This window comes from Erpetoichthys calabaricus, chromosome 4 (genome assembly GCF_900747795.2).
Source record: "Erpetoichthys calabaricus chromosome 4, fErpCal1.3, whole genome shotgun sequence".
Lineage (NCBI taxonomy): Eukaryota > Metazoa > Chordata > Cladistia > Polypteriformes > Polypteridae > Erpetoichthys > Erpetoichthys calabaricus.
The window spans coordinates 21,806,097-21,950,275 of NC_041397.2; the positions used below are offsets into that span (position 1 = coordinate 21,806,097).

The 144,179-nt window shown below is 40.9% G+C and overlaps 2 protein-coding genes across 5 annotated transcripts in view; both read right to left on the bottom strand.

Moving 5' to 3' along the window:
- Positions 1-1,574: 1,574 nt before the first annotated feature.
- Positions 1,575-61,808, bottom strand: mlnr (motilin receptor). 2 transcript variants are annotated; one of them, XR_007934758.1, is made up of 3 exons: positions 60,807-61,808; positions 40,710-41,189; positions 1,575-1,943 (listed from the first exon to the last, which is right to left on the bottom strand). XR_007934758.1 is itself a non-coding variant. In XM_028799955.2 (2 exons), exons 1-2 carry the CDS (start codon positions 61,531-61,533, stop codon positions 40,897-40,899), a joined length of 1,020 nt encoding a protein of 339 aa, XP_028655788.1. In that variant the 5' UTR covers positions 61,534-61,808; the 3' UTR covers positions 40,487-40,896. The 2 variants fall into 2 exon arrangements, 1 of the variants encoding a protein (XP_028655788.1); XM_028799955.2 differs by lacking the exon at positions 1,575-1,943 and having other exon boundaries at positions 40,487-41,189.
- Positions 61,809-101,754: 39,946 nt separating this feature from the next.
- Positions 101,755-144,179, bottom strand: part of fndc3a (fibronectin type III domain containing 3A) — a 418,327-nt gene continuing 375,902 nt past the window's right edge. For all 3 annotated transcript variants that reach the window (XM_028799242.2, XM_028799241.2, XM_051926327.1), the window contains 7 exons: positions 139,214-139,327; positions 138,939-139,088; positions 138,433-138,716; positions 134,573-134,785; positions 132,484-132,650; positions 128,295-128,419; positions 101,755-104,000 (listed from right to left, as the gene is read on the bottom strand). In XM_028799242.2, coding sequence (XP_028655075.1) covers positions 103,686-104,000; positions 128,295-128,419; positions 132,484-132,650; positions 134,573-134,785; positions 138,433-138,716; positions 138,939-139,088; positions 139,214-139,327 — 1,368 coding nt within the window. In that variant the 3' untranslated portion in view covers positions 101,755-103,685. The remainder of the gene's footprint in view (positions 104,001-128,294; positions 128,420-132,483; positions 132,651-134,572; positions 134,786-138,432; positions 138,717-138,938; positions 139,089-139,213; positions 139,328-144,179) is intronic.

A 144,179-nucleotide genomic window follows, 5' to 3' on the forward strand; every position in this document is an offset into this window, starting at 1 on the left:
AAATTCATTTTTTTCCTCAGAATTCTACACACAACACCCCATAATAACAACGTGAAAAAAGTTTACTTGAGGTTTTTGCAAATTTATTAAAAATAAAAAAACTGAGAAATCCCATGTACATAAGTATTCACAGCCTTTGCTCAATACTTTGTCGATGCACATTTGGCAGCAATTACAGCCTCAAGTCTTTTTGAATATGATGCCACAAGCTTGGCACACCTATCCTTGGCCAGTTTCGCCCATTCCTCTTTGCAGCACCTTTCAAGCTCCATCAGGTTGGATGGGAAGCGGCGGTGCACAGCCATTTTAAGATCTCTCCAGAGATGTTCAGTCAGATTCAAGTCTGGGCTCTGGCTGGGCCACTCAAGGACATTCACAGAGTTGTCCTGAAGCCACTCCTTTGATATCTTGGCTGTGTGGTTAGGGTCGTTGTCCTGCTGAAAGATGAACCGTCGCCCCAGTCTGAGGTCAAGAGCGCTCTGGAGAAGGTTTTCATCCAGGATGTCTCTGTACATTGCTGCAGTCATCTTTCCCTTTATCCTGACTAGTCTCCCAGTCCCTGCCACTGAAAAACATCCTCACAGCATGATGCTGCCACCACCATGCTTCACTGTAGGGATGGTATTGGCCTGGTGATGAGCATGCCTGGTTTCCTACAAACATGAGTTCAATCTTTGTCTCATCAGACCAGAGAATTTTCTTTCTCATGGTCTGAGAGTCCTTCAGGTGCCTTTTGGCAAACTCCAGGCGGGCTGCCATGTGCCTTTTACTAAAGAGTGGCTTCCGTCTGGCCACTCTACCATACAGGCCTGATTGGTGGATTGCTGCAGAGATGGTTGTCCTTCTGGAAGGATCTCCTCTCTTCACAGAGGACCTCTGGAGCTCTAACAGAGTGACCATCGGGTTCTTGGTTACCTCACTGACTAAGGCTCTTCTCCCCCGATGGCTCAGTTTAGATGGCCGGCCAGCTCTAGGAAGAGTCTTGGTGGTTTTGAACTTCTTCCACTTACGGATGATGGAGGCCACTGTGCTCATTGGGACCTTCAAAGCAGCAGAAATTTTTCTGTAACCTTCCCCAGATTTGTGCCTCGAGACAATCCTGTCTCGGAGGTCTACAGACAATTCCTTTGACTTCATGCTTGGTTTGTGCTCTGACATGAACTGTCAACTGTGGGACCTTATATAGACAGGTGTGTGCCTTTCCAAATCATGTCCAATCAATTGAATTTACCACAGGTGGACTCCAATGAAGCTGCAGAAACATCTCAAGGATGATCAGGGGAAACAGGATGCACCTGAGGTCAAAGGCTGTGAATACTTATGTACATGTGCTTTCTCAGTTTTTTTATTTTTAATAAATTTGCAAAAATCTCAAGTAGACTTTTTTCATGTTGTCATTATGGGGTGTTGTGTGTAGAATTCTGAGGAAAATAATGAATTGAATCCATTTTGGAATAAGGCTGTAACATAAGAAAATGTGGAAAAAGTGATGCGCTGTGAATACTTTCCAGATGCACTGTATATATATATAAAATGCTCGACTAAGAAAGGAGTCAGGAACTTCCAGGAAGCATTCAGTAAATCCCGAGAACACACAGGAACATTTTTTTTTATAAATTCCAGCCTTAATGAAGTAATTTTAATTATCATTTTAGTTATAGCCAGCAAAGATTAAGGTCTCAAGAGGTACACTGTTGCAGGTTCAGTTTCAGATCTGGCTGTCTTTGCCCAGTTGACCAGAATGGCCTCTCAGGATTGAGTTTTTGCACCTATGGTGGCTCACTACAAAACCGAGGATCCTCTTTGAGTGTGTGTGCCATTGTGTGCCTCTTCAGAGAGCTGTAACCAGCAGGAGCAGTTCTTCTTGGACTTGTGATTGTAATTCAGGTTCTTCTGTTGGACCTCAAGAGTCATGACCTGAGTGATATACATATGGCTTGTTCCTGACAAAAAAAAAGAGAAGAACAGGTTCTGAGACTTCCAGGGAACTTACATCCTTACCTAAATGTGTTTTCTATTTGCTTCTGGAGGTTCCATCAATAGATGGTAGTGCAAACTATGACAAGGATTCACACACCCACCAATTTCATATACTGTACATACACTTTCATGGTCTGGACACACACAAACATCGCTTTTAATTAGAAGGTATTTCTGCAAATCTACGATCATCGTTAAGACAAGAACTGTCAAAGTTTCCTGGAATAGGAAGCCATGGATCATCAAGGATATGATTTTCAGTAAAATTAGGAAATTGAGGTAGAAGAAACAAAGGGTTAACAGATCAATTAAACAAAGTAAAGTATTGTACAAGGAAAAATTAAGAGGTGGCTTAATGATATCAATCAAAAAGCAGACCTGGAAGGGTCTGAAAAATATCAGAAGACTGTATTCTAAAAAACGTGTGACATTCTCAATAGAAAAGACCACAAGCTCTTAACTGATGAACTCAACAACCATTTTACAAGATTAGAAATCAATGATTTCAGCATCCAAAATGTACAACTAAGGGAGGAGCTCTGTAAAATTACCAGACATTTTTCTGCAATAGGGGTCAGCGTAACTAACGTAGGGAAATCTTTGAAGCAGTTGGGCCAGGAGGCATATCAGGTGGGCTCCTGAAGTTCTAATTCAAGCAACTCTTTACACTGAACCTGAGCTGTGGAAACATCATTATCCCAGTTCCCAATGTTTCAAGGCCAAGAAGACTGAATGACCATAAGCCAGTGGTGCTCCATTCTATTCCAATGAAATGGTTTGAACATTTGGTGAAAAAACATTTGAATGACAGAGGCTTAGTTCATCTATCATCCATCCAACCATCTTCCTAAGATGCTTATCCAGGGTATTCTTGCACTGAGCTAGAGCCAATGTCCTGTCAAGATGACCACCAATTTGCTTGCTGTGCCAACAAAAGTGTAGAAGATGCTCTGCTGCACAATTTCTGGATTTGTCTTCAGCATTCACTACTATCCAGCCTCACGTACAGACTGAGAAGCAGAACAATATAAATGTTAACCCATTATCACATCATGGATTCATGACTTTTAACTGTTATGTATGTTTGCTTATGTGTATTATTGTTGTTATTTGTCATTCTTAGAGATTATTAATAGATGATCCTTGCAAACCTGAGCTTTTATTTCAGTTAACTTTTCTCCCCACCAGTAAGACACTCAGCAGTTTCTTTCTGCCATGTCACTTTGTTGATCGCTTTTCTGAATTTGGTGTGAACTCAAATGCTTTCACCTTCCAGGACATATCAGCTCATGGGTTTTCAAGTAAGACCAAGATCAAGGTTCTAGCTCCAGCAGGTTGCATCACTGCATTTACTTGACAGTCACCAGATGCTACAGCTGTCATTCTTCTTCATATTATGTAATCATCTTCCACAGTTTGCTTCACACTCAACAGAAATCACTGATCTTCTTTTTTTTCTGCCATGGCACCTTCTTAAATAATTTGTTGTAAGAAACACATGAACCCTCAGTTGCATGCCTTTCTCTGTGTTTGTGTATCCTGCACTTGATGCACGCAGTTCTTTGTCTTTTCGTCAACCTCTGCAATTTGCTTCATGATCAGCAGATGTAAATGGTCTTCTTTTTCTTTCTGCCATGTCACTTTGCCCATCACTTTGCTGTAAGAACACCATGAGTGCAGGTCAGTGTCTCCAGTTTTCCGCCACCTTCATTTTTTTGAAATACTAGTATGTATCAGGTCATAAGTGTCGTGAACAAGGAGTACCAAAACATTTCCAATAATGCCCACTAGGAGGAGGACAACACTGTCAAAATCCCCAGCTAGACACAAAAAGGGCCTTGTAGAATATTAATGAAATAAAGATTAGTTCTTCACAAAGTAATACAGTTCACAATTACACAGAAGCTCTGATGAGCACAAAGGCAAACTGGAGTTGCCACACAATACTGTAATCCAGAAATGTAGTCCAACACAGAGCCAGAGGCGGCCTTAGGGGTGTGCGGGGCCTAGGGCTGACCAACACCACATGGGGCCAGTTATGACAAACGCTGTTACCGTTATGTGTGGACTGCATAAACTTGTGTGCGAATTTAATAAAAATAATGTTAACATACACCAAATTTTTTCATTACAGTATTCCGCTAAATTTTTGCAAGATATCACATGGACTTTATTAAAATATAACGATATAACCTATTAAAAAAGTGCACCATGATCTCTTCCACTCATGGCGTCGACAGCGATACAACTAAACCAGTAATAAAACGTTGCTGTGCGTTCCACTACCAGACACTTCCCGCACTATTTCAACTAGGCCTACTGTAGCAAAACTGAACCAAAGACTCGACTAATAAATGATGGACACGAACGAGTCATAAGTGACAAGCCATCAAGTTAAAACAGAAGCCAACCCAGCGACTAATGGGCTACACGTATTTTAGGAAGGGATTAGACTTTCTGTCTGAAGTTTAGTCTTCAACAAGTGAAATGCCTGCTCAATTGGGTTAAGATCAGGTGACTGACTTGGACATTCAAGAATTTTGCACTTCTATGCTTTAATAAACTCCTGGGTTGCTTTGGCTGTATGTTTTGGGTCATTGTCCATCTGTATCATGAAACGCCGCCCAATCAATTTGACTGCATTTAGCTGGATTTGAGCAGACAGTATGTCTCTGAACACCTCAGAATTCATTCGGCTGCTTCTGTCCTGTGTCACATCATCAATAAACGCTAGTGTCCCAGTGCCACTGGCAGCCATGCACGCCCAAGCCATCACACTGCCTCCACCGTGTTTTGCAGATGATGTGGTATGCTTTGGTCAATGAGCTGTTCCACACCTTCTCCATACTTTTTTCTTGCCATCATTCTGGTAGAGGTTGATCTTGGTTTCATCTGTCCAAAGAATGTGTTTCCAGAACTGTGTTGGCTTTTTTAGATGTTCTTTAGCAAAGTCCAATCTAGCCTTTCTATTCTTGAGGCTTATGAGTGGCTTGCACCTTGCAGTGCACCCTCTGTATTTACATTCATGCAGTCTTCTCTTTATGGTAGACTTGGATATCGATACGCTTACCCCCTGGAGAGTGTTGTTCACTTGGTTGGCTGTTGTGAAGGGGTTTCTCTTCACCATGGAAATGATTCTGCGATCATCCACCACTGTTGTCTTCCGTGGACGTCCAGGTCTTTTTGCGTTGCTGAGTTCACCAGTGCTTGCTTTCCTTCTCAGGATGTACCAAACTGTAGATTTTGCCACTCGTAATATCGTAGCAATTTCTCGGATGGGTTTTTTCTGTTTTCGCAGCTTAAGGATGGCTTCTTTCACCTGCATGGAGAGCTCCTTTGACTGCATGTTGTCTGTTCACAGCAAAATCTTCCACATGCAAGCACCACACCTCAAATCAACTCCAGGCCTTTTATCTTCTTAATTGATAATGACATAACGATGGACTTGCCCACACCTGCCCATGAAATAGCCTTTGAGTCAATTGTCCAATTACTTTTGAGCCCCTGAAATGAAGGGATTGTGTTAAAAAATGCTTTAGTTGCCTCACATTTTTATGCAATCGTTTTGTTCACCCCACTGAATTAAAACTGAAAGTCTGCACTTCAACTGCATCTGAGTTGTTTCATTTAAAATTCATTGTGGTAATGTACAGAACCAAAATTAGAAAAAAGTTGTCTCTCTCCAAATATTTATGGACCTAACTGTATATACTAGAGAATATAACTTGACAAATCCACTCAAACAGGACACCCAGAACTCAAAAGCGGGGCCCCCTTAGGCGTGGGACCTGAGGCAGTCACCCCCAAATGCCACTCTTGCACAGAACATGAAGTTCAAAATCCCAATAAGTCAAGAATGCACAGAATTTACCAAACTTCCAGAGCGCATTCATAATGAACTGCCAATAATTATGGGAGATCCAGATTTATATGGCAGAGGGATGTTTCTGGCAGTGATTGGCAGGTGGCCCAGCTTCTTGCAGGCCCACCCACAAAACACATGGAACATCACCAAGGCATGGAACACAAACCATATAGCAAGCAAAAGAAACATTAACATAAATAAAACAAGGATTTAAACCTTGTGGCAGTGCCGGTTGGCTCCATGCTACCAGTTGCATCCCGAGAGCCTCTTGAACCCTCTACCGCCAATAATGTACACGAGGATGAACCAGTGGATGAGGACACAACACACATATAGCAAGGGGTAGGTGTTTAAGTGCTCTAGTGCTTTTATTAAAATATCACAAAACAGAACAACATTCAAGAAGTGCAGTGTTCAAAATGTTCAATAAATAAATAATCTGTAAAATCAAAATGAAACAGAAGGCTAAAAACAAATAAATAATCCATTAAAATCAAAGTTTAAAACCAGAGACAATCCACAAAACTTTGAGCCTGCCAATTAAACCTGCCGCCTTCTCCCATTTATCCTGTTCGGACCTCGCAGGAGGGGAAAGATGCCGACTGACAGATGCATTCAATCTTCATATCCTGGCTCCATTCCCTGCTGCCCTTCCATCGGCGTTGGTGGGGCTACCTGTCAAGCCACACACACCCCTCCCGCTGCTCACACTTGACCCTCCGTCAATCAGGCCGCTCCTACTCCCCTGCAATCACTCAGTAGGAGCGCCCTTTCTTTATCTTCAGGCTGCTGCAGCCATGAAGCTCACTCCCGACCACCTGCCTCTTGTTCCCTGCAGGACAGGCACTCACTCTCTCTCTTCACGTCTCACATATTAATCAAATCACAAGGACAGCATTTTTTCACTTAAGGAATATAGCAAAAAATTAGATCCCTTATAAATTTTCAAGATGCTGAAAAATGAATTCACATTTTTGTGAATAGTCAACTAGATTATTGTAACGCACTCCTGTCAGGACTTCCTAAGAAAGACATCAATTGATTACAACAAGTGCAGAATGGAGCTGCCAGAATCTTAACTAGGACAAGAAAATCCGAGCACATCTCTCCTGTTTTGATGTCACTACACTGGTTACCTGTGTCATTTAGAATTGACTTTAAAATACTGCTAATAGTTTACAAAGCCTTAAATGGGAAAATTGCATGGGAGTTCGCCCAACCAGTCTACATGTGTTTTGTGGACTTGGAAAAGGCGTTCGACCGTGTCCCTCAGGGAATCCTGTGGGGGGTACTCCGAGAGTACGGGGTACCGGCCCCCCTGATAAGGGCTGTTTGGTCCCTGTATGATCGGTGCCAGAGCTTGGTCCGCATTGCCGGCAGTAAGTCGAACCCGTTTCCAGTGAGAGTTGGACTCCGCCAGGGCTGCCCTTTGTCACCAATTCTGTTCATAACTTTTATGGACAGAATTTCTAGGCGCAACCAGGGCGTTGAGGGGGTCCGGTTTGGTGGACTCAGGATTGGGTCACTGCTTTTTGCAGATGATGTTGTCCTGTTTGCTTCATCAGGCCGTGATCTTCAGCTCTTTCTGGATCGGTTCGCAGCTGAGTGTGAAGCGGCTGGGATGGGAATCAGCACCTCCAAATCCAAGACCATGGTCTTCAGCCGGAAAAGGGTGGAGTGCCCTCTCAGGGTTGGTAGCGAGATCCTTCCTCAAGTGGAGGAGTTCAGGTATCTCGGGGTCTTGTTCACAAGTGAGGGAAGAAGGAGCGCGAGATCGACAGGCGGATCGGTGCGGCATCCACAGTAATGCGGGCGCTGCATTGGTCTGTCGTGGTGAAAAAGGAGCTGAGCCATAAGGCAAAGCTCTCAATTTACCGGTCGATCTATGTTCCTACCCTCACCTATGGTCATGAGCTATGGGTAGTGACCGAAAGAACGAGATCGCGAATACAAGCGGCTGAAATGAGTTTCCTCCGCAGGGTGTCTGGGCTTTCCCTTAAAGATAGGGTGAGAAGCTCAGTCATCTGGGAGGGGCTCAGAGTAGAGCCGCTGCTCCTCCGCATCGAGAGGAGTCAGATGAGGTGGCTCGGGCATCTGATCAGGATGCCTCCTGGACGCCTCCCTGGTGAGGTGTTCCGGGCACGTCCAACCGGGAGGAGGCCCCGGGGAAGACCCAGGACACGCTGGAGGGACTATGTCTCCCGGCTGGCCTGGGAACGCCTCGGGATTCTCCCGGAAGAGCTAGAAGAAGTGGCCGGGGAGAGGGAAGTCTGGGCATCTCTGCTCAAGCTGCTGCCCCCGCGACCCAACCTCGGATAAGCGGAAGAGGATGGATGGATGTATGGATGGATAAATAATCTGCTCCATCCTATATTTCAGAATGTCTTACACTCCAAATCGTAACCTTAGATCTTCAAATGAGGGTCTGCTTATAATTCCAAGAGCCAAACTTAAAAGAAGTGGTGAGGCGGTCTTCTGCTGCTATGCACCTAAAATCTGGAACAGCTTACCAATAGAAATTTGCCAACACTTTAAAAAAACTGCTGAAAAGCCATTATTTTAACATGGCTTTCTTATAGCTTCATTTTAGTGTAACCCTGATATTCTGTATATGCATTTAATTATCTTTTTTTTTCATGGCTCCACTAAGGCCTATTTTCTCTGTTGTTCTTTTTACGGATTACTGATCAAAGCACCGTGCAGTCCCTACATTGGCGGATTGAAGGCCAGATGTCCACATGATCATCATCATCATCTGCTTCTTCCATGTGAAGCCTGAAAACCATGAGGACTGATTGAGGTCATTCAGGTAGAATGTCCAGTGGGGGCTGAGGAGGTCTCATGGCCTCTGAACCCCTGCAGATTTTTTTTTTCTACAGCCTTCTGGAGTTTTTTTTTTTTCTTTCGTACTGGTTATCAGACCTTACTTTATTCTTTGTTACTTAGTATTGCTTAATCTTATTTTATATTTTTTCTTTTTTATTACTTCATCTTGTAAAGCACTTTGAGCTGCATCATTTTTTTGAAAATGTGCTATAGAAAGAAATGTTGTTGTTGTTGTTGTCTCTGTCTTCTCTCCATTTAGCCTCTGTCTCTCGCTTGTCTTTCTCTCGCTGGCCAGGCTAATTTACCTCCTTTCGACTTCTCTTTCGGATTCTCTGCTGCCCCCTTCTTACTGTACCAGCTCCCTTTTTATCTGCTTCTGTCGGTGCAGTGCTTTGATCGCAAACTGCAGAAAGCCAATGAAGCAACTGAGACAGACCGCAGCCTCACGTGCAGGTGTGTCACTCCTCAATTACCTCACCAACTTCCTGCAGCTGCACGAACACGCACACCCACGGAGATCGAGCCAGCCATTCCATTATTTATTTTTTAAAAATCGGCCACCTTTTTCTGAGCCGCGGACCCCTATACCACAAACCCCAGTTGAAATATAACAATAAGTTTTTCGATCAACACCAAAATTAAGGATCTGGCCCTAGAAATTCACAAGTTATCACGTGACAGACAGACAGACCGTAGCATTTTATATACGAGGTGAGACACAAAAATAACCGGACTGGGCTTGGGGCTTTCCTGAAAAACCATCTGGAGGTCAGCCGGATGTGAATCATAGAGCTATATCCTCTCCTACACACCCTCTCAAAACCGCCAACAGGCTAGGTATATCCTGTGAATGGCCCAGTCCGTATTTGCACAACAATCGCTACACAAGTTGCCGCGATAACATTGAATGAAGAAATCGAACAGCGAATCAACATCAAATTTGTTGCGAATTTTCTCTCTTTTTTCCGTAAAGCAGTTTTTGACTGACAGAAACATTCCTGTCCTTGATCATCCTCCCTATTCGCCCGATTTAGCTTCCTGTGATTTTTACTTGTTCCTGAAAATCAAAAGTGACCTGAAAGGATGGTTCAATGGATGAAGTGAAGACAGAAATGGAAAGCCTGTTGAAGAGCCTCAATCAAGAAGACTTCCAGCACTGTTTCAATCAATGGAAGATACACATGGAGCGGTGTAGAGATCGGGAGCGGGAGTACATAGAAGGTGACAATGTTTAGAATGCTGTGATTCATCAATAAATATTTTTTTTTTACCAATCCGGTTATTTTTTTGTCTCGTATACAGAGAGAGACTTGCGTATATTTGGAGTTGTTCTGCCAGCTCCCCATTTTAGGGCCTACTTTGGCCGAAGCCAGCAGGGTAGTATTTGGGGCTTGACAGGTCAGTTAGCTTGTTTTCTAAGGCCTCACATCTACTCTTGTTAAGACTACACATCATGACATTAACCTTTGTGTGTGTGTTTTTTTTTTTTTTTTTTTTTTCTGGTTTTGGAAACAGCTGTAAAGGTAAATTTTATGATTTTTGTGTAAACATGACTAAATAAGAATTTTGAATCTTAATTTCTGCTTTCTATGACTTTTAAATATCACTGAAATACTAAGTTGGCTCAGATAAAAAATGTCAGATAAAAATGACTGCAATCTGTCTTTGAAAAATGTGTGCTTGAGCTGCACAGAATGCAAGATGAATCACTGACACCGCTGGATGTTTGCGGTGCTGTGGCATGTGTGTGGAATTGTTCCTCCACTTGTTTGATTTTAAGATTGAATCAGTTTTACAATTCATCTTGACAGATACTAGAAGGCTTGCGGCTTTTTGCAAATTGTACTTTTTCATACGCATTATCGCAAAGCCTTCAAATTGATCTTTCGTTTTCTCTGATGTGAGACTTCTCATAGAAATCCGTCCGAGTATTTCAGGATCTGGGGTGTCCCGGCCTGTTTGCACATTGGCCCTACTGATGTTTTGGGGCCTTTTCTTCTTCTCCTTGTCTACAGTGGATTCTGAAAGTACAAGTAAGCCCGCGATTCGCTAGCGAATCGGAAATCCAAGAATGGCAATCAGTTTCTGTTCCGTCCGATATCTGGATGGATGACATATCATGGAGGGTGGGTGCGTCTGGGTAAATGTCATTGAATTCAATACGCATATCTGTACTAAAGCGGTTTCGTTTTGTGGAGACGTGATTCTGTTGCCTTTGCTGACACCGACTGCTGGGATCTATATTACTGGCACAGTGGATTAGAGCAAGTGTAGTGAACAGGTTGTGTTGTTTGGGCGCCACCTACTGACTCTGGGAAGCCGCTGCGTTTGACTCTGGGGCGTGCGCCACGGTGCAATATGCGCCTCGGTGGGAAGCCGCTGCCTGGTGAAATATCATGGAGAGTATATGCAGTGGTGTGGGCGGTCGCGTCCGGGCGGCTGTACAACCTGGCGTGCACGCTTTACCTCAGGTGTAGTTCACAGGTCGTAGGCATGATAAAGTTTCCATTTAATTCACTAACCCTATTTGAACTAAAGAGGTTTCTTTGTGTGGATGCCTTCGTTGATTGTTTGTATCCATGACTGTACAGGTTGTGTTGTCTGGGCGCCACCTACTGACTCTGGGAAGCCGCCACGTTTTGGGAAGCCGCTGTGTTTGACTCTGGGGCGGGCACCACGGCGCAGCACATTGTGTTATTTGGGCGCCACCTACTGACTCTGGGAAGCCGCTGCGTTTGACTCTGGGGTGGGTGCCGCTGCGTTTTGGGAAGCCGCTGCGTTTGACTGTGGACTCTGGGGCGGGCGCCAAGGCCGCAGAGCGCATGCGCCTCGGTGCATCCGCCGTGCATAAATTAACTGTAGTTTAGTAAGACAGATTCAGATGACTTCACTTTCTATTGTGTTGTAGATTTCATTTTAAATAGATATAGTTGTCATTTTTGCCCATCAATGTACACTCAATAACCTATAATGACAAAGTCATGTCATTTTCTAACTTGCCTAATCCAGATCAGGGTCATGCGTCTGGGGGGTTGGGTTCTAGAGCCTATCCCAACTAGCATAGGGTGCAAGGCAGGACCCTCATAGGGCAACAGTCCAATGCAGGGCGAACACACACACACACAGGCCAATTTAGTGTTTCCATAGTCTTTGGACTATGGGTGGAAGCTGGAGCACCTGGAGGAAACCCATGCAGACACAGGGAGAACATGCAAACTCCACACAGGGAGGCCCCAGGATGTAAACCCAAGTCCACTTACTGTGAGGCAGCAGCGCTACCACTGCACCACCATGCCGCCAAACCCCCCCCCCCCCCTCCCATAATGATAAAGGGAATACTTATTTTCAGGTTTGCAAATTTGATAAAATTCAAGACTGAAATCTCTCATTCATATAAATATTTGGACCCTTCATTCAGTACTTTGTAGAAGCCCCTTTGACAGCAATACCAGCTTCTGCTCTTCATGGATAAGCCTCTACAGGGTTTACACACCTACATTTGGGCAGTTTATCCCATTCTTCCTGGCAGATCCACACAAGTTCCATTAGATTTAATGGGAAGCCTCTGTAAACTGCCATCTGCAGGTCTCTCCACAGATGTTCTATGGAGTTTAAGTCTGGGCTACTCAAGAACAGTCAGAGACTTCTCCAAGAGACACTCCAGCATGTCTTACTGTATACTACGGGTCATTGTCATGCCAAAAGGTGAAACGTCATCCCAGTCTGAGGTCATGTACATTCTGGAGAAGGTTTTCTGTAAGGTCCTCTCTGTATTTGACTGCACTCATCCTTATCCCTTCTCCAGTCTCAGCAAAGGACAATGCACTCATCCTTATCCCATTTCTGAAGTTATGAGTGTTCCCAGGAGCAGAGTAGTCTCAATAATTGTGAAATGGAAGAAGTTTGGAAGCACCAGGACTCTTCCTAGAGTTTCAGTTATGGAGACAACAAAGAACTCCATGATCACTTTAACGGAGCATCAGATGTCCTCTGCTGAGATGGGAGAAGCTGTCAGAAAGATGATGGTCTCAGCAGCACTCTATTAATCAGATGTTCTTGGTAGAGTGGCTAGAAGTAACCAGTTTTAAGTAAGAGGCAAATGACAATTCAAAGGACAATGAGAGCCTGAGGATAAAAGATTCTCTGGTCTGATGACACAAAAATTGAACTCTTTGGACAAAACTATGTCTGACGAAGACCAGGCAGTGCTTATCACCTGCCTAATACCATCCCTGTGGTAAAGCATGGTGGTGGCAGCATCATGCTAAGGAGGGCTTCTCACAGCAGGGACAGGGAGACTGGACAGAATTGGGATAAGGATGAGTGCAGTCAAATGCAGAGAGGAGGACCTTGCAGAAAACCTGCTCTAGAACATGCATGACCTCAGACTGGGATGACTGTTCACCTTTCTGCATGACAAAGACCCATAGTATACAGTAAGACATGCTGGAGTGTCTCCAGGAGAAGTCTCTGACTGGCCTTGAGTAGCCCAGAAGATCCCATTGCCCTGATCTATCAGCACAGTCTGATCACGAAGTTCCTGGACTTCAAAGCTTGGTCTTTGTCCTGTCATGCATTGTGAATTGTGGGACCTTGTATACACGGCTGTGTCCCTTTCTAAGTGATGTCCAATTAATTCAGTTTACCGCAAATGGGCTCCAATAAAGTTCTGAGCACATCTCAAGGAGAATTTAAACAAACAGGATGCACTGGACCACAATTTGGAGTGCCATAGCAAAGGGTCTGAATAATAATAATAATAATAATAAATTTTATTTATGTTGCACTTTATATTTTAGCAATTCCAAAGTGCTACAGGGTAAAAATAGAATAATAAAAACAGAAGAATCTATAAAATACTTTAACAAAATGTCTTTCTAAAAAGATGAGTTTTTAGGTTTCGCTTAAAGGCCTCACTCGGCTGTGGGGCTCTCAGGTAATCAGGGAGGGCATTCCACAGCCTCGGTGCCATAGATGAAAACGCCCGGTCACCCATGCTGCTGAGCTTAGTTCTGGGGACTTGAAGGGTGTTAGTGAGTACAGAGCGGAGGGAACATAAGGAGTTATGGGGGGTAAGGAGTTCCTGTAGATAAAGAGGGGCATGTCCATAAATGCACTGATGGGCAAGAAGGGAGACCTTGTACTCTATTCTGAATGAAACAGGGAGCCAGTGAAGGGTTTTCAGAATGGGGGTGATGTGATCATACTTTCGCACCCTCATCAGGATCCTGGCAGCGCTGTTCTGAATATACTGGAGTCTCTGGATACTCTTGCCAGGAATCCCGATGAGGAGCGCATTACAGTAATCCAGCCTGGAAGAGACAAAGGCATGGACGAGCTTCTCTGCATCTGCCAGGGTGAGTAAGTTTGGCGATGTTCTTGAGATGGTAAAAAGATGACTTACAGAGATATTTGACGTGGGTGTCAAAAGTAATTTAGGAGTCCATTTTAACACCCAAATTAGTAACAGATGTAGAAAGAGAAATATTTTAGCCAAAGAAAGTAATACTGGTGATGGTAGAAGAGCGGAGATGATGTGATGTGCCAACTAAGATGGCTTCTGTTTTGGATCTATTCAGCTGAAGAAAATTGAGCCTCACCCATGCCTTTATCTCCTCCAGGCAGGTATTCAATGTAGATGTTGGCAGAGGAGCAGTAGAGGAGGTGGGAGTAGTCCTGAGGTAAAGCTGAGTGTCATCGGCATAGCAATGGAAAGATAAACCATGTCTGCTAATGACAATTCCAAGGGGGAGCATGTAGATGGTAAAAAGGATAGGGCCCAGCACAGAGCCCTATGGAACACCACAGGTGACGTTGTGGGTGTGGGACTTTGCGCTGCCAAGGGTGACATGCTCAGTTCTGCCAGTCAGGTATGATGTAAACCAATTTAGAACATTTCCTGAGAGTCCAATAGTGTATTGCAGGCGGTGAAGAAGGATGTTATGGTCTATTGTGTCAAAAGCAGCTGTCAAGTCAAGGAGGATAAGTAGTGAAGGAGAACCAGTATCTGCCGTCATCAGAAGATCATTGGTGACCCTGGCCAGGGCTGTTTCGGTGCTACGGCAAGGGTGAAAACCAGACTGAAATCCGTAAAATCCACGGCAGACGATAAAACAGTACAAGAAAGCTTTCAGAAAAAATACGAAACTTTCTAATGAAAACTAAAAGAAAAATAGTAAATTAGTAATATTAGTATAATATAAATAATAGTAAAAACATTAAACTCAAACTCAGAGTCAGAGGGAGAAGCGGCGAACAATCAACGCCAGCGTCCTCTCACCTCCACCTACTTTTAGGAGTGAGAGATTTCAGTTTTTGATTTTCAATAAATTTGCAAGCCTTTCTGAAAACATGCGGCATTAGTCATTTCTTGACTTCTCATTAGTTTGAGTGTGAAGTTTAGGAAAATATACGTCAGTCGCTCATTCTTGAACCTGCTTAACCCAAGGCAGAGTGCACATGGGCCGGGGCCTATCCTGACAGTGCTGTGTGTAAAGCAGGAGACAGCCCTGTGCAGGGCCCAGTCATGCACACACACACAAACACACATATGCACCCAGACTGACACCAGGTAATCTGATCTGCGCATTTTTGAGGATATTTGAGGAAGCAAATCCACACACACAGAGATGGGAGGAAGTTCAGACTCCACACAGACAACATTTTTGGCGTATGATTTGATCCCAGGACACTAGATCCAAGAAGCAACAGCAACTCTGTGCTCTGTAAATGGGGAGCGCACTACATAAAAAATGAAGTTCACTGTACTTTATTCAACCTTTTTTAGTTGTGTCACAAACAAACTCTTGACAGTGAACAGACAAAGGACTCTGAGACTTCATAACAATCCGGCTGCCGAACATCTCGTGTGTTTATGTCATTCAGCAATGTGCGGACCTTGTCAAACATTCACTGAGAAGATCTGTTAATGACAAGCCTTTCTTTCATAAGTGCATTCTTATGTTGAAATAAAGCTTTATGTGTAAGTTACATTAATCATTGTCTTTTTTTTTTATTTAGCTGAGTAAAGAATGAGTAGAAAAAAGCATCTAAAAGATTGAATAGCACGGCTCTGTCACTTGTCATGTTCTCCAGTAGTGTTTGGGGTGAATGTGTAAGATGCTTTCTGAGGTTTACTTCCTACTGGCATAGGAAAAAGAAGATGGCTGCCTTTTTGTGTAATTTGAGATCTTAACAACTTCTCACTTGTCTCCCAGCCTCTGGATCGACAATACAATTCCAATTTACTACAGAAAGGAAAATTTGTCTGGTCGACCACATTGTCTTCAGTTACAGGGTACAATGTCAGCCTCTCTTATGAATCAACTCAAACTCAAGCACATCACAGTTCCTTCATTACCAAACTACAGAATGATGGATTCATCAACGGATTGCCTAATTGATCAATACATCCCAAGCATGATTAATTAAAACTATTTAACTTCCACACTGACACAGTAAGCCTATTTTTTATATTTGCATTTACTAGAACATCAGAAGAAATGTAACGAGAACTGGCCACTAGGCCCAAAAAGCTTTGCATCCTATTCATCACGATTGTCCAAAAACACATCAAGTCAACACTTAAAGCTCCCTAAACTCCTATTTTCCAATCCACTACTTGGTAATTTATTCCATGGGTTGCTGCTGCATTGCCAGAAGAAAAACTTTCTAACATTTGTGTGAAACAGTGGTGGGTGATGCCCATATGGAGCCCCCAGTGTGCCCCAGCCCCTTTACTTACCAAAATGGTTCCCCTTCGGTACCCATAGCATAGTTTCAGTATCATTAGACTTCATTAGACGACTTCACCCCACCCTTGGTGCCCTGAGTGCGCCTTCTTTTAGTTACATAAATGGCACACCTCGGTGTCCATAGTGCACTTTCAGTACTATTAGACTTTGCGGACCTTGAGAGGGTTTGTCCCCCTTGTTGACTGGAGCATGTCCTGCTTGTGTTACATAAACAGTGCCCTTCAGTGTTCATAGTGTGCTGTGAGTATTATTAGACTCTCCTTGGTGTCTGCAGAGCGCACCCCTTTAGTTACTAAAACAGTGCCCCTCAGTATCCATAGCATGCTTTTAATGTTATTATACTTTATGGACTGGGGGTTTGGTGTTGGTCCCCCTAGGTGTCTGGAGCATATGCCACTTGAGTTACATAAACGACACCGCTTGGTGTTCGTAGTGTGCTCTCAGTATAACAAGATTTTGAGGACTTCTTCCCCCTCAGTGTCCGGAGTGGGCGACCCTTTAGTTACCTAAACAGTGCCCCTCAGTGTCCAGAGCACGCTTTTAGTATTATTAGACTTCATGGACCAGGAATTTGGTGTTGTTGCCCTTTGATGTCTCGAATACGTGTCACTTGAGTTACATAAATGTTGCCCCCGCTGTAGCACACTTTCAGTTGTGAGATTTGACCGGACACCACCAGACGGAAACCACATCTTTATGAATTGCACACATTTATTAATCATAAATAAATACAGTCCCAACACTACACGCAATGCACACAGAAATAATCACCCCAATATCTCTCTGTCTCAGTCCTTGGCCACCTCTATTCTCCTCCTGGGAGCTTCATCCTGCTCCCACTCCCGACTCTGGCTCCCAGACTGTAGGAAGGCGGCTCCTTTTATCCCTGCCCGGATGTGCTCCAGGTGCCTAATGACGTCCATCCAGCAGCACTTCCTGGTGTGGCGGAAGTGCTGCCCTTTGCCCCGGAAGCACTCCAGGGCGTCCCTGGCAAGTTCCTCTGCCATTTTGCAGAGTGTGGCGGAAGTAACTATTTCCAAGTCCTATGAGGCTGAAGGCTCCCTCTGGCGGTGGCCACGGGTCCCAACAGGCCAGAAGCTCTTTGTTCTTCTCCCGTGGTCCTCTCCTGCTCCAGGGCGGTTGTCCCCTCGTGGCCCGGAAGCTATTCCTGCCACCTTCCGGTCCTTTTAGGCATCCCAGCCAGGTAATGACCCCGGCCATCTGCCACACAGTATTATCAGATCTTGAGGATTTCATTCCCCTCGGGGTCTGGAGTGCACTCTCTTTGATTTAGCAAAGCAGCACCCCTCAGGTTTCATAGTGCAGACATAATGGAAACGTATGGAGTGCGCACTCCCATCAGCTACATGAATGACAACCCACACTGTCCTTAGCGTACTTTCAAAAACAGCACCCCTCACTGTTTATAGTGCAGACATAATGGAAAATACAGAGTTGAGTAACATAAACGGTGCCCCTCACCATCTGAAGTGCTCCCCTTTACTCTCATAAAAAGTGCACTGGGCACCCATCTATGTTACCTAATGGACTGACTGTCTCTGGTGTGAAATCTGCCCTTAACAAATTTTAGCTGTGTCCCTGTGTTCTTGTTAAATTAACAGCTGGAATCCACTGTACTAAGTCCTTTCATATCCTTTTTATGAAAACACTTTAATCACGTCCCCTTTTAAACTCCATATACTTAAAATGAAAAGGTTCATCCCTTAAATTTCTCCTCATAGTTCAGACCTCTTAGTTCTTTGTTTAGCCTAGTCACTTGTCTCTGGACTTTCTCTTGTGCTGCTATGTCTTTTTTGTAATACGGAGACCAAAACTGCACGGAGTACACCAGGTGCAGCCTTCACTAGTGCCTTATATAACTTATGTATACCCAACTTGTCTTATATTATACATATTGTGCTATCTAACCCAACATTCCGATCACTGCCTGGAAGGTGAAGTGATCAGTCCACTATTACTCCCACTCATAAGGGGTACTTTGAATTTTCAGACCTCCATTTGTGTAACCCTCACACATTTACTTCCTACACGTAATACTTTACATTTACTGATATTAAATTTCAATTGCCACACATCTGCTCAAGCCTGAATGCTGTCCAAGTCCCTCTCTGATGATTCTGCTGATTCAAGATTATCTGCCATCCCACCCAGTCTTGTATCATCTGCAAACTTAACCATCTACAGTGGAACCTCGGTTTGCGAGCATAATTCGTTCCGGAAACGTGCTCGTAGTCCAAAGCACTCGTATATCAAAGTGAATTTCCCCATAAGAAATAATGGAAACTCAGATGATTTGTTCCACAATCCAAAACTATTCATATAAAAATGATTAATACAAAATATAAAGTAAAAATACATAAAATAAATTAACTTGCACTTTACCTTTGAAAAGAATCATGGCTGGTGTGAGTGAGTTTCTAAACTCTTGTGGGATTGCACCCAACGGGATGACACGCTGAGGAGCGTCCCAAAGCAATCGCAGTCTCCCAGTGCTGTAGCAGTTCACCGTAAAAGCGAATCCGAAAAGATTGTGGACATGCTATAAGCGCCTGCCGTCAATGGGTGATACAACGGACAAGGAACATTATAAATGTGCAGGGCCCTGCCTGACTGCTGTGTCTGTGTATAAATAACCGCGCTGTTGCTGTTTCAAGCTGAATAACGCTTGTGTTGCTAAAGTACTGAGACTCAGCTTCATGTTTTAGGGTGCAAGACGGGGACTCGCACGTCACAGCACACACACGCTCGCGAGCACACATACACATACACACATACACACACGAGCGCGCATGCGCACACAGTCACAATGCTAATGCTGTAGTAAACACTATATGCTCGTACGGATGTTGACTATATGAGTGAGGCACGCCGATTCAGACGGAGAATAGGAGACGATTGCCCACAATCCCGCAGTGACAGAGAGAGAAGAACCATCAGCTCAGTTGTGATCACATGACACTCAGCAGACAAACTACTTGTACTGCAAGACCTCGCTCGTTTATCAAGTGAAAATTTATTAAAAATTTTTGCTCGTCTTGCAAAACACAAGATACTCGCAAACCGAGGTTCCACTGTAATTGACTATATTCTCATCCATATAGTTCATGTATATTCAAAATAGCAGCGGGCCCAGCACTGACACCTGAGGGAGGCCACTATTAAGATCACCTAATTCTGATAGAGTTCTTCAAACCTGACCCTTTGCTTCCCGTGTTTTAGACAATTAACTGTAATGTGTATGGCAAAGTTTGAAGATGCACCATTGAATCACAGCAGAATGGAAAGACTATGTGAGATAACAAGTAATGCTAACTGGGGCCTTCTGAATAGTCAGGCCAGGACGTAACCTCACTCTGTGTCTGAAAGCATTGCCAGGATTCTCTGAAGGAATGGTGGGAACATCAGATGACATAGCTCAATTGGCCATGTTACCAGACAGTGTCTGCAGAAGCTGATGTAGTTGAGAGGCCTGCAAAGGAGTACAATATGCTGAGCAATAAAACAACAATGAAACTAATGGCAACCAAAACTGCTGGGGTTATGCAGGTTCAGGGTGGATGGAGGAAGGCTGGGGCAGGTTGACTCTTTTGTGTATTATGGGAATAGAGCAACAAGTGATACTAACTGTGTGGGTGAAGTGAAGTCAATGCTGCCCATGGGAATAGCAGTGATGGTCAAGTTGAAAAGGATATGGAAAAACAAATCAGCCTGCACCACCACAAAGCCATGGTCGGTGAAAGTCTTGATCTGGCTGGGATAATAAGAGTGAAGCATCCAGGCTTTAGAACAACTCTGAGCAACTCTACAAGCTAGCTGGACCAGAAAGCACACTGCTGAGTCTCATTAAAAACTGGAAGCTAAAATTATATTTTGGGTATGTGTCAAGACATCTACAGATTCCCATTGAAGGCATTGTGATGACAGATCTTGTAGAAGGGGTCAGATGATATGGAAGACCAAAAATATGCTGGTATGACATCATCATGGCATGCACTGCCAGGTAAGGGATGAATCTGCTAATAGCTAGCTGAGAAAGAAGACGTTGGAAGGCACTGACCCATCTGTGCAGCCAACCATTATGAGGCAACGATGGTACAGTGACATGACATGACAGAGTAAAACTGAACACAGTACTCCAGGGGGGTCCTCACCAGTGTGTTATATAACATAAGGATAACTTCCCTTGACTGGTACTTCACGCCTTGTGATAAAAACTTCTATTAACCTTGTTGATTGTTTCTGTAGACTGTCTGGATCTAGACAGTGATGAGTCCACCACAACTCCCAGGTCTTTCTCAGAGTCTCAGACCTCTCGTTGTGTATTCACATCTAACATCTGCTCAAGCTTTAGAACACACTGGTGAGGCCTTATCTGGAGTCCTGTGTGCAGTTTTAGTCTCCAAAAACTAGAGAACTAGAGAAAGTCCAGAGAAGAGCAACTAGCTTGTTCCAGGGCTACAGGGGATGAGTTATGAGGAAAGATTGAAAGAGCTGAGTCTTTTCAGTTTAAGGAAAAGAAGACTAAGAGGTGACATGATTGAAGTGTTTAAAATTATGAAGGGAATTAGTCCAGTGGATCGAGACAGTGACTTTAAAATGAGTTCATCAAGAACACAGGGACAGAGGTCGAAATTTGTTAAAGATTAATTTTGTACAGACATTAGGAAATTTTCTTTATACAGAGAACCACAGACACCTGGAATAAGTGACCAAGTAGTGTGGTAGACAGTAGGACTTTAGGGACTTCCAAAACTGACTTGATGTTATTTTAGAAGAATTAAGTGGATAGGACTGGTGAGCTTTGTTGGGCTGAATGGCCTGTTCTCATCCAGATTGTTCTAACGTGTATGTTTGTGTGTTCACTCTGTTATGGACTGGCCACCTGTCTGGCGATTGTTCCTGCCTTGCATCTTCTGCTTGGTGGGATAAGTTCCAGCTTCCGTGTGATCCTACTCAGGATAAAGTGGGTTTGTAAGATGGATGGATTGCTAATTTACATTTACTTACATTAAATCTCCCTCTTCCACGAATCTGCCCAAGCCTGAATGCCGACCAAGTCTGTCTGTAACAATTTAACTGATTCTACATCGTCTGTGTTTCCACTTAAATTGGTATCATCTGCAAACTTTACCAGCATATTGATTATATTGTTGTTCAGATTTTAAAAAGAGTAGTGACCCCCCCACCAGTCCCTGAAGAACAGCACTTTTAACACCCGTTAAATCTGTAAAAGTTCACCTCATCATTACCCTTTGCTTCCTGTGTCTGAGCCAGTTTTCTACCCACCTACACACCGCACCCTGAATTCCCTTTCCTTTTAGTTTGATTATTAACGTTTTTGTGTGATATCTTATCAACGACCTTCTGAAAATCAAAGAATCTCATATCCACCTTTCTTATCGTATGCTTTTGTTGCTTCCTCATAGAATTCCATCATATCAGTGAAACACATCGCTGATAAGATTGACCGGGGGGCCATGTTGTGGTACCTTAGTAAACACGGTTGTCTCACAGCTCCGGAGTCCTGGGCTCAATTTCCGGCCAAGCCAGTGTATGTGACGAGATTGTATGTTCTCTCTCCTCATCCACATTTGCTTTTTCCAGGTACTGCAGTTTTCTCCTCACATCCCAAAGACCTGCAGATTAAGTCAATCAGCAAGTCTGAAGTTGACCAGCATTAGTAAATATGGCTATCATAATTCAACAGTTAATTAATGGAGCTCTTTATATGTTAATCAGTTTTTAACTGCGTTGTTATCCTGTTTGTTTAAACATGTCGGTGTCTTGACGTACACTCATTAAGTAATCAGTGATCTGTGAAGTTTGCATTTGCACTTTACCTGAGAACTTGTCACAGCGCTCTGTGCCTGCACTCACTGAAGAGCACAATACAAAAATAAATCGAACTGAACTAAATGCCTGTATGTGAATGTGCCCTGTGATGGACTGCTGTCCCACCTCATGCCCATAATGGGGGAGAGGACTTAGCCCTCATGAGCCTGACCTGCAAAAAGTTGATTTAGAAAACGAAGAGATGGACAAGCAGTTTCTGTACAAATTGTCATTTGTTTTATATAAGTTATTGACTTTCGTCACACCAAAGAGCCTTTATGTCCAGCCATTATTCAAGGAGTGGACGTGGAGGTGTAGAAGAAAGGGCAGAGCAGACTCTTTATTCTTAGAAGACTGTGTTCTTTTAATGTAATGTGGGAACGGGGAAGTAACATCGTGATCAGCACGATTTTCTATACTGTGGTGTGCTGGGCTGGTAACAAGAGAGGCTCACCAAATTAACAAGCTAATTAAAAGGGCTGACTCAGCTACAGCATTTAATTATCATTTTTTTTTCATGGTTCAAAAATCCGTACTAACTCTTACTTTTTCTGTGGTTTTCCACCACTACCTGATCAAAGCACCATGCAGTCGCTACATTGATGGATTGAAGGCCAGAGGTCCACATGACCATCATCACCAAATTCTTCCACGTGAAGCCTGAAAACCATGGGGACTGATTGAGGTCATTTATGTTAGGTAGAATGCCTAGAGGGGGCTGGGTGGTCTTGTGGCCTTGGGACCCCTGCAGATTTTGTTTTTTTTTTCTTCAGCCCACTGGAGTTTTTCTGTTTTTTCTGTCCTCCCTGGCCATTGGACCTTACTTTATTCTTTGTTAATTAGTATTGCCTAATTTTATTTTTGTATTTTCTTCTTTTTATCTTTCTTCATCATGTAAAGCACTTTGACCTACATCATTTGTATGGAAATATGCTATAGAGATAAATGTTGTTGTTGTTGCTATAGGATGCACTCAAGACCCCCTGGAGGTTGTAACAAAGGAGAGAATTAAAACAAAACTGACTGCCATTATGAACAATTCTGCACATCCTCTCTGTGACACAACAACACTGAAGATTTTCAGCCAATGATTTATTCAGCAGAAGTGGGTCAAGAAACGTTACGAGGGGCTCCTATATACCTACAGCAAAATGTTTGCATAATGCCTTACTGGGACTAGAACTGCCGTGTCAGGCGTCTTTTTTCTTTTTAATTTTCTTCCTTTTTAATCATTCTGGTGTGTGTATGAATATTTATGTATCTATTTATGTTTTTATTTATTTAAAGAGCTTCTGTAAAAAGCCAAATTTCTAACCCTGGGGACAAATAAAATTCAATCTATCTATCTATCTATCTATCTATCTATCTATCTATCTATCTATCTATTATATAGTACCTTTCATATCTATCTATCTATCTATCTATCTATCTAAGGTGACCAGTAGTGGCCAAAACACCCCAAACCCAAAAACAACCACACAAGTCCCAGCTTCAAACAAATGGCTTCTTGTTGCACAAATACCTCTCACAGACTTCTCTAAAGCTTGCACAAGCACAATTCCAAATAAACGTCTTCTTCCTTCTCTCTGTCTCTTCCTTCTCCTCAGTGAGCTTTGTCCTCTTTCACCCGACTCTGACTCTTTCTTTATAACTGACTCAGGAGTACTTCCTGTGCCACCGCTCTGCATCCAGGAAGCATTCCGGGTCTGGGGAAATCTCCTCCACCAAGGTTCCTCTGGTGGCTCCTATGAGACCCAGCAGGGCTGCCCATTGGAACTCCAGATCCCATCAAACCCTGCAGGTGTGTATATGGGAGCTATCTATCTATCTTTCATATCTATCTATCTATCGTTACTCTCTTATCTATCTATCAATCTATCTATCTATCATACAGTGCCTCTCATATCTATCTTCCTATAATATAGTGCCTTCATTTTATCTTTCTATCCATAAAGACTGACTAGATTTTGCTGTGTCAGCAGTTATTATACACCTGTTACTTTAATATTTAAATCAAAGCTTTGTTGATTTTGTTTTGGTGCAGTTGACATGTTTATATGCTTTGGTTCCCTTTAATGTATGTGTTTATAGCCATGGAATTGGAAAGAACAATGAAAACTCTTTCAATTTAAGATTATGATTTGTGTTTCATTAAATAATATACATAATATGACACAAAATGGAGTCATTTATTTGATATATCGTCAACACAGCAAATTAGACATTATGATGTTAAACTACAAGGGGAGAGTTAATGAGTCAGTTAAATGTATAAATAATCTGAATGCACCCCCATCCTATTGTATTTAACAAGGTACGACACAGTGGCCATTTTTACAACTGAACAGGTAAAGTACTGTTGGGCCGCAAGGTACTTGCCAGCGCTGGCTCAATGGACTGTTACTCATTTCTTTGCTCTTTTAGGTAACTCACCATTCTTAATAGGACAACTTTCTTTAGTCTTGCTATGTTGGCGATGGTGGGACTGGCTGAATGACCATAATCTATAATAATAAAAGGCAAAGCCCTCACTGACTGACTGATTCACTGACTCACTCATCACTAATTCTCCAACTTCCCGTGTAGGTGGAAGGCTGAAATTTGGCAGGTTCATTCCTTACAGCTTACTTACAAAAGTTAGGCAGGTTTCATTTCGAAATTCAAAGCGTAATGGTCATAACTGGAACATATTTTTTGTCCATACACTGTAATGGAGGAGGCGGAATCACGTATCACGTCATCACGCCTCCTACGTAATCACGTGAACTAAAAACAAGGAAGAGATTTACAGCATGAGTCACACGCGGGAACGAAGGTAAATGACGTTAATTTTTGACTGTCTTTTAATACTGTGTAAGCATACATATTAACACATGTGCAATTAAACGTGTGCATTTACGGGGTGATTTCTCAGGCTTAAAAGCTCACCTTTTATCAAACGCGGGAACAAAGGTAACTGACGTTGTTCACTGTCTTTTAATACTGTGTAACCATACATATTAACACATGTGCAATTAAACGTGTGCATTTACGGGGTGATTTCTCAGGCTTAAAAGCTCGCCTTTTACTAAAAAGGTAAATGCAAAACTATTTTCAATCAGTTTATTGAAACGCTCCCGTTAAGGATTGCAATAACATATTCGCGAGATAAAAGAACGAAGTAGGGGGAAATGGAGGAAGAGCCGCGAACAGCTAACAGCAAAAAATTAATTAAACAATTGAGAACGGAGCGAGTTAAGCATACAAGCATGTTCATAAGGGAAAGAAACCACGGTGTAAAACGTAAGTTTAAATTAAGTTTATAGAAACGCTCCCGCTGCGGATTGCAATAACATATTCGCGAGATAAAACTTTAATGAGAACACACGAGGTATAAACGAACCACACGCCGTGGCGCAACGTTAGGGGCAACAGTTTCAACCATTCTATGATCTGCTTCTCGCAACTGAAAGACGGCACATGGCGGATGTTAGCCGACTTGCTGACCGCAACGTTAGGGGCTTCAAGTATGGCGCTGACGCCACATCTCAGTGCCAACACTTTGCAGACTGTACTTAAAAGACACGCCCTACTCACTGGACAGTTAAAAACACCAATCAAACTAACGATGACATCAAGTATTACCCAATCAAAAGTAGGAAAGGAGGCATCTTCATAAAATGCGTGTGGGATGATTTGCATGAGACGCTGCTTTAAAAAAAAAATGATAAAAAAAATACGGGATAAATCCCGTCCAGTATTGATTCAAAACGGGACGCGCAATTTCATTCTCAAACGCGGCACGATTCCGTATTTTAAAGGACGGGTGGCAACCCTACAGTGCCAGGTAACCACCCATACAATCAGATTGTGATTCAGACTAGGAATGCAATGAATGTAATTACCCCGATCTACATACAAGGCGAAAGTCTTGCAACATTCAAAGATGATGGTTTGGGATAAGTACACCATACAACATAAAAGAGCTTATGAAGCCTTGAACCAAAAAAAGCAACATCTCAGAGATCGTAAAAAAAAAAATAGGAGGTAATGTCGTTTTACTCGCTGTAGATTTTAGTCAAACATTACCAGTTATTTCACGAGAGAGACCAGCAGATGAACTCAACGCGTGTTTAAAATCCATGCTTCTCCCACGCTCTGTTATATGTCGCGTGTTCTCGGGTAGGTGCACCAAAAAATGTATACATTTAAGCATGTAATGGGCAAACAAAAAATGAGGTATACCCGAAGGCACTGCAGTAGTACTCAATGTAACTTTACTTCTTAAATGTTAATGTTTTACTGTTTAATAATTTATACGCTTCTTATATGTTGTTCAAATTCTTTTATCAAAATACCAGTGACAGCGCAATGCACGATAACGTGGAGTGAATACACCATACGCATCCGCCCACGGCCGCCCTGGTGTGCGCAGATAGTAGTTGATTCTAAAATAAAATAAAATAAAGATAAAAAGACTAAAACAATCATCACCCATAAAGCGGATAGTAGACGTGACGTACTATATGTGTACCACATTTCAAGTGTATAGGTGCAACGGTTTGCGAGCTACAGGTCATTTAAAATCCTGGACAGACACACAAATTGCCACGGTACCAAATTACAGAAGAAGATTTTACTGTTTAATTATTTATATTTATATGAAATGTGCTTCTTATATATTACTTCATATTCTCATATGATAATGATGTTAATGTTTATATTGATTTCTGTGTTATTAAAACTGCATGTATGTGTGTATATGTATATATATATATATATATATATATATATATATATATATATACTAGCAAAATACCCGCGCTTCGCAGCGGAGAAGTAGTGTGTTAAAGAGGTTATGAAAAAAAAAAGGAAACATTTTAAAAATAACGTAACATGATTGTCAATGAAAGCCCGTTTCACTCAGTAAGTCTCATGTGTGTGTTTATGTATGTGTGTATATATATGTAGATGTGTATATGTAGATATGTATATATATGTATATGTATATAAATGTTTATGTGCTGCGGTGGGTTGGCACCCTGCCCGGGATTGGTTCCCTGCCTTGTGCCCTGTGTTGGCTGGGATTGGCTCCAGCAGACCCCCGTGACCCTGTGTTCGGATTCAGCGGGTTGGGAAATGGATGGATGGATGGATGTTTATGTGTGTGTGTATATTATATATATAATATTTATATATATATATATATATATATATATAAAAGACAGCAACAGTTATAACAATGACAACACAATTACATTGACAATCATGTTACGTTATTTTTAAAATGTTTCCTTTTTTTTTCATAACCTCTTTAACACACTACTTCTCCGCTGCGAAGCGCGGGTATTTTGCTAGTCTTTATATATAATACACTACCGTGGCTGTCCATTTGCCTGTCTAGGATTTTAAATCACCTGTAGCTCACAAACTGTTTAAACTATTGATCTATAATTTGGTACACATATACTACGCAACCTCTACTGCCTGCTTTCGGGGTGATGATTTTTATTATTCTTTTTATTTTTTATTGTAGAATCAACTCTCTGCAGCGCGCAGCAGGACGCCTTTATCATCCCTACCACCTTAGCTGTCACTTCCTCTACCTCTTCATATCTTAAATCATTCCTGAGGCAGATTGAAGACTTAAGTGCCAGTTTAAGTGAAAAATGAAGAAGAACGTACTAAGTACTTACAACACAAACACTGACTTAATCCAGTACCGGATTAACCAATAGGCACATGTAGCATATGCTACGGGCCCCGCAATTTTGGGGGCCCCCAAATGGTGGACCCAATATTTAATGAAAAAGTGTAGCATTGAAAAACTGGTCTTTAAAAATATTATCTTTACGTTTTTAAACTGTAAATTTCTTACACAACAAAACTTTAGGGGCCCAACACATGAAATTCACATAAATATTATAAGATTCTTATTATAATCGAGAGTAAAATAATTATTTAGTCCGGTTTGAACTGTTCAGAATCTAAACTTCAGATGATGCAGACCAAAAGGGCCCCCAAAGCTCTTAATCCGGCCCTGACTTAATCAGTTTTAATGCGAAAAGATGCCAATGGAAGAAGAGAAGAAGTGGGCTGCTAGGGTGGAGAAAAGAAGAGCCGCTTAGGAAGCAGCAAGAGCATCAACCTCTGAGCAAACGAATGGTAAATGTACAGAGAAAGAGGATGAACACTAGAAATGCGCAAGACAAGTGTATTCACTGCATGTTATCGTGCAGTCCACCATTACTGGTATAATATTGATCTCAGTGTTTTGTGAGAGGGCAGATGCAAAAATTAAAATTGTTAAGTTTAACTTTGGTAGGGCAAATTTTGAGCAGATGCGGCAAAGTCTGAGGAGGAGAGACTGGGATAAGCTTTTAAGTGTGGTGGCAGTCAAGGAGCAGTGGAACAGGTTTAAAAATGTTTTACATGTAATGCAGGACAAGTACATACCTTAACTTGGAATTAATAGGAAATAAAAAAAGGAGGTGCTGAACGATTTGAAAATTGTAGAGGGAGAAGTGCTGCTCTGACTAAATAGGTTGAAATCAAAAAAATCACCGGGCCACATAATATTTACCCTCGAATTCTTAAGGAGGCTAGTGAGTACATATATAAACCCTAGTTGCATATTTTTAGAAAGTCATGGCACACTGGAAAAACTCAGAAGGACTGGAAAATGGCAAACATCATCCTGTTATATAAAAAGGGTGACAGGGCAGATCCAAGCAACTATAGGCCAGTAAGATTAACATGCATCACAGGAAAATTAATAGAAGGACTTACTAAGGAGAAGATTGAGCAACACCTGGCAAGTACAGTCAGCATGGGTTCAGAAGATGGAGGTCATGTTTTACTAACATACTGAAATTCTATGAGAGAAACAATGAAAGGATACAATCAAAGTGGAGCGTATGATATTATTTATCTTGACTTTTAGAAAACATTTGATAAGATGCCACATGAGACGTTGGGCATAAAACTAAAAGAAGTGGGAGTTCGTGGTGATGTTTTTAGATGGGTGCAGAATTGGCTCAGACACAGGAAGAAGAGGGTGATGGTGAGAGGAACCTCATCAGAAATGGCTGATGTTAAAGAGTGGTGTCCAGCAGGGGTCAGTGCTGTGGCCGCTGCTATTTTTAATATATAAATGATTTAGATAGGAATATAAGTAACAAGCTGATTAAGTTTGCAGATGATACCAAGATAGGTGGACTGGCAGATAATTTAGAATCCGTTATATCATTACAGAAGGACTTGTTAGGTTCGAATACACAATGGGAGGTCTGAAAAACAAGAGTACACCTAATGAGGAGGATTTAGGAGTTGCAGTGGACTTGATGCTATTATTTTCATGACAGTGTTCAGAAGCCATTAAGAAGACTAACAAAATGTCAGGTTATATAGCACCCTGTTGTGTGAAGCACAAGTCCAAGGAGGTTATGGTCAAGCTTTATAACACACTGGTGAGGCCTCATCTGGAGTTCTGTATGCAGTTTTGGTCTCCAGGCTACAAAAAAAGACATAGCAGTGCTGGAAAAAGTCCACAGAAGAGCAACTAGGCTGAGTTCAGGGCAAAAGGGGACTAATTATTAAGAAAGATTTAAAGAGCTGAGCCTTTTCAGTTTAAGCAAAATAAAATTAAGAGATGACATGATTGAAGTGCTTAAAATTATGAAGAGAATTCGTCCAGTAGATCGAGACTGTGACTTTAAAATGAGTTCATCAAGAACACGGGGACACAGTTTAAACTTGTTAAGGGTAAATTTCACACAAACATTAGGAAGTTTTTCTTCACTCAGAGAACCACAGACACCTGGAATAAGCTACCAAGTAGTGTGTTAAGACAGTAAGACTTTAGGGACTTTCAAAACTTGACTTCATGTTATTTTAGAAGAATTTACTAGATAGGACTCGCGAGCTTTGTTGGGCTGAATGGCCTGTTCTCGTCTAGAGTGTTCTAATGTTCTAATTTTATCCCATTGGTCTAGGAGGCACATCAAGGAAGATGGATGAAGATAAAGACAAAGAAGCTCAATTTGTCTGACATTTTCCATCCATGGAGGAGAAGACCACCTTTCTCAGTGGCCATACTAATGAAGGTCATGCTGGATCAGGCCAGAGACTAATCAACAGGACATGGAGCCACCTGATAGCCTACTATCAGATTGTATTATTATTATTATTTTGGGCATATTATCCATAATACCTAAATAAATGTGTAACTTTCTGCCACTCTATCTAGTTTTCTGGGGTTATAGATGTAAAAGGAAGTGGAAGTGCTGAACTACAACAGCAGGCAACTCTGACAGTGTGGGATTTGAGGAATTCTTTTAGGGTCTATATAATTAAATATAAATTAGAGAATAGGGTCAGCCCAGGACCCTGTGACGACACAACACTGCTTTTCTAGGCTTCCCTGAAGCTGGCAATGAAGCTTCTCATTTCAATGATGGAATACCATCTCATTCTGTTGGTGGCTGATGCAACTCGTAACAACACTTTATATTAGAACCAGGCCATTTGTAATAAATCTAGACAGTGCAGATGTTTAAAATTCATAAACAATTACGCATCACACAGTTGCCCAGCTCTTTTGCGACACTGCACTTAGTTTACTGTAAGAACCGCCCTTTACATTGCTGCTCTTCATAAATGAATGCATACACTTAGTAGACATATTTCAGATCACAACTTTCACAGTGTTAAAATTCTTTGAACATCTTGCATATTTGTGCACTAAAACATCTTTTATTTCAATTGAATTCTGCAGTATTTTAAACTTAAAATGTTTTGAAACTAGCTTATTCTATTTCTACCCGTACTGTGTACATTGTGCAATATCTGGACATACACATGAATCTGTCTACCGTGTCAGTGCTGCACTGGCTAAACTCATGAATGCCACATAAACATTTACAATATGTAGGATCAGTTAATCACCAGCTCCTTAAAATGTCCACACTTCACTTTGTGTACTTCCTAGAAAAGAAAGTGGAGTTTGATGCGATTTACTGAGAGATGAATGAGGCAAAGACGTAGTATTTGAAGCCTTTAGAACGCGTGCTGAAATAACAGTTGTGGCTTACCGGCTCATCACTGGCGTAGTAGCACTTACAACGTCACCTTCTTGTGTCCTGTCAGATTTTATTTTTCTGCCCACCTGTTTTCTATGACTGCTTCATCCTGGTCGAGCTGGCCAAGTGACACAGTCTGTCTGTGAGTCAGCAGACGCAGGTCTGGAAGAGGTGACAGGTCATTGCTGGATTGTCTTCTCCTCTATCTTTAATTGGCCATTTTATACTGTTGCAATTTGTTTATGGTAATCTTAGAAATTAATTTTGTTTGACTGTATGTTTAACTTGTCTGTACATAAAATTGCAAATAAGGCCAAAATGCTTGATAGAGCGAAAAAAAAAAACGCAAAATGATTTTCCTAAAAGTCCCAATGCACAATCAATCAGTAGGCAGAATCCAAGAAATAAAAAGTGAGAAAATCACAAAAAAAAATTCATCAGAAGAACTAACGAGACTTACAACTCCAACTTACAAGCTCAGTGTTCCACTGCTGGGTCTCTCTTTCCTAACTGAATATAAAGGCAGAGGGAGGAGCCAGCAGCCGTACTGTTCGGATGACCCCGCCTCCTGAGGGGGCTCCACCCACAAAGTATATAATCGAGAAAGCTGCTGGCCCAGTCCACGTCTTAAACTCACTGATTGAGCCGCTTAACGTGACAGTGTTTCATCTGCATTTATACAGGGCCCAGTGGCTGGTGCTGCTGCTTCATGGACCAAGCATCCTGGGTTTGAATCCTTTGTGGAGTCTGCATGTTCTTTCCATTTGTGTGAAGTTCTTCCATAGTCACATGTGTGTGGACTCTAAAACGGTACTGAAAGAGTGTATACATGAGAGGTCCTGAGATGGATCGACACCCGTGCTACCAGGATATACATTGTGTTCTGCAAGCTTGAACTGGATTTAACAGGTTTGACAATGTTATATATAAAGTGCATCTGGAAAGTATTCATAGCGCATCACTTTTTCCACATTTTGTTATGTTACAGCCTTATTCCAAAATGGATTACATTCATTTTTTTCCTCAGAATTTCACACACAACACTCCATAATGACAACGTGAAAAAAGTTTACTTGAGGTTTTTGCAAATTTATTAAAAATAAAAAACATTGAGAAAGCACATGTACATAAGTATTCACAGCCTTTGCCATGAAGCTCAAAATTGAACTCAGGTGCATCCTGTTTCCCCTGATCATCCTTGAGATGTTTCTGCAGCTTCATTGGAGTCCACCTGTGGTAAATTCAGTTGGTTGGACATGATTTGGAAAGGCACACACCTGTCTATATAAGGTCCCACAGTTGACAGTTCATGTCAGAGCACAAACCAAGCATGAAGTCAAAGGAATTGTCTGTAGATCTCCGAGACAGGATTGTCCCGAGGCACAAATCTGGAGAAGGTTAAAGAAAAATTTCTGCTGCTTTTGAAGGTCCCAATGAGCACAGTGGCCTCCATAAATGGAAGAAGTTCGAAACCACCAGGTCTCTTCATAGAGCTGGCCGGCCATCTAAACTGAGCGATCGAGGGAGAAGGGCCTTAGTCAGGGAGGTGACCAAGAACGCAATGATCACTCTGTCAGAGCTCCAGAGGTTCTCTGTGGAGAGAGAAGAACCTTCCAGAAGGACAACCATCTCTGCAGCAATCCACCAATCAGGCCTGTATGGTAGAGTGGCCAGACGGACGCCACTCCTTAGTAAAAGGCACATGGCAGCCTGCCTGGAGTTTGCCAAAAGGCACCTGAAGGACTCTCAGACCATGAGAAAGAAAATTCTCTGGTCTGATGAGACAAAGATTGAACTCTTTGGTGTGAATGCCAGGTGTCACGTTTGGAGGAAACCAGGCACCGCTCATCACCAGGCCAATATCATCCCTACAGTGAAGCATGGTGGTGGCAGCATCATGCTGTGGGGATGTTTTTCAGCGGCAGGGACTGGGAGACTAGTCAGGATAAAGGGAAAGATGACTGCAGCAATGTACAGAGACATCCTGGATGAAAACCTGCTCCAGAGAGCTCTTGACCTCAAACTAGGGCGACGTTTCATCTTTCAGCAGGACAACGACCCTAAGCACACAGCCAAGATATCAAAGGAGTGGCTTCAGGACAACTCTGTGAATGTCCTTGAGTGGCCCAGCCAGAGCCCAGACTTGAATCTGATTGAACATCTCTGGAGAGATCTTAAAATGGCTGTGCACTGACGCTTCCCATCCAACCTGATGGAGCTTGAGAGGTGCTGCAAAGAGGAATGGGCGAAACTGGCCAAGGATAGGTGTGCCAAGCTTGTGGCATCATATTCAAAAAGACTTGAGGCTGTAATTGCTGCCAAAGGTGCATCGACAAAGTATTGAACAAAGGCTGTGAATACTTATGTACAAGGGATTTCTCTGTTTTTTTTATTTTTAATAAATTTGCAAAAACCTCAAGTAAACTTTTTTCACGTTGTCATTATGGGGTGTTGTGTGCAGAATTCTGAGGAAAAAAATGAATTTAATCCATTTTGGAATAAGGCTGTAACGTAACAAAATGTGGAAAAAGTGATGCGCTGTGAATACGTTCCGGATGCACTGTAGATATGGAAAGTGTCTTAGGATGGTATATAGTAGTGGTGAGCTGTTTAAGGCACTTTGTTACAAAGTTGTGGCTGATCATGTGGCCTGATGGCTAAGACACTACACTATCTACTGATGGTTCAGTCACCACCTGCGTGGTATCTTTTGCAAAAAATGATGTTCTAGTTATAAATCGTGAACCATCCTGTGGTACTTCTCACTACAGAAGGCATCATAATCCATTGCATGTTTCTTGTTTGGGACAAATGTGCACCTGCTGCTTCCTTATCAGCTCAGGCTCTGGCTACCTCTGTCTGGAATTTCCAACCGTATGTCATTTATTTGAACTGCATTCACCAGATTGTTGACATAAAGTAGCATTCACAAAGGCTCCCCATCTATGGACAGACTATGCTCTACAGAAAGGCACTATAAAATAAATGCACCTGCTCTTTTCTTTTCATTCCAGGTATTCTGAGACCTTTTTCCGTATAATGAATTTCCAGCCATTGAATTGTGTTCATAAGATTGGAGAAATCAAACATCGTTCGTAATCAGCTGATCTCCTCGCATCTGTAGGTGGACCAGGCAGTGTGTTTAAGGTTCAATGCCATATTTTTTCCAGCATATTTAAATTTTCCTTCAGAAGAGCCCACCATGCCCCACAGCATAAATCAAGGATGTGATAGTGGAGGACAGCCATGGCTCATGGCAGAATTAAAATGTTCTACTTGACCTATATTAGTGTACGTCAGGCTGACACCTTTACCCAAGGAGATTTCCAAGCTCGGCCAGGTGTTCATTACATGCAGGTGACACAGGCAGGTGACACGATTTGCTTAGCGTCACAGTGAAGGGAGGACTTGAACTGGCAACCTCAGGGTTTTGAGGTCGAGTTCTTTAGTTGCTGCAACAGGCCGTCTGCAAGATGAGCCTCTATTAGAACAGCACGGACATGTTTGTTGAGTGAAAATCTGGATTAAAAAATAAGTTTTGTATTTTTCAAGTCAAACTTGCTTTATATTATCTTGGAATGCATTAATCTTTTATAAATTTTCAAAAATACCACACCTTTTTCAAGGGGCTTAAAATGTCGTAAAAAATATGAAAAAAAAAGCGTAAAAGTCATCAAATGTGTGCATTTTTAATCCCAGAATATTCTTTTGTATTGATCCACATACAGAGATTTCATAAATAAACTGAATATTGATACTGTTTTCACAAAAAAATGAAAAACAGCCTATTTTTTGTAAGATTCTGCCATTTTAAAAAATGACCTGTCGCTCTCTTTACTTCATTGCCTGTCTCCTTCCATGACAACTTTTCACCCCGAGGTTGTGGGTTGCTGTAGCTCATTTCATGCAAGTGTGACTTTCATTATTCTATGTATGATAAGGACAAAGTCCCAACGATTATTGTGAGCACTAAAACACTGGGAGACGCTAACACCGACAACGGTGTAAAAAACAGAAATAAAGACCCGAAGCATAACCAATTTTCGCCACTAACTGTAAAACAAAGATACATTTCTTTTGTTTGGAATTATTCACCTAAAGATTCTAGATATCAGCAATGTGTCCATATTTAACCCAGAAGTAATTGGACTGACATCCACTATGACCCATGGAGCTGATAAACCTGACCAATCAGAACGTGCGTTGCGTTGCTCTAAAGTGCCGCTCAAACCGAAGAAAGAAAATGATCATTTAATAGCTCGGCTAACAGAAATTTTAGTGATTGGCAATAATGGATATAATGAGGTTATTAGAAATAAACTTGATGCATTAGGATTAAAAGTCATGACGGACGTAAAGAATTCAGGGGTAATTATTGACTCACATATTAATCAGATCACTAGGACAGCATTTTTTCACTTAAGAAATATAACAAAAGTTAGATCCCTTATAACTCTGCAAGATGCTGAAAAATTAGTTCCTGTTTTTGTTTTTAGTCGACTAGATTACTGTAATGCACTCCACTCAGGACCACCCAAAAAAAGGCATAAGACATCAATCGATTGCAACGAGTGCAGAATGGAGCTGCTAGAATCTTAACTTGGAAAAGAAAATCCGAGCACATCACCCCAGTTTTGATGTCACTACACTGGTTACCTGTGTCATTTAGAATTGACTTTAAAATACTGCTTATGGTTTATAAAGCCTTAAATAATCTGCTCCATCCTATATCTCGGAATGCCTTTCACCTTACACCCCAAATCGTAACCTTAGATCTTCAAATGAGTGTCTGCTTATTATTCCAAGAGCTAAACTTAAAAGAAGTGGTGAGGCGGCCTTCTGTTGTTATGTACCTGAAATCTGGAATAGCTTACCGAAAGAAATTCCCCAGGCTAATATAGTGGAGTACAGGAGGAGCAGGAGCTTGGTCCGCATTGCCGGTAATAAGTTGGACTCGTTTCCTGTTGAGGTTGGACTCTGCCAGGGCTGCCCTTTGTCACCGATTCTGTTCATAAATTATATGGACAGAATTTCTAGGCGCAGTCAAGGAGCGGAGGGGGTCTTGTTCGGTGACCTCAGAATCTCGTCTCTGCTATTTGCAGATGATGTGGTTCTGTTGGCTTCATCGGACAGTGACCTCCAGCTCTCACTGGAGCTGTTTGCAGCTGAGTGTGAAGCAGTGGGGATGAGAGTCAGCACCTCTAAATCCGAGGCCATGGTTCTCAGCCGGAAAAGGGTGGAATGCTCTCTTCGGGTTGGGAGCACAGTACTGCCTTAAGTGGAGGAGTTCAAGTATCTCGGGGTCTTGTTCACGAGTGAGAGAAGAATGGAGCGGGAGGTTGACAGACGGATCGGTGCGGCATCCGCAGTAATGCGGCCTCTGCAACGGTCCGTCGTGGTGAAGAGAGAGCTGAGCCAAAATGCGAGGCTGTCGATTTACCAGTCGATCTACGTTCCTACCCTCACCTATGGCCACGAACTTTGGGTAGTGACCGAAAGAGCAAGATCGCGGATACAAGCGGCCGAAATGAGTTTTCTCCGCAGGGTGGCTGGACTTTCCCTTAGAGATAGGGTGAGGAGTTCAGTTATCCAGGAGAGACTCAAAGTAGAGTTGCTGCTCCTCTGCATTGAGAGGAGTCAGTTGAGGTGGTTCAGGCATCTGGTTAGGATGCCCCCTGGACGCTTCCCTAGGGGGGGGGGTGTTCCGGGCATGCCCCACTGGGAGAAGGCCACGGGGCAGACCCAGGACACGCTGGAGGGATTATATGTCTCGGCTGGCCCTGGAACGCCTCGGGGTCCTCCCAGAGGAGCTGGAGGAGGTGGCCGGGGAGAGGGAGGTCTGGGCTTCCCTGCTTAGGCTGCTGCCCCCGCGACCCGACCTCGGATAAGCGGTGGATAATGGATGGATGGATGGATGGATGGATGGATGGATGGACGGACTTTAAAAAACTGCTGAAAACACATTACCTTAACATGGCTTTCTCATACATTAATTTTAGTTTAATCCTGATACTCTGTATATTCAATTAATTATCATTATTATTCATGGTGGCTCTAAAATCCGTACTAACCCCAACTCTCTCTGCTGTTCTTTTTCCAGTTTTCTGTGGTGGCGACCTGCACCACCATCACCTGATCAAAGCACCGTGATGTCCATACATTGATGGATTAAAGGCCAGAAGTCCACATGACCGTCATCATCAAGTTCTTCCTTGAGAACCCTGAATACCATGAGGTCATTTATGTTACGTAGAATGCCTAGAGGGTGCTGAGCGGTCTCGTGGCCTCGGACCCCTGCAGATTTTATTTTTTCCTCCAGCCGTCTGGAGTTTTTTGTTTTTTTCTGTCCTCCCTGGCCATCGGACCTTACTTTTATTCTATGTTAATTAGTGTTGCCTAATTTTGTTTTCTTATTCTCTTGCTTTCTTCATCATGTAAAGCACTTTGAGCTACTTCATTTGTATGAAAATGTGCTATAGAAATAAATGTTGTTGTTGGCTACGGCCAAGAACCCATCACGGTCATGAAGAAAACAAAACTAAAACATTTAAAATACATCGACATACACAAAACAATGAACTCGCGTAGGACTATAAATGGTGCAATTGCTGTTGTTCTTTTGTGAGTGATTCTGGAGCTCAGTATTTAGATAAAAAAGCTGTCCTTTTATACGAGTGAAATATCCAACCACAGGGCAATATCGTACTAACTGCTTCAGACATGTGTGTGGTTTCATGCTATTTTACTTCCTAATTTACATAAAGACATCAACCACGATTTAATTAGAATCAGCGCTTACCTCGGTAAAAGTAGTGTGAAGAATCTGAAATAAAATTAATTACTTCTGAGTGTCTTTTTATGTCAGAAATTCAGCAGATTTGTTTAAATTGAAATCTTTGCCACTTCAAAGTGGCTTTTACTTTCATGTTTGGACCATTTTGAACCATACAAGCAGGCGCAGTACTTTTTAAAATTGTTAAAAAAAAGCTTCACTTAAGCTGACAATCTTTTGTGGAAAATTAATGGTATACCATGATTGTGGAAAGAGATGAGTGAGATAGTGGAGATTCGTTATGCGCACAGTTTTGTGAAGTTGCCCATGAAAGTCTTTTCTCACACAATTTCACTTTTTACAGAGTTCAAAACTAACTAAATTGTGTATTTTTGGAGTTACTAAAATTTTGTTTCAGAATGTGAATCAAGAAATATAGCTCCCTAGGTGGAATTGAGTAACGCATTTCCATTCGTCTTCTGCTATTCTGAAGTAAACATGGAGCAGATCAAGAAAAACCTTGTTGAACAAGTTAGAAAATATGCCCAGTCACGCATGTGTGTTGGAGAACACTCCTCGCAGGCTCAGTCGAGATATGTCATAACCAATGTTCCCTCTGAGGAGTAGCATATAGTGAGCAAAAAACTTTGTTTATGAGCAACATTTTGTTTAAGCCAAAAATTTATGAGCACCAACTCCGACGGTCGGAGTGAGCGATTGTGCGATAAGTACGAGCGACGCCGTCGGAATGAGCGATCTTGCGGGAAGTATGAGAGACGCTCTGAATTCGTGTGAGCGATTGCTCACGTGCTCAAGCTTAGAGGGAACATTGGTAACCCACTGAGACGAAAGGGGGAACTGTGACTAACATTGTCATCTCCTTCTTTCTCCGCAGTGCAGAGAAGATGGCCAGTGAGGGCATTTGACCCCTTCTGTTCCAGCTGCCATAAAACCCTGGGTGTCCCTGAAGGTGGTGTCATTACTGGCTCAAGCGACCTGCCAGACAAAGTGATGAGACTACCCAGCCCACCCTACCATTTAATTTACTGTGCTTTCCTGCATACGGGACATAAGCTGAAGAGCATTTTTCTGTTCTTTTGTTGGTTTTGCTTTATCTTTAGACAGTAAAAGGGACGACCCGGTTGGTACCCCAAAATTTCTACATGTCTCAGAACTGACATTCCTGCACCCGACCACAACACATTTTTATGATGGCTCATCACAACGCTACAAAGACAATCAGATGGCAACCAATTTGTGGAGCGAAATATCAGATAATAATGATTTGGATTGCAGCGCATGTATAAAAAGTAGAAAAATATGAGGGAAAAATATGTTCACCTACGGACAAAAATGTGCGGCAAGAGGAGTGATAATTCTGCGGGACAAAGGCTGCTTGCATTTTATGTTTTTCTCTCCCGTGAAGCATAGAGAAATGGATCACTCAGTTTTCTTGCATGCTACAAACACCACTAACTAGCGTCTGGGCATGTGCCTACAGCAGAGCGCGATGCCGAAACGAAACATAAACTGCTTTCGATGACATAGCAGGCAATGGCATAGCTTTAATGCAGAAGTATAAATGAGCCTTTAGACTTCAGTGAAGCTTTGGACTTAATATAAATTTTGAGGTAGCAGCATTTTCAGCAAAATGACCAGTGGTCGTGATATTTATAACAGCAAAGTGATCTTAAAACCAAATGACATGGCGGAAAGTAGAGGAGCAGCCACATCTGCGGAGTGTCAAGCAAATCACAAGGGCTGATGACATGACAAAGAACAACCAAAATTTGAAGAAGACGAAGAAGAGCAGTGTCACCTGCTGAACGTCAAGTCGGGAATACAGATTAAGACAGAGAAATGCACGCCAACAACTGAGAAGATCGTCGAATAGTTGATCAGAACCGATAATTGTGTGCGAGTTCTTACGCGAACGGTGACGGAGAGATGTTTTCTTTCTACATATCCATTTGTTGTGCCACGCAATCCCTACCCTAACTCAAAAAGCTCCTTCCGTTACCTTCTAAAAACATGTTTATAAAAAGCAAAATTCTATTATTACATTTATTGATCATCAAATTTTATTAATGACCTGTGCTCACGTGTTTACGGCAAAGCATGTCACAAAACAAAGAGCTAACTGCCAAAACAGTTCCTCATGTTTAACTTGCAAGCCCAAGTTCAGGTTGTTCTACATGAGCCACCATATTGTAACTTCTGGAGGAACAAAAAGAAGTAGCAAAGACACCGAACAGAGATGGAAAAATATATGCTGACAATCAAGAAGATTGTGAAATTCGTGTCCAGAATTCGCTCTCTCAAGAGAAAGTAATAAAATGCCCTACAGCTTCTAGAGGATCAAGTATCTATTAGAAAACAACAAGTACCAACATCTCCTTATCTTGAACTTGTTTTTTATTTGACGATGGTAGGTCCGCGTGTTCCACTGGTTTTGATAAAGTTAAAGAAGTTTGTGTCACAACCAGACTCCAGATGAGGTCCTAGTGGTGGCTGAAGATCTACTTTTAAATATTCCTCGCGCACGTCCACAAATGAATACTTCAATGAGGTGACATAACCCCGGACGAGGTGACCCTTACCTGCAGCAGCACATCCCATTTCCTGAGGTCCTCCTTCCGCTAGATCTTCATGTTTCAAATTCAGTAGTATGTCAGTAACAATAAGAAAAAGAAGTCAAAAAGTCACAAAGTCTAAGAAAAAGCTTTTTTGTCCTTTTTTATCTTACAAGTGTTCACAGAATTTTAACTTTATTATTGATTTTTTTCTTCATATCCCTGTGCTGGTCTCTGTGAAACCCTCAGGATCTTCCCGGGTGCCAAACAAAGCCCTCTTGCTGGACTTCTTGTGCAGGAGGAGCCGGTAGGCGGCCGCTCTGTACTTCTTGGACATGAGGTTGTAAAGGACGGGGTTGATAGAAGCACTCAGGTAGAAGAGGTGCATTGACACCATGTTGAAATACTGGCTCAGTGTCATCTCGTAGTAGGTCTGAAAGTGCATGAAGAGGTATCTGCCAATGTGGAAGGGCAGCCAGCAGATGGCAAAGGCCAAGACGACGACAGCTGTAAGGCAAAAAGAGCACATGAGTACAGCGTCATCCATTTAACTAGACTGAGTCAAGTGCTGTGGTTAGCACTGCTGCCTCACACATGCAGCCCCCTTGGTGAGACCCCTGTGTCCAGTCATTGCCTTTTACATGTACTTATTTGGCTGATGCCCAAATCAAAGGCGACTTACAACATTTGAGATGCAATTAGCTGGTGAAGTGACTTGCTCATGGTCACACCGTGTCGGTACCAGGGTTTGAACCCACAACCCACAAGTGCAAAGCCTCAACTACTAAACTGCACTGCCTGCCAAGTTTGGAGTCTGCATGTCCTCCTGCTACTCTGTACTCCAAATGTGTGAACTTTAGCTCAGCTGGCACATTCCGAATTGGGATGGTGTGTGTGTGAGAGTGTGTGTGAGTGCAAATCAACCCCTGCAAACTGCCATTAGAATGTGGCCTCATCCTACTTATATGTCATAAAAAGTAGGATTACATCAGGAAGGAAAAAATGCCAGAAACATTTCTGTTCCACTGCTCTGATGTCACTTCCACCAGTCCCCCACAAATTCTGCCTCTTCTGCCCAGGGACACATATAAGAGCCAACTACAGCAGAAGAAGCCAATCAGTTCAGGACTCACGTCTGCATTAGACACAATTCATCATGGCTGTGTTGGAAAACACCATCGTTTTAGTTTTTTTCCTTTTGGTGCTAGATCTGCCAGTTAAATGGGGTTCACATCTGGTACACCAACCCTTTACATTTGTCCTGTTCTTCTCTTACACAATATATCTAATATTTAGTCCTTTTCATTACTGTCTAATATATTTTGCTGTTCATACCAATCTGTTATATATTGCCTCTCATATATATTTATCTATCTGTCCATCTATACATCCATCATATGGTGCCTTTCATATCTATCCTTCTATATATGTATTATTTAGTGCCTTTCACTTCAGTCTATTATATAGTACCTCTCATATCTATTATTTACTTTCTTCCATATTTATTAATCTATCTATTATACAGCTTCTCTTATATCTATCAATCTATTATATAGTGCCTCTTGTATCTGTCTATCTACCATTTACAGTATATAGTTCCCCTCGTAGCTATCTATCTATTACATAGTGTAGTACCTTTCCTTTCTATCTACCTATCTATTATATAGTGCCTTTCATTTCTATCTGTCTATCAATCATATGCTATCATATATATATATATATATATATTATTTAGTGCCTTTCCTATCTATCTATCTATTATATTGCACCTTTCCTATCTATCTATTATATAGTGCCTTTCATTTGTATCTATCTATCTATCATATGATATCCATCATATCTGTTTATTATTTAGTGCCTTTCATATCCATCTATCTATCTAGTAGTGTCTCTCATATCTATCTGTCTATTATGTAGTAATTTCCCTATCTATCTATCTTATAGTGCCTTTCATTTCTATCTGTCTATCTATCATATGGTATCTATCATATCTATTTATTATTTAGTGCCTTTCATTTCTATCTATCTATCTATCGTATAGTACCTTTCCTATCTATCTATCAATCATATAGTGCCTTTCATGTCTATCTATCTATTATACAGTGCCTTTTATTTCTATCTATCTGTCTATGATATGGTATCTATCATATCTATCTATTATGTAGTGCCTTTCATTTCTATCTGTCTGTCTATCATATGCTATCTATCATATATATATATATATTATTTAGTGCCTTTCATATCTATCTATTATATAGTGATTTTCCTATCTATCTATCTATCTATCTATCTATCTATCTATCTATCTATCTATCTATCTATCTATCTATCTATCTATCTATCTATCTATCTATTATATGGCACCTTTCCTACTTATCTATTATATAGTGCCTTTCATTTCTATCTATCTATCTATCTATCTATTATATTGCACCTTTCCTATCTATTATATAGTGCCTTTCATATCCATCTATCTATCTAGTAGTGTCTCTCATATCTATCTGTCTTTTTTATAGTGCCCATCATATCTGTCAATCTGTCATAAAATGCCTCCCATATTTACCTATTAATAAAATCCATGTTTGGGGCTCCACGTGAACCATTTGTCCCCCCAGACGTAGTCCAGCGTTTCAAGCACAACGTGATGCCCATGTGGCCCACTTACCAGGCACTTCTAGGATGCACAGCTGACTGGTGGTGCCATTATAAATATGGAGACATTTGAATTTCCAGACCTGCTCAGTATTTCTACACGGTTACAGGCACCCGAAGCAAACAGCACCAGTGATAAAGAATCAGGAGTAAGGAGTACATCAGGTAAGCAGATTTGTGTTTTCCATTAAATTGTGTATTTTAACACATTCTTGTTTCTCGTGGTGATGATGTGTTTCATGTCGGTCAGACATGCAGGTTATAATTTCCCTGTACGCATGACAATGTAACAATACCTACTACTACTGTATAGACAGAACTTATAAAAAAAGCACCTTTTTAAAACCTGGCAGTCTAGTGAATGCCCATAAATATTTAGCCATTAATATTTGGCCTTGTCCTCTGCGTCGGGTGACCAGAGCCCTTTTAATGTGTGATGTAACACTCGTCACACAGCCAAAAACAAGGTCGCTTTGGAGGTTTTCATCTTTTCATACAGACATGCTGAAGAGTTTTATCACTTCTCAACAAGTCACTGTCCTGTGCCACCCCATTGTCACTTTACCCCTAGTAGAACAGGACAGAATGTGAAAAGCGTGAATGTCTGAGCCGCAGTAACCGACGTGTGTGTTGTGTGTCCTGAGATGAAGTGCTGGGTGTCTACTGGAGGTCCCAGGGCTCTAAAACAAAGCAGGCTGCCTCTGGTACGGTGCGGCACCTCCTGAAATAAAACATTCCCGCTCCTGAACACAACCGGTCGGTGGGACTCTCAGTAATAATCTCGGATGATGAATGCAAAAGGCGGATATTGAGCAGCACTGTTTAAAATAAAAAATCCAAACATCCAGTCCTGAAATCACAAGACGTTAAGCAAATGTACAGTAAGCTTAATTTTTCATCTGCTTACTGTACACTTTATGCTAAAAGGCTCATAGGAATTGAAAGTGAAAAATGATCTTCTTTATTTTTTTGTTTTAAATTGAATGATGCATGACTCGGGATGGCAAGTGTTATGAGATTCAGAGCTAAAAGAAGGACATTTTATATCTTCCAGAGAGTCAACCACCCCTTAAAATAATGAAATGTAATCAAAGACCCGTTAAGAGGCTCACTCAGGGTCACACAATGAATCAGTGAATATTAAACCTGTGGCTTCATGATTTCACAATCAACTTACTAAAGCTGTGGAAAGATCTGCCCAGGGTTTCAATCCAAGCTGAAGATCCCATCCCTGGCCTATCGGAACTCTCACTGACCCTTCTCTGATCTTCTGGTTGTCTTCTAGGTGTCCTGTGATGGCACCTTTAGTGACACTTTTGTACTGCCAGGCAGTAGTGAGGATCGAAACAGGCAAGTCTCAGTTCATTCATCCATCCATCCATTCTCTTCCGCTTATCCGAGGTCGGGTCGCGGGGGCAGCAGCTTGAACAGAGATGCCCAGACTTCCCTCTGCCCGGCCACTTCTTCTAGCTCTTCCAGGGGAATCCCAAGGCATTCCCAGGCCAGCCGAGAGACATAGTCCCTCCAGCGTGTCCTGGGTCTTCCCTGGGGCTTCCTCTCGGTTCGACGTGCCCGGAACACCTCACCAGGGAGGCATCCTGATCAGATGCCCGAGCCACCTCATCTGACTCCTCTCGATGCGGAGGAGCAGCAGCTCTACTCTGAGCCCCTCCTGGATGACTGAGCTTCTCACCTTATCTTTAAGGGAGAGCCCAGACATCCTATGGAGGAAACTCATTTCAGCTGCTTGTATTCGCGATCTCGTCTTTTAAGTCTTTAAAGTCTCAGTTCACGTACAGTTTTATGAAAAATTCATTTCGAAGGCAGCAATCATGAAACACAAATCTCTTTATTATATAAAAAAAAATCCTGCGACGAGACGAGACTTTGGTCATGAGATTTTTTTCAAGTCCCACCCTCCTCTCAACCACTTACGATAAATGGCCCACGGCCCTCTCACCTCTCATTCATGTGAATGCTTTTCACAGACACAGTTCCTGCTCTCTCAGCTCTTATACATTTTGACGTTTTCCTCACTTTAAGTTCCCAATTAAACAAGACGTATTATATCCAAGTCTTATTGAAGAATATCATAACGAAGGGTTATCAACAGAAGAAATGAGTACACCGGAAATCCTAGCACTGAGAAACGATGAAGTCAAACGAATTAACGCAAAAATTGTCAATCGGTTACACAGCAAATTGGTTAAATGCGTATCAATAGACTATGCTGAAACAGTTGGTTGTAATCATGTGGAAGATGAAAACATCAACTTACAACATCACAAAGAATAACTACAACCGTTAACACCGTCTGGTCTTCCTCGGCATGAATTAGTGTAGAGAGAAGGATGTATCCAAGAAAGGTAATGTAGTACATCTTCAGGGGATATCATAAGACAACAAAGGAGATCTTGATATGCCATTCGTATTAAAATGTTAACAGTTTCCCGTTAGAATAGCTTTTGCAAAGACAATTTACAAATCTCAGAGCCAAACATTCGAAAAAGTCGTTTTATTTAATAGCGAGAAAGAAACGAAATTCAATCACAGGCAGTTATACGTTGCGTTGTCACGATGAAAGTCCAAACACAGAATCAATGCAATATTGACAAAAAGTTAATTCCTGATAATGTTTTTACTGAAGTTTTACAGTAAAAGTGTAAGTTTAAAAAGTATTTGCGTGTTAATTTCAAAGCCAAAAAGAACAAAATCGTATTACACAACGAATAAGTCTAGCGCGGGTGGCATAGTGGTGCAGTGGTAGCGCTGCTGCCTTGTAGTAAGGAGACTTGGGTTCGCTTCCCAGGAGTCTGCATGTTCTCCCCGTGTCTGAGTGGGTTTCCTCCCACAGTCCAAAGACATGCAGGTTAGGTGCATTGGCGATCCTAAATTGTCTTTGGTGTGTGTGCCCTGCGGTGGGCTGGTGCCCTGCCCGGGGTTTGTTTCCTGTGTTGGCTGGGATTGGCTCCAGCAGACCCCCGTGACCCTGTAGTTAGGATATAGCGGGTTAGATAATGGATGGATGGATATGTCTAACGCAACATGAAACATAATTTACTTTCAAATTATTAAATTTTACGTTGTAATACATACACATCCTCATACGTGAGTGGCACAACCGCAAAGAGGCTAGCTCATAGCGCAGGTCTGGGGGTTGGTGGGCAAAGTGAGCAGGGGGCAAAGCCCCCTAGTCTCACTAAAAAAGATTTCTGGAGGGTCTAAGGATCTTTTTTGGGTGAAAAGCAAGGAATACTTCTCCCTAAAGCCTAATCCACACCGGCTCTTTTCTGCAGCTGTCATATAATCACATGTGAAATGAATGCTATTTACCGCATGTCAGTCGTTCACATCACCGAGGAGGAGTACAGAGTGCTTTTGTATTGTTTGCCTAGCCTCCTTTGTCAACTGGTCTTATCTTAATTAAAATGATCATGTGTTTCTGTTGTTATGAATAGTTTCTGTTAATCAAATTGTAATTGCTCTCTTTTACTGTGATGTTTGGTTGAACTATTTCTGCTATTCAATTATAGAACATTAGAACAGTCTAGATGAGAACAGGCCATTCAGCCCAACAAAGCTCGCCAGTCCTGTCTACTTAATTCTTCTAAATTAACATCATGTTGAGTTTTGAAAGTCCCTAAAGTCCTCCCGTGTACTTGGTCGCTTATTCCAAGTGTCTGTGGTCTTCTCTGTGAAGGCCACAGTCATGTGACACAATACTCACTAAGTGAGTCTAAGGGTCTTTTTTGGGTAAAAAGCAAGGAATGACTGCTTGCTAAAACCTAATCCACACCTGCGTGTTTACATGTGCTCTTTCCAGAAACTGTCACACATAAATAATATTTGTATGAAATTTACCCTTAACAAGTTTCTAACTGTGTCCCTGTGTTCTTGATGAACTTATTTTAAAGTCACAGCCTCAATCCAGTGGACTAATTTCCCTTCTTAATTTAAAAAAAAATCAATCACGTCTCCTCTTAATCTTCTTTTGCTTAACTCTTTGACGGCTAAATATTTTTTTCGGATGCCAGCAGGAATGCACAGCACAGAAGCTGCCGGCTGCCCGAGCTGTCTTCACGTAGACGCCAGCCACCAAAGCTAAAGGCAGATCTGGTGAGAGAGCAAAGTGAAGGCGCAAAGCAATGTACTTTGTAGACAACGCTTTGCGTATTATTGCTTAATCGGACTCTGATATTGTATTCCTTGCACAACAGATCTGAGAAAGAGAGAGAATGGATTCAGGAAATGACAGAGACAGATCTGAAATTAAGTAGGGGTTGTAAACGGGAAGACTAAATTTAAATAAGCAAAGATCATGACATGCAGCCAGAATCCTTGTCAAAGGACAGAGCAGTAAGTTGTGAGCCAAAGCAAAAAATGTGATATGCGATTCATAGACAGAGGGTACTCAGACTCCAAAATAAACAATAAGAAAGATGTTAAAGGCTTTGTGAATCCTAATCTTGGACGACTAGGAAGTGTAAAACGCTGATCTTTATGCCGTCACAGTGATGGCGTCACACGTCGCACACTCCTGGTCCTCAAGCCTAGCAATGGCATAGCAGCCATTATCCAAACTATCCCAAAATGGAGACACTCATAAGAAAAACAATACAGAGCAGCTGAAGAAAATGACTCATACATGCGAGCAAAACATACAGAATTACCAGTCGTTTCCTTGACCTTCAAAATACCAGGGACTGTATGCAAATCATTTTTAAAGGTCAAGGAACAAACAGTAGAAAGAAAATTAATAAGCCTGATCACGACAGTCCCTAAAGTGTGCTTTTTTGTGGGTTTCCTCTGATCTCAAAATTCAAAATCCAAATAAACATCCATTTGATTACCAGGTTTCCATTCTCCTCTCTATCATGGGCTGTGCGCAAGAGCTGCTGACGTTTTGTTTGTTTAAGCCCACCTACCATCCAGGTCACTCTCCGCAAACTTTTTATTCTGACGTCATACGCAAATGCAATCTGTTATTCCACTGAGCTTCAGGAGTCCCCAGTCATGTTGGGACTGGCCGGTCAAGTTATGCTTCTGAATTTTTTGGTGGTGAACAATTTGGACCCCACCTGGCCTACATAATGCTAAACCATAGAAGAACCCACGTTAGGGCCCACCTAAGTGCATCAGGTTTGGTTTTTTTTCCCCTCACTCAGGGTCACTGGGATGAGAAATGTGTTAAATGTAAAACATAAAATAACTGATAGCATTAATAGTGACCCCCTGTAATATGACACCCCCACACCATCACTGGTGCAGCCACTGAAGCAGAACTTACAAGATCTGCACCTGAGCACAGGTCTGGAGAGAAAGGAGCGAAGTTCAAGGGCCTGACCAAGCTACCTGGAAACAGTCTAGCAACACTGGGCCAGAAGACAATATTACTTACTCCAAAAAGACATTTTCCTTTTCTTTTTTTTTTGCTTACATAAGAAATTGCATCAAGCAAATCAAGAAAAATAGGAAATGTTTGATTATGATGACCAAGATGAGTTTGCCATAAACAGTTTAACAACTGGCTATTGACTTCCGCCACACCAGAGAGCCAATATATCTGGTCACTGTTCAGGAAGTGGATGTAGAGGTGATGAACTCCTACATGTACTTAGGGGTCCATATCAGTGACAGGTTGGGAGGGTCTCAAACAAAAAGGAATTATAGAAGAAAGGGCAGAGCAGGCTTCCCTTCCTTAAGAGACTGTGTTCTATTAATGTGGGAAGTGACATCCTTCACATCTTCTACAACTCTGTGATGGTCAGTGTGATCTTCAACACTGTGGTGTGCTGGGCTGGTAACATCACTTCAAGAGAGGACCACTGAATCAACAAGCTAATTAAAAGGGTAGGATCAGTTAAGGGACACACTCCGGACCCCCTGGAGGTCATAGAAAAGAAGAGAATGAAAACAAAACTGAGTGCCATTATGAACAAAGCTGCACATCTTCCATCTGACACAACAACACTGAGGACTTTCAGCCAATGAATTATTCAGTAGAAGTGAGTCAAGAGACACAATGGGGGGCTCCTTCATACCAATAGCAATACGACTTCATAAAGCCTCAATGTGACTGGGACTGACAAGTCAGAAGTTTTCTTTCCTTTTAATTTTCTTCCATTTTAGTCACTCCGGTGTGTATTCATCTATCAGTCTATCATACATCAGTCTATCATACATCAGTCTCTCATATCTACCTATCATATAGTGTCTTTCTATCTATTATACAGTGTCCTTCTATCTATCTATCTATCTATCTATCTATCTATCTATCTATCTATCTATCTATCTATCTATCTATCTATCTATCTATCTATCTATCTATCTATCTATCTATCTATCTATCTATCTATCTATCTATCTATCCATCTATTATACTGTATAGTGCTCTTCTATCTATCTATCATAATGTGCCTTTTATATCTGTGTATGATTTGTATAGTGCCTCTCCTATCTATCTATCATATAGTGTCCTTCTATCTATCTATCTATTATACTGTATAGTGCGCTTCTATCTATCTATCTATCTATCTATCTATCTATCTATCTATCTATCTATCTATCTATCTATCTATCATAATGTGCCTTTTATATCTATGCATCATTTATATAGTGCCTTTCATATCTATCTATCAATGTATTTATTTAAAGAGGTTCTGTAAAAAAGCCAAACATGCTCCTGAGGAAAAACAAAGTTCGATTTACAATCAACATAGATTGTGCTTATTACACTTCACCAAAGATGACATAAATTTTAGAAGCACAAGTATTAAATTAAATAGTAATACAATAATTTCAGAATTGTTTTTTTTATCTTTAACACAAATTCTCTTAAGAAAGCTGGTGTTTCTTTTGCTCAATTTGGTATTCAGTTTTATCTTTAACTAGCCGTCCCCCGTGGCTTCGCCCGCATAGTAGTGAAACAGGACACACTTCAGAAATCAATAAACAAATGGGTATCGCTAGCTAAGTGTGAGTGAGGAGGGTCCTGCCCGGATCCCCACTCCTGATATCACGCTTCCCCCTTCCCCTCAGCCCACAGCCTCAACCAAATTAGTGTGAATATATCACTCCTGCAAGTGAACTGTGATTCTTAGCACGATGAGAGAAGTTGCAAAATCAACAGGAATGTTCAAGCAAATTATAGAAAAAAAAAAAATAGATTTAAATCCGTGAAGTAGTTCTCTTGTGAAAAGCAGACAGACAGACGCTGGATTTTATATACAGTATACTGTATATATATATATATATATATATATATATATATATATATATATACACAATATATATATATATATATATTAGGGATACACCGATACCGAAACGGGTATCTGGTATCGGCCTCGATACCACATTTTCTAAAGTACTCGTACTCGTTAAAAGTCCCCCGATACCGGGTTCCGATACCACGGTCTGAGAAATGTCTATGTTTGAGCAGCGTGTAAGGGGTTAATCACAGGCGCCGAGTGCCCGCCCCCAGGCCCCGGCTGCAGCTCAGAGCGGGGAGAAGGCAAGGTGAGGCGAGACACGTCAGCCGTGTGGAACTATTTCAAAGTGAATGAAGACGACAAAACAAAGGCGGACTGCAAATTGTGCTCAGCGAAATTGTCCAGAGGAGGCTCAAAAGGTAGCGCATTTAACACAAGTAATTTAATCAAGCACCTAAAATCCCAACACGACAACGAGTACAAAGAGTTTACCCACGCTTCTAAACCAACACAACCCACGCTGCAGCAAACTCTTGCAAGACAAGAGAAAATGTCCAGAGACAATCCACGTGCTGTGAAAATAACACAGGCAATTATCGAGTACATTGCATTGAGTGACCAGCCACTCTCGGAGGTAGAAAATGTGGGATTCCTGCGTCTCCTCCATGTTCTGGAGCCCAGATATGATGTCCCAAGCCGCCGCTACATGACTGACACGGAGCTGCCTAAACTACACGACTCCGTGAAAAAACATATCCACAGCCTACTGCAAGCCTCCTCTGCGTTTATTTTCACCACGGATTTGGACAAGCAGTGTTAGCCCCGTGTCGCTAATTAGCCTAACCTCCGAGTGGATAGACGAGAGTTTCTTGGTTTTTTTTGTTAAATTATATGACTAAAGCTGTTACCTGTAAATTTAAATCATGCTTTTATTAAGTACTCGGTATCGGCAAGTACTCGGTATCGGCGAGTACTGAAATGCAAGTACTCGTACTCGTACTCGTTTTCCAAAAAAGTGGTATCGTTGCATCCCTAATATATATATATATATATATATATATATATATATATATATATATATATATATACACACAGAGAGACAGAGAGAGAGAGATGGTACCAAAACACCCTCTTAGAGCAACTTCTCCCAACCATCCAAAAATTGTTTGGTGACCCACAATGCCGTTTCCAGCATGATGGAGCACCATGCCATAGGGCAAAAGTGATAAGTAAGTGGCTCAGGAAACAAATTTTGGGTCCACAGCCAGGACACTCCTCAGATCTTAATCCCATTGTGAACTTCTCCTCAATCCTCAAGAGGCGGGTGGACAACAAAAAAAGCCCACAAATTCTGACAAACTCCAAGCATTGATGATGCAAGAATGGCCTGCCATCAGTCAGGATTTGGCCCAGAAGTTGATTGCCAGCCTGCCAGGGTGAATTACAGAGGTCTTGAAAGAGAAAGAAGGGCCAACACGGCAAATACTGTATTGATTGTGCGTAAACTTTATGTAATTGTCAATAAAAGCCTTTGAAACTTATGAATTGCTTGTAATTCTACTTCAGTATACCATAGAAACATCTGACAAAAAGATCTAAAAACACTGAAGGAGCAGACTTTGTGAAAACCAACACTTGGGTCATTCTCAAATCTTTTGGCCATGACTGTATACCTGATTGGTCTCTTTTATGAATTTATAATTGTTTGGTCTGTGTAACGAGTAACATGGATTTACTGGATAATTGTAATGAAGTAAAAAGTATGCTATTAGACATAAAAATGAAGAAGGGTTAAAAGTAAAAGCAGCCCTGAATGAAATGTACTCAAGTAAAGTACAAATAGCTAAAAACATACTTAAGTAAAGTAACAAAGTAATTGTACTTCATTATTTTCCACCTCTGATATCAGCAGTTTTCTCTGTGGTGCTCTTAAACTCCATCATTGGCCAATATTCACCCCAGGGTTGTGCCCACTGATCCCATGGTGGACCCCCAACCCTCAGTGATGCTACAATAGGCCATGTGAGCTCTCATTTGTTATAATTATTTCGTATTCAGCTTGCTTGAGCGTTTTTTTAAATAAAAAGTTTTTATGACTGATGCATGTGGTGTTGATCCATTTATTCCATCACAGTTTGATAACATTTTGTGTGAACAAGCAGAGAGCAGCAGAACCAACACTGAATGGATGCCAGCCTCTCACAGAGCATCACTCTACTCATTCCACGCCATTGTAGAAAGTCACCTGGAAAATTCATTCTCAGGCCAAGAACAAACCATAAAGCATCCAGATGTTATTATTCATCCAGCGGTCCATATTGTACCAGACACGTTATCAATATTAATCTGTTCAACCGCAGCATGTGGAACACCCACTGTACTTTTTTAGTTGAAGCAGACCCTCCTGAACTGTCTTCTGGCCAGAGGGGATGTGGTCACCCACTAGCACAGGGTTAACTTGGATAGAGAGGTGCACGTCTGTCAAAGAAACCGTAGCAATGGTCGATAGCAGAGGGCAGAGAAGACAAAGCCAAAACTGAACCCGCTAAACCCTGAACAATGACAAAAGAGGGATTGGTGGAATGCAGTCAGCAGGAAACACAATGCCACCTAAAGCAAGACAATAAACGAAGTCAAGAGAGGAGCAGCTAAGAGTCGATGATCACACGGCGTTACTCACTGAGGGCTCTCACGCACACTTGGATGAGGTTAGACTCTGACGCGGCACTGAGTTTAGTGTAGGGTTATAAAGCATGACATGGCATGTGGTACCTTCTAGGTGACAACCCCTGGCAACAGTGCCAAGCATCCTAGCAACACAGTAACAAAATGGCAATGTGACACACTTAAAATTAAATGATAAAAGAAATTCCACTGGTTCATAACTTCATCATTAATACAAAACACTGATGAATTAGTAGTGCTAAAGTTAAAGCTTTTCAAAGACCCACAATAAAGCAACAAGAAAAATTATTTAAAAAGGGAAGAATTTTAACAGGGTGCCAAAATTTGTAACAGTCCATCTATTTAACAAACATCCTTAATTAGGTGGCTCTGAGGCTAAGGATCTGCAATGCGAAGGTTGCTGGTCCGAATCCCGTAAATGACAGAAGTGATTCCACTCTTTCGGACCCTTGAGCAAGGCTCTTAACCTGCAATTGCTGCATCCTGGGTATGGTGTTAACCTTCATCCAGCCCTATAAGCAGGGCCTCCAGCAAATAGGGAAAACTTGGGACTTGTGGCAGGATTGGCATTCCAGTCACCATGAAAACCTCCCATTATTCCACTCCATTCAAATTAGTGTGGTGCTGAGGTGTTACCCATTGTACGAAAGTGCTCGAGCCCTAATTTGGAATCCTGAGGGGTTTGTCATGTGGTGGGTGCAGCAATGTGCTGTAGCAGTGTGTGCTCTCAACCTCCCCTTCTCCTTAATTAGACCATAAGAACAATTTGGACAAGAACAGGCCACACAGCCTAACAAAAGTGACAATCTGATTCATCAAATTTCTTGAAAATAACATCAAGGAGAGATCTGAATGTTCCTGCCACACTACTTGATCGTTTATTTCAAGTGTCTTTGGTTCTTTATGAGAAGGAAAACCTTCTAATAAAAACTTTCTAGACCAATTTTAGGATCATGTGGAGTGAGAGCCTATTCTGCAGTATCTTGGGTGGGCAGGAATAAACCGTGGATAGGATGCCAGTTTTTATATTAGTCCTAATATCCTATTAGTGTCCATTCTGGCATCTATTTTCTGAACCCAGAGTGAGGGTAGGTTTGAGTCCACACCAGCTGAACTACCCATCAGAGGTCACATTTGTGGACCCGTGCTCGCGAACAAGAAGCTTACATCCTTCAGATTCAGAATTAATTCCAAGAAGACACAGTGAAAGACCTACAAAGGATGGCCAAAGTGTTCAACGGTGACAATAAAGTCTGCTGGTCTCCTGAGCCATGGCTCACTAAATCAGCTCATGTGGTTTGGTAGCCCTCATCTTTGCTTTGTTTCTTTGCCTGGCTGCTTCTACTAAAGCATTGGATGACCAACACATAATAAATGGAGTGCTGAGTTAATAGGTTAACTTATGAGGTAACATAGTTTAAGACCGCAGTCCAGTAAGGCTGAGAAATGTCTTTAAAGTGTAGGGAATGTTTAAAACATGAAAAACATTATAGTCACATATTTATATTGTAAATATTAACCTCCTTAGCGTTACATCCTTTCTCAAAAAGATATGTAAAAAGTATTAAATTTTTTGACTTGAAAAATTACATTTTTAGTAAATCTCACCTTTCTACTGTAATACGTAAAAAACACTAAAAATATAAAATCAGAAGTGTAGAAAATATAATAATAATAATAATAATGATGATGAATAATAATTATAATATGAAGAGCACACTGCACTTGTGCGAGTTACGCGAGCGTCACTTTCAGATTCCCAGAATCACTTTCGATTTCACTGTCTGAAGACAAAGTCACGTCATCATCGTTGCTTCTTATGAGACGACATTATGAGGCTAGGAGAAGATGTGTCTACACCGTTGCCTAGGTAACACTAACACAAGACACACCTATACTGTTGCCCATAGTAATGCTCAGCACTAATGCTATTGGCACATTTACAGCCCGAGTAAACCTTGGTCTTACGTGAGACGCGTCTATACTGCTGCCTGAGTGACCCTTGGGACTAATGCTTTTAGTACTGTTTTAACAGCACGAGTGACGCTCGGGTCAAACGTTAAGGAGGCTATTGCACTTTGGCTGGCCCCAGTTAGTAGTGCAGCCTGACAACTGCAACGCCCTGGACTGGATATCATGCCTGTCAGGTTTGCATGTCCTCTCTCTGTGCTTGTCAGTTTCCTGCTGGTCTAATGTACATCCAAAAGAGGTGGAGGTTTGGTCGATGGGTAGCATGAAATTGGCCTAGTTTGGGTGTGTAAGTGTGCCCTGATTGCCTTCCATCCGGAGTCTGTTTCTGTTCTGCACCTTATGATTCTAAACTATAATACTAAAAAGAGTTGGATAGCTCTCATATTGTAAAGATGTACACTTAAGGCAAATTGGTGGTCATAAGTCCAGTTTTGGGTGTGGTCGTGAGTGAGCCCTGTGACAGTCGGCATGTATTGTCACTAAGCTCTACTTCCCTGCAATACTGTAATATAAGGAAAAGACCTTTTCCAGAATCAGAATCACTTTAGTTTGCCAGAACTTAATGTACAGGAATTTCATTTGGTAGATTTGGAGCTGCCTATAAGAGAACACAGCATCACATACAAATAACATGAATAGCATCAGTTAAAAAGAAAGACTTCAAACAAAGTTGCAGAATAGAACGATTATAGAAGAGATGTGCAAATGATAATGTGCAAGTAAAAGTGTGAGAGTATAGTGTGTATGCACGTTCACACACATTCATGTACACACGCTGTAAACACACACATACATGTACACACACTGTAAACACACACGTACATGTACACATGCTGTAAACACACACACCTTCATATGGTATGTGACAGAAGGCATGAATATACTAAGAAGTTAGGCTAAATTACTGCTCTGAGAGGGCCATGGCTCTGGGAAAGGAACTACTGAGGTGTCTGTTAGTTTTGGTTTTAATTGACCTGAAGTGTTTACCAGAGGGGGGTTTGTGAAATAAGTGACGAGCAGATGAGTCCATGGTGATCCTTTTGACATGGTTAGTGACACGAGAATCATACAGGTCTGCCACTGATGGAAGAGCAGAAGTTTTTTCAGTTTAACAGGGAATCACATACTCGAGGACCCCAGTGGAATTGAAGGGGAAGCACATCTAGAACTGAAGCCAGGAAGCTCTTCTTTTCACAAAGAATTTGTGGGAGTCTGGAACAAACTACCGAGATGAGGAGGTGAAGCAGAAACCTTGAGAACCTTTCAGAAGAATCTGGAAGAGATATCGGGACAGCTTAGCTATGAGCTAAACAAACTGGCTTGATGGACTCTTTTTTGTCAAAATTCTCACGTTATAATGAACATATTATTTAAACTTTTATGCTAATGCTATTTTTTGTGTAGTGCCTTACTAACTTTAGATAGAGTCACAGCAGATAGAAGTTATCCTCGGACTATATAATGCACATGTGAGGCCACATCTGCAGTACTGTGCGCAGTTCTGGTCAACATAATACAAAAAAGACATACCAGCACTTGAAGCAGTGCAGTGGAGAACAACAAGGAGCATCCATATGTCCTTCTGTGACAGACTCGAAGAGTTAAACCTGTTCAGTCTCGAGCAGACGAGACCTCATGTGTGGGGACCTCATCTAGGTCTTCAAAATCCTCAAAGAAGATGCAGCAGAATTTTTTCATCTTAGTGGTGAATCACAGCAGAAATTAAGGGGAAGTGCATTTAGGACTGAAGCCAGGAAGCACTTCTTTACGCAAAGACTTGTAGGAATCTGGAACAAATGACCGAGCCATGGAGTTGAAGCAAAAGCCTTAAGAAGAATCTGGATGAGATATTGGGACAGCTTAGCTATTAGCTAAACCAATGACCCTGAAGGGCTGAATGGTCTCCTCTCATTTGTCAAATTTACCATATATACTCGCAGATAAGTTCTGCCACGGATAAGTTGGGACTTGATTTTACCATTTAATTTCTGGTATTTTATAATGTCAGTCATATAAGTCGAATGCGGAAAACTCACACTCAACCCTAAATGGTCCAAGAGATTATGATATGGTAACGCCCACCTGAGAGAGTGACCACGGGGCACACGGCCTTTTTTTTTTCTATGTGTTGTGCCTATGTGACCACACGGTAACACCCAAACTATTCCGAAGCAACGTTTGAACTGATTTGTATTTTTTGTGTCTCACACCCTCATATACGTTTATCGTAAGAGCATCCCTTATGTACGATGGAGCATTCGATCAGAAGAAAATATGAAGCTGGTTTTAAATTAAAAGTCGTTGAAGTAGAGAAAGAAATTGGTAACTGCGCTGCTGCAACAAAATTTAATGTGTCTGAGAAACTGGTGTGAGATTGGAGGAGGCAAGGTGATGTAAAAAAAAAATAAAAATGTAAGTGTCGTATTTTTGAACGGCCGTATAAGTCGGGGTCTGATTTTATGATCGATTTTTCGGGCTTGAAGACCCGACTTGTACGCAAGTATATACAGTAAATGCCACCGCCTCACAACTTTAGGGAGATGGTTTTAAATGTCACCCAGGCCAATGCCACATGCCAAACACACATTAGGTTTATCAAGGTCTCAGGTTTGTGTGTGTGTGTGTGCCCCCTATGAGGGCTTATCTATCTCACAGCCAGCGCAGCAGGTATGCACTGAGCCACCCGACAATACCCTAATGAAATGCAAGAGTTCAGTAAATGGATGGACACTTTTCCCTATAACTTTCATTGCCCCCCGCTGTGATGAACTGGCATCCCACTTGCAGCCGGCTGGTACCTAATGCTATGCACAGACAGTTTTTATTTCTGCACATTGCTGATTATTTTATTTTTCCTAGTCCAGAGTCATTGTTTCCTGATGTCTGATGTTATAACTCCTTGATCATATCAGGTTCCAAACATGGATGCACTTTTATTTTTGTCTAAATTATCTGAAATAATAATACTGGGACAGACTGATGCCCCATGTTATTGTACTCAACCTCCGTGTACTCTCTATTAAGTAGCTAAAACTTTGGACTTCAAACCCTGAGGCTGTCAGTTCAAATCCCCCCACTGCTGACACTGTGGGACCCTGAGCAAGTCACTTCACCCGCCTGTACTCCAATTGGAAAACCAAAAGAAATGTCACCAATTGTATCAGAAATGTTGTAAGTCGCCTTGGATAAAGGCGTCAGCCAAATAACTAAATGAAATGTAAATATAAACACAATAAGGTTCACAACATGGGTGGGCATTGTTTTTACTTCTCTGTAGTTGTGATTATTTTATTTTATGCAATATGACTGGCATCTCATCCATGGTTAATTGGTACCAAATGCCCCTTGTTGCCAGCATTACCTCAATATTAGCCAATATGGTTACAGAGCTTTTATTTCTTTTGTTTTCTGTAATTACTTTTCCTCATCTTGTGCCCAGTGTCTAAAACTGCCAGTATAGTTTTAAAAATTTGTTTAATCACATCGGGTTCAAAAGATGGATGGACACGATTTCAACTAAATTATTTTAAATTCGAGCACAGGGAGAAACTGATGTCCCATCTGCTCTGGACTGGTATCTGGTCTGACCCTCAAGTATAGTCTCTATTAATACAATAATACGGTTGGGCACAGCTTTTACTTCTTTGCATTTCTTTTCATTTTATTATCTGCACTATGACTGCCTGGCGTCTCATCCAGAGTCAGTCAGTTTACACTTTATGGCTGATGTTGCCAATTTTCCCTTAAATGACTCTCTACAGACGGGCACAGCTTTTATTTCCATGCATTTCTCATTGTTTTTTTTTTTTTCCCTAGTCAAGAGTCAGTTTGTGCCCCAATGTCAGATGCTGCCAGTATAGTTTTAAATAACTTTGATCATATTGGATTCAAGACGTGGATGGGCACAGATTTTGACAAAACTTTATGAATTTTGAGGGGTGGGACAGACTGATGTGCATTCTGTTCTGACTTGTGCCTTGATTTTGACAAACCCCCCAGGTGTAGTCTCTAGTACCACAACAATGTGCACAACATAGGTGGGCACAGTTTTAACTTCACTGTATACCTGGTACATAATGCCCAGTGCTGCAAGTATTATCTCACTATGCATGACTGGCATCTAACCCAGGGTCGGTTGGCATCTTATGCCCGATACTGCCAGTATTATCTCAAATTAACCGATAAGGTTCACAGTGTTGACAGACACAGCTTTCATTTCTACACATTTCTAATTATTTTTCTAGTGTGGTGGACTGGTGTCCTACCTGGAGTCAGTTTGCACCTTATGCCCAATGCTGCCAATATCATCTCAAATGACTGTATTCAGCTCAATGTGTGGACAAGCACAGTTTTTATTGCCACACATTTCTAAATAATTTCCTAGTGTGGTAGACTGGCATATCACCTGGGGGCTGTTGGCACCTTATGCTCAGTGCAGCCAATATTAGTCAGATTAACTAATATGGATCTATCAATCGATCTATCTAGTGTGATGGACTGGCAACCGACTTGGGGTTGGTTGGCACTGTATGCCCTTTGCTGCTGGTATCATTTCAATTGACTTCATATTGTTCAGAGTGTGGAGAGACACAGTTTTTATTTTCACACATTTCCAATTATTTTTCTAGTGTGGTGGACTGGCATCCCTCCTGGGGTCGTTTGGCACCTTATGCCCGATGCTGCCAGTATCATCTCAAATTAACCTATATGATTCTATCTATCTATCTATTATATAGAACCTTTCATATCTATCTATCTATCTATCTATTATATAGTGCCTTTCATATCTATCTACCTAGTGTGGTGGACTGGTATCCCACCTGGAGTGGGTTGGAACCATATGCCCAGTGCTGCCAATATCATCTCAAATGACTGCATTCATTTCAGTGTGTGGAGAGACACAGTTTTTATTTCCACAAATTTCTAATTATTTTCCTAGTGTGGTGGACTGACATCCCACCTGGGGTTGGTTGGCACCTTATGCCCAATGCTGCCAGTATTATCACAAATTAGCTGAAATGGTTCTATCTGTCTGTCTAGTGTGGTGGACAGGCGTCCCACCTGGGGTTGGTTGGCACCTTATGCCTGATGCTGCCAGTATCATCTCAAATGACTTCATATGGTTCAGAGTGTGGAGAGACACAGTTTTTATTTCCACACATTTCTAATTATTTTTCTAGTTTGGTGAACTGGCATTGCACCCGGGGTCGGTAGGCACCTTACACTCTGTGCTGCCAGTATTAGTCAGCATAGTGTCGGATGACCCGGACTCAGATTTCTTTCTGAAATAACTTTATTTTGGGCCCACTGATATTCTGATGCCCCATCAGCAGTCTACTTTTCAGGTAATGAGTGTATTTGATTTTGATCTCTTGGACCGCTGGCACTGTCCTCACCAGCTGGTGTCTGACGTGCTCCTGGTTGGAGCCACAAACACAGGTCATGTCTGCCCGTCATTCTATTTGGGTCTAAGCCAGTGGGCTCCATGGCCGGATGGACGACTTTGCCGGCAGGGCTTCGTGTGACTGTCGAAGTAAGAAGGTGGCTACGTTACCTGCAACGGTCATTTTTGCTGAGCACCAATAGATAAAGCAAATCTACCTACCCAGGATTTTGACTGTTTGCTTGTGGTATCTTTCCCGGTTAGCAGCATGCGGACCCTGAACCTGAGTCTTGCTCCTCCACAGTTTCCAACCTATGGATCCATACAAGAAAGTTAAGCAGGTCATGGGGATGATGAAGTAGAGAGTAGACATCCAAATCATGGTGTCGAGGAGCCCGGAGCTGAGGGCGTGCGCAGTGTACTTGCACGCTCTGTGTTCAGCAACTGGGTGAGTGCTATTTTCATACTGAACTCCGAAAAGGAAAAGCATGGGAGCAGCAGAGGAGAGCGCCAAGGTCCACAGCAGTACTATGGCGTACTTCACTCGCCGCCGGGTTACAAATACTTTGGCCTTAAGAGGAAAGCAAATGGCCAGGTACCTCTCGATGCTCAGGGCCGTGATGTGCAGGATGGTGGCATACGTGCACCCCTCATTAATGTAATGGAAGAGTCGACAGATAACCTCGCCGAAAATCCAGGGGTAATACTTCCAGAGACGGTAGAGGTCAAAGGGGAGGCAGAGCAGAATGATCAGGTCAGAGACGGCCATGCTCGACAGGTAGAGGTTGGTGGTGGTCTTCATGTCCTTGTACCTCCGAATGATCAGAATCGTCATGGTGTTCCCGCAGACACCAACACAGAAGAGCAGAATGCAGATGATGGTGATAGGGATCAGCGCTGAAAGGGGGAACAAGGAGACCAAGCTGGCCATCTCCTGGTGTTCCTCCATGGCTTGAGGTTAGGTGGAGATCTGAAAGAAAATGTTAGTTTTACGATTAAACCAAAACCAAAGAAAGTGCAAGAAGTACTGCATGAAATTTCATAAAAGAGGAGTACAGCAGAAATTACAGGGGTCACCTTTAATGTCCTGTCTGGTCCTTCATTCGCAGCTGGACGACACATCCATGCTTGTGAGCGGCCGGAGAGTCTCTGCTGCTCTGCTGCTCTTCCCTTCGTCTGCGGTGCCCGCCTGCGCGCTGCGAGATAACAAAAGACAGAGCTGCGCTTTCAAAAGCTCAGAGATTATGCGTCCCTTATGGAGGGGTGGGGGTGGAAGGGGGGGGGGTTAGAGGGTCTCCTTTCCGAAAAGACGCTGCCGATTCATTAAACACTTACAGGAAACGGAGCGGAGCTGTCTTAAGTGTTCACAGCAGCAATTCATTTGCCGTGTGAAGGAAAGGAATTGGCACAAAAGGGCACTAATGCAGAGGGATGGCCAGGCGTGAACCAATAGCTTACCTGAGGACCTGAGTGGGCAGCATGTTCTGCGGATGGCAAATTTGATCTGATTAACTTATTAGGAGCTGTCAAGAAAAGGTTTACTTCTAGGAAGAGCAACTGGAACTGAAATCAGAAATCCGTCAAACCGCAGCGGCACTGAGCACAAAGCTGGAGCCAACCCTAGGAGGGATGCCAGTCCGTTGCATGGTACACTCACTCACACACACACATTTAACAAACCATTCATCCACTTACTGGACCTGCCACATCTCAGGTAGACAGCACTGGGTGAGAAGCAGGAACCAACCCCTGGGTGGGCTTAACATCCATTCTATTCTCTTAACCCCTACTGGAAAAAGTCTGAATTAGTGTATGCCACCCTAATTAGGGGTGTCTGCAGAAATGTAAGGATGTATTTCATGAGGTCTATGCACAGTACATAATAAACAAGAATTAGTTGCATCAAATATTTCTAATTATTTTATTTTTTTCCTAGTTAAGATGCAAGATTTTGTCCCTGTACAGTACAATGAAATATCATTTGGAGCGAGCTTATCGATGCCTTGGATAAAAGTATATAAGAGTAGATAATAAACTAAGTAAACATTAAACTACGAGAAGCACACTTACTATGAACAGTCCCAGATATAAAAAGAGTAAAAGTAAAGGTAAAGATGTAGGAATCCATATTACTAACCGAGAATGGTAAACCGGATATGGACGCAGGGACCTGCCCGTGGACGCAGGAGACATAGTGCGCAGGCGCCACACAAAGCCCCCCCGCTCCAGAGCAAAACGGGAGAGACTACGAACCGTCTGACATGCCGCAAGCAGGATAAAGCGAGGTCAGAAATAAAAGACAGAGTAGGAAACAAAGTAAAACGTCATAAAGAGGTTAACTCTTTCAGGGCGAATGTTGACTTCTGTGAAAACGGAGGTGGCCATCAACAAGACGCGCCGTTACGGTTTACTCTGACTCCCGTTGCTAGAAGGAAAGTTAGCTTCATTGGTTTGATGGAGATTCCCTGTGCTTGCACATGTCGTGAGGAGCAAACAACGGCGAAAACGGCATCAGCCTCTGGCGAGAGGTCAAAGCGAATGCGTAAAGCAAAATACTCCATGGACGACGTTTGGCATATTATCGCCGAAATGGACTCTGACTCGTCAGACTCTGAATTTGGATACAAGTGATCGAAAACGAACGTGAGCTACCAGCATCAGCCGATCACAGTGCTGAACAGGTTCGTGTAGCTGATGCACCTAAGGCAACGTTTGCCTGGGAGGACTGCCATTTACAATGACAAGAGGTAGAAACCCGATCGCGACGCACTCTGACTGCATACGGCTCCAGCTGGGCACGCATTCCTGACGAACTGGCAGCCACAGCATGTAGCAACAAACGTTTTATGTTGATTTCTGTGTGAAACCTTTGCTTTGGGTGCTTTTCAGAAAACTACGTTTTTTTGGCAAAAATATTCAGCCCTCAAAGAGTTAAAGAACGGGGCCAAACACGTGGAGAGCAGGTTACAGATGATGAAAACTGGAATGCAACAGCTTCAAAAAAACCTAGGCACAAAACACATGCACAGCGAGGGACAGAATATAAAGGCGGAAACAACGACAGTTAAACGTCCACACCACACAGCGGAGGCAGACCCGGAAGGTGCAGGCGCCTACATCAGGCGAGGGAAAGTACGAAAGGCAAAGGTGCCTACACAGCATGGTAAAACCCGACATAATACGGAAGGCGCAGGCGTTGCCGCCATATTGTGAGTGGCACTACTGCGTAGTGAAGGCGCAGGCGTCACCGCCATATTGTGCGTGGCACTACTGCGGAGTGAAGTTAGGAATAATGTGCTGCTTAGGATCGTACAAAACGGCGAACGCGACCCACCATTTGAAACTGCGGAGGCCAAGCAGGCATGGGTTCAAACTGAACGAGCTCGACTGATGGATATACGCCTACAACGCGCGTCTCAAACTGCAGAAGCAGGGCAAGCACGGATTCAAAACAACGCAAGTTCCTACAACGCGTGTCTGAAACTACTGCTGCCCAGCGGCCACGGGTTCAAAACGCTGGGGGTAGGCGAGCGAAGCGAGCAGGGGGCGAAGCCCCCTTGTAAATAGATAAATAAGAAATGAGGTCAGAGTGAAGGTTACAGTCAATGTGATGGTCATGAATTCCACATGTGTCATGTAGAAGTGTGTGACTATGTGTTGTTGATCCAGAAGTTCAATTCAATCAGCGGCGGCCTCTGCCATTACCTGGCCGGGACGCCAGCTGGATGGAAGTACCTGGGACAAGGCACTACCTTCCCCGGGACGCCAGAGGGCAACCCTCCTGGGCAGCTGTGGCAACACAGATTCCCGCAAAGCACTCTGGGAGTTGGAGTTTTGCATCGCCCTGTTGTGTTCCGTGGGGGCCACCAGGGGGAGCTGCAGTGCCCTATGTTGGGCTTTCATCACACCTGGGAGTGATTTCAGGTTTGAGTAACGAGCCACCTGGAACACTCCCAGGCCCAGCTTAAAAGGAGCCGCCTCACTCAAACCAGGAAGCTTGATGGGAGGAGTGAAGATGTAAGGAGAGAGAAGACACAATGCTGTGTATGTTGGACTGCGTTTCACAGGGCTGTGTGCTGAGCACTGCAGGTGGGAACGAGTGAAAAGCGTTTCTCACTCTAATCACAAAGGCTTGTGTTGTGTTGCACTTTGGTCTTTCCCCGTTGTGTCGGGGTTGGGGCAGCTGGCGTGCCCCTGGTTTCCACAATAGGAAGGGGCAGTGATGGCTGGGTATTTAATGGGCTGATTGCTATGGGGTAAAAGCTGTTCTTCAGCCTGGTTGTGCGGGCATGCAGGTCTCTGAAGTGCCTGCCAGAGGGCAGAGGAGTTCAAATACTATGACCGGGGTGGGTTTAAATCTTCACAAATGTTCTTTGCTTTTCTGCTGCAGCGGGTAGTGAAGATATGTATCTTCCAGCTGAGCGCCAGTAATTGTGTCAGCCATTTTGATGATACGCTGGAAGGTCTTCTTGTGATATTTGCCCGGACACCACCAGTCGAAGACCACATCTTTATACAAAACTTGTTTATTTTCTACTTTCCTTCAACACAACACAACTCAGTCCCACACAACACACAGTGCCTCTAGCCCCAGTCACCTTTCTCCTGGGCCTTTCTCTCTCTTAATGTCCCTGGGCCACCTGTCCTCTCTCTCCAGGAGCTTCGTCCTACTCCTGCTCCCGACTCCAGCTCGGTGATTGGAGGGAGGCGGCCCCTCTTATCCTCACCCAGGATAGCTCCAGGTGATCTACCTGACATCACGTCCTGGTGTTTGCGGAAGCATCAGGAGAGCACCCGGAAGCACTCCGGCTAACCCTGGAAGGATCAACGTCCATTGGCGTGGCAGAAGTAAATAAGCCCTGGGCTCCATGAGGCTCGGGGCGCCCCCTGGCGGTGGATATGGGTCTCCACGGACTTGAGCCTCCCTGCTCCCCTTCCGTGGCCCTCTTCTGCTCCAGGGCAGTTGCCTCCTCGTGGCCTGGAGGACAAATATGCCACCTCTTGGTCCCTCCAGGCGTCCCGGCCGGGTCTGACCCCCAGCCATGTATGACACTGTTCTCAAAGGTGCAGCCAGAGTACCACACTGTAATGCAGTACATGATGACAGACTCTATTGGTGCATTTGTACAAGTTAACCAGCAGCTGTTGTGGGAGTTGTGCTTTCTTCAGGCTCCTCAGAAAGTGAAGCCTCTGAAGACCTTTCTTGGCCATTGCTGTCACGTTTGTTGTCCATGGCAGTTCCTGCCTGACGTGGACTCCCAAGAATCTGAAACTCTGGACTATCTCCACCCTCTCACCGTTAATATTTATGGGATGGTGACCACTGTAGTTCAGTCTCCTGAAGTCCAGAATCAGTTCTTTTGTTTTCTCTATTGGCTGCTTTGTCATTATTGGAGATGAGGCCTATTATGATGTTAGTATCATGGACAGGTTTGCAGTCGTTTGTGAAGAGGGAGTAAAGGAGAGGTCTCAGCACACAGCCCTGTGGTACCCCAGTGTTCAGTGTTACTGATGAAGAGAGGAGCTTAAATATAAGCACAGTTTGTGGTCTGTTAGTGAGAAAATCTAAAATGCAGTTACAAAGGTGTGAGTTGAGACCCAAGTGTGGTATTGCAGGTCTGTGCAGGTCTGCGGCTTAGAAGAAAAGGGACAGTTTTTAATTAAATAATCGTCACACTTGCGGCTTATAGAGGGGGTGTGGTAGTGTGGCCAGAGCAGTTCTCGGATGTGACGTGCTGCGGGCATTTCCTCGCTTAAGTGCACAGGTGAGGAATTGTCCGTATCCGTAATTGATGCCGGGAGCTGCTAATCGCCACACCTGTGCCACGTCCTCATTATAAATAGGAGAAGTGCGAGTGCGGAGGGAAGAAAAAAAGATAGAAAGAATGGAGGTTAGAGGAAGAAGAAAGGGAACCTGGAAGCTGAGAGCCGGTGTGGTTATGAGCAAGAGAGCGAGAGCAGGCTCGATGTAAGAAAGAAGGCATCTGGGAAGTGAGCCTTAATGGGGTGTTTGGCCAGCACCCGGGGGGGGCAGACGGATGGGGTCACTCCTACCAAGTTTTGCAGAGGAGCAGGAATGACCACGATCAAAGACGGCTTGCCACGTAAGGCCGCAGGATTTGGAGGCTCGGGAGGTGGAAGCCCCAGCGTGAGCATCCTGGTCACTGGGGAACCAGAGTCCCGGTCTGGCAGAGCCCTATGGAGCCAGGGACCAAAAGGCGACCTGACCAGTAGAAGAAGGTCAGCTGCAGGTAGGGCGACTCCTCTGGTACATGGCCCGGATGGAAGAAGCAGAGGAGCCACCAGTTGAAGAAGACACCGGGTTTTGTTTTTAAAGGACTGATGAAAAACAAGATGGAAACGTACTCACAAGCGAGAAGAGTGTGTTGAGCAGATGGAAAGAGTACTTTGAGAGGCTGATGAATGAAGAGAACGAGAGAGAGAAGAGGTTGGATGATGTGGAGATAGTGAATCAGGAAGTGCAACGAATTAGCAAGGAGGAAGTAAGGACAGCTATGAAGAGGATGAAGAATGGAAAAGCTGTTGGTCCAGATGACATACCTGTGGAAGCATGGAGGTGTTTAAGAGTTGGCAGCGGAGTTTTTAACCAGATTGTTTAATGGTATCTTGGAAAATCAGGAATGGAGAAAAAGTGTACTGGTGCAAGTTTAAGAATATGGGATGTTCAGAGGATGTGGGGAGGAGCAGCGGCTCTATTCTGAGCCCGTCCTGGATGACTGAGCTTCTCACCCTATCTTTAAGGGAAAGCCCAGACACCCTACAGAGGAAACTCATTCCAGCCGCTTGTATTCACGATCTTGTTCTTTTGGTCACTACCCATTGCTCATGACCATAGGTGAGGGTAGGAGCGTAGATCGACTGGTAAATTGAGACCTTTGCCTTATGGCTCAGCTCCTTTTTCACCACGACAGACCAATGTAGAGCCCGCATCACTGTGGATACCGCACCGATCCGCCTGTCGATCTCACGCTCCATTCTTCCCTCACTCGTGAACAAGACCCCGAGATACTTGAACTCCTCCACTTGGGGCAGGATCTCGCTACCAACCCTGAGAGGGCACTCCACCCTTTCCCAGCTGAAGACCATGGTCTCGGATTTGGAGGTGCTGATTCCCAACCCAGCCGCTTCACACTCAGCTGTGAACCGATCCAGAGAGAGCTGAAGATCATGGCCTGATGAAGCAAACAGGACAACATCATCTGCAAAAAGCAGTGACCCAATCCTATGATTGAGAGAGAGAGATTCTGCTGTTTTCTACAAGTCCATTTTGGCTATCCATATGCCATTCAGAAGGGGATGAAAAAAAACAGAATGTGGTCAGCAGTGAAATGGAAAGAGCTGGAAAGGGCATGGAACTTGGTGGGAAGTGGGATCGAAAAATACAGGCCTCTACACTCTGCACACACAACCATGTCGAGTGTTCTCAGCAGAGGGAAATTCTTATTTGAACTCTTATGCTCTCTTAACAATGAAGGAAAAGGCACCCCTAAGTAAATCAGTTCTACACCCAAAAAGTAACAATAACTAATGGTGACTTATGCCAGTCTTAACACTAGAATCCCTGAAGACTACAAAAACATTTGTAATTTAAGCCCACCTTAAATTCCTTCGCACCTCTACCATCAGCGTCTTTTGTTTTGCAAATGTGTCGATCAGCACAAGCAGCCTGCTATCCCATCCCCTCCACTGCCGCAGCTCAACTTACGCAAAAAGTTCTCCCAGCTCAAGTCTTTTTATCTGGGTGTGTGTGAGGTGCCTGGAGTTTTATACGGTAAATAATACAGTATATCGTTATTTAGAATGCATGCATTTCATGTGTGTTCCATGTCTACAACGATCTGCGTAAATGTAAGATGACAGGAAATGTGAGGTAAGAAATGTTGAGCACATAACTAAAACAGAATTCTTTTATGTCTGTGTTAAAGGGACAAAGTGACAGTGCCATCTTTTTTAAATGGAAACACACATTGGTCTTAAGAGAGTCAGGTTGCCTGTCACACGTGCCACCTCTGACCAGACTGGCCACTGAGGTGACATTAGCACATCTGATCAGGCAGTTGTCACCCTACCTAGCTGCACATCCTGGGGGTGACAGGGCTGCCTTATCGGGCACCAGTGACTGAAATCGACACAACTGAGAACATTAGAACACTCTAGACGAGAACAGGCCATTCAGCCCAACAAAGCTCACCAGTCCTATCCACTTATTTTCATCCAAAAAAACATCAATTCAAGTTTTGAAAGTCCCTAACATCTTACTGTCTACCACACTACTTGGTAGCTTATTCCAAGTGTTTATCGTTCTTTGTGTAAAGAAAAACTTCCTAATGTTTGTGCGAAATTTACTCAAAAACAAGTTTCCAGCGGTGTCCCCATGTTTTTGATGAACTCATTTTAAAATAACAGTCTCGATCCACTGCACTAATTCCCTTCATAATTTTAAACACTTCAGTCAGGTCACCTCTTAATCTTCTTTTGCTTAAACTGTAAAGGCTCAGCTCTTTTAATCTTTCCTCATAATTCAACCCGTGTAGCCATGGAATCAGCCTGGTCGCTCTTCTCTGGACCTTTTCTAGTGCTGCTATGTCCTTTTTGTAGTCTGGAGACCAAAACTGCACACAGTACTCCAGATGAGGTCTCACCAGTGTGTTATAAAGGTTGAGCAGAACCTCCTGGGACTTGTACTCTACACATCAGGGCGCTATATAACCTAACATTCTGTTAGCCTTCTTAATGGCTTCTTAACACTGTTGGGAAGTCGATAGCTTAGAGTCCACTATGACTCCTAATTCCTTCTCATGAGGTGCACTCTCGATTTTCAGACTGTCCATTGTGTATTCAAACCTGACATTTTTACTTCCTATGTGTAATAGTTTACATTTACTGACATTAAATTTCATCTGACACAAACCTGCAGAAGCCTGTATGCTATCCAATTCCTTCTGTAATGATATAACGGATTGTAAATTATCTGCTAATCCACCTATCTTGGTATCATCTGCAAACTTAACCAGCTTGTTACTTATATTCCTATCTAAATCATTTATATATTAAAAATAGCAGCGGCCCTAGCACTGACCCCTGCTGGACACCACTTTTAATATCGGCCAATTCTGATGAGGTTCCTCTCATCATTACCCTCTAATTCCTGTGTCTGAGGCAATTCTGCACCAATCTACAAACATCACCCTGAACTCCCATTTCTTTTAGTTTCATGCCCAACCCTCTCATGTGACACCTTATCAAATGCTTTTCTGAAAGCCCAGATAAATAATATCATGTGCTCCACTTTGGTCATTTCCTTTTGCTGCCTCCTCATAGAATTCCACCAAGTTAGTAAAACACGACCTCCATCTTCTGAACCCATGCTGACTGTTCAGAATAAATTTTCCAGGTGTTGCTCAATGTTATCCTTAATAATTCCTTCCATTAATTTTCCTGTGATGCATGTTAAACTTACTGGCCTACAGTTGCTTGGATCTGCCCTGTCACCCTTTTTATATAATGGGATGATATTTGCCATTTTCCAGTCCTTCGGAATCTCTCCAGTGTGCAGTGACTTCCTAAAAATATGTGTCACGGGTTTATATCTGTACTCGCTAGCCTCCTTAAGAACTCGAGGGTAAATACTGTCTGGTCCTGGTGATTTGTTTGATTTCCTCTTATTTAATCTGAGCAGTACTTCTCCCTCTACAATTTCCAAATCCCTCAGTACCTCCTTAGTAGTCCCTGTTACTACTCTGAGGTTATCCACTTGCTCACTTGTAAACACCTCAGAAAAATGTAAGTTTAGGGCATCCGCTATTTCACTGTCTGTATCTTTTAATTCCCTTTAACTATTTCTGATGCACTTGACCTCCTCCTTGACTGTTCTTTTACTACTAAAATACTGAAAGAATCTCTTGATGGTTGCCCTCATGTTCTCATACGCGCTACAATTCACTTTGCAGTCATTAGTCTTATGTGCCTTATAAAGCAGGTTTTTCCTTTGCAACTTCTTTTTTAAATCTTTATTAATCCACCGTGGAAGTTTTTTTTTAGTTTCCCATTAATTCCAAATTTAGTTATGTATCTGTCCTGCATTACATGTAAAACATCTTTAAACCTGTTCCACTGCTCCTCGACTGTCTCCACACTTAAAAGCTTATCCTAGTGTATCCTACTTAGACATTGTCGCATTTGCTCAAAATTTGCCCTACCAAAGTTCAACTTAACAATTTTAGTCTTTGCATCTGTACTCTTACAAAATACAGAGGATTGTATTACATTATGGTCACGTGACCCTAGCAGTTCAATCACCTTTACACCTTCAATTCTATCCTGATTATTACAAAATTCTAAATCCAGACAGGCTTCACCCAGCATTGGTGCTTTAACATGCTGTGTTAGAAAACAGTCACTGATAACTTCTAAAAACTCCTGCTCTTGTGCTCCTCCATCTGCAAGGTTATCCCAGTTAATATTTGGATAATTAAAGTCCCCCATGACTGAAATACAAAAGGCCTTAAGAACGTTCAGGTATCCGACACTCATGAGCGGCTAAGACAGAACAGCTATGGATGAAGGGAGAGCTTTGGCCCACGAATCTTCTAGAGGTGCTTTGATTTTCACTGATCCAGTGGACTCAGTTATGCAGTGGCAGTGCTGCTGCCTCGCAACAAGGAGAAGGCAATTTGTGTCCCATGTGCTCCTTGTGTGGGGTTGGCCTGTCCTCTCCGGGGGTCCATGTGGGGTTTCCTCCCACAATCCAAAGACACACAGGTTAGGCGAGCAGGCATTGGGCCCCTAAGTGTGTGTGTGTGTGCTGACCATGTGATGGTCTTGTTCAGGGTTTGCTCCTGCCTTGGGACAGATGCATGCTGGGATCGGCTCCAGGCTTCACGGTGACCCTGCTCAGGTTAAACGGGTTTAAAATTGGACGGATGATCCTGTGATTAGATTTGAAATGCATTCATTTATTTATAGCAATCATAATGAAATCCTGTCAAAGATACACTAAGCATAGCAATCCCCCTGCTGTGAGGTTGGGTAGATGAGACCTTTAAAGGTTATAAAGGAAAAAACAAATCAAAACGAGGACAGAATTATATTAATTCAATTACAAATGCATCAGCGGTTAAGGTGCAATGAAATCCTGGTTAGTGTTACTCCAGACGAGCTCTGACAGCCTCCACTCGTTTGTCAGCGTTTAAAGAAGTGAATGAGAGCTTCAGAGTGCGGACCGCCTGTCGATAACACGACTGTCAGAGTGGGACTGGCCGGCTCGATGACAGCCCCTCCGTAATCCTGAAATAGGCCTCACCTGCCTTAGAGAAAGAAAGCACCGTCAAGTGAAGTCCGCTTCTGCTTGTTGCTGGGGGGGTTTTCCTCAATCGTTCCAATCACAAAGCTAACCGAGGGTACTGGGGCTCTCAATTGGACATTCAGACTAACAAATGTCTGTGCATCCTTAAGATGGGACAGGAGCCCGGACACCGGGCAATGGAGGCAGGAGACTCATTGGTGTCTATAACCCTCTCTTTTAGCATGACCTTTGGGGGTCAGAGTGCAGGGTCAGCCATTGCACAGCTCCCCTGGAGCAATGTTCAGGTCAAGGGCCTTCCTCAAGGACCCAGTGGAGTGGGATCACTTCTCACTGTAACAGGATTTGAACCAGCAACCTTCCAGATTCCAGTGCAGATCCTTAACCTCAGTGCCACCACTCCACTCTTCTGTTAATCAGGTTTCTCCTCCTTCTCTTTCCATGGTCATCTCTTGTCCATCTCATTAGAGAGATGGTTGGTCTCCATTTCTCTTCACTCTGTGACACCTCAGGCTGCGTTCTCTGAAATGGATGTGAGCAACACTGGAGCACCCGAAGAAACAGGCCTGTCGCCTTCCTCTTCACTCTGCACCTCAGACTACAAATGTAACAGCAGGACACGTCATCTGCAGAAATTCTCAGGTGAATCCGCACTTATGGAGTGTGTTCATAAAGGGGGTGAGGCAGACGTGGGGAACTGTGTTTCTTGGTACAAAGATAATTGTCTGCAACTTAACATCAACAAAACCAAGGAACTGCTTATTGACCTTCACCACACTAGGGAGGCTGTAGAGGTGGTCCACGCCTATAAGTACTTTTGGGGGTCCTGCATCAATGACCAGTCCAAAACAGAGGAACTACATAAGAAAGGGCAGAGCAGGCTCACATGACCACATCTTCTACAACTCTGTGATGGCCAGTGAGATTTTCTATGTTGAGGTGTGCCAGGCCAGTAAGATCACTTTAAGTGAGGCCCACCAAATCAAGAAGCTAAGTAAAAGGGCAGGCTCAGTTATGGGGTACACTCTGTGGACACCCTGGAGGTTGTAGAAAAGAAGAGAATAAAAACAAAGCTGAGGGCTATTATGAACAAAGCTGCACATCCTCTCTGTGACACAACAACACTGAGGACTTTCAGCCAATGAATTATTCAGTAGAAGTGGGTCAGGAAATGCAACGGGGGCTCCTTTATAACAACAGCAATACGTCTGCATAATGAACACCTCACTGGGACTGGGGCCGACATGTCAGGAGTTTTCTTTCTTTTTATTATTACATGATTTTATTCAACTTAGCGTCAGATTGTCCGGGTCAAATTTTGCAATCAATATTTTCACCCACTTTTACCAAACTAATTCAAACTTTGCACGCATGCTGATCTCCGGTGACAATACAATATTTCATCAGTTTTGACCTGGGATTTGTATGTTAATTACATCAAATTTAAATTTCGCATTTCCTTATATTATACTTTTAGTGATTACACATAGTGTATATAGAGTGCACTTCGCAAACACAGATATATATGAAAAATTAGCGGTGTTGGTCAAGTGATTAGCGTGTTTGACTTTCGATCAAATGGTCGATGGTTCAAGACCAATCTAGACAAACTGATTAAAAAAAATCAGATTAACCGATATCCATAGATTCCTAAAAAGAAAAACTCTAACAATGTGAAAAACTCTCCAATTATAACCGTTATCTAATCAACTTTAATATGATGTGTCATTTTCTTTCCATAGTTAAGTTGGTTAGAAATTTTAATGAATCTATGCATTTTAAATGAATTAAATTATTTTATGAGTGCCTAATGATTTCATTTTTAGTCACATATGACCAACAAAATCTTAGAACAAAATAGAAATTTTTTTTTTTTTTTTTTTACTTTTTAGTGCATTTTTGAATAAAATTGTGTCACTTAAAAACAGTTTTTACATATTTTTACATTTTCTTGCTTTATAGTCATTCTAGTGTGTGTTCAGACCAAAGTGTGTGCGTGTGTATACATATATATATATATATACTGTATATATCTTATATACTGTATAAACGTCTACACGTGGAAGTATGTCTGTCTGTCTGGCCCAGAAGTGCGAGGCTGGCTACACCATGAAGCTCAAAGAAAGCGACTCCGTCATCAAAGTGAAACCTCCGAGGAGAGAGAAACTCGCTTAGCCACTGATAGACAACGGAGGTGAGCACGTCAGCAAAATGAAACCACTGAGGAAAGAGAACCTCACTTAGTCACTAATGCACAACCGCCAGAATCCATGGTTTCTAGGAGGCTGGGCTTTTTATAGCACGGGCTTACACAGCTAATATAATATATATATATATATATATATATATATATATACACAGTATATATAGTGTTGCAAACAGCCGGGTCACACTGGAAGGACTAAGAGTGCTAGGTGGCAGCCCCCCTGGGTTTCAGTGGAGACTTAGACTCCCGCTGGGCTCCATGGGACTTGAAGTGTGATACGGTCTTTTGGGTTCCGTGGGCGCTGCAGCTGCTGCTGTGCCCTTATGGGCAGCTCTTCTGCCACACCTAGAAGTGCTGCTGGAAGTAGGTCAACAAGCACCTGGAGCACTTCTTGGGTGCCTTATAAAAGGAGCCAAGAGCCACTACTCCGGGAGCCAGAGTTGGGAGAAGGTAGGCGAAGCTTACCCAGAGGAGTAGAGGAAAGAGGAAGAGAAAGAGAAAAAGATAAAGAAAAAGAGTTTTGTGCTGTGCCTGTGGGAAGTCGTTTCCCATGAGGACAAAGAAAAATAAAAACGTGTGTGCTTGCACATATACAGTGAAAGTATTCACAGCACATCACTTTTTCCACATTTTGTTATGTTACGGCCTTATTCCAAAATTAATTAAATTCATTTTTTTCCTCAGAATTCTACACACAACACCCCATAATGACAACATGAAAAAACTTTACTTGAGGTTTTTGCAAATTTATTAAAAATAAAAAAAATGTGAAATCCCATGTACATAAGTATTCACAGCCTGTGCTCTATACTTTGTCGATGCACCTTTGGCAGCAATTACAGCCTCAAGTCTTGTTGAATATGATGCCACAAGCTTGGCACACCTATCCTTGGCCAGTTTCGCCCATTCCTCTTTGCAGCACCTCTCAAGCTCCATCAGGTTGGATGGGAAGCGTCGGTGCACAACCATTTTAAGATCTCTCCAGAGATGTTCAATCAGATTCAAGTCTGGGCTCTGGCTGGGCCACTCAAGGACATTCACAGAGTTGTCCTGAAGCCACTCCTTTGATATCTTGGCTGTATGCTTAGGGTCGTTGTCCTGCTGAAAGATGAACCGTCGCCCCAGTCTGAGGTCAAGAGCGCTCTGGAGCAGGTTTTCATCCAGGGTGTCTCTGTACATTGCTGCAGTCATCTTTCCCTTTATCCTGACTAGTCTCCCAGTTCCTGCCGCTGAAAAACATCCTCACAGCATGATGCTGCCACCACCATGCTTCACTGTAGGGATGGTATTGGCCTGGTGATGAGCGGTGCCAGGTTTCCTCCAAACGTGACGCCTGGCATTCACACCAAAGAGTTCAATCTTTGTCTCATCAGACCACAGAATTTTCTTTCTTATGGTCTGAGAGTCCTTCAGGTGCCTTTTGGCAAACTCCAGGCGGGCTGCCATGTGCCTTTTACTAAGGAGTGGCGTCCGTCTGGCCACTCTACCATACAGGCCTGATTGGTGGATTGCTGCAGAGATAGTTGTCCTTCTGGAAGGTTCTCCTCTCTTCACAGAGGACCTCTGGAGCTCTGACAGAGTGACCAACGGGTTCTTGGTCACCTCCCTGACTAAGGCCCTTCTCCCCCGATCGCTCAGTTTAGATGGCCGGCCAGCTCTAGGAAGAGTCCTGGTGGTTTCGAACTTCTTCCACTTACGGATGATGGAGGCCACTGTGCTCATTGGGACCTTCAAAGCAGCTGAAATTTTTCTGTAACCTTCCCCAGATTTGTGCCTCGAGACAATCCTGTCTCGGAGGTCTACAGACAATTCCTTTGACTTCACGCTTGGTTTGTGTTCTGAGATGAACTGTCAAACTGTGGGACCTTATATAGACAGGTGTGTGCCTTTCCAAATCATGTCCAGTCAACTGAATTTACCGCAGGTGGACTCCAATGAAGCTGCAGAAACATCTCAAGGATGATCAGGGGAAACAGGATGCACCTGAGCTCAATTTTGAGCTTCATGGCAAAGGTTGTGAATACTTATGTACATATGCTTTCTCAATTTTTTTTATTTTTAATAAATGTGCAAAAACCTCAAGTAAACTTTCATGTTGTCATTATGGGGTGTTGTGTGTAGAATTCTGAGGAAAATAATAAATTTAATCCATTTTGGAATAAGGCTGTAACAACAAAATGTGGAAAAAGTGATGCGCTGTGAATACTTTCCGGATGCCACTGTATATATATATATATATATATATATATATATATATATAGTGACAGATAGGGGCGCTCTCGCTCCCTTGAACTCTCGGACACCACGCCAGACACCAGATAAAAGTCCAAAATATTGGTTTTATTATTGAGGTGTGGTGCTTGCATGTGGAAGATTTTGCTGTGAACAGACAATATGCGGTCAAAGGAGCTCTCCATGCAGGTGAAAGAAGCCATCCTTAAGCTGCGAAAACAGAAAAAACCCATCCAAGAAATTGCTACAATATTATGAGTGGCATAATCTACAGTTTGGTACATCCTGAGAAAGAATGCAAGCACTGGTGAACTCAGCAACGCAAAAAGACCTGGACGTCCACGAAAGACAACAGTGGTGGATGATCGCAGAATCCTTTCCATGGTGAAGAGAAACCCCTTCACAACAGCCAACCAAGTGAACAACACTCTCCAGGGGGTAGGTGTATCGATATCCAAGTCTACCATAAAGAGAAGACTGCATGAAAGTAAATGCAGAGGGTGCACTGCAAGGTGCAAGCCACTCATAAGCCTCAAGGAGAGAAAGGCTAGATTGGACTTTGCTAAAGAACATCTAAAAAAGCCAGCACAGTTCTGGAAAAACATTCTTTGGACAGATGAAACCAAGATCAACCTCTACCAGAATGATAACAAGAAAAAAGTATGGAGAAGGCGTGGAACAGCTCATTATCCAAAGCATACCACATCATCTGTAAAACACGGTGGAGGGAGGCAGTGTGATGGCTTGGGCGTGCATGGCTGCCAGTGGCACTGGGACACTCGTGTTTATTGATGATGTGACACAGGACAGAAGCAGCCGAATGAATTCTGAGGTGTTCAGAGATATTCTGTCTGCTCAAATCCAGCTAAATGCAGTCAAATTGATTGGGCGACATTTCATGATACAGATGGACAATGACCCAAAACATACAGCCAAAGCAACCCAGGAGTTTATTAAAGCAAAGAAGTGGAAAATTCTTGAATGTCCAAGTCAGTCACCTGATCTTAACCCAATTGAGCAGGCATTTCACTTGTTGAAGACTAAACTTCAGACAGAAAGGCCCACAAACAAACAGCAACTGAAAGCTGCTGCAGAAAAGGCCTGGCAGAGCATTAAAAAGGAGGAAACCCAGCATCTGGTGATGTCCATGAGTTCAAGACTTCAGGCTGTCATTGCCAGCAAAGGGTTTTCAACCAAGTATTAGAAATGAACATTTTATTTCCAGTTATTTAATTTGTCCAATTACTTTTGAGCCCCTGAAATGAAGGGATTGTGTTAAAAAAATGCTTTAGTTGCCTCACATTTTTATGCAATCGTTTTGTTCACCCCACTGAATTAAAGCTGAAAGTCTGCACTTCTACTGCATCTGAGTTGTTTCATTTAAAATTCATTGTGGTAATGTACAGAACCAAAATTAGAAAAAAGTTGTCTCTGTCCAAATATTTATGGACCTAACTGTATATACCGTATATGCTCCAATAAACGCCGAGTCTCTTATTGTCGCTGGTCTCTAATAAGCGTTGGGCTTCAGAGGGGACGCGGCCAAATAGTAGCTGGTCTCTAACAGTAGCCGGGTCTTTGATATTTGCCTACTAGTGTACATTGTAAGCGTCTGTATCTTTATAGACGTGTGTAATGCATGTGCATGTCAGCACGTTGCATATATAAGAAATACGGATATACTGGTTTCTAAAACTGCATCATTTTCAAATGAAATGATTCGGGAATCTTTCAAAAATTGTGGCATCACCAATTCTACTGACAGCAGTGAGGATTCATTAATTCATTGCCTCAAAGAAAATCTGCCGTGTTTTGAAGGAAGAGAGAAATTGTCGGCGGCAAGAATTCAAAGCGTCGTGACAAACCTGGAAGAAGAGGAAGACGATTGTGAACTGGACAACAACGAAGCTGTCATTGCGGATTCGGACGACGAATAGCAGCGAAAGGTACAGAAAGACATTGCCATTTATCTTTCACAGTCTTATGCAGCATGTAAAATTCAAATAAAGTAGCTGTTTGTAATATTAGCCAATATTTTTGTGTACCTACCTGTACTGACACGCGCGAAAAAATATTGCGTTCTGAAGGTTTTTGTTAATAATGGCCAATCTCTAATAGCAGCCGGTCTCTATTAAGTGCCGGGAGCCGAGGCTAGTTTTGCAAATAAACGCTGGGGGCCTCTATTGGAGCATATACGGTACATACATACAAACACACACATTTGGAGAGAGACTGTATATAAAATATGCTGTGACTGAAATGTAAGCAAATCCCCTTAAATGAAAGTCTGCAGTGTGCACTTAAATCACATCTGAATTGCTTGATTTGTAATTTTAAACTGTGGGGCAGAAGGGACATCAAGGAGAAGCGCGTCTTTGTCCCAAACATTATGGAGGGCACTGAATTTTTTTCACTGGCCTTTGCTGGTTCATGTACATTCATGATTCCGAGTGTGAGTGAGAATTTTTAGTTTATCTTTTATATACAGTTCATCATGATTGTGGTTTTCTTATGTGTGTGTGCATATTTATATATATATATATATATAACAACTCTAGGGGGCGTGCCAGCCACTCAAACCCAACACAGACAGACTCTGTAGGCACACTTATAAAAACAAAAGATGCTTTTATTTTTCTTCGCCATGTGGGAAACGCCTTCCCCGTTTCCCACAGGCACAACTCAGTCCCACAAAGCACACAATACTCGCAATTCTTCTCTCTCTCTTTACTCCTCCTCTGCAAGCTTCGTCCACCTTCCACCCGACTCTGGCTCCCCGAGTACTGTCCACTGGTCCCATATATAAGGCACCCGGAAGTGCTTCAGGTGCTTGTCACCCTACTTCTGGCAGCGGCGTAAGAACCGCCAAAGCGGGCTCAGAAACAGCTGCAGCACCCCTGGATCCCAACAGGGCTGTATCAGACTCCATCTCCTATGAAGCCCTGCGGGAGTCTGAGGTATGGCTGCCATCTAGTGTTTCAGGGGAGGTAGTGTTCTGTCCACACTGGCTCCCCGGGTCCTTCCATAGCAGAAGTGTCCCGGCCAGGAAGGGCCCTAGCCATCTATGACACTATATACACACACAGTATATATATATACAGTGGTGTGAAAAACTACTTGCCCCCTTCCTGATTTCTTATTCTTTTGCATGTTTGTCACACAAAATGTTTCTGATCATCAAACACATTTAACCATTAGTCAAATATAACACAAGTAAACACAAAATGCAGTTTGTAAATGGTGGTTTTTATTATTTAGGGAGAAAAAAAAATCCAAATCTACATGGCCCTGTGTGAAAAAGTAATTGCCCCCTGAACCTAATAACTGGTTGGGCCACCCTTAGCAGCAATAACTGCAATCAAGCGTTTGCGATAACTTGCAATGAGTCTTTTACAGCACTCTGGAGGAATTTTGGTCCACTCATCTTTGCAAAATTGTTGTAATTTAGCTTTATTTGAGGGTTTTCTAGCATGAACCGCCTTTTTAAGGACATGCCATAGCATCTCAATTGGATTCAGGTCAGGACTTTGACTAGGCCACTCCAAAGTCTTCATTTTGTTTTTCTTCAGCCATTCAGAGGTGGATTTGCTGGTGTGTTTTGGGTCATTGTCCTGTTGCAGCACCCAAGATCGCTTCAGCTTGAGTTGACGAACAGATGGCCGGACATTCTCCTTCAGGATTTTTTGGTAGACAGTAGAATTCATGGTTCCATCTATCACAGCAAGCCTTCCAGGTCCTGAAGCAGCAAAACAACCCCAGACCATCACACTACCACCACCATATTTTACTGTTGGTATGATGTTCTTTTTCTGAAATGCTGTGTTCCTTTTACGCCAGATGTAATGGGACATTTGCCTTCCAAAAAGTTCAACTTTTGACTCATCAGTCCACAAGGTATTTTCCCAAAAGTCTTGGCAATCATTGAGATGTTTCTTAGCAAAATTAAGACGAGCCCTACTGTTCTTTTTGCTTAACAGTGGTTTGCGTCTTGGAAATCTGCCATGCAGGCCGTTTTTGCCCAGTCTCTTTCTTATGGTGGAGTCGTGAACACTGACCTTAATTGAGGCAAGTGAGGCCTGCAGTTCTTTAGACGTTGTCCTGGGGTCTTTTGTGACCTCTCGGATGAGTCGTCACTGCGCTCTTGGGGTAATTTTGGTCGGCCGGCCACTCCTGGGAAGGTTCACCACTGTTCCATGTTTTTGCCATTTGTGGATAATGGCTCTCACTGTGGTTCGCTGGAGTCCCAAAGCTTTAGAAATGGCTTTATAACCTTTACCAGACTGATAGATCTCAATTACTTCTGTTCTCATTTGTTCCTGAATTTCTTTGGATCTTGGCATGATGTCTAGCTTTTGAGGTGCTTTTGGTCTACTTCTCTGTGTCAGGCAGCTCCTATTTAAGTGATTTCTTGATTGAAACAGGTGTGGCAGTAATCAGGCCTGGGGGTGGCTACGGAAATTGAACTCAGGTGTGATACACCACAGTTAGGTTATTTTTTAACAAGGGGGCAATTACTTTTTCACACAGGGCCATGTAGGTTTGGATTTTTTTTCTCCCTAAATAATAAAAACCATCATTTAAAAACTGCATTTTGTGTTTACTTGTGTTATATTTGACTAATGGTTAAATGTGTTTGATGATCAGAAACATTTTGTGTGACAAACATGCAAAAGAATAAGAAATCAGGAAGGGGGCAAATAGTTTTTCACACCACTGCACATACATATAAATATTTTTATTTATTGTTTCTTTTGGCTCACTTTGTGCAGCAGATTGGCTCAGGTTAGGCTGCTTTTAACGTGCTTTATAAAACAAAAAAATGTTGGACTTGACAAATCTTCTGTTTCATATAACAAAGAACAGATCTTGTTGAGTTTGTGCTTCTTCCTTGCTCAGACATAATGCAGACCATGGTACATTTCACTGGCAAGAAGGAATTGCGCACTTAATAACACACAACAAAAACCCCGGGGGGGCCGCAGGTCCTGATGATCACCGTATTCTGTTTGCACAGGAACTCAGCAGCAAAACGCGTCTAATGTTTGTAAAACTCAGTGGCGCTCGCCTGACGCTGCACGCAGTGCCTTCCATGATGTTAGGGACACAGACACATTTTTCCTTTCCTTCCTTTCCACAGTTTAAAAATACAAATTTAATTTTACAATTTTGTTGTTTTTCAAGGAAAGAATGTGTCTTTGTCCCTAACATTATGGAGGGCATACACTCACTGCATTTAAGACTGATTTTACCCGACTGGATTCATTTAACTTGATTATGTCTTAAGTGAAAAGCACATCTTCGGTAGATCTTTAAATCTTCTTATCATTGTGCCATTTTATATAAATACTTTAAAAAGCGGTGTGGCCGGGCTCAGGTTTGCAGGTGCAGCACTCCACTCGGCCGTCATGGGGAGTTCAGTGGCGGGCAGCGAGTTTGATGGTCTTTTGTGTGCAGCCAGCTCAGGTGTTCCCCACTTGGTAGGGGCCAGCAGGTAAATAAGGGGGGCCGAGTAGAGAGCCACTGATGAGAAGCCGGTGGAGTTTGGTGCTGGGGAGTAGAGAGTATTGGGAAACCTTTAAGTGAGACATCTTAGATTCCAGTTTCTGTGTTACATTTTGCCTGAAGAAGGGACCTGAGTTGCCTTGAAAGCTTGCATATTGTAATCTTTCTGTTTTAGCCAATAAAAGGGGGCATTTTGCTTGACTTCTCTCTACATTCAGAATGGCTAACACGATTCAACACCCTGGTACTAAAGAAAAGCAAGAATTAGATTATTTGGGAAAAAAGGTCAAAAGAAGTGCAAAGAAAACAAAGTATTACCAGTAAAAATGTGAAGTTTGAATACGCATGAGAGGTCTGAAAGTCGAAGGTACCCCTTATGAGAAGAATTTAGGAGTCACTGTGGACTCGACACTATCAACTGCCAGACAGTGTTCAGTAGCCATTAAGAAGGCTAACAGAACGTCAGGTTATATAGCGCCCTGATGTGTGGAGTACAAGTCACAGGAGGTTCTTCTCAAGCTTTATAACACACTGGTGAGGCCTCATCTGGAGTACTGGGTGCAGTTTTGGTCTCCAGGCTACAAAAAGGACATAGCAGCACTAGAAAAGGTCCAGAGAAGAGTGACCAGGTTGATTCCAGGGCTACAGGGGATGAGTTATGAGAAAAGACTGGAAAAGCTGAGCCTTTTAGTTAAGCAAAATGAGATTAAGAAAAGACATGATGAAAGTGTTAATTAGTCCAGTGAATCGAGACTGTGACTTTAAAATGAGATCATTGAGAACACGGGGACACAGTTGGAAACTTGTGAAGGGTGAATTTCACACAAACATTAGGATGTTTTTTTTCTTCACACAGAGAACCACAGACACTTGGAATAAGCGACCAAGTAATGTGGTAGACAGTAGGACTGTAAGGACTTTCAAAACTCGACTTGATGTTAATTTAGCAGAATTAAGAGGAGGGGACTGGCGAGCTTTTTCGGGCAGAATGGCCTGTTTTCATCCAGATTGTTCTAATACCAACTGAATAGACAAGGCTAAAAACAACTCTCAAGTTCTAACTCAGTGGTTCTCAACCTGTGGGGCAGGCCCCCCTAGGGGGGTGCGAAGTAACAAAAAGGGGGGCGCGAAGATGTGAAAAAAGGAAAACAAGAATTGAAAATATGAAAAATACATCTATTGAAACCAAAACAAATTAACTTAAACTACATTCTGATACTAGAAAAATAAATACAGAGTTAGATAAATGTCTATAAAAGTTAAGCAGGTATAATAAAATATGCATCTATGATATATCATCAATTAAAAAAGAACAAATTGGTATTAGTGGGCTCCTTTCAAAAAAATGTTAGGTGGGGGGGGCGCGATTAAAACTGTTATGAAAACTCAGGTCGCAAATACTTAAAGGTTGAGAAACGCCGGTCTAACTCAACAAATTATTCAGAATTGTTAACTACAACTCCATGTACTGTTATTAGCAATGGCTCTGCAGACTTCTTTCATAATAATCCACACATTATATACTATTACTGGATCACAAAATGACAGACTATGTGAAGACTACCTTAAACATTTAGGTTAAGGAAAGTTCATTTCTAAAACAAAACTACCTGCCTGCCTCTTATATCCGATTCCTTTGAAGCATCGATTTTTAGATCTTTGCTAAATTAAAATGAATTGTGGAAAATAGTCTATCTAAAATGAAATTAGGAGGTGCTGATTAGCCTAGGAGATATTGTGTATAAAATTTAATTCAGCAGGTAAGGGGGCATGCACTGGTTAAATATAATTCATTTTTATATAGCACTTTCCAATGGAAAACTCTGAACTCTAAGCACATTTATAAATGTAATACAGTGTTATTAAAGTACAAACTACATTGATTAGAAATTCAAATATAATAAAATAAACACACAAAACAGTAAGATGCATAGAGCTTCTCAAGACTTCTGATATTATGAATTATACATTGATATACATATACGTATCTACATATACATTAATACATACATATACATACACACACTATAATTAAACAATATACCTTGCAGTGTATGTCCAACTGTATACAGTTACAGTAGGTCCATAAATATTTGGACTTTAATCTCATTTTGGTTCTGTACATTACCACAATTAATTTTAAATGAAACAACTCAGATGCAGTTGAAGTGCAGACTTTCAGCTTTAATTCAGTGGGGTGAACAAAACGATTGCATAAAAATGTGAGGCAACTAAAGCATTTTTTTAACACAATCCCTTCATTTCAGGGGCTCAAAAGTAATTGGACAAATTAAAGAACTGGAAATAAAATGTTCATTTCTAATACTTGGTTGAAAACCCTTTGCTGGCAATGACAGCCTGAAGTCTTGAACTCATGGACATCACCAGATGCTGGGTTTCCTCCTTTTTAATGCTCTGCCAGGCCTTTTCTGCAGCAGCTTTCAGTTGCTGTTTGTTTGTGGGCCTTTCTGTCTGAAGTTTAGTCTTCAACAAGTGAAATGCATGCTCAACTGGGTTAAGATCAGGTGACTGACTTGGACATTCAAGAATTTTCCACTTCTTTGCTTTAATAAACTCCTGGGTTGCTTTGGCTGTATGTTTTGGGTCATTGTCCATCTGTATCATGAAATGTCACCCAATCAATTTGACTGCATTTAGCTGGATTTCAGCAGATAGTATGTCTCTGAACACCTCAGAATTCATTCTGCTGCTTCTGTCCTGTGTCACATCATCAATAAACACTAGTGTCCCAGTGCCACTGGCAGCCATGCACGCCCAAGCCATCACACTGCCTCCACCGTGTTTTACAGATGATGTGCTATGCTTTGGATAATGAGCTGTTCCACGCCTTCTCCATACTTTTTTCTTGTTATCATTCTGGTAGAGGTTGATCTTGGTTTCATCTGTCCAAAGAATGTTTTTCCAGAACTGTGCTGGCTTTTTTAGATGTTCTTTAGCAAAGTCCAATCTAGCCTTTCTCTTCTTGAGGCTTATGAGTGGCTTGCACCTTGCAGTGCACCCTCTGTATTTACTTTCATGTAGTCTTCTCTTTATGGTAGACTTGGATATCGATACGCCTACCCCCTGGAGAGTGTTGTTCACTTGGTTGGCTGTTGTGAAGGGGTTTCTCTTCACCATGGAAAGGATTCTGCGATCATCCACCACTGTTGTCTTCCGTGGACGTCCAGGTCTTTTTGCGTTGCTGAGTTCACCAGTGTTTGCTTTCTTTCTCAGGATGTACCAAACTGTAGATTTTGCCACTTGTAATATCGTAGCAATTTCTCGGATGGGTTTTTTCTGTTTTCGCAGCTTAAGGATGGCTTCTTTCACCTGCATGGAGAGCTCCTTTGACCGCATGTTGTCTGTTCACAGAAAAAATCTTCCACATGCAAGCACCACACCTCAAATCAACTCCAGGCCTTTTATCTGCTTAATTGATAATGACGTAACGACGGACTTGCCCACACCTGCCCATGAAATAGCCTTTGAGTCAATTGTCCAATTACTTTTGAGCCCCTGAAATGAAGGGATTGTGTTAAAAAAATGCTTTAGTTGCCTCACACTTTTATGCAATCGTTTTGTTCACCCCACTGAATTAAAGCTGAAAGTCTGCACTTCAACTGCATCTGAATTGTTTCATTTAAAATTCATTGTGGTAATGTACAGAACCAAAATTAGAAAAAAGTTGTCTCTGTCCAAATATTTATGGACCTAACTGTATGTGGGACACTTATCTTGCAACACACATACAAAAACACTGCAATGCTGTCAGAAGGAAGGACCCAAGGTCTCTGATATACGCACATACAATTCAACCAGGCTCATGTTTAACTGGCACACGGTCAATAATAAGAGTGCCAGACGGCTGGCTGAATCATGGCTTGCCATTAACAGACACTTGGACTTGAACCCAGCATATGCAGGCTTAAAAAGAATAACATCCAAATAATAAAAAAAAGACTTTAAGACCAACACCTTCCGAACCCCACCTTACTGAACCCTCATTTGTTGTATATTGCCTTTGATTCGTTTAGGTCTAATCATTTTCCTCTGATGATGACACATGGTAGGTTGTCAAAAGCTTTGGAATAAAAAATTATTTTAAGGTACGTGATTCATTTTCTCTTTTTGTGGATTACTAGCTGCAACTATGCAAACCATATTACAGACCTTCACTTCCATATATCTATCTATCTATCTATCTATCTATCTATCTATCTATCTATCTATCTATCTATCTATCTATCTATCTATCTATTTATATATATATATATATAGTAAGATTTCTAAACTCTTTTGGTGTTCTTCCCAACAGGACGACATGCAGAAGGAACATCCCAAAGCGGGGCAACCACAGGCTCCCAGCACTGGAGCAGCTCGCCGCAAAAACAAATCCAAAAAGATTGCAGTCGTGCTCTAAGTGCTTGTCATCGATGGGTGATGCAAGGAACATTATAAATGCGGGGAACAGGATTACTTGACCACTAACCTGGCCACAACCCTGCCAGACTGCTGTGTCTGTATTTAGGAGAGTGGTAGATCACACTACAATAAATAACCGTGCTGTTCCTGTTTCAAGCTGAATAAAGTTAGTTTTGACTCAGCCTCGTGTTTTGGGGTGCAAGACAGGGACTCACACGTCACATATGTATATATAAAATGCTAATGTTTGTTTCACAGACCACAATGTTAAAAGTTAGCAATTCCCTTATGTTCCACATTGGAATAAAATGTAAATAGCTTCAAAATTCACTCCAAAATCAAGTGCTGATCACAAAAGAGGCCATACGATGAGCTTGTTGCTGCACAATAAGACTATAACACTCATTTTGAATTTACACTCAAACAAGCTCAAATACTAGACAAAAAAAAAATCCGATGTAAGCGTCAGTAGGCTTTGCTCCCTAGGAACCAAGTTACCCGAACTATTCTATGACATTTCAGTAATTATTGACCGCTCTGATGCTGATCTTTCTGATCATAAAGTAGGTCATTACGATAGCAATTGATGAGAAGAATTCATAATTAATTACAGAATTATGGTATTTGAGGGTTCTTGAGTGCCTCTTGCTCTTGTACAATTTGGCTCAGAATCTAATCAGCACATTGTCATTTCATAACAGACTTAAGTTTCGAGTTTGGAATTTTTCCATCCAGCCGTTTTAGCTCCAGACCATCCTCAAGAAATTGTGACACACACGCACAGACAAACACACACCCATCATTGAGATATCAATGTTTTTGGTAATCGGGGGACCCTAAAACGACAAGATCCATCGAAAACCAGAGATTAAAATTTTTGACGACTCTAAAGCTTTTCTCCTCCCCCATAGACAATAAATTATGGTGGTGGTGGTGGTGGGTGCAAAGTAAAAATAAGCTAAACTCTTATTAGTGGAATCAATATATAAGAAAATAACTTCCCATCTCAGTGCAATTTGCACAACTTCTTTTTGGACTTCAGATGGACTCAGTAACCTTTTAAAATGTGATGTTTAAGAGAACAAACCTAAGAAATCTGACCAACGAGAGGAAACCATTCAGTCCATCAAGCCTGTTTGTTTAGCTAGAAGCTCAGCTGTCTTAGTGTCTCATCCAGATTTTTCTGAAAGGTTCTCAAGGTTTCTGCTTCAATGTCATGTCTTGGTAGTGTGTTCCAGAATCCCACAACTCTTTGGTTAAAGAAGAGCTGCCTGACTTCCTCTTATAGAAGAGCCTGAGGACACCATGACAAACTATGGAGCACATCTGAATGATGTGATTATTTAAAAAAAAAAGATTTGGAAAACAAGTAAGAGAACCTTTAAAGAGTACCTGGTTGAGACACTGGGACAGTTAGCTATTAGCTAAATGATCTCCACTCATTCGTCAAATTTCTTATGTTCAACTGTAAGGATTATGACAGAAGCTCATAGATTAATAAATTCCAGGAAAGTCTACTTTACACAATCTTAAAAATAAAGGTACCAGTGTGGTTCTTCAGTGCAATGCCACAGAGGGACCATTTTTGGTTCTCAAAAGACCCATCCACATGAATGGTTATTTAGATCCGCAACAGGCTCAATACAGTAAATAACCATGGACAGATGGTAACAGATTTGTAAATATCTATGGCTTATGATTTTGAAAGGTTTTCTTAATTTGCTAGTATCCTGCCACCTGCCATACATGAAAGATTTCATTTTCTTGAGAAGTTTCTCAAAAACACAAAGAACCCATCCCAAAATTAAATGGTGCTTAGTATAGCAATGGCTTCATGAGGAACCACATGACCCATTAAAGAACCAGTATTTTTAAGAGTGTACCTGGGGAAACTGGCCATTTTGTCCAAAGCTACACAAAATGGATTTGCTTTCTCAAAATCGCTTTCACAGAAACAAGAACACGTATCTGCTACTCGGCCTGACAATTGCCATTTCATTTCAAACGTCATGCACCATGATGCTTGGGAGACTGAATAAAAGAATCTCTGAGACCTGACAATTACATGTTGATCACCCTCAATTTCTTGAATAACTAATGGAGCATTCCTAAGTAGAAGAACGCAAAGGACAATCTGTCTTGGAGACCCCAACAAGGGCAAAGTGCATCATGTCGATACCCAGCAGGTCAGCCCAGAAGGCTCTCACAAGAAGAACCCATACGCTCACACGCACTCCTCTGTCATACACTTTCAAGTACCTGGTATTGTCCTGAGGTATTCAATGTTAGCAGCCAGTCATTAATACAAACACAGACATTTCAATTTGGATCTTGGCAGCAGTTCCTGCTATTACCACGATACATACTTCTGGCAGGACGTCACCTTTTTAAAATATTCCTGTCCAGTGACTCAAGTTTCTAGGTTCCTAATTACAGGCTCATCTTCACGTGCCGTTAGTCAGGTTTTCAGCAGTTTCCCTTCTGAGATCGGATAGTTGAGCTAGCTGGACGTGTCTACACATACAGGCTGGCCATTAACTCAATAAATTCCTGACACATTCAGGCTCTCATTGTGTTCTGACCCCATCTTGATGAAGGTTTATTCAGTGACTTCTAGTCTCCGGAATTTAACAGACCTTCCACTGTGAGAGAGTAATTGGGAGGTAACAGTACTTAAGTACTTTGGTTTGCAGTGCACATTGAAATATATAAGCACTTGTTTTAGAAATGTCATGAAGAGAACTACTGAAATGATTAAGTGAATAAAAGACAAGAATGTACTAGGAGAATGGCTGATGAGATACACAAAATGTAGTAGGAGATGATTAAGAGGTCAGCAGATGTCCTGTAACCAACCAGACTGGACAGTTGTCACATGCACTGAGGTTTCAAGGGTAATAGCTGAACATAAGAGATATGAGAAGAACAAGAGTGTAGTAGAAGAGACTTTTGTTTGGGTGTGGAAGCCAAAAAACCAATCAGAATAAATGACAGGATTAATTCAGCACTGTTATGTAAATTCAGTTGTTTATAAAATGGACCTCTGCCCTTTTTTTGACCATTCTGTAAGAGAGTAAAGCAAAGCAAGGTCATTAATATAGCGCCTTTTGTACCATTAGGCAATTCAAAGTGCTTTACATAATAAGAATAAAATACAATAAAAAAAAAGATACAAAGGATTATTAGAAAGATAAAACAATACATAAAATGAAGAAAATAAAATAGGGATACAGCAATAACAATAATCAATAACATAACAATAATCAATATAATAATAATTATTACTTATATAATTAAATTATAAATAATTTATAATATATATTTATAATTTATTATATTTATAATTATAATTTATATTTATATATTTATAATAATTATAAATATTATAATTATATAATAAATAATTATAGAATTATTATAATCAATATAATAATCTAATGCAGAGTGAAATTTGGATTTGAAAGCTTCTACCGTTGCAGCATCTTTGACATATTTTGGCAGACTGTTCTATTTTTGTGTTGCATAATAGCTAAATGACACTTCAGCCTGTCTCGTTCTCGTTCTCTAAGACAGGGGTCCTCAGTCACAGTCCTGGAGGGCTGCAGTGGCTGCAGGTTTTTTGCTCCATGCCATTGGCTCAATAAGAAGCATTTACTGCTCAAGTAACACTTCTGCTTCACTTTAGTTGCCTCGCTTGCTAAGATTTTGAACCCTTATTACTTAAATTTGTCTTAAACAGCTGCATTCTTGGTTTTTAATGGCTCCTAATTAGCAATAACAAAAGGACAAAAGAGACCAGCATTTCTCCATTTACACATCTGTGTGTATTTATCAATCACTATTGGGTTTAATTAAATACAGTCAACCCTTGATATACGACCGGCCTGACATGCGAACAACTTGATTTACGACCAAAATTTTTGTTTTGATTTACGACCAACATCTTGCGTTACGACCTGAATGCGGTCACGTGTATCCGCTTGCGTTTGTAAGCGTCAGTCGGAGCCCAGATACATGTGTTTGTGGACGTAATTTTGGTCATTGCAGTGATTTACCTATACATATAATTCACTAAGACCATGCAAGCAAGACACATAATTGCTAAGGAAGGAAGAGAAGGTAACGAAGGTAAAGAAAGCGATCACAATCGAAACGAAGAAGGAAATTGTGTGGAAATATGAGAGTGCTGTTCGTGTGACTGATCTCGCTAATATGTACAGCATGTCGAAATCCACCATCTCGACAATTTTACAAAGAAAAGATTTGCATAAGGAGGCTCCTTCTAAACAACCACCTTCCGTTTCATTCTCCTCCTCCTCCTCCTTTCCTGCAGCCGAAAGATGTCAAATTAAATGGCGAGTACAGTATGAAATTGTTGTTTCTAGAACAGAATAGAATGCCTTTTATTGTCACTATACACATGTACAATGAGATTAAAAGCAGCTCCTTCAGTGCAGACATATGTGTAGAACACAACAAGTAAATAAACAAATAAACAAATGGTGCAAAAAGATGCAAAGAAGTTGCAAAAACAAGTTCTGCATAGGGCTTGTATGGTTGTTTCTTTAGCCTTAGCATAACGCCGGATCTGCGGCCCCGCTTCTGCTTCCTTTCCCTCCTCCGTCTGCGTCGTCTCCTAGACCCGACAACAATCCACGGAGAGCCCGCTGGTCTCGCTATGTTGTCTGGGATGTTGTGCGTGTGATGAAAAACACTCGAAACAGATGGACACCGATGTCTATAAGGTTCTGACGGGTGTAGCGGATGTTCGCTGAACTGATCGTGCACAAACAAGCAAGAAAAAAAAAAGTACAAAAACAACAAAAAAGTGCACTGAAAAGGAAAGCCCTGAGCCACTGCAACCATGCGCACCGCCATGCTCCTAGCTTAATCTAGCCTACTTCTGGTAGGCTAGGCACTTTTTATAACTTTTTGGTTAGTACATTAGAAAAATTATTGGTGTTTTGGTAAATTATGCACATTATACAACCCTTTTTTATTATGAAAAGGTTAAGTAAGTGTTGCAGTGGGAGGTTCGGAACGCATTATGGGTATTTCCATTATTTCTTATGGGGGAAAAATAGTCTTGACTTACAACCAACTTGAGTTACAACCAGCCCTCGCGAATGAATTGAGTTCGTAAGTCAAGGGTCCACTGTACTTGGAAGGAAAGTGAAGAGAAAAAGGTGAAGGACATTTTGCTGCATCTAAATGTTAATTAGCAGTAGGCTATCTCACAGTCAATCAAAAGAACTGGAATCACGTGATGAATGCTTCCTCATCTGCATTTGCTGAAGAGATAATTAAAGACACAATGGACAAGCTTCCTCCTGCCTGATTACTGGCTGGTTTTATCAAACTTGTCTTAGTAGAGATAAGTTTGATTCTTTAATATTTTAGTTTCTACCGCACCATACACTGGTGATTGCCTCTTCAAGTGGCCCAAATGTAACAGCTTTACTGTACAGATACTTGGATCTGCAGTAGTCCAAATAAAACATTTTTTCTAGGAGAGCAAATTTTGGAGTGGAGCAGCTAAAAGTAGTCCAGTCTGCCATGTGACTACCATTTTGACGATGGATTCCTAGCTGTGTATTTGAATAAACCTTATAAATAAAATCAAAAGCTGTTCGTTTGTTCACCAATCATGTAAAAATGGCTAAATTGTTTGCAAAATTGTGTTGATGCTGATATAACTTAAAATCCAGGCTATACGGCATATCAGGGAGAGGGTTTGTAACGAAGGGAGGCAACTTCAAAACCAGGGACTGCATGGGGACTACAATTCCTATCTGGCGACAGGGAGCACAAAGGCAAAGTCGAGGACACGGATGTCAGCACACACCAGTTTTGTACCAGCCAAAGTTGGATCTCATTTCAAAGCACCGGGACGTCCAGCATTGCCTCATCAAATTACAGCTTTTTTTGTCTAAGAGTGTGTGCTTTTGTCTCACTGTGGTTTGTGTTTAGCCGCCATGTTGAATTTCCAAAAGACAGTTCTTCCCCATTTACTTTCTGGATCCTTTTCTAAGATATGTATTGGTCCAAATGGGGGTATAGTGTTGCCAAACCTTTTAAGGAGCCATGTTCCTTTCTTTCAACTACCCAACAATTTTTAAAACTTCGAAACACTCTTTTCAGTGCGTTTTGCAGTTGTGAAATTGCATGCAAAACAAAGTTTGCAACAAATTTCATGAAACTGCAGAAGAAAACTGGTCTGTTTTGCTCATCACTATGTATTATTTTGTGATGTTAAAACTATAAGTGGATTTAGACAATGGATAGGTGGATATTACACATAACCTCCAGCAATCAACCTGCCCTGAAAATGAATGGCACAGGAGCGTCTGTCGCCGGCATTGGTGCCCGCGAGGGCTAAGCCGCGATGAGTAGGAGCGAAGCCTAGGGCAAGGGCACTGGTGGAGCTGCTGCGGGTGCAGATCGTGGTGGTAGTAGCAAATATTCAAACGAGCGCTTTGAAGCTCGAAGTGGAGCCGGGTTGTATGTGAACAGCAGTTGAACATGGGTCAGTTGGTCCTAAGGGATGGGCGAGCGCCTTTCCGAATCGTGGCACGATGGCCTCCATCGCCCCCAGGCCCATCGAAAGGGAGTTGGGTTCAGATCCCTGAATCCGGAGCGACTTCCAACGTCTGGTAGAGTGATAAAGCCTCACAGCTAATGCAGTGCCGCCTACCTGGATGACGTGGTCATCTATTCCGGCGCTTGGGATGAATATTTGCTGCAGGTCTATTAGCTAGAACCGGACTCTGTCTCAATCCAAAGAAATGTTTCTTCAGACTGGACGAAGCCAAATATTTAGGTTATCTAGTGGGCAGGGGAAAGGTTAGACCACAATATTCAAAAGTTGATGCAATTTTGAATTGGCCCCCTGCCCGATTACGAAGCGGCAGATACAAGCTTTTCTTGGAATAGCGAGCTTCTACCATCAGTTTGTACCTTGAGTTTTTAGAAAGAGCTACACCCTAGATTTATTTTACAAAAGGCCCCTTTCAACGTGATATGGGGTGAAAAAACTGAACTCGCATTTTGTGACTTGAAGGAGGCCCTTAATTCAGCACCTGTATTGAAAACCCCTGATTTTTCTTCTCCGTTGATTCTCCAGACCGATGCGTCGGACACAGGTGTCGGTGCCGTGCTGAGCCAGAGCATTGAGGGTGCTGAACATTCTGTGATGTACCTGAGCCGGAAACTGCTAGACCGGAAGACTGGGTATACGGTGGTAGAACGGGAAGCATTGGCAATTAAATGGGCTGCGACCCACCTGATGTACTACCTGTTGGGTCGGGAATTCACCCTAGTGACTGATCATGCTGCTCTTCAGTGGATGGCCATTCTTAAGGAGTCGAATCCTCGAGTCACCAGGTTGTTTTTGGACTTGCAGACGTATAGCTTCAGGGTCGTTTATCACTGGGGTAATCTCCAGGCTAATGGCAATGCCCTTCTCATGTTTTCGACCTCTCGGTTCAGGCGGCCTGACCCAATGGGTCTTGGCTAAGGGGGGAGGTCATGTCACACATATGTGCTTAGGGGGCAGCCAAAGGGCTCAAACGAACATGAAAGAATGAAAGGTAGAGGACTAGAAGAGAGTATGAATGCCTTTTCTCTTTTTTCACCAGAAAAACGGAGGACCAATAATGAAGAAATACCTCAATTCCATGACCGCTTGCCACTTTCAGCTCCCCACATTAATAACTTCCCTTCTGGCTCCCAATGATGAAGTCACCTCTGCTCCCTGATAAAAATGACAAATCTATCCTTACCGATCCACATCACTTCCTGCCAATTCATTTCTGTTTATTCTATTTCCTGTTTATTGTACATAAAAGAACCCAAAGAACTATCACGATTGTCAAATGTTCACGAGCACTCAATGGCTCCAGCATTATATGGGAGGAATTCCCCCAACTCTTAATCTTTGTTTCTGTGTTTTTGATTTCTTCACTATATTATATATATATATACAGTGGGTACGGAAAGTATTCAGACCCCCTTCAATTTTTCACTCTTTGTCATATTGCAGCCATTTGCTAAAATCATTTCAATTAATTTTTTTCCTCATTAATGTACACACAGCACCCCATATTGACAGACAAAAAAAAGAATTTTTGAAATTGTTGCAGATTTATTAAAAAAGAAAAACTGAAACATCACATGGTCCTAAGTATTCAGACCCTTTGCTGTGACACTCATATATTTAACTCAGGTGCTTTCCATTTCTTCTGATCATCCTTGAGATCACCTTCATTTGAGTCCAGCTGTGTTTGATTATACTGATTGGACTTGATTAGGAAAGCCACACACCTGTCTATATAAGACCTTACAGCTCACAATGAATGTCAGAGCAAATGTGAATCATGAGGTCAAAGGAACTGCCTGAGGAGCTCAGAGACAGAAGTGTGGTAAGGCACAGATCTGGCCAAGGTTACAAAAAAATGTCTGCTGCACTTAAGGTTCCCAAGAGCACAGTGGCCTCCATAATCCTTAAATGGAAGACGTTTGGGACGACCAGAACCCTTCCTAGAGCTGGCCGTCCGGCCAAGCTGAGCTACCGGGGGAGGAGAGCCTTGGTGAGAGAGGTAAAGAAGAACCCAAAGATCACTTTGGCTGAGCTCCAGAGATGCAGTCAGGAGATGGGAGAAAGTTGTAGAAAGTCAACCATCACTGCAGCCCTCCACCAGTCAGGGCTTTATGGCAGAGTGGCCTGTCAGAAGCCTCTCCTCAGTGCAAGACACATGACAGCCCGCATGGAGTTTGCTAAAAGACACCTGAAGGACTCTGAGATGGTGAGAAATAAGATTCTCTGGTCTGATGAGACCAAGATAGAACTTTTTGGCCTTAATTCTAAGCGGTATGTGTGGAGACAACCAGGCACTGCTCATCACTTGTCCAATACAGTCCCCACAGTGAAGCATGGCGGTGGCAGCATCATGCTGTGGGGGTGTTTTTCAGCTGCAGGGACAGGACGACTGGTTACAATCGAGGGAAAGATGAATGCGGCCAAGTACAGGGATATCCTGGACAAAAACCTTCTCCAGAGTGCTAAGGACCTCAGACTGGGCTGAAGGTTTACCTTCCAACAGGACAATGACCCTAAGCACACAGCTAAAATAACGAAGGAGTGGCTTCACAACAACTCTGTGACTGTTCTTGAATGGCCCAGCCAGAGCCCTGACTTAAACCCAATTGAGCATCTCTTGAGAGACCTAAAAATGGCTGTCCACCAACGTTTACCATCCAACCTGACAGAACTGGAGACGATCTGCAAGGAGGAATGGCAGAGGATCCCCAAATCCAGGTGTGAAAAACTTGTTGCATCTTTCCCAAGAAGACTCATGGCTGTATTAGCTCAAAAGGGTGCTTCTACTAAATACTGAGCAAAGGGTCTGAATACTTAGGACCATGTATGTGATATTTCAGTTTTTCTTTTTTAATAAATCTGCAACAATTTCAAAAATTCTTTTTTTTGTCTGTCAATATGGGGTGCTGTGTGTACATTAATGAGGAAAAAAATTAATTTAAATGATTTTAGCAAATGGCTGCAATATAACAAAGAGTGAAAAATTGAAGGGGGTCTGAATACTTTCCGTACCCACTGTGTATATATATATATATATATATACATATATACAGTGGAACCTCGAGATACGATCATCTCTGTATACGAGAAATTCAAAATACGAGGAAAGTATGAGCGAAAAATTCAGATCTAAATACGAGCATTGGCTCGCGTAACGAGCCACGAGCCAGGCTGTGGGTATAGCTCGCGGCTTAGCGAGGGGGCGTGGTAGCAGTAGCGAGCCGCAGGGCGATCTGTGGTGTCTGCGTTTCTCACCTAAGTGCACAGGTGGGAAACTGCCCACATCCATGATTGTTCCTGTGGCTGATGGGCTGCAGCTGCCATGTCCTCCCCGCATATATAGAGAAGCGCGAGCCGGTTAAGGGGGAGAAGAAGTAAAAGAAAGGAGAGCAGAGGAGAGGAGAGAGAACGGAGGTTGCAGGAGGAGGCAGGAAGCAGCAGGAATCGGCAGCAGTAGGAAGTCGGTGCGGGAGAGCGAGCGAGTGCAGGCTCGCGTGTAGCTGAACAGGCGATCCAAACAGCTGAAGCAGAATGGTGTAGAGAAGGTCAGCTGCATTAAGAGTGTCTCGCCTGTTGCAGAGCCCGCATGGGAGAAGCAGGTGAGACGCTAACAGAGAAGAAGCACCGGGGATTGTCATCTGTTTTTTAAAGACTGCATCCTTTTGACGTTTTAACCTCGTGTTAAAAGATTGTTATTCTTGTGTATTTTAAACCTCCACTTCACAACTGTTTTAAGGATTATTTATTTAAAGATTTATTGAATGCTCTACTGCACTTTGGACACCTGTTTTGATTCTTTTAATAATCAGTTATATTATTTACCAGTGTTATTTATTAAAGGTAGACTACAGTATATATAATTTATCAGTGTTATTTGTTAGGAAAATTGATTTTTATGTTAATATATTTGGGGTGCGGAACGGATTAACTGGATTTCCATTATTTTCAATGGGGAAGTTTGTTCTAGATACGAGAAATTCGCTATACAAGCTCAGTGCTGGAACGAATTAAACTCGTATCTAGAGGTTCCACTGTATATCCAAAACACACGCTTTTATTATTCTTTTGCGCACACAGCACACAAACACAGTGCACAAACCACCACAATACTCAGTCCTTCATTTCTTCTGCAAGCTCTGTCCACTGCCACCTGACTCCGGCTCCCTGAATGGAGTGAGGTGGTCCCTTTAATGGCACACCTGGATGTGCTCCAGGTGCTCCCTGATGATCTTCCGGCAGCACTTCCTGGTGTGGCGAAAGTGCTGCAGTCCATGGCTCGGTAACCATCCAGGTGCCCCCTGGTGGTGACCACGGTTCCCCACAGGGTTGAGCTTCCCAGCTCTGTATCTGTGGCCCGGATGCTATCCAGGGGTGCTGCCCTCTTGCGTGCCTGGAAGGATATGGCCCCTCTCCTGGCCCTTCCCTTCTTGAGGCGTCCCGGTGGGGTAAGGTCCCTGGTTGTCTGCCACAATATATACACACACACACACACACGCACGCACACAGAGTCTTACTGCAAACAGTCCTTTTTAACTTTACACCCTGAAGATGCTTAACAGAACTGAGATCCTTTGATTGTGAAAACCTGATGTCATATTCCTGGAACCATTTGGTGACGATCCATGCCTTGAGACATGACATGATGATACATTTTCATGCTGAAAGCGTCCATGCGTGTGTCGATAAACTTTAGATATGAAGAGATGAACTTGGTCATTAGCTTCACTAACTAACTATTAAGATATTCTTCAGTGGGCACCAGGGCCCCTAATGAATGTTGGGAAAACATTCCGCACTGCATCACAGTGCCACCAACAGCGTGGACACAGTGCTTGCGCCAAATTGTGATCCTTTAATAAACAAATGGAATCAATGGACCCGTTTTGATTCTTTTTTTGCACACTGCGGATGTCCTTTTGAGCTTTTCACTGACATTATTGACGCCTGACAATTGCCTTGTCATTGGCCCTTGTAGCCCATCTGAAATAAGATGTGATTAGTGGTGTGTTCTGTAATCACATTATGCACACCAAAGTGGACTTTGGAGGTGGATCTGTTTGCTTGTACAATTGTCACCATTTCGCTTTGACCCCTCTGTTTACAAGTTGTTTTCATCCACAGGGCGGCCCCTTCAATGCTAGTTTTTTTTTTTTTTTTACTTTACATATAGATTCGCTGTTAATCCTTGAAACAGGTCTTTGTGAAAAGTCAGTGATGACAGCCATCTGGGAGATACTACAACCAAAACCCCGAGTGCCAACTGTTATGCCTATCATGTATTATTGATGATATGCTCAAAACTATTATGGAAGCAGTTTACAATGTGAATATTGCCGAATCGTACCCTTACAACCTAAGCAGCACTGCATCCTACATCCACAGGCAACTCTCAGCTTATCTTCAGTCTGACCTGCTTTACTACCACAAGGCATTGGATTAGTTCACCTGTCCTTTCCTGGGCCATCAGCCAATGAAAGTGCTCAGGTACATCCCCAGGTTGCTTTGTTGAGTCAGTTTATAGCCTTCCTGCGGGTGATGACTTGTACTGTAGGCTGTGAGTCCAAACACAGTAAACCTCACCAAGCTGGTCTGATACTCTGTGCCCCCTTTCCATAAGTTTCACATTCTGAGTCAGTCCTAAAGACTGGGGTGGTTGGCTAGATAAACATCAAAGCACTGCCGCTGTCATTAATAAAATAAAACATGCCTCCCAAAACACTAATATTATAAATAAAAACATATCACTCCACCACAATATTACACATATTCACAACATGAAGTATGACGTGTTAAAATGGGGAATTTGAGGGTGGGGTGGTTTGCCTAATAAAATGGCATCTCAGAGTTATACAAGTGTGTCTAGGCAAACTGGGAAACATCCATAACGTCTTTGAAGGCTACTCTCTGCCATCCTTTCCGCTGCTTCTGTGATGGCATTTTGTGCCAGCATTCAGCCACCTGTAAAGATGGAATTGAAGGTGGATGTCCACGAGAACAACTTCATCAAATCCTATCATGCGAAGCATAAAAATCAAAGAGAACTGATTTAAGGACTTTTATGTTAGGTAGAGTGCCCAGTTGGGGGCTTGGGGGTCTTTTGGCCTTGGAACCCCTGCAGATTTATTGTTTTCTCCAGCCTAACTGGAGTTTTTTGTTTTTTTTCTGTCTTCCCAGCCATTTGACCTTGTTCTGTTGTTGCTTATTCTTTAATATTATTTTTTTCTTTTCTTATAACTTTCTCTTTGTCATCTTGTAAAGCAAGTTGAGCTGCACTGATGTCAGAACTGTGCTACATAAATAAATATTGGTGTTGCTTACACTTTCCAAAAGCTCTGAATTAAATCATTTGCAGCTCTGATGTGTATCAAGGTGGGGGATCATTCAGCCTTGGGCACCTTGGATGATTATGGCTTTGAGAAACTGAAGATGTATCACTCTTTTAAACATGTATAAGATAGTTCATTATATGTTATGTTTTAACAACCTTTTTTAATTTTGGATTTCACAACAAGCAGGTAAACAGAAAATCTGAAACACAAAAATTAAAGAATGAGGGAAAGGCACTATATAATAAAAGAAGCTATTAGGCAGCTGCCAAATTACACTATATAACACACAGACAGACAGAAAAGAAGTATATGATAGATAGATAGATAGATAGATAGATAGATAGATAGATAGATAGATAGATGTGAAAGGCACTATATAAAACAGATAGATATGAAAGGCACTATATAAATAACAGTGAGACAGACGGATAGATAGATATGAAAAGCAATATATGATAAATATGAAAGGCACTATATAAATGAGAGTCAGACAGACAGACAGACAGACAGATATGAAAGGAACTATATAAATAACAGTGAGACAGACGGATAGATTGATATGAAAGGCAATATATGATAAATATGAAAGGCACTATATAAATGAGAGACAGACAGACAGACAGATATGAAAGGAACTACAGTGGTGTGAAAAACTATTTGCCCCCTTCCTGATTTCTTATTCTTTTGCATGTTTGTCACACAAAATGTTTCTGATCATCAAACACATTTAACCATTAGTCAAATATAACACAAGTAAACACAAAATGCAGTTTTTAAATGATGGTGTTTATTATTTAGGGAGATATAAAATCCAAACCTACATGGCCCTGTGTGAAAAAGTAATTGCCCCCTTGTTAAAAAATAACCTAACTGTGGTGTATCACACCTGAGTTCAATTTCCGTAGCCACCCCCAGGCCTGATTACTGCCACACCTGTTTCAATCAAGAAATCACTTAAATAGGAGCTGCCTGACACAGAGAAGTAGACCAAAAGCACCTCAAAAGCTAGACATCATGCCAAGATCCAAAGAAATTCAGGAACAAATGAGAACAGAAGTAATTGAGATCTATCAGTCTGGTAAAGGTTATAAAGCCATTTCTAAAGCTTTGGGACTCCAGCGAACCACAGTGAGAGCCATTATCCACAAATGGCAAAAACATGGAACAGTGGTGAACCTTCCCAGGAGTGGCCGGCCGACCCAAATTACCCCAAGAGCGCAGAGACGACTCATCTGAGAGGTCACAAAAGACCCCAGGACAACGTCTAAAGAACTGCAGGCCTCACTTGACTCAATTAAGGTCAGTGTTCACGACTCCACCATAAGAAAGAGACTGGGCAAAAACGGCCTGCATGGCAGATTTCCAAGATGCAAACCACTGTTAAGCAAAAAGAACATTAGGGCTCGTCTCAATTTTGCTAAGAAACATCTCAATGATTGCCAAGACTTTTGGGAAAATACCTTGTGGACTGATGAGTCAAAAGTTGAACTTTTTGGAAGGCAAATGTCCCGTTGCATCTGGCGTAAAAGGAACACAGAATTTCAGAAAAAGAACATCATACCAACAGTAAAATATGGTGGTGGTAGTGTGATGGTCTGGGGTGGTTTTGCTGCTTCAGGACCTGGAAGGCTTGCTGTGATAGATGGAACCATGAATTCTACTGTCTACCAAAAAATCCTGAAGGAGAACGTCCGGCCATCTGTTCGTCAACTCAAGCTGAAGCGATCTTGGGTGCTGCAACAGGACAATGACCCAAAACACACCAGCAAATCCACCTCTGAATGGCTGAAGAAAAACAAAATGAAGACTTTGGAGTGGCCTAGTCAAAGTCCTGACCTGAATCCAATTGAGATGCTATGGCATGACCTTAAAAAGGCGGTTCATGCTAGAAAACCCTCAAATAAAGCTGAATTACAACAATTTTGCAAAGATGAGTGGGCCAAAATTCCTCCAGAGCGCTGTAAAAGACTCACTGCAAGTTATCGCAAACGCTTGATTGCAGTTATTGCTGCTAAGGGTGGCCCAACCAGTTATTAGGTTCAGGGGGCAATTACTTTTTCACACAGGGCCATGTAGGTTTGGATTTTTTTTTCTCCCTAAATAATAAAAAACACCATTTACAAACTGCATTTTGTGTTTACTTGCGTTATATTTGACTAATGGTTAAATGTGTTTGATGATCAGAAACAGTTTGTGTGACAAACATGCAAAAGAATAAGAAATCAGGAAGGGGGCAAATAGTTTTTCACACCACTGTATATAAATAACAGTGAGACAGATGGATAGACAGATATGAAAGGCAATATATGATAGATATGAAAGGCACTATATAAATGAGAGTCAGACAGACAGACAGATAGATATGAAAGGAACTATATAAAAAACAGTGAGACAGACGGACAGATAGATATGAAAGGCACTATATAAATGACAGTCAGACAGACAGACAGATAAGGCACTGATTGATAGATAGATATGAAAGGCACTATATAAATGAGAGTGAGACATTAAAATTTTGTTTAAATTAGACTCTAAAAACCATACAGGAAGGCAAGAGAGAAGAATTATAGATCTTTTATTGTGCATGGATCTTTTCCTTTTTTTTTCTTTTAGATATAATGTCTATAGAATTACAGTTTAGATACATATTTATGAGATTATACAATTTTCATTACGAAGTTTGACATTGTACAATTTTAAAGTGATATGTTTGGTAGTATTTATAGCAATTTTTGATTTTGTTTTTTGGAATGTACAGTATATGAGGTAACCGCAAACATTAAAATTACATAAAATTTTTTTTTCTTCTCCTCAGCAGCAGCCCACATGAGGGAATATTCTAATGGCACAATTACAGATGCACTATCAAAAATAGGAATTTGAATTTGACTAACAGAGCCCAGTGTAGGGCATCATCTTATTACCTGAAGCATACAGGAATCCACTTGCTTGCTCACTTGCTCTTAGCATGCCACCTTTTTTACGACTCCGAACACCCGCTGCGTTTATCTGCTACCCACCAGACTCAGCACCAAATCTGAGTGCTTCCATGAAGATAATTGTGCCCCATTCAACATCTGTGTGACAAATACGTATCAATACAAAAAGTGTCAATATCTGATTTTAAAGGAAGTACATGTAAACATGTCAGAGACAGGAAATCACTGCGATTCTCTTGGATTTTTTTTTCTATTTAAGACACAAAAGTTAAAACAAAAATATGAACAAAAAAGATAACGTGTGCTAATTCGTATCTCTAAAGAGAATTAAAAAGTGTTTTGTACAGTTAATATTTCAACAAAAACAATGTAAATTAATAAACATAAAAGCTTTAATACATAAACAATAGCAACTAAAATAAAACAAATGACAAAAAAGGGGATGGCAGAATTACAGTTCTAGTGAAAAAAAAAACAAAAGAAAGTCTAAGAAAAACTCGCCTCTGCTTCTTGTTATGTGTGCAGACATTCTACGAAGGTCAGGCGTCAGACAAGTTGATTCCAGGATACTCAGACGTGAGAGATGAAGAATTTCAAGAGACAGGACTCAGTGGGACTAATTCTGAGAAACGAGCTCACGATACACATTAAGGCTTACACCACCTGAAGTGTCCTATTGTTTCACAAATACAACATGCAGTCAAATGATTTATACAAGGTGCAAAGTACTCTTTTTTTGTTTTGTTTTAATCAAGGGAGTCTTCAAAAATCTTGTGCTAAACTTATAGTTTGGATTGAAGCAGCTAAATGAAAGTTTAAACAGCATTTTGAAGCCCCTGGCACAGCCTCCTAACAAACAGGTCCAAGTTTCTTACAAAAATAGAGGAAAAGTTACTTTCACTTTTACAATTCAACACATTCTGGACTTCAATGATTGGAAAGTGCTAAGTAAAGTGTTTTGCGATACATTATTATTATTTTACAGATTCATTTCTTAGGTCCTCTGTTTTTATATTAACAGAAGTCCCATGCTGGCACTTTAAGAAAAGCTAGTCAAATTTCACGGCCAAACTGCTTCCATCATGAATGAAAACAGGGCATCTTCCTTTCTGTCAACCAAAAAAAAGAGCCCAATGATTAGGCTCTTGGAAATGGCTACACTTGTGGACTTAGTTTAGAGTTCAGACCGGAGTCGAGCGTGTACAGCTATATCTGACTACGAGTTTGTGCCGACAAGCTGCAATTCACTAGGATTCGGGTTTCAGACCAAGACGACTAGTAGAGTCAAAGACTACTAATGCCCTTCTTACACAACTGTGGCTTCTCCCGGCTAACTGTCAGCTTTTATTGTGAGTCTGTAACCACTAAAACTCACACACATGGCAGAAAACATGACGGAAGTAAGACGGAGCATTGTGTGCCACTGTTGTGTTAGAAGCAATAGAAATCATATCACAGTACAATATCATTAAAAGGAACAGAGTGGATTGGGGTGCAGAGATGATGGGACAAGGTTTAGGCATATAATTTGCCAGTTGCTGGCAGGCTCATCACTTAATAACAAAGTATTGGATGACGAAGGCAATCAGAATGGATATGATAGCAAATAGCACAAGAATTACTGCCGCACACTGCTCGTCGCTCAGAGTGCTTTTTGTCCTTGTGACTTCCACAGTGTTTTTATGGGTGCTGGCAGGCGGTTCAGTCTTCTGAGATGAGAGTATCACTGTGGCACTATAAGGCCCAATGAGGTCCTGAGTACCCTGAGGGTTTTGGCACTGTCGAATGGCGCATACTCGGAAGCGATGTTCACAATTGGCCTGGAGACCTGGAGCATGAAACGAGGTGGCTGGTCCTTTATAAATCTGGAAAAACAAAGGAGAATAAAATGAACATCTTAGGCAAGCCTAAATTCAAAGAGTGACAGCTGACACTCAAAATATTTGACACTATAAGAAACAGCAAAGTCGCTGTAATGAAAACGAAGTCACTTCTTCACGATGGCAAGCCTTATGCCACGCATACATTGTTCCACTTTTTGAAATCGTGGTCAGAAACGATAGAGTCAATAAACTGTACAAGCAAGTTCTGTCCGACTGAAATGCCACCAATGACACAAAGTGTACAAGGCCCTGATGGACAGTCTAACCCACTGGCATTTTGCAATATGGCCACAGGCTTCTCAAAATACTAACAAAGAAAAGAGCTGTTCTGCTGGCTCTTACCGTATTGTGCTCTGAAAATACAAAGAAAATGGATGGGAACGCACAACATTTACAGTCAATTTTACAGAATGAATCGGATATACAGTATGTAATGCAGACATGGACAAGTTTGTTGGCACAACTCCATGGAAAAAATGAACCCACAATTGTCTCTGAAATAAACTGAAACTGACAAAAGTCAATGGCACCCATCATTGTTTATTATGAATTTAACAAAAATCAGACTTTGCTTTAGATTTTTGATTCAAAAGAATATTTAAAAAAATAACACAAAAGAAAATGGCATGGACCTAAATGATGGGACCCTTAAACTACTGAAATATTGGATGCCTCCATGCTGGAGGGCCGGGGCAGCCAGCATATCCAGAGCGTTACCTCCAGCGGAGCACTAGATGGGTGGCCATTTGGGTTGCAGTGGTGCCCAGGATTCCTGCAGGATTTCATGGGAGTTGGAGTTTGGTGCAGCCCTGTTGGGATACATGGGTGCCACCAGGGGGAGCTGAAAGTGCTACCGGAAATAGGTCATCAAGCACCTGGAGCACTTTTTTCAGTCAAAAAATTAATGATATTAAAAATAACATAGTATATCTCCCCAACACTACAGATCCTCCTAAACCCCAGCATTCCGTTATAAACAAATTAAACTCTTTCACCAGGATACATTTACCTCATTTACATAAAATAATTTCTCAACTGAAAACCTCCACCTGCATCCTTGACCCAATACCAACAAATTTTTTCGAAGAAGTATCGGGCGTGCTAATTGATAATGTTCTTGACATAGTAAATTCGTCATTAGATATGGGTGTCTTCCCAGACTGTCTTAAGACTGCTGTAGATAGATAGATAGATAGATAGATAGATAGATAGATAGATAGATAGATAGATAGATAGATAGATAGATAGATAGATAGATAGATAGATAGATAGATAGATAGATACTTTATTAATCCCAGGGGGAAATTCAAACCCCTACTTAAGAAAAATAATCTCGACCCCTCTGCTCTTGAAAATTATAGACCCATCTCTAACCTGCCTTTCTTAAGTAAAATTCTACAGAAGGCAGTCATTATGCAGTTAAATGACCACCTAAATAAACATGCTATTCTTGATAAATTTCAGTCAGGTTTTTGAACAAATCACAGCACAGAAACTGCACTCGTTAAAGTAGTAAATGACTTGCGGGTAAATGCAGACAGAAGCCATTTATCTGTTCTCATCCTCTTAGATGTGAGTGCCACATTTGACACCATTGATCATAATATTCTTAGAAATCGCCTTAGTCAATAGGTGGGCCTCTCTGGCAGTATCTTAAATTGGTTTGAATCCTACCTGGCTGGGAAAAAATTCTTTGTTAGTTGTGGTAATTACAACTCAAAGACACATTATATCCTATATGGTGTTCCACAAGGCTCTATCCTGGGTCCGCTGCTTTTCTCAATCTACATGCTTCCATTAGGTCAGATTATCTCAGGGCACAACGTGAGCTACCACAGCTATGCTGATGACACACAGCTGAACTTATCAATAGCACCTGATGACCCCGATTCACTTGATTCACTAACACAATGTCTGACTTGTATTTCAGAATGGATGAATAGTAACTTTCTCAAGCTAAATAAACAGAAAACTGAATCTTAGTGATTGGCAAAAATGGATACAATGAGGCTATTAGAAATAAACTGGATGCATTAGGATTAAAAGTCAAGACGGAGGTAAAAAGTTTAGGGGTAACTGTTGACTGTAATCTGAATTTTTAATCGCATATTAATCAGATCACTAGGACAGCATTTTTTCACTTAAGAAACATAGCAAAAGTTAGACCTCATATATCATTGATAGATGCTGAGAAATTAGTTCACGCGTTTGTTTTCAGTCAGCTAGATTACTGTAACGCACTCCTCTCAGGTCTACCCAAAAAAGACATAAATCGTTTGCAACGAGTACAGAATGCAGCTGCTAGAATCCTAACCAGGAAAAGAAAATCCGAGCACATTTCTCCAGTTTTGATGTCACTACACTGGTTACCTGTGTCATTCAGGATTGACTTTAAAATTCTGCTTATGGTTTATAAAGCCTTAAATAATCTCGCCCCATCTTATATATCGGAATGTCTGACATCTTATATTCCAAATCGTAACCTTAGATCCTCAAATGAGTGTCTCCTTAGAATTCCAAGAGCAAAACTTAAAAAAGTAGTGGTGAGGTGGCCTTCTACTGTTATGCACCTAAAATCTGGAATAGCCTGCCAATAGGAATTCGCCAGGCTAATACAGTGGAGCACTTTAAAAAACTGCTGAAAACACATTATTTTAACATGGCCTTCTCATAACTTCACTGTAATTTAATCCTGATACTCTGTATATCCGATTCATTATAACAACTATTCATGGTGGCTGGCTCTAAAATCTGTACTAATCCCTACTCTCTCTTCTGTTTCCTTTTCCGGTGTCCTCCACCACCATCTACTCAAAGCACCGTGATGTTCCAACAGTGATGGATTAAAAGCCAGAAGTCTGCCTGAACATCATCATCAAGTCCTTCCATGAGAACCCTACAAACAAAGAGGACTATTTCATTTATGTTAGGTAGAATGCCCAGAGGGGACTGGGCGGTCTCGTGGCCTGGAACCCCTGCAGATTTAATTTTTTTCTCCAGCCGTCTGGAGTTTTTTTTTTGTTTTTTCTGTCCCTCCTGGCCATTGGACCTTACTCTTTCTATGTTAATTAATGTTGTCCTATTTTAATTTCTTATTCTGTCTTTTATTTTTCTTTTCTTCATTATGTAAAGCACTTTGTTCTACTTTTTGTATGAAAATGTGCTATATAAATAAACTAGCAAAATACCCGCGATTCGCAGCGGAGAAGTAGTGTGTTAAAGAGGTTATGAAAAAAAAAGGAAACATTTTAAAAATAACGTAACATGATTGTCAATGTAATAGTGTTGTCATTGTTATAACTGTTGCTGTCTTTTATATATATATATTATATATATAATATACACACACACATAAACATTTATATACATATACATATATATACATATCTACATATACACATCTACATATATATATATACACACATACATAAACACACACATAAGACTTACTGACTGAAACGGGCTTTCATTGACAATCATGTTACGTTATTTTTAAAATGTTTCCTTTTTTTTTCATAACCTCTTTAACACAGTACTTCTCCGCTGCGAAGCGCGGGTATTTTGCTAGTATATATATATATATATATATATATATATATATATATATATATATATACATATACACACATACATGCAGTTTTAATAACACAGAAATCAATATAAACATTAACATCATTATCATATGAGAATATGAAGTAATATATAAGAAGCACATTTCATATAAATATAAATTATTAAACAGTAAAATCTTCTTCTGTAATTTGCTACCGTGGCAATTTGTGTGTCTGTCCAGGATTTTAAATGACCTGTAGCTCGCAAACCGTTTCACCTATACACTTGAAATGTGGTACACATATAGTACGTCACGTCTACTATCCGCTTTATGGGTGATATATACATATACACATCCACATATCAACATATATATATATACACATATATACACACACACACGCTTTATGGGTGATGATTGTTTTACTCTTTTTATGTTTATTTTATTTTATTGTAGAATCAACTCCTATCTGCGCACAGCTGGGCAGCCGTGGGCGGATGCGTATGGTGTATTCACTCCATGTTATCGTGCATTGCGCTGTCACTGGTATTTTGATAAAAGAATTTGAACAACATATAAGAAGCGTATAAATTATTAAACAGTAAAACATTAACATTTAAGAAGTAAAGTTACATTAAGTACTACTGCAGTGCCTTCGGGTATACCTCATTTTTTGTTTGCCCATTACATGCTTAAATGTATACATTTTTTGGTGCACCTACCAGAGAACACGCGACATATAACCGACCGTGGGAGAAGCATGGATTTTAAACACGCGTTGAGTTCATCTGCTGGTCTCCCTCGTGGAATAACTGGTAATGTTTGACTAAAATGTACAGCGAGTAAAACGACATTACCTCCTATTTTTTTTTTTTTACGATCTCTGAGATCTTGTTTTTTTCGGTTCAAGGCTTCATAAGCTCTTTTATGTTGTATGGTGTACTTATCCCAAACCATCATCTTTGAATGTTGCAAGACTTTCGCCTTGTATGTAGATCGGGGTAATTACATTCATTGCATTCCTAGTCTGAATCACAATGTGATTGTATGGGTGGTTACCTGGCACTGTAGGGTTGCCACCCGTCCTTTAAAATACGGAATCGTGCCACGTTTGAGAATGAAATTGCGCGTCCCGTTTTGAATCAATACTGGACGGGATTTATCCCGTATTCTTTTTATCATTTTTTTTTTAAAGCAGCGTCTCATGCAAATCATCCCACACGCATTTTATGAAGATGCCTCCTTTCCTACTTTTGATTGGGTAATACTTGATGTCATCGTTAGTTTGATTGGTGTTTTTAACTGTCCAGTGAGGAGGGCGTGTCTTTTAAGTACAGTCTGCAAAGTGTTGGCACTGAGATATGGCGTCAGCGCCATAGTTGAAGCCCCTAACGTTGCGGTCAGCAAGTCGGCTAACATCCGCCATGTGCTGTCTTTCAGTTGTGAGAAGCAGATCATAGAATGGTTGAAACTGTTGCCCCTAACGTTGCGCCACGGCGTGTGGTTCGTTTATACCTCGTGTCTTCTCATTAAATTTTTATCTCGCGAATATGTTATTGCAATCCGCAGCGGGAGCGTTTCTATAAACTTAATTAAAAGTTACGTTTTACACCGTGCTTTGTTTCCCTTATGAACATGCTTGTATGCTTAACTCGCTCCGTTCTCAATTGTTTAATTCATTTTTTGCTCTTCGCTGTTTGCGGCTGTTCCTCCATTTCCCCCTACTTCGTTCTTTTATCTCGCGAATATGTTATTGCAATCCTTAACGGGAGCGTTTCAATAAACTGATTGAAAATAGTTTTGCATTTACCTTTTTAGTAAAAGGCGAGCTTGTGAGCCTGAGAAATCACCCCGTAAATGCACACGTTTAATTGCACATGTGTGAATATGTATGGTTACACAGTATTAAAAGACAGTGAACAACGTCAGTTACCTTTGTTCCCGCGTTTGATAAAAGGTGAGCTTTTAGGCCTGAGAAATCACCCCGTAAATGCACACGTTTAATTGCACATGTGTTAATATGTATGCTTACACAGTATTAAAAGACAGTCAAAAATTAACGTCATTTACCTTCGTTCCCGCGTGTGACTCGTGCTGTAAATCTCTTCCTTGTTTTTAGTTCACGTGATTACGTAGGAGGCGTGATGACGCGATACGTGACTCCGCCTCCTCCATTACAGTGTATGGACAAAAAATATGTTCCAGTTATGACCATTACGCTTTGAATTTCGAAATGAAACCTGCCTAACTTTTGTAAGTAAGCTGTAAGGAATGAGCCTGCCAAATTTCAGCCTTCCACCTACACGGGAAGTTGGAGAATTAGTGATGAGTGAGTCAGTCAGTGAGTGAGTCAGTCAGTGAGGGCTTTGCCTTTTATTATTATAGATGCTGTTGTTGTTGTTATAAAAGGAGCCAGCAGTCACTACTAAAAAGGAGCCAGAGTCGGGTGGTGGAGGACGAAGCTTACCAAGGAGGAGTAGAGGAGAAAGAAAAGAGTGAGAAAAGGAGAATATTTGTGTTCAAGTGTGCTGTATTTGTGCTTGGGACGGTGTGTTAGACTTGTGGGGAACAGGGGAAGGTGTTTCCCACAAGGGAAAAGAAAAATAAAAAGCCCTGTGTGCTTTGAAGGTGTGCCTCTGCGTCTGTGTCAGGTTGGGGCGGCGGTGCCCACCTTAGAGGTCCACACCTAATATGTACAACCTTTAAAAACAATCACTGCAAACAAGTGATTATTGGGGCTCTCTTTGAGACTTCTGTACCTGTCCATAGATCATATGGCCCACTCATCCTGAGCAAACTACTTCAGTTGTGTCAGGTTTGAAGGGGGCTTTCTCCAGACTGCATGTTTCAGTTCTTAATATAGATGTTCCATAGGATTCAAATCAGGGCTCATAGAAGGCTGCTTCATAATAGTCCAATGATTTGTCCTTAGCCAGTTTTGGGTGCTGTTACCTGTGCTATTTTGGGTTATTATCTTGTTGGGAGGATCCATGAGTGAGTGAGTCAGAGCTTTCTGACACTGGGCAGTGCGTTTCACTCCAGAATGTTAATAGTCATGAGATTTCATTGTTCCCTGCACCAACCCAAGGCCAGAAGCAGCAAAGCAGCCCTAAAACATAACTGAATCTCCACCATGATTCACAGTAGTTATGCTGTTCTTTACTTTGAAAGATTCATTTTTCTCTCTGTGGACACAGAACTGACGTGACTCGCCAAAAAGCTCCACTTTTGTCTCGTCTAGCCAAAGGACATTCTCCCAGAAGTATTGTCTATTTTAGAAAATTCTGGTCTGACTTTTTTATGTTTTTGTTTCAACAGTGGAGCCCTCCTGAGTATTCTTCCATCAAGCCCACTGTCACACAAAAATCAGCAGGTGGTGTGATCAGACACTGAAGGGTCTTGACCTTGGAGGTCAGCTAGTATCTCTTTGAACATTGTCCTTGGTTTTTTGCCTAACATTCTCAGGTCTATTGTCCTCTTTCAGCTACTTCCATGGAGGTTGGCTACAGTGCCATGGACCTTAAGCTTCTTAATAATATTTGCAAGGGTTGTCATAGGAACATCAAGCTGCTTGGAGATGGTTTGCTAGCCTTTGCCTTTAACATGCTGGTTTATAAAACGTTCTTACTGATCTCCTCAGACAACTCTCTTCTTTGCTTTCTCTGGTCCATGTACGTCGGAGTGGTGGCTCTGAGGTTAGCGATCTGCACTGGTAATCGGAAAGTTGCTTGTTCGAATCCCGTAAAATGCTTAAGGGACTCTGCTCTGTTGGGCCCTTGAGCAAGGCCCTTAGCCTGCAATTGCTAAGTGCTTTGAGTAGTAAGAAAAGCGCTATATAAATGCAAAAAATGATTAAAATTATTATTATTGTTTCAGTGAGGGACACACAATGATACCAAGCAGCGGAGCGATGACTTTTATCCATGTAAATCAGCTGAATGACTGATTGCACTATTGAAGACATGTGTGATTTCAATTTAAAATAAATGCAATCATTTATGATCTTTCCTAAGGGTACCAAACAAATGCATACGGGTCATTTTAGAATATCTTTGTAGAATAAGCAACACTTGATCTCTTGTCGCACTTGCTTTGCTTTACTCGATGACATGTCAGAAGTATGCAGGTATACAGGAGACAACGACTTTTCATTGAATCACATTTCAGGAGGCATACATCACTTTCTCAATGAGATGTAAGGGGACCAACAAATTTGTCCACGTCATGTGTGTTTATTTCAGGTTCTTTCAGTAAACATTTCCTAAGATGTTTTGTCATTTAGTTGTATGTATGATGCTATTTGATTTTTAGCTTTCTGAAATCAAAAAATGGTGAAAATGAACATGACAAATGCAATATTCTATGTAAAATGACTAGCCACTATACATCGCATAGGCACAAGTTTTACTGCTAGAGCTTGGTTAACCTGGTCACCATTTTCTCTATCCAGCAATGTGCTCCCTATGTGCCATGTCTGTTGTAATCATTGTTACCAGATTCACATTCACTTGTGGTCACTGCACAATGAATTTCAGGAATGGGGACTTCAGAAAATCAGCTTTGTTGTGATCTGCAATGATCTATCTGCAGGGACACCAAGTGGGGAAGTGATATTAAGTGTTATGTTCATCAGCTCACAATTACCAGCACTAAAGGGTAAGTTGCCTTTACTATTTGATTCTCTCTTCATCCCTGATATAACAAAAATTCTTCCCAATCGTACAACAGCCCAATCATAAGAAGCAATCGGGCATCACATCCCCTTCTCATGCTGCACATGAGATGATGGCCGATGAAGCTTAAATTTGGGTCAACTCCAAAAATCAGCTGTAAACTGGGCTTAAAATTAGGCTAAAATGCACAGTGTTATGTCCGGCTTTACACTATAATTAAAAATCTTGTACTGTTACAGAAAGTAGGAGATGGTAGGAACAACAAATTACAATAATCAGCTATTTTTAGAAAAGACACTGCAGGCAAAATAAAGGCCAAGTCACTTTCTAACTTTACTCTGACAAAAATAAACAATTATATATATTTTTAAAGATGAAAATTAGGAAAAAATAAAATTGTACAAAAGAAAGCAAATGTTACAGACACAATATCTGGTTACCTAACCTGAAGCTTAATTTGTGAATAGGAGCTATCAGTCCACACACTGCAATCTGCACAAAAGGCAGATACTCCAGGAAGGATCCTTTTAATAAATTAATCAAATTGTACTTGAGATTAATTGCTTTCGGTAGTCATGAAACATCTAACTAGTTATTCAAATCACCTGGAATAAACCAGATAAATTTTATTCAATCAAATGTGATTAATCTTAATGAACATAAAGCATTAGCTGGTTTATTTCTTAAAGCAAAACAAGATTAAGTCAATATTTTTTAAAATGTTTGCTCTAAAAGCAGAAACTGGATGTCTGTAAATTGGAGAATATCAGTCAGATATGGAAGCTCAAGGCAAATGCATACACTTATGGGATAACACACCGTTATCATCCAGAGCTGTTTCCTTGCAGCTCTGATGATAATGCAATGTTTAAAAGAATAATACTGAAAGTGACATGTAGACATTATGAAAACCAAACAATACACAAAACTGTTACCATGTTTTAAATTATGGAATATATTGATTACAGAGGAAAAAATAACTAAAATACCTAAAGAACATTGGGCATCATGTTTATCCAGTTCAGTCTAGGGTACAACTGTCTGAAATTCAAAAATCATACATCTGACAAGGACATACAGTGCCCCCCATAATGTCTGGGACAAAGACACCTTTTTTCCTTGATTTACCCCTCTGCTCCACAGTTTAAAATTACAAATCAAACAATTCAGACATTGTGATTTAAGTGCACATTGCAGACTTTCATTTAAGGAAATTTACATACATTTTGGTCACAGCATGTAGAAATGACAACACTTTTTCTACATGATCCCCCCAATTTCAGGACACCATAATATTTATGACTCATCAATGGCAGGTCAATTAAAGTTGTCATATTTCAGACTTTGTCACATGTCCCTTGCATGCAATGACTGCTTGACATCTGCGATTCATAGACATCACCAGGTGCTGAGGATCTTCCCTGGTGATGCTCTGCCAAGACTCTAATGCAGCCATCTTGAGATCCTGCTTGTTTAGGGGTCTTGTCCCCATAAGTTTTCTCTTCAGCATATGGAAGGCCTGCTCAATTGGTTTTAAATCAGTTGACTGGCTTGGCCATTCAAGAATTTTCCATTTTTTTTAGCTTTGACAAACTCCTGTGTTGCCTTAGCAAATGTTTGGGATCATTATCTTGTAGGATGAAGCATTGTCCAATGAGTTTGGACGCATTTACTGGAACTCGAGCAGATTAGATGTTTCTACACACCTCAGAATTAATTCATTGTGCCACAGCCATCAGCAGTTCTATCACCAATAATGATAATGTGTGCCAGGATCTGTGGCAGCTATACATGCCCAAGCCATAACCCTTCCGCCATCATGTTTAACAGATGAGGTGGTCTGCGTTGGATCTCCGGCAGTTCTTTCTCGTTCCCACACTTTGCCCTTGCCATCACTCTAATTCAGGTTCATTTTTGTCTCATCTGTCCACAAGACCATTTTCCAGAATTCTGCAGGGTCTTTTAAGTCCTTTTTCTGAAACTGTAATCTGGACACCCTGGTTTTATGGCTAACTAGTGGATTGCATCTTGCAGTGTGTCCTCTGTGTTTCTGTTCAAGAAGTCTTCTGGTGATAGTCATCTCTGATACGCACACATCTGCCACCTGAAGACTGTTTCTGATCTGTCGGACAAGCGTTTGGGGCTTTTTCTTTACCATAGTGGGGATTCTTCTGTCATCAGCAGTGGAGGTCTTCCTTGGCCTACTAGTCCTACCGACACTAAAGGATAGAAGCAAGCCAAGGTATCTTATGAAGCCATGAAATACATTTGACGAATCACAAACACCTGGGACACCAATTGTCCCAAACATTATAATGCCCTAAAATGAAAACCCCATGTACATAAAGTGTTGTAATTTCTGCATGCTGTGACCGAAATGTACGTAAATCCCTTTAAATGAAAGTTTGCAATTTGATTTGTAATTTCAAACTGTAGAGCAGAGGGAGAAATCAAGGAAAAAGTGTCTTGTGCCAAACATTATGGAGGGCACTGGATTCAGTTGACAACCTGCAGTGACTGAACTTTATGTAACAACTGAAACACAATCCCCCCATGACGATGATGATTGTCCAACAAGGATCCCCCCACCCTGGACTTTGATTGGTGGTAATTCTCCCTTTGGGAACCCCTTCCGTGGGAGGTCGATCAGCACTAGTTCTATAATGGGGTTAGAATCCCTGAATGACACTATGCAGTGATTACAGGTCGTGAGGACAGGCAAAAGGCAAAATTGGGTTGTGAGCAAAAAAAAGTTTAAGAACCACTGTTCTACTATATACAATTACTGCCACCTGGTAAAAATCAGTAAACAGGATTGTTAAAATGCTTTTGACGAATCAGCTTAATCTTGCACTGAAAAAAATGAGTGATGGAAGTGTACCAAATTAACATAATTTTTGACAAAAATCTTTAAATTTAGCTTCTCGGATAGCCTTGATGTTATAATCACTTGTAACCCATTAACAGCTGTGTTCGATGTACTTCCAGATGGGCTTAACACTAGAATTACCAGAGCCTACGAAAAAACTCGTATATCCGGCCCACCTTAAATCGCTTCTTAAATCCGTTCACACCTCTCTGCCAGCATCCTTTGTCCTCTAAATGTGCTGATAAAAGACAAGCTGCCAGCAGCCGGCTATTCCATCCCCCCACCAACTTAGAACGTGAGCGAACTTTTCCCAGCTCATACCTTGATTGATTATCTGGGAGTGAAGTGGAGTTTTACAGTGGAAATAATAGATTGTTATTTGGAACACACGCATTTCATGCGTGTTCCGTTTCTAAAGTAATCTGTGTAAACACATTGTTAAAACAGAAACTTTTTCATATTTTAGTAATAAATGTTACAAAATGTAGTAGGCATAAACTATAGAATGTGTAAAGCCCGAGTTCCAAAGATCAAATAAACACTTTCACAAAAGCTTCAAGGGTGATACAACAGATTCCGTGGTGCAGCGCGCTAAGATTTGCTTCTTAGAGCACAGCAGCTTATACTTTGCCTCACAGACCTGAGTTCGATTCCCTACTGGGGATGAAGTGTTGCTTTTTTTTTTTCTTTTTAACCTCAAACGGACATAAAATTTATAAATTGGTATGCACTGTCAGTTAATGAGATCGTTATATTTTCATGTGGGATGCTCCTTTTAAAATATTTTTTTAACAATTGAGACTGCAATTAACATGAACAACTGTCCTTATAACTGTTATTTTTAAGATCCATAACACACAGACAGACGAGCACTGCGTAATAGAGAGACAGACAGGCAGAGATATATAAATAAACAGGGAAGGCACATGTACTGAAAGAAAAAAAGATCAACATGTGCGTTGTTCCTGCAGCACTGAATAAGCTCACCCGCTCTAACATCACCCCTCCCCCCATCTGACTCTCTAAGTAACAACTGGAAAAAAATCAAATTCTCACTCAGAGAATCTGTTCAAAACTTTTAAAAAATATGGTAGGATCTAATTAATAACATTTCAGAATAAGCTTCTAATCGGGATAAAGGATACTCTTCCTTCCTTATTGCTTCAAAGATTTGCTTTGTTGGTTGGCTCTCCTCTCTTTCTGTCTTTTGGGTAGGAGTTGAATTTTGTTTTGTTAAATTTGACTTGATTGTATGTAATGAGTGGTAGAACATCTTATTAAAGAAAGAAACATCCTCTAACAGGACAAATCAGTCATCAGGCAAGAGAAAAGCTATTCATTGAATCTTTTAATTACTCCTTGGCAAAATGCCTAGGAGGGAGCATTCTTCAAAAGCAGTCTGATAGAACCTGGTCAGAATAACCAGACAAACAAAGAATAGACGTTAATTTTATAAACTATTGGATTTACATACAGTGTCAATCAATGCATACATTTACTCTGGTTGGTTCGCTGGTTTACACCCAAATGGCTTATATAAAATAAAAGTATTTTATTATATTCTGGTTCTTCTTATGCCTTTGAGTTGAGCTACCACCCTTGAAATTTCTGTGCATATAACAACTGTCCATTCTGGTTGTTTTATACGACATCTGCTGATTTCTTAGTCATCTGTTAATCATCTTTAGTACATTTTGTTGTTCATTTGACCTTTATCTGGTTTCCTGATATGCCTGCAAAGGTTTCTGACATTTATTAACCCTTTATGCTATTTCTTTAAGATGAAACTATGATACCCTAAAATTATTCTTCCACAAATGGTATCTTTTTCATTGCATAATTTAGACTTGATCATATATAATGTTTTTTTCTTCAAATAAAATTTGAAAAAATAATAAAAGAATGAAATCCAACTTTTAATTGAAGTAAGTTTATTTTGAGAAAAAAATATCTCATCAAGAAATACTTACTTTTAACAAAACTACACGTGTAATGATTATTGGTGTCCCTAGACATTCTTATGAAAAAAGTAACTGAAGCATCTGCTCCATTTATATCCAGCTTTTTAAAGTTGACCTGAGTGTGTAGAAACTTCCAAGTAGTAATCCATGATTTCCTGTGCCACTGGTGTATAAATATGAAGTGGCTAAATCCCCTTAGTCATCCATTAACATGGGAAAGATAAGCGAACACAGAGTTCAAATGAGAGAAAAGTGTGTTGACTTTCATAAGGCTTGGAACGATGGTAAGGAATTGTTACATGCCTGAAAATGCCTGGATGTACAGTTAGGGCAATAATGAAAAAGTTCAACTCAACTGGAACTGTTACCAACTTGTGCACAAAGAGCACGATGGTAAGATGGTAATAAAGAAAAAAGTCACCAATTCTCCAACTACCATCAGATACCACCTCAAGGCCAACAGATTATTTGGAAGGCATGCCAGAAAAAAGCCACAAACGTAAGTGCCTGTAGCTTGTCAAACGCTAGTGAAACTTTGATTGGAACAATGTCATATGAACAAACAAAATTAAAATTAACCCTTTTGGGAACAAACACTGAAGGTGGGTTTGGTGTAAAAAGAAGGATGGCAATATCGAAAAGAAAATGATCTCACCGTCAAGTACGGTGGATGTTCTGTAATGTTGTGAGGTCGTTTTTCCTCCAAAGGCCCTTGGGAACCTCGTCAGGCTGGGGATATACTTAAGGCTATGAGACGTGTGCGCTTGAGGACGCTGCTGCTATGCAAACAGTGTACTGTATATGCTTGAGTGTGTACTTTAAGTAAATCTGGAGGACTCCACCAGATGGCGGTGTGAGAAATCATCAAGGTGAGGAGACATCATCCAGTTTCACTGCATTCTGACGCTGCTGTGAAGGTGCAAAGACGGCAACAGGACAGAATACAGAAGATGATATATGAGACTTTAAATGAATTGCACCATTATGATGGGGAATATAAGATGCTTGCATTGCCTGTGCAAGAAATGAATGAAGGAAAACACCAAGAACACATTCACATGTCAGCATTTAAATTTCATGATTTGCTTCACCGCTTTGAACCATTCATCAAACATCAAAGCAGGCAGATTTATCCTTTCGGAACTGCAGTGTGGCTTGCTGTCACATGTTGATAGTAAACAACGATACTGATGTCGCGTACCAAAACTTGGACACACATGCCACCCCATATTATTCAATGGTACTACACACGTTGGGTTAATTTCTGACAACATGCTCAGAAGACGCATCAAAAGAAAGCTTTGAATGCATGGTAGCCATGATGCGTGCATGTGAGCATTCTGAGCATGAAGTATAAACCAGCCCTTAGGGTCCATGACATCATGGACTCCATGAAAGAGCAGGAGATTTTAAATGTAAATCTGGCTGTCTCTGCAAAGAAACTAAAACTGGGTCATCCTGGATCTTACGGCAGGAAAATGATCCAGAATATATGTCCAAATCGGCACAAAAATGGTTCAAAGAGCACCAAATCAAGCTTCTGCTATGGCCATCTCATGGCCCCACTGGATACCTGTGTGATAACCTGAAGAGGAGAGTGCACAAGAGAGGACCTAGGAGCAGGGATGATGTTAAGAGATTCTGGAAAGAGGTATGGTCTCAGATTCGCTGCTCTGTATTCTCCGGCCTTATAGGAGAAGACTCAGTGCTGTTTAATTAGCAAAGGGAGTTTGTACAGACCATTAAATGCAGGGGTGCCAATATTAGTTTCTCTCAGAATAACAACTAAAAGTTGGAGTTCCTTCATTTTTTTCGGTCTTGAAATTAAAGTAATTTATCAAAAGGTGATTTTTTTTTTTTTTGTATAACATTTTTAACTCAACCTTACCGGGGTCCCAGTAATTGTGGAGGGGGACTGTAAAATAAAATTATGCACAGCCAGGCATATTAATTACTTAAAAATATTTTTCCTAATCTAAACTTAGACCCTCAGTTGTGCATGGAATGTAAAAATAATGGTAGACATCCCACATCCACACATTGCAAGTGCAGACACGAGTTACCTGCACATAGAACTCGTTTCAGTTAACAGAAGTTGAGTTAGTTAGAAAGTGTTTTGCACTTTTTATAACACAGTTTACATCACATTTCTTGGGCTGCCCACTTCTGATCTGGCAAAGTCTTCATTTGCCTGTCTATGTACCATCCTGGACCTTCAGTATGAACAAACACTTTCATGTCATTCTCCTCTCTACTGCCACAGTTTTAAAAGATTTCTAATGCTTTATGCGTCTCTAAATGCAACATGCTCATCTATACTGACAGAAACATAAATCCAGGCTTAGTTACAGAACAACTAGAAACTGGGGAGTCTTGTACTAGAATGTTAGGATCTGATATGCAATGCTTTTTCTTTTCTTTTTTCAGTAATTATGTTAAAATATGAATGACAATCCAAGTACACGCTCAATAGAAAAGGGCATAAAACTTTTAACTTGATAAAGGCATAACAAACCCACAAATGACTTTCTTTTTTTTTTTAAATCATAATTTTTTTTTTTTTTAAAGAGTGCAGACACTAATTCAAACATTATTTGTTACTTCTACACTGAGATACAAATTTAAACTACCTTCAGGCAGTGTATAAACTGAACAGACATCAACATCCATCTTAAATACCTTATAAATGCATCCAGCTTCTTCCTGTGGCTGCATAATACCCCTTAAAACTGAGTGGTGGCATGGTTTTCCTCATCTATTATTTAATTTGTTCACAATTATATCTTACTTTCTGTGAAGTTGCATTATCAAAATGTGACAGACCTATTGGGTTGTAGTCCAGTAATCTTTTTGTTCTGAGATAAAGACACAAAAATGGATGATGTGGCTTTGTTTCATCTACTGCGTAAATAAAAGAAATGGCTAAAATATTCAGTGCCTTCCATAATGTTTGGCACACGGATACATTTATTTTCCTTGATTTAACCCTCTGCTCCACAGTTTAAAATTACAAATCAAACAATCCATACGTAAAGTACATTAGAAACTTTAATTTAAAGGTATCTGCATATATTTTGGTCACACTATGTAGAAATGACACTTTTTCAACATGGCCGGGGCCATCATTTCATATTTATATATATTTTCATATTTCATTTCATTCCATCATTTCAGGGCACCATAATATCTTAGGACACAGCCATGGCAGGTCTATTAAAGCCGTCATATTCCTTACTTTGTCACATATCCCGTGCAATAGTTGACTGCTTGAAGTCTGTGATTCATAGACGCCACCAGGTGATGCGGATCATCTCTGGTGTGTCTTTATCCCAAACATTATTGAGGGCACAGTATATGATAGAATTAGATATATTAATCCATTTCTGGGCTATTATAATCCAATGTTAGGGTCATGGAGAGTCAAATATCAACAGAGTGAGTAAAAGTTAAGGATGTTACAGGGAACACTTACTCACAAACCTCCAATTCATTTATACACGGTAAACACAGACTGGCTAATTAACTTAACACATACTGTAAGTGTTTAGAATGTTAAAAGATAAGAGTAAGAATAGAAATGCACAGCAAAACTGGGAAAAATGTGCACATTACATACACACACCATTATTCAATTTCAGCCTCCTGAAGCTATATGGTATCTACACTGTGCTACTGTCTATCCAGTAAAAACAGGGATACAGATCTCTTTGACCAGTCCAACACAGAAATAACTATTGCTTAGTCAGACTTCCTGGATTATTAAATACGTTCACTCACTAAGTAAACTATATACTTTCCATCACTAATGGGCTTTTGTTTCTTTCTGGTACAGTGTGTACACTTAAGCCACTAAACATAACATTAACTTGTCAGATGACACCTTCCTTTTCGGACATGCCACTTTACTTCAATTGCATGTTTTTGTTGACCTGATTTATACAACTTCTAATGTTTTTGTTTCGTTGCCTTCCACCCTTTCTCCTTCACCTTTACTCCTCATGCACTCTCTCCCTCTCAAAACGTCCATTCTTCCTTCTACCCCTATAAGTCTCTCAGTACACAGCAACCTATTTGGGCAGGTTGCTCACCTAATGAGGTGTGTAGATGCAAATTTGAAATATTTAGCAGCTACCAGTAAGACAGGGTCTTCTCTTCATATATTACTCAATGCAGTGTTTCTTAAATTGTTTTTATCTTGCGATTTGATTTTGCCTTCTTTGTGTCTTAAGAGATGCAGAATCACTGCCTACAGTCATCCCGGGGGAGGGGGTGTGGTCCACCTTGGAGTCTCCACACCGACAGTCAGCCATTACCCCTTGAAAATTTGCAGTAGGTCACACGAGAGCAATGTCGATTGCTTAAATTACCCATGGTGACCCACTGGAAACACTCCACAAACTGTACGCAACCTTTTGCCATTGAAAACAATTGTGGATCACGAGTCTGCGAGACACTCATTCAGATAATCTGTGACCTTAAATGAGTCACGATCCATAGTTTAAGAAACTAGGCTCTAATGTACAATATAATGCAAACAAAAATTCTAAACAAGTTTAACTTAAAACTTTTTTCAACTGGGCTACATGTGATTTATAGTAATTAACATACACAATTAGACATTTTTTAATACTTTATTTAAAATCTTTAATACCTTTAACTTTGACATAAGGTGGCTATTTTTAGAAAATTAAGACATCTGTGTTATGGTAAGGAAGACAGAGGTTACATGATAAGATAGTAGCACTCACTGATCAGAGTGTTGCATCTTGATGAGCACTTGCAAGGAAGAATTTCACATGTGACAATGTTGAGCCTACGAACCAATCTTCAATGTCACTCCCTTTCATTATTTATACTTAAGGTTAGTAATGAGACAACATCTTCTTCCCCAGCCCCCAAGGCACTGTTATTTTGACTAAGCACCAGATATGTTTTAATAATAGTACAGAGGAACATGGAAATAGACTTTCATAATTTTGGTCCATCTGGCTAGTGCTGGTAACACATAGTTTTTTTTTATAGAGTTGTACTGCTTGTTACATGTGAATTCATCATACTTTGCTCATTATTGAAATTAACATTTTAATTATTACTACCGGATCACAGATTTTACACCAAAAGGGGATGTGTAACTGTCACAACTAAGCTTGGAGTTGATCATAATATTGCTGCTCTGGAAGAAGCTCACATAGATCTTGGCCATCATTTATAAAACTTTGTGTAATTCTGAGCGTGAAAATATGTATATGACAAAAAACAGAAAAAAGAAAAAAAAATCAGATTTATAAAACCTGGTGTATGCATATCTGAATGTAATTTAGCTGTTATAAATCACAACAATGTTATAAGTGTGCAGTTGTGCCTAAAACCTTACCTGGTTCAATCCCGAAATAACCATATATGAACCATGCTATCAACCTCATATATATGCAATAATGATGATGCAGAACTTCATTGGCTGGTAGTGCAGCCACATGACACATCCAGTAGTGCAAGGTAGAGGTTCTCGTCTCTAAATCAGAGTCATGCAAAGAACCTTTGTTTGGTGGCCTAAGCACAGGTGTCAGCAACAAATGGCAAGTACAGTATGTTGGCAACAGGCTACTGCTGCTGCAAACACTGTGAGCTCCAGTCATACCATGCCTGAAATTATAAAAAAATAAGATCTGATATCTGGCAAGGAAGCAGATTACTACAGAAGTGGATTACTAGTCACCATCAGAGTATGCATGTAATAGGAGGAGGGGGAAAAGAACACATCTACGCTCTCTGATTTCGATCTGCAAATGGCATCTGTAATTGGAGATGCCTTTTTATGCAGCACTATGCCAGAGCAGTCCTGAGGATTGTCGGTCTTGTTGTGACATCACAGATGACTTGCATGTTAATAGAATGCAACTGCTTACTGTTAACAAAACCAACTTCTTTTTTGCTAGGTGCCAATATTGCAATATGAGTTAATTAAAGTGCTCCATTTATGTTAGGAAAACAGAATACTGCTGCAAATTGCCATTTCATGTTGGTAACAACATGTTATGCTATATGTATGAGAACCCAAACCATACGAAAACTGGATGTAGCACTTCATCGGTTGGTTAAAGGCTACCAGCAGGTGAGACAGAGGTAAGGTTGGCTGAGATATTCCTGACCTGTTGGCTAGTTCACTGAGAAGTGACAACAGGTAGTCTAAACAGATGGGGAAAAAAATGCAAACACGCATTGGTCCTCTAAAAGGGGAACTAAAATACAGTTCATCACATTTAACTTTAATATATTTCTCATGTTAACACACATTATAACAACAACTCAGTGATATGAATTGCGTGCGAGTTGTCATTTATCTGGTTTGGCTGCATTTCCCTACATGATCAAGGGTGTCGTCATTTCCTAGTACCACCGAAATGTTGTGTACACAAGGGTCAGAGTTGCCACAAATATGTGCACATTAAGTTTTCTTTTATAAACCCAGATGTATGCGTGGGACTTTGTGTACGCACATTTTAAGCCTCTTTTTGGACATATGCAAGCTGTATAAATGATGCCCCTGGCCACTATCTATAAGTGTGTTAGCTTTCTCAATGGATTTTTCTGCAGGTGCTTGTTCTAACATCCTAAAAACACACAAAGAGACTGGCGGCTCTACAGAAGAAAGTTGCTTTTTTTGTGCTAAATAAATAATGGGAAAGTAAAATCTGTTAATTGTTGTGTATCATGTGTGGTGAGATTCATTTCAATTTAGGACTTGGTGAGGACTAGATGATTGTTACATTACTGTATGTGAGTAACACATTACTGTGATTATTTATGGTGAGTTTAATACAAGGGCAATCCCAAAAGTAAGGTCTCCTATTTTTTTAGAAATACAAACAACTGTTTATTTTCTATAATATTTACATCATTTTAAAGGTTAAAGAATTATTTATTTTTCTACATAATCGCCATTTCGGTCGATGCATTTTTGTAGACGCTGTGGTAGTTTTAGAATGCCCATGTCATACCAGCTTGCCGCCATGTCCTTCAGGAAGCATTGCACCTCATCTTTCACCTCTTCGTTGGAGCAGAATCACCTTCCAGACAAATGTTCTTTCAACTTAGGGAACAGGTGGTAGTCACTGGGTGCAGAGAGCATCCAGAGTGAATTCCGGATTCAATTGGCGATGAATTTCAACTGGTTTAACGCCTTTTGCGTTCAAAAATCAAATAACTGCGCAAACTTCGCACTTGGCGGTAGCGTTCAACGGGAGCTCCATTTTCAAGGGCCGCCAAGCTAAGATTGAGCATCCCAGTGAAGCCGCGCATGCTTGTTTGGGAGTGGAGTAAGCACCAATCACAACAGTGTGGCCAACAGCTGTACAAACAGTTTCTCTACGTCCCCACCGCTTTGGAGACCTTACTTTTGGGATTGCCCTCGTACTTTCATGTAGAAAAAAAAAATCCCAAGATCTGTACATATTCTAGATCTAATTTCCATTAACAATAATAATAGTCAGATGATTAATATGAACAGTGACACTGATGTAGGTCAAAGCAGGAAAATGGCATAAAACCTGTGATACAGCGGTTGGTATTGACACTCACCATAAATGAGGTCATGTGAGAGATATAGGAACTCTTTACACACAAATACCTAAACTGTATTTTTGTTACTGGGGACTGCAGCAAAAAGAAAACAACATCCAAGTGAGACATATTTTTAAGAACAGGTCGTGGAGCTTTCACTTCTAACTGATAAGAATTTTGTAGCTACCTGAGTTTGCAATAGATAACAGATGGCTGCTGCATGAAATACTCTAACCAACCAGAATTACCTGTATAAATATTTTATTTAAACATGTAATCTACAAATACCATCTGGCCTGTTAAACGTTTTAACTAGACAGGTACCTAATGCACTATTAGCCTTAGATAACTGTATAAATGTACTATATATTAACAGAGTTACAAAAATATTACATTAAAGGAAGCACGCATCAGTTTTTGCATTACTCTAAATTATTTAGATCCTCTCATATAAATCAGAAAACCAAACGGACAATTCAAACTCTTCGTGTTATTTAAATAAATGTAAGAATTACAAACACGTAGGAAGTCTGAAATGTGAAACTACTGTACTTTTGAGAAGGACCCAGAAGTCACAGTGGATTCGTGACCATCTATATCAAGACAGCATACAGAAGCCATTAAAAAGGGTAACAGAATATTAGGTTGAATAGCACAATGTGTGGAGTTTAAGTCAAAGGAGGTTATGCTTAAGCTTTACAACACACTGTTGAGGCCTCACCAGGAGTACTGTGTGTAGTTTTGATCTCCAGGTTACAAAAAAGACAACAGCACTAGAAAAAGCCCAGAGAATAGCAACTAGGCTGATTCCACTGGCCTCATTTATAAAGCTCATGTACTGTACGCAAACTCCCACACAAATGACAGGATTTATAAAAGAAAACTTAACAGAGGAATGTGTGAATATTTATGTTGATACTGACCCATGTGTACACAACATTATGGAGAAACTTGAAAAACACCAAACCCTTGATCAAATAGAGAAATGCAGGCAAATCAGATAAATGACTTCCATGCATAATTTTTCATATCACAGAGCTGTTGTTATAATGTGTGCTGATGTGACAAAAATATTACACCTTAAATGCGATGAATATGATGTACAGACACTAAATTTAGTTTCCTTTTAAAAGGGCTAATGCTACGTATTTGCACTGAAGACATTTTTGGATTTTTTATCAGTTTATATCTGTTACTGGCAATGTATGAAAGGCAAGCATTGTATAGAATGCCTAGCCAATATATAGAATGCCTGGCGTTGGACAAAGTATGAAATATCCGAATTATTTTAATATTATATATACTTTCCCTAGGCACTGTATGTAATACCTAGGCATTATATAGAATGACAAACGCTATTTAGGCAAAGTATTAAAAGAGAGTCATAAAAAGGCTTTTATTGAAAAGACGTATATGAAAATGAAAGCAATACAAAATAAAGTATAGGACTTTCTTATTGAGGGAAACAAGAGAAAATAAAACATGAACCTACTTGTTACCATGTGACATTAGAAACATCATTAGTGGGAGCATTTTATACTTTGCCAGTTTGTCTTTTGGCATTGCATAGAATGTAGGAAATGTGTGACATATTAATCGTTTCATACTTTGCCGTCCAATTTTCGGCATTCTATATATTACCTAGGCATTCTATACAATGCCTGCCTTTTATACACTGCCGGTAACATATCCAAAACCTGTTGTCAGTTTTCAAGGAACTGGCCGACAGGTCAGGAATATCTCGGCCAAGCTTCACTCTATCATGCCTGCTGTGCTGGAAGCCATTAATCAGATGGCAAGGCACTACATCCAGTATTCGTATGGTGTTTGTGCACATGCATAAATCATAACATATTTTTGTCAACATAAAAAAAAAATCTGCAGCAGTGTCCGGTTCTCCTAACATAATTAGAGCACTTTGCTGCACTCCTATTGCAATAAGGGTACCTACTGAGAATGAAGCTGCTTTTGTTAACCATAAGCAGTTACATTCCATTAATACACAAATCATTCAAGATGTGATGGGCAAACATTGTGTTTCGATGGCCTGGTTCAACTGGTCATTCATTTGTTTTGAGACAAAGCAGCTTTGGCAGACGTGACGGTTCTGTACATAGTGGTTGGCTTGTTGTAACTGGTTGAACCCTCAGTGTTTCACATGGCCGGTAATACTCATTGTAACAGCAGTCAGGTCAATACTTATGCCAGGGGGCAAACGGCTACATACTCAGACGATGGCGCTTTACACCTTTCCCAGACTCTCACTGCACAGACGTGTGGTGCTATAAAGTCTTATGTTTTCAGTTGCGGAACAAAACCAGATACTCTTGAATGCAGGTGGTGGGGTCTCGACGTGCTAGGAGGGTAATGATGCTCTACCAGTCAATGAGGTTTTGCAGCATCGCAAATACCTATGTATGAGGTTGATTAGCATGCTCCATATATGAATGTTTCAGGGTGGGTCTGGGCTGCGTTCATGTATGCAAATTTACAAGGTGATTGTGATTTATAACGGGTAAATTGCATAGAAATGTGCATACGCCACATTTTTATAAAAAAAAATTTTTTGGCATATGCATTTTCCTGTTTTTTTGGCATGTGCATATTTTCACAATCAAATCCAAGCAGAGATTTATAAATTGGGCCCCAAGACTGCAGGGAATGAGTTATGGGGAATGATTGAAGCTTTTCATTTAAAACATATGGAGAATAAAAGGTGACGTGTGAATTTTTTAAAATTATGAAGGGAAATAGTACAGTGGATCGAGACAGTTACTTTAAAATAAGTTTGTCAACAAGAATTGTCAAACTTTAGAATGATTTTCATAACATAGAGAACTATACACAAATGGAATAAATTACCAATTGGTGTGGTAGACGGTAGGACACAAGGGTCCTTTAAAACTCTGATGTTATTTTGGAGAAATTATGTGGATAGGATTGGCAAGCTTTGTTGGGCTAAAATGTCCTTTCTTGCAAAAATTTGACTAATGTTTCTAACATTCTTTCTTTATAATGAGTACTGAGAAAAGCGCTATATAAATGTAATGAATTATTATTATTATTATTATAATGCAGTAATGTCTGAAAACATTTTTTACATATTATTGTATTTACTTAATGGGAAATGTGGAAAAAATTTCAAATGAAGAAATCAGATCAATTTTAAAGTAAATAATGACAAACATGAATACAGTATTGGATATTCATTTGATAAAAGACATTGTAAGAAACTAGTTATGTTATTACAGTGGACGCAAAAAGTCTATACACACACCTGCCTAAATCATAGATTTTGTGTAATATAAAAATGAAACCAAGATAAATCTTATCAGAAATGATTCCAACCTTTAATGCAAAATTGTAATCTATACAAAGAAGATGAACACAAATCAGAAGCTGGTTAGTGAAAAAAGGAAAACAGAAACACCCTACAAAAACCTGGTGTTATTAGCGTGCAGACCCTTTAAGAATCAAGGATGTGGCTGCATTCAGAACCAACCAATCCCAATAAGTCTCATCTCAGACTTTCTATTAGACAATTAGGAATATGTTTAAAGCATTTAGGAATAATCTGGCAATTAAAAATAGTAAGCCAGAAGAAGTGTATAGATTGTAGCAGAGAATGATAAAGTCTGATGTAAAGCAATAGCCAAGTACCTGTTTAAAGTCTGTATTTCCAATGGCAGACTGCAGACTGTAAATAACTGGATCTCCTTTCATTGGTTGTAATGCCTCCCATGTGACCTCACATGAATGATCATCCAGGCGTTCTATCCTAAGTGCTGTAATGATATGGTAGAAGACAGAAGAAGTAAGAAAACCCAGACAGAACAGAACCATTCATAAACAGCAGGGTGGTATCCTGATTTCCAGGCTAAATTGCCCACCATAGCTCGGTCATTCCAGCCTCTTAATCGTCTATCTCTAACTGGCTGTCTCCCACCCCTTCATCAGGTGGATGCTGCACATTGTTGGTGGTTGAAGTGGCTCACCACTCATTCTGTAAAGAGCACTTTGAGTAGTTAGAACAGCACTATATAAATGTAAATAATTATTATTATCAACCATGTAGATACAGTATTTGTCTTTAGCATACTGGGACATTAGCACGTCACCAAAAACAAACACATCCATCATTCAAGACAGGCTGGTTTCATATATGGTGGAGGATCTCATCAAACTTATCATTCAGGTAAAAAGCTTAGGGGTAACCGTTGACTGTAATCTAAATTTTAATCGCATATTAATCAGATCACTAGGATTTTTTCACTTAAGAAACATAGCAAAAGTTAGACCTCTTATATCATTGAAAGATGCTGAGAAATTAGTTCACGCGTTTGTTTTCAGTTGACTAGATTACTGTAACGCAGTCCTCTCAGGAATACCCAAAAAAGACATAAATCGTTAGCAACTAGTCCAGAATGCAGTTGCTGGAATCCTAGCAAGGAAAAGAAAATCCGAGCACATTTCTCCAGTTTTGATGTCACTACACTGGTTACCTGTGTCATTCAGGATTGACTTTAAAATTCTGCTTATGGTTTATAAAGCCTTAAATAATCTCGCCCCATCTTATATACAGTAATCCCTCCTCCATCGCGGGGGTTGCGTTCCAGAGCCACCCGCGAAATAAGAAAATCCGCGAAGTAGAAACCATATGTTTATATGGTTATTTTTATATTGTCATGCTTGGGTCACAGATTTGCGCAGAAACACAGGAGGTTGTAGAGAGACAGGAACGTTATTCAAACACTGCAAACAAACATTTGTCTCTTTTTCAAAAGTTTAAACTGTGCTCCATGTCAAGACAGAGATGACAGTTCTGTCTCACAATTAAAAGAATGCAAACATATCTTCCTCTTCAAAGGAGTGCGCGTCAGGAGCAGTGACTGTCACAGAGATAGAGAGAAAAGCAAACAAATCAATAGGGCTGTTTGGCTTTTAAGTATGCGAAGCACCGTGGCACAACGCTGTTGAAGGCGGCAGCTCACACCCCCTCCGTCAGGAGCAGGGTGAGAGAGAGAGAGAGAGAGAGAGACAGAGAAAAACAAAACAGTGAAAAATCAATAGGTGCCCTTTGAGCTTATGTGTATGTGAAGCACTGTGCAGCATGTCGCTTCACGAAGCAGCTGCACACAGAAGGTAGCAACGTGAAGATAATCTTTCAGCATTTTTAGACGAGCGTCCGTATCGTCTAGGTGTGCGAATAGCCCCCCTGCTCACACCCCCTACGTCAGGATCAGAGAAAGTCAGCGCAAGAGAGACAGAGAAAAGTAAGTTGGGTAGCTTCTCAGCCATCTGCCAATAGCGTCCCTTGTATGAAATCAACTGGGCAAACCAACTGAGGAAGCATGTACCAGAAATTAAAAGACCCATTGTCCGCAGAAATCCGCGAACCAGCAAAAAATCCGCGATATATATTTAAATATGCTTACATATAAAATCCGCGATAGAGTGAAGCCGAGAAAGGCGAAGCGCGATATAGCGAGGGATCACTGTATCGGAATGTCTGACATCTTATATTCCAAATCGTAATCTCAGATCCTCAAATGAGTGTCTCCTTAGAATTCCAAGAGCAACACTTTAAAGAAGTGGTGAGGCGGCCTTCTGCTGTTATGCACCTAAAATCTGGAATGGCCTACCAATAGGTATTCGCCAGGCTAATACAGTGGAGCACTTTAAAAAACTGCTGAAAACACATTACTTTAACATGCCCTTCTCATACTTTCACTGTAATTTAATCCTGATACTCTGTATATCCAATTCATTATAATAACTATCCATGATAGCTCTAAAATCTGTACTAACCCCTATTCTCTCTTCTGTTTCTTATTCCGGTGTCCTTTTGGTAGTGGCTTTTGCCACCACCATCTACTCAAAGCACCATGATGTTCCAACAGTGAAGAATTAAAAGCCAGAAGTCTGCATGTCCATCATCATCAAGTCCTTCCGTGAAATCCCTAGACACAAGAGGACTATTTCATTTATGTTAGGTAGAATGCCCAGAGGGGACTGGGCGGTCTCGTGGCCTGGAACCCCTGCAGATTTTAGAGTTTTTTTTTGTTTTTTCTGTCCACCCTGGCCATCGGACCTTACTCTTTTTTTATGTTAACTAATATTGTCTTATTTTAATTTCTTATGTTGTTATTTTTTTTTATTTACTGTTCTTCATTATGTAAAGCACTTTGAGCTATTTTTTTGTATGAAAATGTGCTATACAAATAAATATTATTATTATATTCAGTGCCTGTTTACTATAAGAATGGTGAAATTCACTGATGTTCTTCTCCCACTTCTTTGACTCTATTCCTTGGTGACTAAAGCCAGTAAATAATACCTCAGTGGCAAAATTGCTTTAATTTTACCAAAACCTACACTGATAGCTCTAATAATACAATGGTTTGGGCCATTTATAGATATGTACAAAAAAAAAAACCAAAAACAAACAGCTAGAGAACAATTTGTCATATTTCATCATCTTGTATGATTTTTTACATGTATAATTTTTGTACAGTAAAACCTCAATTATCCGTAACTCTACTAACTGGAAAAAAAAAACACCATTGTGTACACCAGCGCTTACCTATTACTGTACTACCACTGCCGTGCAGCACGTTGCGAGCTTTGCACATGGTGCTACCGTATAGTTTTCTTCCCCAGCACCACAGTTTTAATAACCTTCAGTTTTAATAGTTTCATAAGTTTTCTCTTTTGTTATAATTAATCTACTATTCCTTGTTATGGCTTTTAAAAGTATGTGAGTGGTGTTGGAATTGTCACAAAAATTGAAATTATTAAACATTTATGAAATGGTGAAAGTGTTTCAAGTATTGCTTCAATTTATGGAGTAGGAAGAAGTGAACGATATAAAGTGTGATGCTGACAAAATTGAAAAATGTATCGAAAATGGAAACCACTAATGGTAATGTTATTCTGTATTGATGTTAATGTTCTTCTGTATTGCAATTTTCTTTTTCAATTCTGTTATACAGTATTATGTTTTTTTAATGTATTGTGACATGCAGGCAGCTTGTGATGCGCTGTGGGGGAGCAGAAAGTGTGTAATGAATGCTGTAAGTAATGGGAGTGGGTGAAGGGCTTCTTTTCTGTGAGAGTCGGACATGTCTGTTAGGAGATGAGTGACAGGAAAAGTTAAGGTGGGGCGTAAAGATGTTTTAAGTAGGGAGTTAGGAGACAATAAGCAGGAGTGTTTGAGCTATAGAAAAAGACAGAATGTGAGTGGCAGGAGATAAACCGTTTGGTAGGGAGAGCTTTCTTTTATTGTTTTAGAGGTGTGCTTCCTGACCCAGATAATGAAGTATAAGACAGGGTATCGTTTGTTATGGAACAACTCCAAGTAAAACATAGAAAAACTCCAGTACCTCCGAGTTGTATTTTCTTATTATGCTGGTTGTTACAATATTATATGAATTAATTAATTTTGTTACAACTACATTATATTTTGTTAACATAGTTTTATTTTGTAAATAAATACGACTAGACTATTAGCTAAACTAATCTACTGTATATCATTTTTAAAGTAGCTGTTCTTTTCTCTTATCTGTCACAGCCTCGGTCCTGACCCCTGATGGATAATCCAGGTTTTACTGTATTTGAAAAATATTCCTTCATTTTAACTCTGATACACAAAATAGTGACGGACTACCTTTTGAAAAATCGCAAAATGAGTAATTGTTATGATACACAGTATATTTACAGTATGTACTGCATTTTACTTTTAAGGTAAATGTGCATCTGGAAAGTACAGTCACAGTCATAAATTATTTAAGTATTAAAAAAAACGCACACACACACACACTGTTATAGAATAAACCAAAAATGGGCCCACCTTTGAGAGGAGGGGGAGGAGACTTTGTAGTTGTCAATATGTAAACATCTGAGAAAGGCCCTTCCCCAGCTTCATTGAAGGCCTGAATGCAGAAGCTATAGGAGGTGGACTCATTGAGTCTTTGAACTTTGTGTGTGTGGCACGGTCCTCTGTATAAGGATACAAATCTAGAGGGGAAAACAAAGACAGACAATTTAATTTTTAAGTGTGCAGTAGATTCAGAAAGTATTCAAACCCCCTCACCTTCTGCATGCTTTATCGTGTTGTAAATTTAAATAGATGCATTTTCTACTTTTGCCTATCAATCTACTTTCATAATTTATAATGTCAAAGTGAAAGCACATTTTCAGAATGTTTACAAATGTATTAGAAATCAAAACACTGAAATCTCTCATTTATATAAGCATTCAGACGACCCCTAACTCAATACTATGTAAAAACCCCTTTGGCAGCTTTGAGTCTTCTGGTCTAAGTCTCTACACTGTCAGGGTCTCCTACTTTGAATATTTTTTGAATCTTACCTAGGGGTTTTCTGTGTAAACTTTTCACTTCATTTTTTTCCCTTACTTCAAGGAATCCATTGGCTTCATTTATTCTTTATAAATACCTCTGGTTATAATTTTGATTTGGGCTGTTTTATTGCTGCCTAGAGTGGGCGTGTCCTCAAAGGTCAAGGCACTGTCAATCACAATGCAACAGGATTGTTTCGCTGGTTTTTGAACTCTCAACAATCCTTCTTGACTTTGATTTTGTCTCACAATTCTTGGCTTTGTTTACTGTATAGTTCTTCGACTGGTTCTGACTATTGCTTCGTTTCTTTGACTACATCCTTTTCTTCTAGTCACCCTCTGAAATCTCATGTCCACTGGGCACAGTATCTACAACCTTTGCAGAGCAGGGTTTGGTCAGTTTATCCCATTCTTCCTGGGAGAGCTTCTCAAGCACCATTAGATCATTAGTTTGGATGGGAAGCGTCTGTAAACTGCTATCTTCAGGTCTCTCCACAGATGTTCAATGAATTTTAAGTCTGGGATTTGGCTGGGCCACCCAAGGACAAAGAGAAATTGGTCCTGAAGCAACTCCAGCATTGTCTTAGCTGTGTGCTTTGGGACATTGTTGTTCTGAAAGGTGTACAGTTGGCCTTGTCTAAAGTTGCATACACTCTGAATTGGGTTTTCTTCAAGGTCCTCTCTCGTTTCTTGGATTATATTATTATGTCTGTGAAATAATTTGTTTGTATATCCTTACTAGTAATAAACTGCTTCTGTAGTATTAAAAGTTTATCCAAAAACACTATCATGCATTAATCTTATGAGATGCATACACAAAGACGCACAGCATGAGGATGAATCACTTCTTCAAGTTCTCCCCTCAGCTTGTTGCACTTCTTTATACTTTCATCCACTTTCTGTCTGTTTTGTTACAGCTTTAATATACTTCTACATTATGACAGGAATTAACAGATTACTTTATCACATGAGTAAATACTTGCACTGAGGAAAGTGTGACGCAGTAGGTGGGTCTGCTACCCACCCAACTATGTTTGCGCTACTTATGAATGCTGATTAGGGAGCCATCTCTGAGGAGTCTGTATGTTTTCACATGTACAGTTGTTTCTTTTTAGGTGACTTCAATTTTCTACCACAGTCCAAAGACTGTTATGTGGATGGCAAGATCCAGGTAAGAGGTCATGTGGTTAGCTATTTAAAGCTGATCCCCACCTTACACCCCGGTGTTGCAAGGCTAACGAAGGATTTAAATTTGCCAACTAAAAAATCATCTACAAGACGATGTGCCAGCTTTGTGCTGATCGGACATCATGAGATGCCTTGAGTTACGGCATATACTGAATAAAAGCAATTATTACATTTGTGAGTGCAACATTATTTATAACTTTCCAAATGCTGATACATTTTATACATACACACTATGAATATTACATAATTGTTTTGCTAAATGCACAGAAAATAAATACAGTAAATGTGTTCTGCCCACCAAATGAAATAAATCACCTTCAAATAAAAAGAAATATTCTTTACTATACATTGTCAGTATCAACTAAGAGTTTTTCATTTCAGCACATTCTTACCTTCCATTCTTGTCCTCCATTTGAAGGTGATACTGGATAGAGTCTGTTGGTAAAGCTTTGGTGGAGCCATCTCCCCACTTAAGTTTAAGGGTATGGTGGCTGAATGCTGTGCACTCCAGGCGGGGAGGTTCAGGAGGCAGGGGTTTGGTTTTCACCTTGATAGTGTGGCTAAAGGGACCAGCACCTATATTGTTCAAGGCCTGAATTCGTATTCTAGAAATGAAAGATCACAGGCAAATTACGTGACAAACTCTGCTGCCTCTGTCTTACCACACATAAACATGACATCTCTGCTGCCTGACGAATGGTGATTGGTTACTCCACTGTATATGAAAACTGTTTATACGTATTATTTCTAAGGACAAAAGTGGCTGGCTACAAATGATCTGAAACATTTGAGTTTATTAACAAAAATAAGGGGCAGGCAGTTGTTTACAGCTGACAGACCTTTTTTAAAAACAGAGGGCTTCTGTTTTGCTTCAGTCTGTTCAAATTAAGATAGCGATGTGTTATATTTACAGAATTACACCATGTACTCATTTGGACATTAAGCAATGCATCTAGAAACATACTGTTCAATGGGTGTATCTACTGCATCTGTATATTTTGTTAGAATCAAAAATACCATTGCTTTATACGTACTGTTTTGCAACTTATTGAGTGAGGAAATAAATGTGGCAGATAGCACAAATGAAGCAAAACATGTACATGGTATTAGAGTTACTTTACTACATTGTAGTGAAAAGTCAAGCAAAATGACACCTTTTATTGGCTAACTAAAAAGATTACAATATAGATAGATAGATAGATAGATAGATAGATAGATAGATAGATAGATAGATAGATAGATAGATAGATAGATAGATAGATAGATAGATAGATAGATAGATAGATAGATAGATAGATACTTTATCAATATGCAAGCTTTCGAGGCAACTCAGGCCTCTTCTTCAGGCAAGATGTAATATAAATATGTAGAAGGTACCAGTATGATTCTCTGCTACATAGCACATTTAACAAACATTGAATTTGCGTAATTAAATAAAGAGAGATGAATTAAGTTCCTTGGCAAAAAAAAGAAACAAAAAAACACACATCTTTGATTTGCAACTCTCCAGCCTGATGTCAGTATCACTTGAATGCTCGTCATTCGATTCCTCTTTTTATTGTTTGTATGAGAGGTGAAACTAAATATCTTGAAATGATACACTTGTGTAAAATGTTGATAAAATAATACATTGTTGACAATATTATTAACCAAGAAGTTAACCAATTAAAAACAAAAGCTGGTTGGAACAAAAACCTGCAGCCACAGTGCGCCCCCAGGACCGAGTTTGGGAAACACTGCTGTAGAACCTGACATTCTGTTAGCCTTCTTAATGGCTTCTGAACACTGTCTGGCAGTTGATTGCATTGAGCCCACTATGATTCCTAAATCCTTCTTTTAAGTTGTACTTTTGATTTTTCAGACCTCCCATTGTGTATTCATACATTTTTACTTCCTATGTGTAATACTTTACATTTACTGACATTTCATCTGCCACAAATCTTTTCAAGCCTGTCTGCTGTCCAAGTCCCTCTGTGATGATTCAAAAGATTCCACATTATCTGTCAATCCACCTAGCTTGGTATCATCTGCAAACTTCACGAGCTTGTTACTTATATTCCTATCCAAATCACTTATATATATTAAAAATAGAAATGGCCCTGGCACTGCCCCCTGCTTTAAAAAGCATAACAAGTGGGAGATCAGGGTGTTGTGTGTGGATGGGTACAGAATTGGCTCAGACACACAAACCATAGGGTGAAGTGTGAGGAACCTTATCTGAATTGGCTGACATTAAGAGTGCAGTCCAGCAGGGGGCAGTGCTAGGGCCGTCTGCTCGTTTTTGTCGTTAATAAGATATAACAAAGGGGTATAACTGCACAGAGAAAGGGCAAAATATAATGAAATCAATAAAAGACAGTTAAGCATTTAAATCTATAGAAAAAGCAGAAATATTTCTAAATGTTTTATAAATGTAAAAATCATGCTACTGTGCTTTTCTGAATGTAGAATAAAAGAAAAAAATACCAGCTAATTAAATGAGATCAGTGCTTGAGGTGTTGTCACGGATTAGGAATCTGGTGGGAACAAAAACCTGCAGCCACAGGGGGTCCCCAGGACCGAGTTTGGGAAACACTGATGTATAGCATTTATATATATAATATTAAAATTTTTAATTGAAATTAATCACAGACAATCACAACAGTCACACTATTATGTGCAAAATTCAATAATGAACTCAAAAGTAATGTATTGTGTGTATTTGGTTTGCAAACACTTTAAACAAATAAGGCGCTTTTTAACAGCAGTATTCCTTTTATATAGTAGCATTTAAAATATTTCTTGTAAATCTCAACTTAAACATTAATGTAATCAAATCAAATATAAAACCAAAGCTATTTGCCACTGTCAGGGCATTAATGTTTTATCTAGTTTGTTATAGAAAAACAAGTCAGAGTCCAGAGCCACGATCATAACATTATAATAGGCACCTTCCGAGCAACAGCAAGTTAACATTTCTAAATCTGTTTTCCTTTTTATCTGAACAGATACCAGCAGAAACATTTTCTTTTATCAGGGAGCAGCATAAACAGTTGTATGTTCAGTAGCAACTCTTTGAGGGCTAATATTTTTTCCAAAAAATGGTTTCACACATAAATCAACATAACAAGTCTGTTGCTGCCTGTTGTTCCTGCTGTTGGTGCCTGTTTGCGGTGGCTCGACGGCCAGCAGAAATGCACGGTGGGCTGGCTGCCTGGCAGTCTTTGTGAGACAGGTGCACATGGGTGGCAGCTGCAGTGAGACGCAATATGGTTTGTACCTCCTGTCATTATAAGTGTCTGTCCTTCCAGGCGAACGTTGCCATAGGTGCATCGGCTACATGAACGTGTTCACCACCACGATCAGCTGGGTACCGATTAGCTGATGCAGGTACCTCGCTTTCATTTTCTATCTGCATCTCCAAATCACTTGCATCAAAATCGGAGTCTGACAAATCACAGCCCAATTCAGTGAACATACGAAAAAAGTCATCCACGGATAATTTTGCGTTGAGCATTCACTATAGTGCCATTTTAGAAGCTGTTTGCTCTTCGCTACTCATGTGCGCGCAGGGAATCGAGGTTAAATCAACAAAGCTAACTTTCCTTGTAGCAAAAGCTTATCGAAAAGTGCTGTAACAAGAAGATTACTGATCTCTATCAATCGCTAGCAAGACTGGGGCTTTCAAAATAATAATGATAATAATAACAAAAACTGTGTTAATGCGCGATAAAATAATTGTTGGTGTTAAGTAATGCCCAGCCCTAACATATTATATATATATATATATATATATATATATATATATATATATATATATATATATATATATATATATACACACACACACATTTTTTTTTAATTCATTCATTTTTAAATTTCACAATACATTTATTTATTTTCAGATTTATCTATTTAATTTTGTCTGAAATATTTCCCCATGAAATAAGTGTCAATCAACATTCCATTTTTTGGCATTACACTACTCCAAATAGCCTGTCTTTTTCATGTTTATAAAATGCAAACCCGTAAAGTTTATCTCTAGGACACCATGTGAAAATGTACTAAAGAACTGATTTTCTTACATTCATAAAGAAAAGTGTGTGAAAGAAAATCACAAGCATTATTACGCAAAAATACCAACTAATGTCTAATCACTTAAAACACACTTTAGCCACTTAGCATGCTTAAGTAGTAACTTTCATCTGAATAACATATATGCCTGTGAGACTGGATAATGCACAATTAATGTAGTTCCTAATATTCATCTCACCTGTATGTAGTGTCTGGCTGAAGATTCTCAAGCAGATGACTGGTGGTCCTCCCTACCATAACAGGTTGCCTCTCGCCAAAATCAATGCTGTAGGATGTAATTTCTGAGCCGTGGTCACAGGGCTGCTCCCACTTCAGAGCCAAGCATGTAGATGGGCAGTACTGTGGGATGTCAACTTCATTTTCACTTAAGACATGAAGAGAACTCACAGCTGCTGGGACGGAGGATGGCGTCATACACACTGTAACTTCACTGAAAGTGCCAGCACCAGCGATATTAACTGCCTGTTTATGTAAATATAAAGAAAACATAAACAATTCCAATATTTTAGTTTAAGACATTACTATAAAATGGGTGTTGAAATTCAGAAAATTAAAAAAAATATATAAAAATTATCACAATTTCTATTGTATTCTATTTTCAGACTCATGTAATATGTCTACAAAATACAGCATAACTGAAAAGATATGAAATTACAAAAATGACGATGGTTTCCTTAATCGTACCTGTACTCTACAGAAGTAATTGGTTGCTGGTAAAAGACCTTTCATCTCATGGGTCAGCCCAGGTCCAGTATAGCATATCTGCATAACTCCTTCGGCGGCTCCCCATTCTAATCGATACTCAGTAATGTTAGCACCATTGCTAGCAGATGGCTACATTCAATAAGCAAATACAAAAATGTACATATGTCGTAAGCAAAGAGTTTCATCTCATTTTTAATTAGAAACGCCAAACACCAAAGAAAAAAAAGACAGAATTCCCAAATGAGGCTTCTTACCTCCCAGTTTAATATTGCACATGTAGGAGACTTGCACACAACACTTGGTGGTTTGCATGGGTCTGGTGGCCCAGGAGCTGTAGTGAATTCACATTTCTCTGAAAACGTTCCAAACTAAAACAACGATAAAGGATTGTTGTGAAGAGTCAATCATTATTTTAGAAAGCATCTTCTGTAATGAACACAAAAGGCAGCTTATAAAGTACAAAATCAAGGTAAGAAGATAAAGAACAATATGAGAACACTGAATAAATAATACATTATAAGCACACATCTACAAAAGTAAAAATGATGCAATAGTATTTACTGTATGTACATGAACAGATTAACAGTAGTAAGCTCACAACAATGCAATATTAAAGTTGGAGAATAAACAAGTACAAATTTGTTAAATAAATGCAGAAAATAAAAAGTGGGCTTTCCTAAACACTGGCAGAGCATTTGAAACATAAAACATTAACAGTTTAGCTAACACACAAAAAACTGAATATTTAACCCAATTACTGCAAATGCTCTTCTCGGCGCTGGGTAGACACATGTTGATCCATTCAGAGTAGCGTGCGCACATACAGCCCTGGATATCTAAGGGCATCACAGACCTGTTATTGTGCAATCTCATGTGGCTGAAAGCCATCTGACCCTCTAAGAAGTTGGACGCCGACCACTCGGGGGTCACGTAACCGTTTAGCAGGAGGGAGCCGTCCATTAGGAAAGATTGTCATGAGAACAAGCCATTTGGCTCAATAAGCTCGTCCATCCTATCCACCTAGATTGTCCAAAATAACATCAAGTCAGGATTTGAAAGTCCCTAAACTGCTACTCTCTATCACACTACTTGATAATACAGTGCATCCAGAAAGTATACTCAGCGCATCACTTTTTCCACATTTTGTTATGTTACAGCCTTATTCCAAAATGGATTAAATTCATTTTTTCCTCAGAATTCTGCACACAACACCCCATAATGACAACGTGAAAAAAGTTTTGAGGTTTTTGCAAATTTATTAAAAATAAAAAAACTGAGAAATCACATGTGCATAAGTATTCACAGCCTTTGCTCAATACTTTGTCGATGCACCTTTGGCAGCAGTTACAGCCTCAAGTCTTGTTGAATATGATGCCACAAGCTTGGCACACCTTTCCTTGGCCAGTTTCGCCCATTCCTCTTTGCAGCACCTCTCAAGCTCCATCAGGTTGGATGGGAAGCGTCGGTGCACAGCCATTTTAAGATCTCTCCAGAGATGTTCAGTCGGATTCAAGTCTGGGCTCTGGCTGGGCCACTCAAGGACATTCACAGAGTTGTCCTGAAGCCACTCCTTTGATATCTTGGCTGTGTGCTTAGGGTCGCTGTCCTGCTGAAAGATGAACCGTCGCCCCAGTCTGAGGTCAAGAGTGCTCTGGAGCAGGTTTTCATCCAGGATGTCTCTGTACATTGCTGCAGTCATCTTTCCCTTTATCCTGACTAGTCTCCCAGTTCCTGCCGCTGAAAAACATCCTCACAGCATGATGCTGCCACCACCACGCTTCACTGTAGGGATGGTGCCAGGTTTCCTTCAAACGTGACGCCTGGCATTCACACCAAGAGTTCAATCTTTGTCTCATCAGACCAGAGAATTTTCTTTCTCATGGTCTGAGAGTCCTTCAGGTGCCTTTTGGCAAACTCCAGGCGGGCTGCCATGTGCCTTTTACTAAGGAGTGGCTTCTGTCTGGCCACTCTACCATACAGGCCTGATTGGTGGATTGCTGCAGAGATGGTTATCCTTCTGGAAGGTTCTTCTCTCTCCACAGAGGACATCTGGAGCTCTGACAAGGTGACCATCGGGTTCTTGGTCACCTCCCTGACTAAGGCCCTTCTCCCCCGATCACTCAGTTTAGATGGCCGGCCAGCTCTAGGAAGAGTCCTGGTGGTTTCGAACTTCTTCCACTTACAGATGATGGAGGCCACTGTGCTCATTGGGACCTTCAAAGCAGCAGAAATTTTTCTGTAACCTTCCCCAGATTTGTGCCTTGAGACAATCCTGTCTTGGAGGTCTACAGACAATTCCTTTGACTTCATGCTTGGTTTGTGCTCTGACATGAACTGTCAACTGTGGGACCTTCTATAGACGGGTGTGTGCTTTTCCAAATCATGTCCAATCAACTGAATTTACCACAAGGTGAACTCCAATTAAGCTGCAGAAACATCTCAAGGATGATCAGGGGAAACAGGATGCACCTGAGCTCAATTTTGAGCTTCATGGCAAAGACTATGAATACTTATGTACGTGTGCTTTCTCAATTTTTTTTATTTTTAATAAATTTGCAAAACCCTCAAGTAAACTTTTTTCATGTTGTCATGGGGTGCTGTGTGTAGAATTCTGAGGAAAAAAATGAATGTAATCCATTTTGGAACAAGGCTGTAACATAACAAAATGTGGAAAAAGTGATGCGCTGTGAATACTTTCCGGATGCACTGTATATTCTGTGTGACTGTGGTTCCTCACTTGAAGAAAAACTTTCAAACATTTGTAAAATCTGCCCTTAACAAGTTTTCACCACATTCCTGCACTGTTATTGTAGAATTTACTTTAAAGTAACAGCTGGAATCCACTGTACACATTCCCTTCATTAGGTTAAATACTTCAGTTATGTCGCCGCTTAATCTCTGTTTGCTTAACCTGAGATGCATACACTCCTTCAGTCACTCCTCACAGCTAATGACTCTCAGTCCAGGAATCAGCCTAGTCACCCTTCTCTTGCACTGATATGTCTTTTTTGTAAATTTTTTGTAATATGATGACCAAAACTGAACAAAGTGTACCAGGTGAGGACTCACTAGTGTACAACCTAAGCATAACCTACCTTGACTTGTGTTCTACGCATAGTGATATATAACACTAACACCCTAATAACCTTCTTGATCGCTCCTGTGCACTGTACAGTCCAGGTCAAGATAAATTTGAAGTAACCACAAGAACATTTTTTAAAAAGTAAGTAAAGTATTACACATAGTAAATTATTACATGTATGAAGTAAAAATGAATACACAATGGGAGGTATGAAAATTGAAAGTACTCCTTCTGAGTAGGATTTAGGACTCCAGGTGGACTCAACATGATCAACTGCCAGTCAGTGTTCAGAAGCCATTAAGAAGGGTAACAAAATGTTAGCTTGTATATCAACCTTGATGTGTGGAGTACAAGTCCAAGGAGGTTACGCTGAAACCTTAGTATGTACTAGTGAGGCCTTGTCTGAATTATTTTGTGCAGTCTTGATGTCCAGGCTATAAAAATGACATAGCAGCAATAGAAAAAGCCTGGATACAGTGACTAGGCTGACTCCAGGGCTACAGGGATGAATTATGAGAAAAGATTAAAATAGATGAACCTTTTCAGTTTAGGTAAAAGAACATTAACAGGAGACATGATTTAAGTGTTTAACATTATGAAGAGAATTAGTCCAGTGGATCAAGACTATGACGTTAAAATGAATTCATCAAGAAAATGTGAACACAGCTGGAAAATTGTTGAAGGCAAAGTGGTAGTAGTGTGGTAGACAGCAGGACTTTAGGGACTTTCAAAAGTCGACTTGATGTTATTTTAGAAGAATTAACTGAAATTTTGTTGGACTGAATGGCCTGTTCTCATCTAGATTGTTCTAATGTTCTATAATCAACAGCAGAAATAGTTCACTCAAACATCACAGTAAAACAGAGTAATTACAATTTGACTAACATAAGCAAATGTTCTTAACATAATTACTTAAAATGCAAGCTGATCTGAAACCATGATGTGGAAAGACAAATATGAAAGTAAAGTATATAGGGTCATATATATAGGATTTATTTACATTTTAGTTGCAATCTTCGTTTGAAGCTTTAATATACTGTATGACCCACTCTACTGTCAGACAGGGCTGTACAGTAGCTCAGTGGTTAGTGCTGCTGCTTCACAGACTGAGCTTCCTGGGTTCAAATTCAGTGCCTGACTGCTACCCATGTGTAGTTTGCACATTCTCCTTGTGTGAGAGACTGACGGGATTGGGGAACTGCCGACTGTGATGTGGCACCATGTACGTGTCCGTATGAGTCCTGCATTACACTGGCACCCAGTCAGGGGTGTTTCCTGCCTTACCTACAGTGGTGCCAGGATAGTCTCCGGCCTCCACGACTCTAAACTAGATTAAGTGTGCTTCAGAACATTAAATTATATTGTTAGTACTATAAGGATCTACTTTGACAAACAACTATTTCAACAGGATCCATGATGTTTTTTCTGCTGAAACACACAGCTCCAATTCTGCATTACTATGAAACAGTCTTACTATTTTTGCAAAAAAATAATAAACTTGCTACAAATTTTCCTTAATATGAGGTAAACATAAATTAAATATTTTGAAAAATATGAAAAGCTGAGTTTGGGAATTTTTTACATGTTCATTTATGAAAACCGAATGCAATGTTTTAAAAATAACAATTTTCAATACATTTTCAACTAATTACAATTAATTACTATGGCATTGCAGTCCGATTAACTGCTAAGGAAGCCCTTCTCTGACTGCTCCAAAATTATTTCATCCCAACTGCCAAAGGAACCATTAGTCCAAGTGTGGCATAAGGCCTTCCTGAGGCACTTCAGATAAGATTTCTGCATCCTGACTAATGCAAAAGAAATTTCATCATTGGCAGCAGCAGAGAAAGATATAAATAGCTGTCATTGACTAGATAATGGCCTTTGACTCCATTAATCTGAAAGCGCTCTAGAATATCTTGTTTAGGCTCAGATGGCCAACCAAATTACTCTCAATCTTGAGACTGCTACATAGACAAATGACTGTGACACTCCTTTTCAAATCACTGAGAAAAAATGTTAAATGTTCTCTTTTCACCATTTACTGCCCTGATTCAGATCTCCAACCATTCTGCTTATGGTGCCAAAATTTGATTTCTATATCAAGTCAAACATCAACGCTAGTAAACTGTGTCTGG

Coding starts and splice junctions, on each gene's coding strand:
- mlnr (XM_028799955.2), bottom strand. CDS start 61,533: ATGGAGGAACACCAGGAGATGGCCAGCTTGGTCTCCTTGTTCCCCCTT. Junction 41,190..60,806: donor GCAAACAGTCAAAATCCTGG/GTAGGTAGATTT, acceptor TTTGCCTTACAG/CTGTCGTCGTCTTGGCCTTT.